Here is a 142,623-nt window from a genome sequence, read left to right as displayed (position 1 = left end):
GTGTAGTGCAGTTCGAATCATGACTCATAAGAAATTCACAGAAAAACATCCTCACCCACCCTCCCCTTTCTACATCAAAATCGATCGACTGCATGAGCCAGCAATCGACTGATAGAGAGAGATCGATATCGATCGACCCCCCCTCACCTCCCATCGATCGACGAGCACCTCTCACCTACCGAGTGCGGTGTGGGAACCGAAATTCACACTGTCGATTTCCGTTTAAATAAGGAAACTAGGAAAACCCTAATTTCCCAGAGGACCCGGATATCTGTTAATTACCACACGTCAAGCAATCAGAACACGAGAATAACAACGATAAAAATAAGAAATCGAAAAGATAGCAAAGTAGATCTTATTCCGAATCTGCGTATGAGCGTTACTACAAGGTATAAGCCTGGGCTCGAGAGCTGTCGGCGAGATTCCTAGTTCTAGCAACCCTAAGACGGCTAAACCTAATTGAGTCGAAGCTCGAAATAACAAAAATGGAAAATTGCCTAAATTGCTCTAAGTGCTAAGTTTGCTCTGAAAAAGTTCCTCTCCTTGCTCCTTGCCTAGGACTCCTTATATACTAGCTCCAAGGTCGGTTTACGCTTTTACTCTTCTGCCCTTTAGCCGTCATAGCATAAAAATGGAGATATTCCATTTTTCCCGATCTTCACAATTATCTTCGAAACTTCCGTATTTATCCGCGGAAACTTGACATTTATCCTTCTTCGTGGGCCAAGCGTGAACCATTCTGTGGTTCACGGGCTTTTGGTTAGGAAAAATCGTAGGATGGGCCTCGAGTCGTGTTTTAGGTCCCTTTGGGCCATCTTCCGACTCGACACGTTTACTACGAGTTTTCCGCGGTTTCTAATCCGCGAAGTTTGATCGATGAATTAGAATAGCGGGAAACATGGATTGATCTTGCTACGGTCTTCGGGAGATAGTATTCGAAGGTTTGACGAGAATGCAAGGACTAGTGTCGTATCGATGTTTGGAAAGGTTCAATCGCTACACCGCGACCGAACTTTGGCTCGAGCCCGGTCGCTACGTAGCGACCGAGCGAGAGGAGCGCTCGGTCGCTACGTAGCGACCGAGCTTTGGCTTGAGCTCGGTCGCTACGTAGCGACCGAGCGGGACGATCGCTCGGTCGCTACGTAGCGACCGAGCTTGGCTCGAGCTCGGTCGCTACGTAGCGACCGAGCGGGACGATCGCTCGGTCGCTACGTAGTGACCGAGCTTTGGCTCGAGCTCGGTCGCTACGTAGCGACCGAGCGGGACGATCGCTCGGTCGCTACGTAGCGACCGAGCTTTGGCTCGAGCTCGGTCGCTACGTAGCGACCGAGCGGGATGATCGCTCGGTCGCTACGTAGCGACCGAGCTTTGGCTCGAGCTCGGTCGCTACGTAGCGACCGAGCGGGACGATCGCTCGGTCGCTACGTAGCGACCGAGCGGGACGGACGTTCGGTCGCTGCGTAACGACCTGTTTCGAGCTTTCGTCGGATATCTCGATTCTTTCTTCCGCGAAGCTTGTTCGTAAGGAAGAATCTATTTCGAAAAGTACTCTTCGGAGAAACTCTTATTTTCTTCTTCGGACGTTTTGAATGTTAAATTTGTCGTAACCGTTTTTGACCCCAACATACACCTTTACCTACGGCGACCGATAGTCAGTTGAGGAAATCGATCGACGGGTTCTAGCCAGGCCTATGCACGAGATGATTTGCCCTATTAGGATGCTAAATTGGCGGTTAGCACTCCTATGATCAATATTCTAGTTAATTACTCTAGAACAAGCAATAAGTATAGATCTATCATGAATATCACAACAAGGCAGATCTATAGTTTGGGGCTAATCCCACAAACCTATCTGAACCCTGGATCTAACAGGTGGATCTACTCGACATGAAAACAGAAATCATAGATGAATAGATAGAAAAACTGAAATGAAATAGATCAATAAAACCAAAGGAGTTCCAGGAGGACTCTGATAGGAGTTCCTCCCTTCTCTCCTCCAAGAGAAACAATGAAACAGAAAGCGTGTAAAAAGTGTTGCCGTTAACAATGGCTTAGAAATAATATAAATAGGGTTTTTGGTCGTCCAAGGGCATTCTGGTAATTTGTGGCTTCTGGGCTTCACGCAGTCATAAAATATACAAGGCTCACGATCTGAGATATCCATTGATCGATGTTCAGAGTGCTGCATCGATCGACGTGGCTTTCTCTTCTCGGCGGCTTCCTCTCGCGAGGCAGACTGACCACTCTTGAGTAAAACGGGCATAACTTCTGCTACAGGATGCTGATTGACCTGAGACCGGTGGCATTGGAAAGATAACTCAAAGCTATATCTTGTGTCAAATTATGGGCACAATCTAACGGTCGGAAGGTCTCCATCCATAGCTAAACATCTGACGCGTCTGTGCAACTCTGCACCTCCAAAGGCTCCAAAAGACTCCAAAATCACCATATTTCTCCTAAACGTCCCTGAACCTGTAAATACTCTAAATAGACTCCAAAACATAATCATTGTATCTTAAAACACTTTAAAACACTTATAGACCATGATTAAAAATGGATAAAATATATGGTCTATCATTCAGACTGAAGACACTGTAAAGAGGCAAGAAGCCTTGGCAAGAGAGGCAGTAGTTGAGAAAGCAAAACACAACGCAAATGCAATCATAGATGATGATTTCTGGCAAGCGGTGAAGCATGAGAAGCTTGGAGAAGGAGACTTCGAAGTTGAAAGCTCCATGAGTTTCGGCGGATCACATTGGTGTCAGCCGATGTCAATGGATATACATCGATCGACAGACCATGACGAAGATCGATCGACAGACCATGACGAAGATCGATCGACAGATCACTCTAGACATCGATCGACGTCATCTGCTAAATCGACTGCAGAGTGTAGTGCAGTTCGAATCATGACTCATAAGAAATTCACAGAAAAACATCCTCACCCACCCTCCCCTTTCTACATCAAAATCGATCGACTGCATGAGCCAGCAATCGACTGATAGAGAGAGATCGATATCGATCGACCCCCCCTCACCTCCCATCGATCGACGAGCACCTCTCACCTACCGAGTGCGGTGTGGGAACCGAAATTCACACTGTCGATTTCCGTTTAAATAAGGAAACTAGGAAAACCCTAATTTCCCAGAGGACCCGGATATCTGTTAATTACCACACGTCAAGCAATCAGAACACGAGAATAACAACGATAAAAATAAGAAATCGAAAAGATAGCAAAGTAGATCTTATTCCGAATCTGCGTATGAGCGTTACTACAAGGTATAAGCCTGGGCTCGAGAGCTGTCGGCGAGATTCCTAGTTCTAGCAACCCTAAGACGGCTAAACCTAATTGAGTCGAAGCTCGAAATAACAAAAATGGAAAATTGCCTAAATTGCTCTAAGTGCTAAGTTTGCTCTGAAAAAGTTCCTCTCCTTGCTCCTTGCCTAGGACTCCTTATATACTAGCTCCAAGGTCGGTTTACGCTTTTACTCTTCTGCCCTTTAGCCGTCATAGCATAAAAATGGAGATATTCCATTTTTCCCGATCTTCACAATTATCTTCGAAACTTCCGTATTTATCCGCGGAAACTTGACATTTATCCTTCTTCGTGGGCCAAGCGTGAACCATTCTGTGGTTCACGGGCTTTTGGTTAGGAAAAATCGTAGGATGGGCCTCGAGTCGTGTTTTAGGTCCCTTTGGGCCATCTTCCGACTCGACACGTTTACTACGAGTTTTCCGCGGTTTCTAATCCGCGAAGTTTGATCGATGAATTAGAATAGCGGGAAACATGGATTGATCTTGCTACGGTCTTCGGGAGATAGTATTCGAAGGTTTGACGAGAATGCAAGGACTAGTGTCGTATCGATGTTTGGAAAGGTTCAATCGCTACACCGCGACCGAACTTTGGCTCGAGCCCGGTCGCTACGTAGCGACCGAGCGAGAGGAGCGCTCGGTCGCTACGTAGCGACCGAGCTTTGGCTTGAGCTCGGTCGCTACGTAGCGACCGAGCGGGACGATCGCTCGGTCGCTACGTAGCGACCGAGCTTGGCTCGAGCTCGGTCGCTACGTAGCGACCGAGCGGGACGATCGCTCGGTCGCTACGTAGTGACCGAGCTTTGGCTCGAGCTCGGTCGCTACGTAGCGACCGAGCGGGACGATCGCTCGGTCGCTACGTAGCGACCGAGCTTTGGCTCGAGCTCGGTCGCTACGTAGCGACCGAGCGGGATGATCGCTCGGTCGCTACGTAGCGACCGAGCTTTGGCTCGAGCTCGGTCGCTACGTAGCGACCGAGCGGGACGATCGCTCGGTCGCTACGTAGCGACCGAGCGGGACGGACGTTCGGTCGCTGCGTAACGACCTGTTTCGAGCTTTCGTCGGATATCTCGATTCTTTCTTCCGCGAAGCTTGTTCGTAAGGAAGAATCTATTTCGAAAAGTACTCTTCGGAGAAACTCTTATTTTCTTCTTCGGACGTTTTGAATGTTAAATTTGTCGTAACCGTTTTTGACCCCAACATACACCTTTACCTACGGCGACCGATAGTCAGTTGAGGAAATCGATCGACGGGTTCTAGCCAGGCCTATGCACGAGATGATTTGCCCTATTAGGATGCTAAATTGGCGGTTAGCACTCCTATGATCAATATTCTAGTTAATTACTCTAGAACAAGCAATAAGTATAGATCTATCATGAATATCACAACAAGGCAGATCTATAGTTTGGGGCTAATCCCACAAACCTATCTGAACCCTGGATCTAACAGGTGGATCTACTCGACATGAAAACAGAAATCATAGATGAATAGATAGAAAAACTGAAATGAAATAGATCAATAAAACCAAAGGAGTTCCAGGAGGACTCTGATAGGAGTTCCTCCCTTCTCTCCTCCAAGAGAAACAATGAAACAGAAAGCGTGTAAAAAGTGTTGCCGTTAACAATGGCTTAGAAATAATATAAATAGGGTTTTTGGTCGTCCAAGGGCATTCTGGTAATTTGTGGCTTCTGGGCTTCACGCAGTCATAAAATATACAAGGCTCACGATCTGAGATATCCATTGATCGATGTTCAGAGTGCTGCATCGATCGACGTGGCTTTCTCTTCTCGGCGGCTTCCTCTCGCGAGGCAGACTGACCACTCTTGAGTAAAACGGGCATAACTTCTGCTACAGGATGCTGATTGACCTGAGACCGGTGGCATTGGAAAGATAACTCAAAGCTATATCTTGTGTCAAATTATGGGCACAATCTAACGGTCGGAAGGTCTCCATCCATAGCTAAACATCTGACGCGTCTGTGCAACTCTGCACCTCCAAAGGCTCCAAAAGACTCCAAAATCACCATATTTCTCCTAAACGTCCCTGAACCTGTAAATACTCTAAATAGACTCCAAAACATAATCATTGTATCTTAAAACACTTTAAAACACTTATAGACCATGATTAAAAATGGATAAAATATATGGTCTATCATTCAGACTGAAGACACTGTAAAGAGGCAAGAAGCCTTGGCAAGAGAGGCAGTAGTTGAGAAAGCAAAACACAACGCAAATGCAATCATAGATGATGATTTCTGGCAAGCGGTGAAGCATGAGAAGCTTGGAGAAGGAGACTTCGAAGTTGAAAGCTCCATGAGTTTCGGCGGATCACATTGGTGTCAGCCGATGTCAATGGATATACATCGATCGACAGACCATGACGAAGATCGATCGACAGACCATGACGAAGATCGATCGACAGATCACTCTAGACATCGATCGACGTCATCTGCTAAATCGACTGCAGAGTGTAGTGCAGTTCGAATCATGACTCATAAGAAATTCACAGAAAAACATCCTCACCCACCCTCCCCTTTCTACATCAAAATCGATCGACTGCATGAGCCAGCAATCGACTGATAGAGAGAGATCGATATCGATCGACCCCCCCTCACCTCCCATCGATCGACGAGCACCTCTCACCTACCGAGTGCGGTGTGGGAACCGAAATTCACACTGTCGATTTCCGTTTAAATAAGGAAACTAGGAAAACCCTAATTTCCCAGAGGACCCGGATATCTGTTAATTACCACACGTCAAGCAATCAGAACACGAGAATAACAACGATAAAAATAAGAAATCGAAAAGATAGCAAAGTAGATCTTATTCCGAATCTGCGTATGAGCGTTACTACAAGGTATAAGCCTGGGCTCGAGAGCTGTCGGCGAGATTCCTAGTTCTAGCAACCCTAAGACGGCTAAACCTAATTGAGTCGAAGCTCGAAATAACAAAAATGGAAAATTGCCTAAATTGCTCTAAGTGCTAAGTTTGCTCTGAAAAAGTTCCTCTCCTTGCTCCTTGCCTAGGACTCCTTATATACTAGCTCCAAGGTCGGTTTACGCTTTTACTCTTCTGCCCTTTAGCCGTCATAGCATAAAAATGGAGATATTCCATTTTTCCCGATCTTCACAATTATCTTCGAAACTTCCGTATTTATCCGCGGAAACTTGACATTTATCCTTCTTCGTGGGCCAAGCGTGAACCATTCTGTGGTTCACGGGCTTTTGGTTAGGAAAAATCGTAGGATGGGCCTCGAGTCGTGTTTTAGGTCCCTTTGGGCCATCTTCCGACTCGACACGTTTACTACGAGTTTTCCGCGGTTTCTAATCCGCGAAGTTTGATCGATGAATTAGAATAGCGGGAAACATGGATTGATCTTGCTACGGTCTTCGGGAGATAGTATTCGAAGGTTTGACGAGAATGCAAGGACTAGTGTCGTATCGATGTTTGGAAAGGTTCAATCGCTACACCGCGACCGAACTTTGGCTCGAGCCCGGTCGCTACGTAGCGACCGAGCGAGAGGAGCGCTCGGTCGCTACGTAGCGACCGAGCTTTGGCTTGAGCTCGGTCGCTACGTAGCGACCGAGCGGGACGATCGCTCGGTCGCTACGTAGCGACCGAGCTTGGCTCGAGCTCGGTCGCTACGTAGCGACCGAGCGGGACGATCGCTCGGTCGCTACGTAGTGACCGAGCTTTGGCTCGAGCTCGGTCGCTACGTAGCGACCGAGCGGGACGATCGCTCGGTCGCTACGTAGCGACCGAGCTTTGGCTCGAGCTCGGTCGCTACGTAGCGACCGAGCGGGATGATCGCTCGGTCGCTACGTAGCGACCGAGCTTTGGCTCGAGCTCGGTCGCTACGTAGCGACCGAGCGGGACGATCGCTCGGTCGCTACGTAGCGACCGAGCGGGACGGACGTTCGGTCGCTGCGTAACGACCTGTTTCGAGCTTTCGTCGGATATCTCGATTCTTTCTTCCGCGAAGCTTGTTCGTAAGGAAGAATCTATTTCGAAAAGTACTCTTCGGAGAAACTCTTATTTTCTTCTTCGGACGTTTTGAATGTTAAATTTGTCGTAACCGTTTTTGACCCCAACATACACCTTTACCTACGGCGACCGATAGTCAGTTGAGGAAATCGATCGACGGGTTCTAGCCAGGCCTATGCACGAGATGATTTGCCCTATTAGGATGCTAAATTGGCGGTTAGCACTCCTATGATCAATATTCTAGTTAATTACTCTAGAACAAGCAATAAGTATAGATCTATCATGAATATCACAACAAGGCAGATCTATAGTTTGGGGCTAATCCCACAAACCTATCTGAACCCTGGATCTAACAGGTGGATCTACTCGACATGAAAACAGAAATCATAGATGAATAGATAGAAAAACTGAAATGAAATAGATCAATAAAACCAAAGGAGTTCCAGGAGGACTCTGATAGGAGTTCCTCCCTTCTCTCCTCCAAGAGAAACAATGAAACAGAAAGCGTGTAAAAAGTGTTGCCGTTAACAATGGCTTAGAAATAACATAAATAGGGTTTTTGGTCGTCCAAGGGCATTCTGGTAATTTGTGGCTTCTGGGCTTCACGCAGTCATAAAATATACAAGGCTCACGATCTGAGATATCCATTGATCGATGTCCAGAGTGCTGCATCGATCGACGTGGCTTTCTCTTCTCGGCGGCTTCCTCTCGCGAGGCAGACTGACCACTCTTGAGTAAAACGGGCATAACTTCTGCTACAGGATGCTGATTGACCTGAGACCGGTGGCATTGGAAAGATAACTCAAAGCTATATCTTGTGTCAAATTATGGGCACAATCTAACGGTCGGAAGGTCTCCATCCATAGCTAAACATCTGACGCGTCTGTGCAACTCTGCACCTCCAAAGGCTCCAAAAGACTCCAAAATCACCATATTTCTCCTAAACGTCCCTGAACCTGTAAATACTCTAAATAGACTCCAAAACATAATCATTGTATCTTAAAACACTTTAAAACACTTATAGACCATGATTAAAAATGGATAAAATATATGGTCTATCATTCAGACTGAAGACACTGTAAAGAGGCAAGAAGCCTTGGCAAGAGAGGCAGTAGTTGAGAAAGCAAAACACCACGCAAATGCAATCATAGATGATGATTTCTGGCAAGCGGTGAAGCATGAGAAGCTTGGAGAAGGAGACTTCGAAGTTGAAAGCTCCATGAGTTTCGGCGGATCACATTGGTGTCAGCCGATGTCAATGGATATACATCGATCGACAGACCATGACGAAGATCGATCGACAGATCACTCTAGACATCGATCGACGTCATCTGCTAAATCGACTGCAGAGTGTAGTGCAGTTCGAATCATGACTCATAAGAAATTCACAGAAAAACATCCTCACCCACCCTCCCCTTTCTACATCAAAATCGATCGACTGCATGAGCCAGCAATCGACTGATAGAGAGAGATCGATATCGATCGACCCCCCCTCACCTCCCATCGATCGACGAGCACCTCTCACCTACCGAGTGCGGTGTGGGAACCGAAATTCACACTGTCGATTTCCGTTTAAATAAGGAAACTAGGAAAACCCTAATTTCCCAGAGGACCCGGATATCTGTTAATTACCACACGTCAAGCAATCAGAACACGAGAATAACAACGATAAAAATAAGAAATCGAAAAGATAGCAAAGTAGATCTTATTCCGAATCTGCGTATGAGCGTTACTACAAGGTATAAGCCTGGGCTCGAGAGCTGTCGGCGAGATTCCTAGTTCTAGCAACCCTAAGACGGCTAAACCTAATTGAGTCGAAGCTCGAAATAACAAAAATGGAAAATTGCCTAAATTGCTCTAAGTGCTAAGTTTGCTCTGAAAAAGTTCCTCTCCTTGCTCCTTGCCTAGGACTCCTTATATACTAGCTCCAAGGTCGGTTTACGCTTTTACTCTTCTGCCCTTTAGCCGTCATAGCATAAAAATGGAGATATTCCATTTTTCCCGATCTTCACAATTATCTTCGAAACTTCCGTATTTATCCGCGGAAACTTGACATTTATCCTTCTTCGTGGGCCAAGCGTGAACCATTCTGTGGTTCACGGGCTTTTGGTTAGGAAAAATCGTAGGATGGGCCTCGAGTCGTGTTTTAGGTCCCTTTGGGCCATCTTCCGACTCGACACGTTTACTACGAGTTTTCCGCGGTTTCTAATCCGCGAAGTTTGATCGATGAATTAGAATAGCGGGAAACATGGACTGAGCTCGCTACGGTCTTCGGGAGATAGCATTCGAAGGTTTGACGAGAATGCAAGGACTGGTATCGTATCGATGTTCGGAAAGGTTCAATTGCTACACGACGACCGAACTTTGGCTCGAGCCCGGTCGCTACGTAGCGACCGAGCGAGACAAGTGCTCGGTCGCTACGTAGCGACCGAGCTTTGGATTGAGCTCGGTCGCTACGTAGCGACCGAGCGGGACGATCGCTCGGTCGCTACGTAGCGACCGAGCTTTGGCTCGAGCTCGGTCGCTACGTAGCGACCGAGCTTTGGCTAGACCTCGGTCGCTACGTAGCGACCGAGCGGGAGGATCGCTCGGCTTCGGCTCGAGCTCGGTCGCTACGTAGCGACCGAGCGGGACGATCGCTCGGTCGCTGCGTAGCGACCAAGCTTGGCTCGGGTTTGGTTGCTACGTAGCGACCGGACGGCGTGTATACGTAGCGACCGAGCTTGGTTTGTTCGGTTTGAATCCCAAAGGATACTTCTTCGTAAAAACCTCGTATAGGTTATTTTTACGAAAATTACGTCTCTTCTTTTACTATCTCTTTCGGAAATACGATCTCCGAGGATTTTCGGGTGGTAATTCCGTCGTAACCATTTTTGACCTCAACATGCGGTTACCATCTATTGATAGTGACCGAATCAACACACTCAGACCACCACCTAAACCTTTATTAAACCCTCTAGAACCTACAACCAACCCTTCAGACACTACACCAGAGTCTATGCAAGTTGATGAGGCAACTGAAGGAAGAAGGTTAAGGAAAAGGAAGGAGAAGATTCCTAAGAACCTTAAGAGGGAAGCTAATGAGAAGGAGATGGATGGTTTCACTAAGAGAGTCCTCAGAATCCCAAAGGAGAAACCTTTTGATGAAGTTTATTTCACACACCGGTTGTGGATGTTCTTCAGAGAGACTAAGGAGACTGAGGAGGAAATTAGCAGAATGTTTCATCATGTCAGGGAAAGGAAGAGAATCCTTCGACTATCCCCACCAAGGGCCACTCCTAGTCGCTAGGAGAATCATGGACGAAGGTCTTGGTCTGATCTTTGAAGAACACTCGGACACCGACCTAGATCCGGCCTTTGATTAGACACTTGAGCCTGTCTATGATGATGATGACAGACAGCTCGACTATCCAGTTCACGGTCCACTTCTTTTTACCAGAAGAACATTGAGTGTTCAACCCAAAACCAATGAACGAGAACAAAGGGAGAATCTTTTTTATTCTCGATGTTCAGTTTCAGAAAAAGTTTGTTCTTTTATTATTGATGGTGGAAGTTGCACTAATGTTGCTAGTGATTCTCTTGTCAGGAAGATTGGACTCGTAACCAAGCCACTTCCTCGACCTTTCAGATTGGAATGGTTGAATGAAACTGGAGAACATATGTCCGGGAACAGGTTGCAGTGCCTCTCACTATTGGATGATATGAGGACAAGGTCTTTTGCAACGTCCTTCCCATGGACGCATGCCATATCCTTCTAGGACGACCCTGGCAGTTTGACAAGAAGACAATACATGATGGTCACACCAACCGACACTATTTTGATCATAAGGGCAAGAAGATCACCTTGGTTCCTCTCTCACCGGCCGAAGTCCACCAAGATCAGCTCCAGCTGAAGAAGAGCCGAGACAAAGATCCCAAACCATCCGAACCTGAGGTATTTCCTAGGAACTCAAACTTCTTTATCAAGGGAAGTCAGGTAAAGAAATTCTTATGCTCATAACAGCCGTTTCTTTTGCTTGTTTACAAAGAAGCTCTAATGGCTTCCTCTTCTAACATTGCACCGTAAATTCCGAGTGATCTGACAGATGTTTTGCAGGAATACTTTGATGTATTTCCAGATGAGAATCCTAAGTGATTGCCACCAGTCAGAGGCATTGAACACCAGATTGACTTCGTCCCTGGTGCGTCTCTTCCAAACCGGCCAGCTTACCAAACCAATCCTGTGGAGACAAAGGAACTTCAGAGACAGATTGGAGAGCTTCTTGAGAAGGGATACATCAGGAAGAGCCTCAGCCCTTGTGCCGTTCCTGTCCTCCTTGTTCCCAGTAAGGATGGATCCTGGCACATGTTCGTGGACTGCCGAGCCATCAACAACTGATATTACGTGTATATGCACACCAATTAACCTAATGTGCACACTACCACAATCAAATGGTATGTCGCTGTAGCACTTTAGGATCAAATCCACAGAGACCAACGGTTACACTTTATCTTTATGGGATCAATACTTAGCTAAAACAATATGGGGGTTTTAAGATTTCAGGGTTTCGTGAGAAACAAGTAACAAGATTAATTAAAGTATTCAGATAATTAAAATGCTAGCTTAGGGCGGTTTGATCGGGTGTTAAACAAGTGTGAGCCAAACAATTATTCAAGTTCAATTAAAGACCAGTCTAGAACTCAGATCACTCAAATAGAATAGTCCACTGTCGTGGTACTGCCCCCTATGCTGATCGATCTTGATACCTAAACTCTCGTTTGGATCAAGATGCGAGACAGCAAGCAATAGAGATCAAGTCCGATATGTTCACAAAACACCCTAACATCTACATTCGCTGGTTAGGGATATGATGCTCATTCAAGTTATGTCTAGCAACCTATAACACCTTTCATGAATAGATTAAACCTAGAATCAGGATTCAAGTTATGTCTAGCAACCTATAACACTTTTGATGAATAGATTAAACCTAGAATCAGGCACTAAGTGGTTAACTTGATGCAAGCCTTAAGAACAACAGTGAATAAAGACAATCGATTTATATAATTTATTTATGTCAAACTCACGAATCTAACACCCTAACACCCTAGACTAAGCAAGCTGACTACTCAGCCATGAAGCAAGAAAACACAAAGACAGAGATATAAAGCAACATGAAATATGACTGAAATAAAGTAATAGGGTTAAGGAGGTTCTTCTCTAAATCGAGAGAGATGGCCTTCTCCCTTTACAAAGTAGCAAAATCTCAAGTCTCCAACTCTAAGGTCTGGTTTCTTCTCCAAGAAAAAGCGTAGAATAATATAGAAAAACAGAAAAGAAGTTTTTTGGAAGCCACCGGCGGCTGGGAGAGAAAATTGAGAGATTAGGGCAAATCCCGAAATAGGTTGTAGTTTCCTTAAAAATCTCTACCGCTGGAACAAGCACTCGGGTTGTTCCGCTCTATCCAGAACAGTCCCTCGGGTTGCTCCGCTATCCGGAACAGTCATCAAGACTGTTTTGCGTGAAAATCACCAAATTGCACTGTTTTCTGCCTCTTTTGTTCCAGTTAGTCCATCTCCCATCCAATGCAACTCCAGACCTGTAATGACTCGAAAAGGACTAGGAAGACTCGATAAAGACTTGAAAACCAATTGAAAAGCATATATACAAGATGTATAAAACACCATATATCAATTCCCCCAGACTTAGATCCTTGTTTGTCCTCAAACAATGTCAAGTATCAAGAACAGGGAGAAAGGTTTGAAAGTGTGGGAACTCTCCTATTCTCAGCAACCATACTTTAACCACGAATCTCTGAACCATACAAGCAGTAAAACTAGGACAACACACCCTTACCAGAACCCCACTGACTGCTGTTCAAAAATCGGATCCATACTCTTCATCTCAAACCTGATAAAGCAACACTATCGAGACAAAACTCCCTACATTCATTTAAGAGTAGTGTAAGCTTCTCATCACAGACATCATTCAGAGTAGACGGTCTAGGCGTGAAACAGGCTTTTTAATGGTGGAGTTATAAGTGTTTAGGGGCTACCATTTCATTGAAGAGGATACAGGATATCGCACAAAATGGCAAGAGAGGATAGATCCATTGATGTCCACAGCCTCTACTTGTTTTTGCTCTATCTGGTGCGACTGTTCTGATGACGGAACAGACAACTGATTATTCTGCGTTCCACTTTACTTTTGGTACCCACTCCTTTGCTTGATCTTCCCAGTGGCTCATGTTTCTTTGATTTCTTCCCCTTCTCTATCGCCTTATTTTGGTTCTATTTTTTTTTTTTTTTTGAAGACTGATATGGTTATGTGACGAAGAAGGAGGTCATACATGATGGTTCTGAGTGCCACTGGTGGTTCTGATTTTGCAACCATTCTGGTTCTACACCCCTGTTCTTGCGCAGTTCATTGGTTATGGAGCGGTTGCTCCCTTAATCTGCTTGTTCTCCTTTCTGACAGAATTTCTACAGCAGTAACGAGTAGGAGGCTGTGTTGATCCTTTCCTCTCTAACCTTTTTGCACATATCTGCACATATGACACTGAAAAACAAATGCATGAAGGTGGAATAAAGGCTAAGGTGCAGGGTGGGAACTAGCTAAAGATGAGCTAGCCACTCAGGATCAGCAAGATGAATAAAAAGGATAAGAAGTCTCCAATGTGTTCTTGTTTCCCTGATCTAATACCCATAACAAGAAGAATTTCAGTCAAGATTAGGTCCAAGTAAGGTGGAGTTAAGTTTACCCAGTGTAACCTGATCGACTGAGAACTTCTGGAGAATCAAGTGAGATATGTCAGGGTGTTCCAGGTTCACATGTGTGTCTTTCGCCACTTATAAGGTCACTGAATAAGATAACTAAAGCACGAGGTGGTTAGTGATCAACACGGAATAAGGTCCTAATTCCCACAAATTTTAGACTGACTGAATCTTAAAAACGGACTCAAATTGACCCAAAAGAAAAACAAAAGAAAGAAACGAGTTAGTAAACGACGAAAACCCTTGGCGCCGTTGATATTACGTGTATACGCACACCAATTAACCTAATGTGCACACTACAGCAATCGAATGGTATGTCGATGTAGCACCTTAGGATCGAATCCACCGAGACCAACGGTTACACTTTATCTTTAGGGGATCAATACTTAGCTAAAACAAATATGGGGGTTTTAAGATTTGAGGGTTTCGTGAGAAACAAGTCACAAGATTAATTAAAGTATTCAGATAATTAAAATGCTAGCCTAGGGTGGTTTGATCGGGTGTTAAACAAGTGTGCGCTAAACAATTATTCAAGTTCAATTAAAGACCAGTCTAGAACTCGGATCACTCAAATAGAACAGTCCACTGTCGTGGTACTGCCCCCTATGCTGATCGATCTTGATACCTAAACTCTCGTTTGGATCAAAACGTGACAACAAGCAATAGAGATCAAGTCCGATATGTTCACAAAAAACCCTAACATCTACTTTTGCTGGTTAGGGATATGATGCTCATTCAAGTTATGTCTAGCAACCTATAACACTTTTGATGAATAGATTAAACCTAGAATCATGCACTAAGTGGTTAACTTGATGCAAGCCTTAAAAACAACAGTGAATGAAGACAATCGATTTATATAATTTATTTATGTCAAGCTCACGGATCTAACATCCTAGACTAAGCAAGCTGACTACTCAGCCATGAAGCAAGAAAACACAGAGACAAAGATATAAAGCAACATGAAATATGACTGAAATAAAGTAATAGGGTTAAGGGGGTTCTTCTCTAAATAGAGAGAGATGGCCTTCTCCCTTTACAAAGTAGCAAAATCTCAAGTCTCCAACTCTAAAGTCTGGTTTCTTCTCCAAGCGTAAAATAATATAGAAAAACAGAAAAAGAAGTTTTTGGAAGCCACCAGCGGCTGTGAGAGAAAATAGAGAGATTAGGGAAAATCCCGAAATAGATTGTAGTTTCCTCAAAAATCTCTACCGCTGGAACAGGCACTCAGGTTGTTCCGCTCTATCCAGAACAGTCACTCGGGTTGCTCCGCTATCCGGAACAGTCACAAGACTGTTCTGCGTGAAAATCACCAAATTGCACGGTTTTCTACCTCTTTTGTTCCAGCTGGTCCATCTCCCATCCAATGCAACTCCAGACCTGTAATGACTCGAAAAAGACTAGGAAGACTCGATAAAGACTTGAAAACCAATTGAAAAACATATATACAAGATGTATAAAGCACCATATATCAACAACATTACGGTAAAGTATAGGCATCCCATCCCTAGGCTTGATGACATGCTTGATGAGTTGCATGGTTCTTCTGTGTTTTCTAAACTTGATTTGAAAAGTGGTTATCACCAAATTCGAATGAAAGAAGGTGATGAATGGAAAACTGCATTCAAAACTAAACTAGGATTGTATGAATGGCTTGTCATGCCATTTGGTCTTACCAATGCACCTAATACATTCATGCGTTTGATGAATCATATCATACGGTCCTTTATTGGCCATTTTGTTGTTGTCTACTTTGATGATATTCTCATTTACAGCAAGAACCTTGATGATCATAAATTGCATTTGAAATATGTTTTTGAAGTCCTTAGGAAAGAACAATTGTTTGCTAATCTTGGTATGTGTTCTTTTGGGACAGATCATGTGGTCTTCTTAGGCTTTGTTGTACGTGCAGAAGGACTCAGGGTGGACGAGGAAAAGATCAAGGCCATCCGAAACTGGCCCACACAACGACGTGGACGAGGTGAGAAGCTTTCACGACCTGGCCGGGTTCTATCGAAGGTTTGTCTAGAACTTCAGCTCTATAGCCGCCCCTCTCACCGAAGTAATCAAGAAGAACGTTGGATTCAAGTGGGAACAAGCCCAAAAAGAGGCATTCCAGATCCTTAGGAAAATCAGTGACAATGCGTATCAATTGGATCTCAAAGGTAAGTATGATATTTCTCCAAGTTTTAACGTTTCTGATCTATCTCCTTTCTTTGCAGATGATCCAGATTTGTGAACAAATCCTTTTGAAGAGAGAGGGAATGATCCGCCTCAGTCCATGGATCAGTACATGGAACCGGACCAGATTGGAGATCAGGCCGATCAGAACAACTCAGCCGAGGTTCGTCTACCTAGCCATGCCAATCAGGACGATCGTGTCGTGTACCACCTCGACCAGCTTACATCCGGGATGGAGCTTAGACCAGACCCGCGTCCAGACATCCGAACTGATCGAGCCAGTACGTGCTCTTCCCATCCATCTCCACAAGCCATAGCCAACAGCCGAGCCAGACTTGACTTGGATCGTGAGCTTTCCCAAAATGATAGAGATTTCTCTCTCTTGGTCAGCCATGTCAACCAATGTAAAAGGGCTAATGAAGAACATAAGCCAGATGACGAAACGGGAAGTTTGGCGCAAACCAAGTGTCCTAAAGACCAAACCGATGGACTATCTCTCATGTTCGACACTCTCTTGGATTTCTATCAATCAGATTTCTCTAAGGCACGAATCATCCAGCTTTCTGAAGACTTAGGCCGCATCAGTACACTGGTTGATCACCCGGCGGACTGTTCAGACCATCCCGCATTTGTCCAGCTCCTTACCGCGACAACTCCAACTTAGCCGAATGAATCTGGACATCAGCCGAAGAGTCACTTTGACCAGATCTGATCTGAAGAATTATTTGAGTGCCTTTCAACATTCTCAGTCAACTTTGTTATTTCCTAAGAGTTTTTATTAATGTCTTTCTTTTACCGCAAGTAGTATAAGTATGTAAACTCTTTCTCATAATGAATGAGTCGATTTTCTTTCAAAGTTTATAAGTTTATCTCTTTGTTCTTCGCTTAGAACAGTCTTGTTTCTTGTAGAGTGATTCTCCAAGTAAACATATCTTCCCTTGTTGGTCTTGATGTAACATTCCAAACCACAATCGAAGCCGGTAGTATCATAAAGTCTTTCCGCAACATTGTGTGTCGCCTTTCAAACCACCCAGTTCTCCCATCTTTGGCGAGTTCATATCCAAAATCCCGTTGAGTGATCCTGACCGAATCTAGGACGTATTAATAGCACCAGACACCGGTCTGTTATCAAGGAACCGGTCCTCCCCCGGGTTCAGAATGTGGCTCCGGCCTGAGAGGAACCCGGGATAGCAGGATTACTGGAGCGATGTCCTGCCTAGGGAAAGCCTGTTGAGAATGAGCAACTCTGGTTGACTTGAGTGCACAGGTTATCCCCCCGAGTTTGATGACGAAATCGAGCAATAAGGGGCAAACTGTTGGGTAAAAATACTCAGGTATTGAATTCCTCCATACCCAGTCAGGACACCGGCCTCTGGGTCCCCGGTAGGAGACACCCCGGGTCCTCGTTAGGAAGTACTTCGGGTCCGGTCCCAGGGACAACCCCCTTCCTCCGGGAAAACGGAAAACTTACGATAGAGTGAACCTTCCATATTTCCGAATATGGAAGAGTTTAATCTACTCCAACCGACTAAAGGCCGACCTAAAACAACTATATAAGGGGAGCCTAAACACTAAACCAAGAGATCGACACTTCGAGACTTAGAGATTAGAGCTAGGCGGCTAGAACTAGGGTTCTTACTCAAAAATGTTGTAGTCCCAGCTCAAGTGATCAATAATACATCTCTTTTAGTTTAAATTCCTGCATACTCTCAATACAACTCACGAAATCAAAGCCTTGTCCATCATTCTGTGGTACTCACAAAGATCCTACACAAAAATCCCCTAACATCTGGAACATATCTAACATTCTGCAGAAGAACAGTTGTGCCATCTTCTTTCTTTATCTTGACAGTATCGACTCCCTTTACTTGAGCAATTGTATGATTCCCCATTCTCACACTTACTTACTCCTTCTTTGTCTGAAAACGTTTCAAACAGTTCTCTTCTTGGCGTCATATGAAATGTACAACCTGAGTCAACGAGCCATCTTTCATCCCTGTCTTCATTTGTTTTGAAGCTTGCTTCTGAGACCAATAGCAAAACATCATCACTGTCCCTTCTCTCATCTGTTGTATTTTCTCTTCTACCAACAGAATGCTCCTCTGGCTTGATTCCTTTATTCCATCTTAGGCATTGTTTCTTGAGGTGACCTTCTTTATCACACTTCCAGCAAATGTGTTTCTCTTGAGCTGACTTAGATCCAACTCTTTCTTTTCCTCTAGCTCTCCTTTCTCTGTTATCTGAACTTTCCTTCTCCCCACTTAACAAACATTTTCTTCTTCTCAATTTGTGTGTTCTTCAATCTGTCTGAACTCACACTCTTTCATATATACTGCGGTCATCACTTTCCCTAAGCTTAAGGGTCCTTCGCAATATTCCAGAGTATCTTTGAGCTGAGCAAATCGACTTGGGAGGGACATAAGCAGAAAAACTGCTTTAACTTTATCAGATACAATGACCTCTAACTTGTCTAGTTCCAAAACTATATCTAGAAACTCGTTTATGTTCTCATCTAGAGGTACCTTTTCATTTCTCTTATACCCATAAAGTTTCTTCTTGAGATATAAACACCTAGATAGTAGTTTAGACATGTAGAGCTTATCCAGAACTTGTATCATACATGCTGCTGTCTTCTCCTTCATAATCTTTCTCAAGATATGATCTCCAACACTTAGTGTGATAACAGATCTGGCCTTTTTCTCTTTCTGAGACAACAAAGGATCTTTCTTGTGTGCTTCACTTGTTCCTTCTGACCTTGAAGACACGACCTTTGCGGCTCCTTTCACCAACACTGCCTCCATTCTTTCTTTCTCCTTCAGAACATCCATGAGACCCATGGTTTCTAGATGAGAAAATAAGCTTTCTTTCCACAGTGTATAATCTCCAACACCTTCGTACTTCTCCATGACTCCCATCGGTGAGAAAGACATAGATTTGTGTTCTTGAGAGGTATGCTTCATAACATGGAGCTCTGATACCAATTTATGAAGGTTAGACATGATAAAGTCGCGAGCTTTATCAAACCGAACCACATTCTTGTGAGAACCGAAATTTGCACTGTCGATTTCCGTTTAAATAAGGAAACTAGGAAAACCCTAATTTCCCAGAGGAACCGGATATCTGCTAATTACCACACGTCAAGCAATTAGAACACGAGAATAACAACGATAAAATATAAGGAATCGAAAAAGAGAGCAAAGAAGATCTTATTCTGAATTTGCGTATGAGCGTTTACAACAAGGTATAAGCCTGGGCTCGAGAGCTGTCGGCGAGATTCCTAGTTCTAGCAACCCTAAGACGGCTAAACCAAATTGAGTCGCAGCTTGAAATAACAAAAACGGAAAAATGCCTAAATTGCTCTAAGTGCTAAGTTTGCTCTGAAAAAGTTCTCTCTCATGCTCCTCGCCTAGGACTCCTTATATACTAGCTCCAAGGTCGATTTAGGCTTTTACTCTTATGCCCTTAAGCCGTCATAGCATAAAAATGGAGATATTCCATTTTTCCCGATTTTCACAATTATCTTCAAAACTTCCGTATTTATCCGCGGAAACTTGACATTTATCCTTCCTTGTGGACCAAGCGTAAACCGTGCTGTGGTTTACGGGCTTTTGGTTAAAAAATCGTAGGATGGGCCTCGAGTCGTGTTTGAGGTCCCTTTGGGCCGTCTTCCGACTCGACACGTTTACTACGATTTCTTTCGATAAAAACCGAACTTTCCGCGGTTTCTAATCCGCGAAGTTTGATCGATGATTTAGAATAGCGGAAAACATGGACTGAGCTTGCTACGGTCTTCGGGAGATAGCATTTGAAGGTTTAACGAGAATGCATAGACTGGTGTCGTATCGATGTTCGGAAGAGCTCGATCGATACACAGTGACCGAACTTTGGCTCGAGCCCGGTCGCTACATAGCGAACGAGCGGGACGAGCACTTGGTCGCTATGTAGCGACCGAGCTTTGGCTCGAACTCGGTCGCTACGTAGCAACCGAGCTTTGGCTTGAGTTCGGTCACTACGTAGGGACCGGTCAGCATGTATGTGCGGTAGTTATGCAACGACCGAACTTGGTTCGTTTGTTCAAGGATACTTCTTCGTAAAAACTTCGTGTTGATTATTTTTTACGAAAATTATATCTTTCTTTTTACTATCTCTTTCAGAAATATGATTTCCGAGGGTTATCGGGTGATAATTCCGTCGTCATCATTTTTGATCCCAACAACTTTTTTTCACTTTGATTATCACTCTTGGGAGATTAACTCCAGATGCCCTTATGGAAAAAAATTCATTCTTCTTGTCCCTTCTCTTTTCCCATTACCCCTTTGTCTTTGAATTCCCTATACTAACCTTTCTTTCTTTAATATATTTCTTCTCCACCTCATTAATTCATTTAATTTTTCAATTAAATACACTCAACCAAACACAACAACCAAATGGGGTCCACAAACAACCTTAACCAATCAGATTTGCCTTGGCCCACATGTCTTCATGTTCCCTCTCCTCTCTCTCCTCTGTCCGCGTGAAGAGCTCTTCTTCCCCATCCTTCATTGGCAATTTTGAAGCTTTAACATCAGGTAATTCTTGTCCGTTTTTCATGAAATTTTGTGTGAAATATCTTTTAAATGTTTGTGTAAACCATGGGTAACCTAAAAAAGTAAGAATTGATAAAAATTCGAAAGAAAAAAAATGAATTTAAAAACTGTGTATATGAATTTTGAGTTTAATTTATGTCCGTTTTTGATGAAATTTTTGCTGAAAAACTTATAAAAATAAGTGTATATATTGGCTAGTGTAACAAAAGAAAGGTTGAATGCAAATTTTAAGAGATTTAAAAGGATTTTGTAAACTGTATTTATTGGTTTTAGGGTATATTTTATGTACGTTTTGAGCTCGTTTTGATGATTTCTTCGGTGTAATTTCATTAATATGAATTATATAACATGGGTAATGCAAAATCCGAACAAAATCGGACTAAAAAGTTGATTAATTAGTGCAAGGATAATTTCTGGGTATTACTAAGATAACCCGTTTTACTAAGGCAACGTGGTATTACTGATACTACTGGTATTACTATGTTTACAAATATTACTAGTATTACTGGTTTTACTATATATATAGTATTGAAAAAAATTAGTATTAGTAAGAATGCTAACAGTAAAATTTTACGTGAGAATTAAATTTAAACTTCTTAATAATGCTAATTCTAATTATAATTCATTTTATTTCAGGAAAATGCAAAATCCGCATTGTACAATCATTTGTTTTGATTATGGAGGATATTATATTAAAGATGGGGTTGAAATGAAATGGATTTCGGGAGATTGTGAAGGGGAAGATGAAATTCACACTATTGTGTTGAAGAAATCAGTGGATGAGATCACACGCTCTGTTTTGGTTGAGCGTATTTGCAGAAAGATAAAGGTAGATGACTATAAGATGGAAGCGAAGATTAGTTACTTTCCAATGGTAATGTATTCGAACAAGCCATCATATATCTGGGAAGATGAAGACGTTTTTTGTTATCTAATGCAAGTAAATCAAGAGAATTGTAGAAGTGTTCTACATGTGGAGTTCAACAAAAGGGATGATGACACTGATTTCTATGGCAGTCTATCGGATAGAGAGGCTACTGAAAGAGGGGCTACTGATAGAGAGGCCACTGATAGAGAGGCTACTGAAAGAGGGGCTACTGATAGAGAGGCTACTGATACAGAAGCTATTGATACAGAGGCTATTGAGACAGAGGGTGGTGATGAAGAAGGTACTGAGAAGGATGCAACTGATAATGAAGGTACTGGTGGTGTGCTTACACTTTACGAAGACATTGAGATGCATGAGAATGCCACCGAAAGAGAAGCAGGACCCTCAGTTGAAGTCACACCAGTTGTCTATAAGGAGTGGGATGATGGTATGGATTTGGTTTTAGATCAAGAATTTAGAACCAAGGAGGAAGCGCAAACTCATATTCAGGCGGCGTCACATGTGAAGTGTTTTGAGTATGAGGTAATTAAGTCGGATACTAAGAGATATGTGATAAAATGCCGAGGAGCCAAAGAAGGCTGCAAGTGGTTTGTGCGTGTTGCAAAGTTAACGAATTCAGATCTTTGGTCAGTTAGAAGTTACATCAAGCAGCATAGATGTTCTGTTGTTACCACAAGAACACTGCCTAATAGAAGGAGAGGCACACAACAAATCGTTGCATCTATCCTGGCCCAAGATTATCCTGGAAGTTTTGACACACCACGTCCCAATGCTCTGATCGATTTGGTTCATCAGAGAGTTGCTGTGGAAGTATCATACACAACGGCATATAGAGGAAGAAGACTAGCTGCTAATAAAGTGCGCGGAACTCCTGAAGAGAGTTATTCTTTATTATATTGTTATATGCACATGCTGGAGCAGGTGAATCCTGACACAATAACTCGTGTGGTTGTGGATGAGGGCAAAAAATTTAAGTATCTGTTTTGGGCTTTGGGAGCTAGCATAGAAGGATTCCGCGCGATGAGAAAAGTCCTTGTTGTGGATGCAACACACCTGAAGACTGTTTATGGTGGAGTGTTATTTGTTGCGACTGCTCAGGATCCCAATCATCACCACTACCCAATTGCGTTTGGTGTTGCTGATGGTGAGAAATATGAGAGTTGGCTATGGTTTATGGAACAGTTGAAATCAGTGATATCGGATCTCCCTGGATTGGTGTTTCTTTCGGACAGAAACAAAGGCTTGATCAAGGCAGTACATCAAGTGTTCCCTCAGGCCGCTCATGGTTATTGTATATGGCATCTGTCTCAAAATGTTAAAGGCTACGTCCGTAACAACAGAGAAACATGTGCATTTAAGTTTATGGAGTGCGCACACGCTTATACAGAGGCGGAGTTCTTGGTCCTTTATGACGCTTTTGGCAGGAAATATCCTAGTGCAGCGGAGTATCTTGACAAAAGTTGTGAAAAAAAGAAATGGGCTAGATGTTACTTTGAAGGAGTTAGGTACAATGTTGACACCACCAATTCAGCAGAATCTTTTAACGGTGTTATTAAGGACGCAAGAAAGTTCACCTTACTTCCAATGTTTGATTTTATCATTGGAAAAATTGCTGAATGGTTTAACAAGCACAGGAAAGAGGCAGCTGAAATGCCACCCGCACTGAAGCTTGTGCCTATAGTGGAGGAGGAAATGACTAAAAGATGTGTTGATGCAGGGTTTCTTCGGGTTGATGAGTTAAACAGTTTCCATCTCGAGTACAGTGTGCATGGTAGTGACGGGAAGCGTTATACCGTGGACATGGCTATGAACACGTGCACCTGTGGGCAATTTGATAAAGACAAATATCCATGTGTTCATGCAGTAGCTGCTGCCACATTCATGACTGAGAAAGCGGGAAAGGAACTCCATCTATCTGAGTATTGTTCTAAGTACTATTTGGTAGAGCAATGGGCTTTGGCTTATCACAGGACAATATATCATGTTCCTCATATGTCTGATTGGGTTATACCAGAAGAAATTAGAGCAAAGAAAGTACTTCCTCCAGAATTTGAAGTCAAGAAAGGAAAACCACAACAAACAAGGAAACCATCAGCAGGAGAAGCTCGTGGAAGAGGAAAAAGAGGCAGAGGGAGTGGAAGAGGGAGAGCCACAAGCACAGACACAGGCAGAGCCAGAGGAAGAGGTATGGCAGCGTATTTTGAATGTGGAAGTGGTTCAGGTTCAGGTGTTTGATTGTTGAAATTTGTTTCATTGTGCTATTCCGACTACTAGGACTACTGGAATTACTATATGTTATTTGGACTACCTGAATTACTAGAATTACTAAGTGTTATTTGAACTACTAGGATTAATGGGTTTACTATGTGTTATTTGGACTACCTGTATTTCTGGAATTACTATGTGTTATTTGAACTACTAGGACTACTATAGATTACTATGTGTTATTTGGACTACATATATATTAGTATGAGTATTTATGTTTAGTATGTAGAATCGATATATATTTTATGATTATATATCAATTTGTAAACTAGTTACTTACTAAATATATATTAAGACTATTTTTTATGATTATTTCAGCAGTTTAAGAAAAATCTTTTCATTTTTTCAAAATACTCTCGTAACTTTCATTGTTATTGTATGAATGGTTAGACCATAGTAAGAAAAAACTAAAAAAATACTTATTCCTGGCAAATGTCTTCTGAAAATATCTTCTTTAATGATTATTATAGTGTAAAAGCATCAGTTTTACTACCAAAAAGCTCATTTTCTCAGGGTTTTACTAGATAAACCTAAAAATTACCAAAAGATTACTATGTGTAAGGTAGAATTACTAAGTTCTTGAAGCTTACCGAGAATTACTAAGTGTAATCAAAATATAATATCAAAATATATGACGGCTGCACGTTTTACATGTGCATTTTTTATCCATGCACGTTTTACATGGAGTATTTTTCCAAATTTTAATCAAAGTAATTTTTTTCAAAATTATGAAGTATTTTTCCAAAATTTTGACCAGAGTTTCCCCTGTAATTTTGAGTTACCACACCTGTTTAAAAAGCATAAAACATCCAGAAACATAACATAACATCCAGAAGCAGAAACATAACATCCTAACAAGTTCAAGAGAAGCATTTTAGGCAGAAACATAACATCCTAACTTGAATAATACATATACATAACATAAGCATTTTAGGTTTTTGTTTTAAGCTTCTTCTTTGGCACTTCTAGCTCATCAGTCTTTCCCTCAGTGAAAGGAGACTGCACCCACCGTGATGGTTCACTTTTTCTCTTCTCCGGCAGCGGCGTACATGGCTTCAATGTAGCATCAGTCTTCTTCGGCCTGCCTTTCTTCTTAGGTGCACCATCAGCTTTAGCTTTCTTTTTTTCATCTCTAACTTTCTTTTTTTCAGCATCAGCTCTCATTTTTGCTAGTCTCTCAGCTCTGGGAATGCCATACGGCACTGCTATGACCTTGACCCTAGGCTTGCGCATAGTCTTTAATTCTACCTCAACTGACTTCTCAGCTAGCTCAGTCTGTTTCTTAGCGGGACTCTCCACAAGATTATCTTCAATTTCGTCAGCTTTTTCCTCCTCTTCCTCCACACCTAGATCGACATCAGATTCAACTGACTTCTCAGCTAGCTCATCATGTTTCTCAGAGGGACTCTCCACAGGATTATCTTCACTCTCTTCTGTTTTTTCCTCCTCTTCCTCCACATCTTCACTCTCTTCTGTTTTTTCCTCCTCTTCCTCCACATCTTCACTCTCTTCTGTTTTTCCTCCACATCTTGATCGACATCAGGATAAGAGTCACTTTCCTCTGCTGTTTCCTCCTCTTTCTCCACATCTTGATCCTCTTTCTCAGCTACCTCAGCATCTTTCTCAGTAACTTCAGCCTCATTCTCAACAATCTCAGTCTGAATAGCTTCTTGCTCTGTCTGAGTAGCTTCTACCTCAACCTCTTTCTCAGCTAGCTCAGCAATCCCTGTTACCACAACAATCTCTGGTGATATAGAGATTGCTTTCCTCGCAGCTGCTGCTTTAGTTCTACCACGTGGTGTAATGACTATTACTTCGGTAGAGGTAGGAGTTCCCTTGGATTCTTCTTTCTCAGCCTCTTTCTTTTCTTGAACCTCTTTCTCAGCCTCTTCCTCACCCTCTTTCTCTTCTTGAACCTCGTTCTCAGCCTCTTTCTCTTCTTGAACCTCTTTCTCTGCCTCTTTCTCTGCCTCTTTCTCAGCCTCTTTCTCTTCTTGAACCTCTTTCTCAGCCTCTTCCTCACCCTCTTTCTCACCCTCTTCCTCAGCCTCTTTCTCAGCCTCAGATTCTTCATCAACTGTCCTCCAAAATTCTTCCGCTTGTACTCTCACTCTTTCATGAAGCCTTAACAGAAAATTTTCTTCATCTGATTCCTCCACGTATTCTTCGCCTTTCTCAACAGAGTCACTGTTTTCTTTGTCTTTTTCATGTTTTTGGTCTTTCTCTTCTTCACCCTTCTCACTGGTTTTCTCGTCTTCCTCATCTTTCCCACTGTTTTCCTCATCTTCCTCACCCTTCTCACTGATTTTCTTCACTGTCTCAGCCTTCTCTGCCTCAGCCATCTCTCTATCCTTCCCATGATCTCTACCATAATCAAAATCATTCCACTGTCTATATTCCTCATCCTCATTTCCCTTGCTTTCAATAGAAGTCAACTTGTCTTCTATTTTCTTAGTCTTTTTCTTCAAAACTCGCTGGTTCTTCTCAAGTTTACCCATCCTCAAGTTCATAGCCTCCAGCTTTGTCTCTACCGTTAAATTAATTCCAGAAAATCCTTCTTCCATGGCCTTCACAATCCTCTCTTCCACACCTTTCAACATCGACTCCAAACCAGAATTAGAAGATGAACCTTCTACAATCGTCACCTTTTCTTTGTCTTTCGTCTTTGTAAACTTTCGTGCAGCAACATCTGACTCATAAAGTTCTTTCCACCAAATCTTCTTCTGCTTCACATTTAGCCAGTAGTTCCACCTATCACTTGTGCTACCCTCACGCTGATACTCTGGCTCCTGATCAATGATACGAGCCAGCAAAGTTTCCTCATCCACCGTTGGAACCAACACACTGTTAATAACCTGGAAATAAAACATTCATTGCTTTATCAGTTTAAATATTCTGCTATTTTCTATTAAATGAAATAAAGATATACCTTTGTGTTTCCAAAAGCAGCATATATTTCTTCCAAAGGATAGCCCTTCATGCTACTCTTTGTAAACCGACTTTCATGCTACTCTTTGTAAACCGACTCTTGCACATCCTAGGACAATCTCCACTGGCGCCGTCTGAAGAGATTCGAAATTTTTTTCCCAGCTTAGGAATACACTCAAAAGCCAAAACCTACACAAATGAAGTGTCATAGTATCAGATTTTCAGTAATAAATAACAAAAATTTCAGTTAATGCTAAATTGTGTGCTTTACCTCTAATGGAATTATGAATCCATTAAAGTCGGTTGCATGGTGCACTTCACCCTTCAGAAGCTCCATTACATGCTTAATCTCCTTTATTGCATCATCAAATGTTAGACGAACCCAAGGAAATGTTCTGCAAACATCCAAATCGTCCACTATCCTTAAGATGAACGGGTCTAATGCTGCAGAATCCTTCGTCGTTCCTCTGATAATCCGACCAAGGAAGAACAGACAGCCATCTTCAATCTATCAGTACATGCTGTCCCCATAGATTGCAGCTTCTGCTTCACATCTACTATGGTGATCTTCTTCTTATCACCGAAGTAATAATCCATAAACTTAGTACCTCCGAGCTTCAGATGTCCACTCGGATACTCATGGCAGTCCAATCCAGAGATGAGGGCATGCTCCCTCATAGAGTAGCGGATGGGCACACCATTCACCCCAAACCATGCAGCATCTTCTCCTTCAATACGAATGGTGTGCAGCAGTAACATCCACATTCCTTGGAGCTTCAGGAATTCTTCATCAGGCATGTGGAAGAAATGACAAAACTGAGGATGGCTCGTGAACCAGCCGACCTCCTCCTTAAGTTCCTTAATCACATCAACTGTGTTCTTCACACGGCACTTGGTCTGAATCTTGCAAGTCTTCAGGTACTGTGTGTTTTTGAAGTACATTTCAAGGGGCTGTGGTGGTTGTCTTTCCTGCAATCAAATATATATGTATTAGTCATTTTTTACTAGTAAGAATAATAAAATAAATGATTAAAATGAATGCAAAAATTACCTTGGAGGAAACAGTAGACATGCCTTCACTTTCGGTATCAAGTGAGAGCGAAACTACAGTAGTTCCTCTCACTGGATTACTCTCTTCTCTAACCGGCTCATTCCTATTTGATACCGCTTTTCTAGCTCTAGTTCTACTGGAGACTCCACCTCCAGTAAATGTACGCTTTCTTTTTAGGCCTTTCATTCCCTGTACACATATCATCACTTAATTAGATTAAAACCAATACACACACAACCAGTGACACTTTATTCAACTAAAACCAAAAGAATATTATACCTCAGAGGGGGGGGGGGGGTCACACATATCATCACTATTGTTTCCGTCTGATAGCTCTTCCACATGCTCTTCAGCAACAGGAGCTGTTGTGGATTTTCCACTTTTCTTTGTAGTCTTTTTTTTTCCTCCACGGTTACCTGCCATTATCTACTTCCTCTGAACATCCAAAAACAACACAACAACACACATTTAGGCATAATCTAGAATTATTACTTTGCCTAATCTTAAACTTTTCATTCATTCAATAAATCACCTACTCCATTTCAGTTTACATTTATCCTAACAGTCAAAGAGATTTCGGTTTCATATCACAAATAATAAACCAGGGAAACCAATTGGATCCAGTAAGAAAGAACCCATAAAAATCGCGAGCTCTTGGTTTTTTTGTTTCAATTTATACCAATTCTACAGTTTCAAGATGTTTTCCCCAATTTCAAACCACAATCTCGCTTACTAAGATCCTACCAAACTTTTCGACTACAATTTACAAGTTTTCCCTAAATTTTATCTGACCTAGATACAAGATACAAATAAATCAGGGTCAAAAAATAACTTACCAGAATGAAGGATGTCGATTCAGAAGATGAAGTCTTGATTAGAACAGAAGAAGAGACGAAGGAGAAGAAGAAACGATGAAGCCTAGAGTTTCTGGAAATCAGAAAGAATGTTCGGAAGAACACGAGGGAGACAAGGAGAAAGAGAGGAGAGAAGAACGACAATTTTTTTTTTCTTTTCTGCCTAAACGCTGAGTTTAGATTTAGGAAAGGGTTATACCCGTTTTTGTTTGGGTGGGCCGGGTTTGAGTGGTTGGGTCATGTAATTATGTAATTTTGTTAGGGTTATAGATGTATTTAGCCTATTTTTCTATTTTAAAATAAATAAATAAAAAAATATATTTTATTGATGGGAGATTTGAGCATTTTTTGTGAGTCAAAGGGTCATCTGGAGTTAATCTCCTCACTCTTGTGTAAGAAACTTGTGAGGAAGAAAGAGAGTTGTTGTGAGAAAGATAAAACAGAGCAAGAAAGGTAAAGACACATGTTCAGGTCACGATGTGAAAACCTACTCACGCCGGGAACTTTTTACCCCGGAATCGACTAGAATCAACTTATAAAGGGAGCTCACTCCTGAACTTACAAACCCTAATGCTTTACAGCTCAAGCTACTGTCCAAGACCGGTCACTTTCATCTCTACTATCTCTGCCTTTTGTCTACTGCTCTTTCCTCTTTTGATTAAGCGTGCTTTTACAGCTTCATCGAAACGGAAACAATTACTTTTAGCGCCAGCTTTGCTTCCTTCAATGACTTAGATGAGATGGACTTCGACTTGGGTTGGGCCTTGTGGGTTTCTTCTCCAATCAACTGCTAAGATTGCTTGAGAGTCGCTTGTCTTCTCCTCTCAATCTGAAACTCTCACAATCATGTTTGCATTTTCTTAGAACTTACCGAACACATATTTAAAAGGGCCCACTGTTGTGGGTTCAGCAAGTGTACGAGCTGTCTCTGTGTGCAAAGAAACGGACTTGGGGACCACTGTTCTTTTTCTTTAGTGTTTGGCTGAAGAAGACAAAGATAATGTTTTTCTCTGTGGTCGAACATGGTCCTTTGTTTTCGAAACCATTCTCATTTCATCTCCGAGTTCTGGGTACATGGCAAGTTTGAACCTTGGAGCTACTTCGTTGACCAACGAGTCTTGGGTCGTTTTCGGCTCCTCCTTAAAACTAAGGATTGGCTTCATAAATAAACGGTTTAAACGAGTTGCAGAGGTTAGATTACAAGCTAAGATACTCATTCCTTAGTGTTTTTCGAGATTTTTAAGGTAAAGTATTGTTTTGTGTCTGTTTGGTATTTGTAGAAATGGAGGTTTCGTGCTCAGCAAAAGTCAGGAATGGAACAGCTGCAAGCTCGTTCTGCTAAAAGGTGATGACTTTGTTCTCTGTGTATTATTATATTAAAAGGGAAAAAGTTTTTGAGCTTCATCGCTCATTAGTTAGTGATACCAAATTGTTCGATTGAGTTGTATGGTGATTTTGAGATAAATATGATAGGAATTGTGTGGTTCTGGTGGATGATATCTTCATCTAAACATTAATAGAACTGGGGTTCTCTCTACTTTTGCAGGAGCGAGTCCTTGAGACAGATTCTTAAGCAATATGGAATATCAGAAGAAAGCCCTGAAGAAAATGAGTCTAGTAGTAGACTTGATGACTTAAGCTGTGCTGTTCCTTCTTCTGTCATACATGACTCTGAGGTGGTATTTAGACCATCTCCAATTTTTTACTCTATTTTTTTCTCTAAAATAGAGTAAATTTATAATAGAATTGGATGTTGTTTTAATGGTACTCTATTTTAGAGTGAAAAATAGAGTGATGAACAAAAAATAAAAAACTTATTCTATAAATAGAGTAAAAAATAAGTTTACACTATTATAGAGTAGAAAATAGAGTACCATTAGAGCATTTTTACTCTAAACTCTATTTTAGAAGGAAAAAATAGAGTGGGACTGGAGATGCCCTTAATAGAAGCTATGAGGGAGAATATAAATTTCCTTCATCTTATGAAATGTTGATGTATATTGACAGAACACAACTGAGGAGTTACCTCATTTACGCTGGCAAGAGAAACATGGTGAGATTGTTAGCATCACAGAGGATGTTTCAGACCTAAATCACCACAACTGTAAAGAGAAGCATGACGCTGTTCCTTCTGTCTTAGATGACTCTAAGATGGTACTGTAGCAGTTATATTTGTTTTTTTTTTTGTGTGTTGTCGTGCTGAATTTATTATTTAAACTTCTGACCTTCATTAGTCTTTGAAAAATTTAATGAGTATTGACAGAAAACAACTGAGGAGTTACCTGATTTAGGCCGGCAAGAGAAATACTGTGAGACTGTGAGCACCACAGAAGAAGTTTCAGGACAAAATCACCACAGGCTTCCCCATGTACTTTCACTCTGCCTCCCTTTCAAAGGATTTGAGTTTGCTTTCTTACTGTGTTTGTACGATGCTTCCGTTGTGTTACTCAAAACCCTTCCATTAGGTTCTTTCAGATTCAGATTTCTTAATTATGATTTCCAGCTTGTAACCATGTGTCTCTTTAGTTAAGAACAGGTGCTTTGTTCACTTCTTCTCTGCTTCCTGTTCTTGGTTTCTGCATGTTATGTATTATTGGAACGCTACACGCAATAATCTCCAGTACAACGTCACAAAATCATCATCACGATGGCTCCAAAAAAACAAGGTGGAGAACCGCATTGAGTGATAGGAACGAGCCAGTTGCTTCTGAAGAACATGAGATGTCGCAAGAATACACAGTCAGTTACACAACTTTTCTGAGTAGTATTCGTTTTATAGATTTTTTGGTCCGTTCTTGAAGAAGCTAAGTGCATGCAGGTCAGTTCAGCGTATCAGGAAGCAACTAATGAAGTTGATGAAGCATGCAGCAAAGTAGAGCGTGAGTACAAGAGATTTCTTTTGGAATGTGGACTGAGCGAATCTTAGGTTCCTAAAAAGTAGTTCTTTAGCAAAACATAATCTCAATTCTGTGTTTGGTTTAAGTTACGACCAGGCGGTTTTGTAGCTTGTTTCAGGGTTTACTCAATGTGATTTTTATTGTGTACATTTTGAAAGGAGGAACAATTGTTGACAAATATCAAACATGGTCAATTCACGACAACACTATAATAGGCTCGTCGATGTGGCGCAAGATACTAAAACATCGAGACAAAGCAAAAGATATGCACATGTTGAGAGTTGGAGATGGTCAGAATGTCTTGTTCTGGTTTGATTCTTAGTGCACTATTGGCCGACTGTATGGCTGGATCTCGTGGATGCATTGATGATATGGGTGTTCCTAAAACTGCAATAGTGTCTGCAGCTATGGCAACTCAAAAGGCAAAGATGATAACATTGAAGGATCAATCACTATGGAAACAGAGTAATGACAAGTTCAAGCCTGCTTTCAAGACAAAACTCACGTGGGAATTGACTAGAAAGCAAGCACATCCACTACAATGGCCAAAAGGAGTATGGTTTCAGCACAGTATTCCTAAGTTAGCTTTCTTTCACTGGCTTACTTAACTAAACAAGCTGCCGACTGGAGATAGAATGCTCAGCTGGAATACCAACACTAATTCACCATGTGTTCTCTGCCAACCCTTTCGAAACTCGAGATCAACTCTTTCTGAATGCTCATACTCTGCTGAAGTCTGGACTCTACTGATGCGGGTGATGCTGCCGTCTAATTTCACCACCAAGTGGCTTGAATTAACGGAGTTGGTGATGGACACAAATGGAGGTCTACGGATAACTTTCTTGACACGGTAATGCCCTACAAGCCTGCATCCATGCAATATGGAGAGAAAGAAATGCCAGGAGACACATTCGTACCCCCATTACAGTGATTTCTCTTGCAAAACAGGTGGATCAAAAAGTCAGAAATCGATGCTTATCATTCATGCAACAAGGAAATATTCAGTTTGCAGGAGGGCTGTCTTTTGGGCTTACCACAAGATAACCAACCATGTGTCAAGATTGATGAACATAGATTTGCTTCGCTAAAACAGGTTGAACAAGTTGTAAAAAACATATAGGAGAACTTATCGAATTGGGGATTTAAGAAAATTTTGAGGATTTTAGATCTGTAAGGCATGACATGTTGCTTTTGAACAAGTTTGCGGATGCGGCTGGTTGCGGTTTCTAGCTCTTTTTAGAGATTTGTACAACTGGTTTTGCGGTTATAAATTGGTGTTTTACAAGATATTTATGACTGATTAACTACCAAATGCAACAGCGATTAAATAATAAATTAACTATATTTATATTTTATATAATTATAAAAATATCAATAACAATAATTTTATAATAAATATAAAAATTATATTTAGAAAGTTATAGTTTTAACTTTTTTAAATTGTAGAAAATATTTTTATTAAAAAAAATTATGATATTAATTAAAATATAATATATATATTTTAGTATTTTTATAATTTCAATTAAATTTTTTATTGAATATTTTTATTTATGTATTTCTATTGTTTAAAAAAAAAAGAAAAAATGTTTATCCTCCTGCAACCATCCGCAACCGCAAACGCTAGCTAAAACCAACTTTTGAATTTATAAGGTTTAAAGCGGTTTATGGTTGAGTGATTGTTGCAAAACGCCAATAACCGTTACCAACCGCAAAAGCTGCGGGTAGTAGCGGGGAAACCGGTCATTCCCTAAAGGACTAACTGGTTCAAACGCAGCGGCTGCGGTTGCGGAAGTTTACAGATGCGGGTGGTTGCGGTTTCTAGCTGTTTTAAGAGATATTTTACAACTAGTTATGCGGTTAGAAATTTGTGTATTTGCGGGATACTTATGACTGGTTAACTACCAAAAGCAGTAGCGGTTAAATAATAAATTAACCATATTTACATTTTATATAATTATAAATGTATCAAAAATAATAATGTTATATTAAATATAAAAATTATATTTAGAAAGTTATAGTTTTAAATTTTATAAAATTATAGAAAATATTTTTATTTTATAATTTTTAATATTAATTTAAATAATAGATATATTTTAGTATTTTTATAATTCCAATTTAAAATTTTTATTTAATATTTTATTTTTGTATTTATATAATTTAAAAGAAAAAAAATTATCTTCCCGCAACCACAAACGCTAGTTGGAACCAGCTTTTTAATTTATGAGGTATAGAGAGGTTTAAAACGGTTTAGAGCGGTTTGAGTGATTGCTGCAAAACGCCAAGAACCGCTACCAACCGCAAAAGCCGCTACCAACCGCAAAATCTGCGTTTGCGTGTGGTAGCGGAGAAACCAGTCATAAGCGTGACTAGTTCAAACGCAACGGTTGCAGTTGCGGAAGTTTGCGGATGCGGATGGTTGCGGTTTCTAGCAGTTTTAAGAGATCTGTAGGTCTGGTTCTGCGGTTAAAAATTGGTGCGTTCACGGGATATTTATGCAGGTTAACTAGCAAATGCAGCAGCGGTTAAATAATAAATTAAGAATATTACATTTTATATAATTATAAAAATATCAAAAACCATAATATTGTAATAAATGTAAAAATTATATTTATAAAGTTATAGTTTTAAACTTTTTAAAATTATAGAAATATTTTTATTTGAAAAAATTATAATATTAATTATAATATATATATATATGTATATATTATAATTTTTATAATTCTAATTTAATTGCGGAAACAATTACCATATCATTTCTGAATTACCATATCAATGCTTATTGCGGAAACAATTAATGATAGACCTTTGCTTTTCTTCTTCCAAAACGAACAACTTTCAGGCTTTATAACTTTTATTTTGCTTTGTCACGTTCCAAACTTTTTCTTTTTGTCTTTCCTCTCCATAAATTTTGTTTCAGATTTCTAATTATAACATTGATTCTTATCGAACCACCTTGATATCACCTCCTTCGGTCAAAAAGAAAGAATCGATGGTCAGAATGGTTCCAGCCGGCTTTAAGGCTAAGTCCCACAAGAATTTTCAGTTTATCCCTGACGAGTTTTAACCTAATATTCATATGCACTGCCATTGTTCTAGGCAACACACGTTTTCTTACTTTCATACAGCAGAATACTTAGAGTTTTAGGTTTGGAGAGAAGATCCAATAACTCCTTCAGAGATTTCTGACTGAAAGGTGTATCGATCGACACCCTTTTGTTGGAATCGATCGATACCCTGTTGTTGGAATCGATCGACAGTTTCTCAGAACCAACAAGAAGAGACTGCCGAGGTCCTAGAACCGGCGATAGATAGTCTAAATATACGAAAGTTGATTGATTATTCTTATTGTTTGAGTTCTAGAATATCCATATATGCCTAGTTAACGGTGATTGAAACTTTGTCGTTTTAGAACTAGAATAGAGAACAAGTTCTGAAACTGGAATAACTTAGAACCTTGATCCCAATATCATTTTCTCTCATCTCTCTTCTTTCTAGTTCCTTATATCAAATCCAAAACATCCTTGAATCAATCCTTCAAGCATGAGATAGAAAAGTGTAATGATCCAATTTATGGCCCAACAAATTCAGCATGTCAAGGCCTAGGCATATTCTCAAAAGCACAAGGTAAAATCTATAAATAGCAACTCCCATCAGCTACTTTTTTCCAAAACAACAAAGAGAAAAATCAGAAGTTTAAGAAAGTGACATGTGGAGATTTTGTAGAAACCGAACGGCCACCGGAGAGTTCTGAGATTACCGCCTCGACCATCACAGCCCGAGACCATATTGACATAGTCACCACCATTCGCAGCTTAAGGTACCCCTGAAAAACAGCCATGCCTCTGGTTTTGGTTTTGGTCGTTTAATAAATCGTCGATAACTCTTTAACTGCGTCGAATTTCGTGCACGCAAGACCACCATTATGTTCATCTCATTGAAACAAATCTGAAGCCGTAGCCTTCAACCGCGTCGCAATCAGAGTCACAACGAGCCCGCATGCGCCACCACCGAAAATGTCCTCCTCTGCAAATGACGTCCATTTGCCACAGCATCCGCCGCCGCCGTTGATTTTTCCGGTAAGTCGTCGCCGGCCTCTCGCCGCCAGTGACCGGGGGCCAATGACCGGGGGCCGGTGACTTGGCAACTGGCCGAGTCGACTCAACGAGTCAACCCGGTGACTCGGTCAATCCGGCGACTCGGTCAACTGGTTTGTTTTACTTGGTTATAGTTGGTTAGCTTAAACCACTCGGGTAAAATCAATTAGATTTCAGTTAACTTAAATTGGTTAGTTAAATTAGTTTGATTTCGGTATAGGTAAACCAAATGGTCCAACTGGAATTGATTTCAGCTAAGGAAAACTGGTTGCTCTAAATTAGTTCCAATCTGGTCAAGGGTTGACCATTGACCTGGCAAATTGACTTTTTAGTGGACTTTGATCAGACCACCCGTTACCCGTTTTAAGACCACCGGTTACCCGTTTTAAACCGTTCGAATGGCGTTCTGACTCGATTTTTTTGTCTTAATTTCAGATTTGGAGTATATTTGAGCAGGTGGGGTTCATATATACCACTCTTCCAAATTTCTAAGGTGAGGGTTACCCCCGTTAAATTTCGTGTTATTGTCTAACATTTTCTATGGTAATTTAGGTTTCAAACCAATGTTCCCTTTGTTTGAATTGAGTCTAGCTTGATAGTTAGAATTTGTACTGTGAACTGGAATTAGGGGTCTAGAGGTATCAACTTTGATTGGATTGTGTGATGCTGAGTGATGCTATATATATATATATATATACATACTTATGAGTATGTGACGTTACTATGGTGAGCAGGGGTTCAGAGTAGTCTGAGCTAACGATGATGTTTGTGTGGGGTGTGGATTGGTGCAGAGAAGTTTGCATCTTGACACTGTTATGGTGGGAAAGGGTACAGAGACATACTGTACTAATGATGCTGCGTATATATGTATATTTGTATATGGAGAATGCGGGGTGTGTGGTCTTGCTATGCACTATCTCGTCGTTTGTTTTGTGTGATGCTTTAGGCGTCTTAGTTATTTATGTTAGAGCTAAACTCCCATAGTTGGAGTTTTATTTGTAAGATTCAGTGGTTTGCGGTTTAGCATCTCATACCTCACTGAGTGACTACCCTATTACTTACCCCTCCTTCTTTCCCTTTTTAGGTGAGATCGATGAGCATGAGTGATTTTATCGGACTGGTGCTTTTGGGCGTAATGTGGTTGTCGATATTTGCGGATTTTATTTTATGGTATTGTAGTTGCCTTTCATGACATAAGTAGATATTACAAGGTATTATTATTTATTATATTATTTTGGGGAAACACAGTGGTCATAACTTTTGGTATCAGAGCGGATTATGTCCCGGATCCGACCTGGGATGGCGATTTTATGGGATTTGATTTTAAACGGTTTAGATGTTTTTCAAAATATTTATGGGCGATTTGGCATTTTAAAAAATAAAAACAAATACCACCTGTCTGTTCGGCATTATTCCTTTAAGTGTTGGTACTTGGTGTTCGGCAGAAATTAACCTATTTGCTTTCCTTACATATGCCGCCAAAGACAAGAGCCAACCGTACTCAGACCGCCAGAGATGCTACAGAGGTTGAAGATGAGCATGTGCAGCCGCGTCTCCACCGATTGATAAGGATGCCCTGAGGCAGATGGTACATGACGCAGCTAGACATGCTGCTCAGGAGGCAGTCCAGCAGATTGTCCAGGATGCAGCTAGGCAAGCTGCTCAGGAGTCTGCCGGGTAGCTGCACAGGAGATTGCTTGTCAGATGGCCGCAGTTCACCAGATTCCACATATTTTGCATGGTCCTCAAGTTCAGGTACAACATGGTCTTTAGGTTCACGTGCAGCATGATCCGCATATTCATGTGTAGCAATTCCCGCCGGTTCAGGTCCAGCATGACCAGCAGATTCCTGGTCGGCAGTCCCCAATCAGCACGTTCCAGTAGCTTTTCCACCACCGCCACCCAGTTTCCCCGTGGAGATTCCCGAAACTCTTATTAGGATGATAGGCAGATGAAGAACGTGGATTTGAAGCATTTTGGGGGAATAGTGGATGCTACAGTTGCTCATGATTGGAAGCATAGACTAACTTAGTGTTTGAAGACCGTCAAGTGCCCACTACGACTCTGCCTTAATATCGGTGAGCTATATCTGCATGGAGATGCATCAGTATGGTGGAATGGAGTGTGATCGATTCATCGTGAGCCTGGCGAGCTGACCTATGAAGATTTTCTCCATGTATTCGATAAAAATTATTTTCCCATGGAAGATTTGCATCAGAAAAAAGAATGTTTTCGAGCATTTAAGGCAGGGTACTAGGATTGTTAAGGAGTAGGAGTTGGAGTTTAGCCGACTCCGCAGGTTTGCTAGTAGTGGTATGGACGAGGAAGATCGAGGTTCTTAGATGGGATGCGAGTGGAACGTCGCAGCAGATGCAGCATGGTCTCGTACACCAGCTTAGACAATCTGGTGGAGAAGGTTGTCGTTCAAGAGACATGTATTGCCGAGGACCATAAGTTTTTCAAGGAAGCTCAGCCTAAGTCAGGAGAGACTTTAGAGTCAGAGAAGAGGACTTGGGATCAGTCAAATTCAAGTGTTATAATTGTGGAAGGGTGGGGCATAAAAGCAATAGTTATCAGAGTAAGCCATTCAGTGCCCAGGCTGCAGCACCAGCAACGGCACTAGCACCAGTAGCGGTAGCTAGGAATTCCTATGGTTCTGACCAGCCGGGTCACATCTTAAAACATTGCCCAAGGAGGGGCAATGTGGCACTTCCACCACCACAATTCAAGCGTTTAGCCATCATTCCACGTGTGTTTGCGGTAGGAAGTCCTCAGGGAGCGGAGCCGATAGCGGGTATGTATCTTTATCATACTTGTTCGTGTTTGAGTATTTTGGTTCCGTGGTTATCATGTGTACTTAGTCAAATCTCGGTATGAAATGTTTAGTACCCGTTTAGGAACCAAACATTTTTTTAAGAACGGATCGGTTTGATCAATTAATTTTGGGGTTATAACAGTTTTTTTTAAAACCCGGTATATAGTTAAATTAAAAAAAAATTCTGATTTACTTTGAGTTTCAAGCAAAAACTAAAACTAAAAAACCCTGAAAATCCAAGTTAAAACCCTTATTCAAGTAAAAATGTGTTGAATATTTTTTATTTTATAATTATAAATATCTGATATTTTAAAATTAAAAATAGTAGTATTTTATTTTATTTTGAATATTTGGGTATCGTTTTGATTTCGGTTCAGTTTTTATTTTTCAGATTAAATAAATAATTTACGTTCGGGTTTTCATAAATTTTGGTTATGTTCCCGTTTGATTAATTATTATAGTTATATATTTTATAGCATACTAAAATAATGTGAAAATAATTTTTATGGTGAAATTATGAATATGTCAAGTAAAAAAACAATATATATATATATAATTATTTTCTAAAAATTATATAGTTTTTTAGTTTAGAAATAAAGAAATGAAGTTAGGAGTAGTATTTATAGGAAAAACAAAATCATCCATTCAGCCTCTATATTTTACCACCATATTTTGTGTTTGCAGGATAGTTTTATTTATATGCAAAGTGATCCACAAGTAGTTTACTAAATATTCTTTTTGTTCTACATATTAATGATTAGAACTGGGTTCGTGGGTCAATTCACCCCGCCAACCCGCGGATCGACTTGGTTTTTTTACTCACAATTTTGATCCGCAAAGAAAAATTGATATACCCGCATCCACCCCGCTGAGATTTGCGGGTAATTCACGGGATCCGCAGTTAATATTAAATTTAAGATTATATATTAAAAATAATATATAAATAATATACAAATATATATAAAATATATAAATAAAATACAAATATATATAAAATTATATATAAAAAATAATAAATAAAATAATATACAGATATATATAAATAATATATTTGTATTTAAAATTATATAATTAGAAAATAGTTATCTATATTTTTACAAATTTTATACATTATAATTACAAAAAAAAAATTATTTTTTTAGTTTGCGGGTTGGCGAGTACCCGCAAGTCAAATTTAATTCCCGCACCAACATGTTGAATTTATTCAATCGGTCGACCCGCATCCGCTCCGCGGCGGATCAAACGGGGACAGGACCTGCGGGTAGTGACTCAGATTCCCAACCCGCGGATCGACTTGGTTTTTTTACTCACAATTTTGACCCGCAAAAAAAATTGAAATATCTGCATCCACCCCGCTGAGATTTGTGGTTAATTCACGGGATCCGCAGTTAATATTAAATTTAAGATTATATATTAAAAATAATATATAAATAATATACAAATATATATATATATAAAATATATAAATAATATAAAAAATATATATATATATATAATATATAAATAATATACAAATATATATATAATTATATATTAAAAATAATAAATAAAATAATATACAAATATATATAAATAATATATTTGTATTTAAAATTATATAATTAGAAAATAATTTTCTATATTTTTACAAATTTTATATTTTATAATTACAAAAAAATATTTTTTTAGTTTGCGGGTTGGCGAGTACCCGCAAGTTAAATTTAATTCCCGCACCAACATGTTTAATTTTTTCAATCGGTCGACCCGCATCCGTTCCGCGGCGGGTCAAACGGAGGTAGGACCTGCGGGTAGTGACTCAGATTCCCAACACTATTTATGATGAATGGACAAAAAATGCAGATAAAATTGGAGTCTATTTCTCATGTATTTCTTTTCCATCACATTCATATCCGTAATCAAATTAATTTTCAATACCACAACAACAATTCGGTTAGGAAATTAAAGTGTGGCGTTAACCTACATACAAAATTTTAGATGATAAATAAATGTAATTTTAATTCAAATATGTATATCTAATTTGATTTCATTAAAAAGTAAAGTTCAGAAAATAGTAATATTCTATTAAAAAAATATTTATAAATAACGTAAATATACTTTTGAATTAATAAAATAGTTTCTTTATAATTATATTTTCTTATATATAAATATATATATATATATATATATATATATATATATATATATATTTGTATAAAATGTGAATACCAAAGCAAATCAAATAATTACATAATATTTTCAAATATCACAACACTATATACTTTAACGAGAGAGATATATTATATTTTATCCTTATTAAAATTATATGTTTTCTTAATATATAATTTTCTTTTAATTTTTTATGTTTTTAGAACTTAATATATAATCAAGATACCAAAGCAAATCTGAATTCTCATTTTAAGCTTATTTAAAATAAATTTCAATTTACTATTCAATAAATCTAAGGGATAAACTTATTTAGAATTTATAAAATATTTTAATTATTTTAAATATTGATATGTAGTCATGAACTTCAAAAAATGTATGAGTTACTTATATATGTAGTATATATATATATATATATATATATATATATATATATATATATATATGCATGAGACTTTAGAGTATTATCGTTATATTTATTTATGTAATTTAGAATCAGATACTTTAGTTTATTTTTTATTTTATTCTAAGCATAATATATCTTAATGTATACATAATTTTCCTAAAATATATTTACATATTTAAGATAACAACCAACCTAGATGTAAATAAGAAAATTAATGAAAAAATTTTAATATATTTAAAATAAAACATTTAATAGTTGAATTCAGAAAAAAATAGATGCAATCAAATATACTTAAATGATAACTAAATCGACTGTAAAAAAACTAAATATAACATATCTAAAATAATATATCTAACTAAAGTAATATAATATTATTAATATAAATTATGCACAAAAATTATAAATTAATTTAAAATTAAAAATAAATAGAAATCAATTATTATAATATTTTTACTTTATAAATATTTACATCCGTGCATGATCACAGTAAAATCACCTAGTAATCAAATAAGTGTAGTAACTAATTAGATCGACCTAATATGAATTTTTATGGTAAATAAAAATAGTGATTTTATTTTAATAAAATAGATAAGATGTGAAACTTAATGGGTAGCTCATGTTATCAAACTGATGCTTGAAAGAGAAGAATCTGATCCCCAAACACAAAACAAGACAGTTGTTTAGTCTTGATATACAATATTTACCAATATTGGCACTATTATTATATACACCAAAGATACCTTAAATAAGAAACGGACCTTTGTGTTACCATGCGTCCTGATCCTGCATTGTTACAGAACAAATGAGTTTTTAGTCTATTTCGGAGACTTCTATACATTATAGATCGAACTTTCTATAAAAAGATCCCTGGAAACGCCATTAATTGTCTCTTAAGTTCTTCATCCAGATACCGAGTACCGACCCATCATTTGTTCAAAAAGTTCGGATATTATTTTTAATTCCCCAAGAATGACCATTGTTCTTCCATGATATTATCAAAACATGTGGTGTTAAAAGCTTGTACCTTGCTTTGGGGTCCTCAAGTTGAGGATAATGGTGTATATGTAAGATTATTCACTATGCAGATGCTGGTGAAGAATAAGTCTTGAAGAGGTAAGCCAGAATCTTCTGGTAATCACCTAACTGGACACCAGTGTTTGGATCAACCAAAAATGGAACCTATGATTCATAACAAGCAACAGCCAGATAAGTGATTAGTAAGAGTTTAGACTATGTATACAAAGAAGCGAAACTCGAAACAAACCTTATCGGATCCCGAAACATTTAGGAGTGATCTCATTCGCGTGGACCCTTCTCCAATGTTGTGTAATACATAGGGGAGCTCCAACTCACAGAGTGCTTCACGCACCAACCGCGCATACTGAAAGGGAAAAAGAGTGAATGAATTAAAACCCAGATTTATAAATACTAGCGATACTGTAGTAAAGAAAGGTATGCATCATTAAGACTAATCATAAGAAAAAACTTGGATACAAGAAATGAAAAGGAAAAAGCATAATACCGAGTTGTTTTCGTAAGAGAAGAGCTCGAGCATTTGAGGTGGTGGATCTGTTGAAGCCTTGTCCCATAATGACATGCCTCTACCTGCTCGGAGAAGTGTTGGCATCCATCCTGTGAACAAGGTGCTGGACAAGTCTAGAAAAGTTAGTAATACCACGAAAAATTATAACTAATGTACAGAAGCGTTCAAGCTAGGAGCTAGAGACAATAATAGCTTGACCAAATAGAATAGCAGAGTCTGGCGATGCTCACCTTTCCAGAAGTCCTGTGGAAGGGCCTCTCCCATTTCCATATTGATTAAATAGGTACTTTACGATGTCACCTATTAATTAGAAAACAAAAGAGAACCAATGTGAAGATATCCAGAGAAGAGGACAAGAGGCTAATAATGCTGGAACTCAAAACTTACCACTCTCATACATTGAAGTATCGGTATTGGGGTCAATGAGGAACGGAAACCTTTCATTCACAGAATTGACCTTTATTAGGGAAATAGTTGTGTAAGGATGACAAAGAAAGCAAATGAAGGTAAAAGTACATCTCTTGTCCACCGGATCTTCTAACCAGTTCCCTGTGTCTTACAGATCCTTTAGGACAAGGATAAACCTGAAGACCAACAAGTATCAGGATGAACTGCTTAATACGCTATTTATCAGGGAAAAGATGTTCCAGTTCTTACTTCTACAGAGAGGTCTAGCTCAGTCATGGCTTCGCGCACCCTACGGCAAAACGGACATGCCTCTGGTGTCAAAAAAAAAAAAAAAAAACCCCAATAAACTGTCACAGTATATAACTAACTTTCCAGTTTCCACTAATTCTATTTCGTTTTTGTATTTAACATACCAAATTCAAAAAGCTGCAATCGCAAAGGTGGACTAGAAGAAACATCTGTACTCATGGATGATACTCGAGATCCCCATGGAAGTCTTGCAATAGATGCTAAAGAAGAAGTTGCGACCTGAATACATGCCAACCATTATGAAGAAGAGCTTCTTTTCATGTAAATCATTGCTGACAAATACTGTCCATAACCATATTAAAACAGGGCCACTCAACAAGTTGAGAAAAACTCTGTGGCTCCTCGTATATCATAACCAAAAAGGCTTAACAGAGCCAGTAAACTCTATCTTACTTCTCAAACAGACATTTTGATACATGAAGAGGGTTGTTGGAGTAACCTCAAGAGCATGATTACGTTTCTGAGAAGGATCACCTCCCTGGAAACAACAGTCGAGGGAAAAGAACAGAGAGCGTATCATGAGAACAGAAAAGGAGACACTTTGATGAGCAGAAAGTTTGGAGGGAGAACTCACAGAGAAGAGTTTAAGCAACGGACAGAGAACAGACAAGAAGCTAGATGCATTGCCGCTCGTAGACGAAGTTTCTTCATCAGTATTGGCCTCTGATTTCACATAAACTCTTCCTCTTTTGGGAATCCAGGCCCCGTTTCCTGATATTCGCTGACCAGAACGTAACGTTGATGACGGAAACGACGCAATAGGAAGGCGGAGATTGCCATTTACCACCGGGAAACAAGGGGATTGAATTGACATTTCTCTTGTTAAAAATTTGGATTCACAGTAACCCTAGTTTGAGGATGCCCGTCAAACTGAACCACACTATTCTATATACTTCCAATTCAAACTGTTTTTTTAATTATTTAATTTATTCTGGAAAAAAGATAAAAGTCGTTTTTTTTACACCAAATAGATTTATATTGAAAAAATTACTAGAGTGTTATACATCTTTTTAAAATTACTAGAATGTTTGAATATTCCTAATAAATGATAATAAAGACCTTTGATTAATTTTTTTTAACTAAAACTATTTTTAAACACTAAATCCACATCAGTAATAACAATTCACATCATACAAGTCTATCGTTTGATTATCTTCTACTTTCTTAACCTATCACACAAATCTCTCTCTCTCTGACGCCTCTTCTCGTCCAATCCATCACGTTTGACCTCCTCACCACCACCACCATCTCTCCTTCCGCTCGTCACCACCACCACCGCTCATTCACTCGTCACCACCGACACCGCTCATTCACTCGTCACCACCACCATTGCCATCTTTCCCATCCGCCATCGTCACCACCACCATCCGCCATCTCTCTCTCTCTCTCTCTCTCTCTCTCTCTCTCTCTCTCTCTCTCTCTCTCTCTCTCTCTCTCTCTCTCTCTCTCTCTCTCTCTCTCTCTCTCTCCACAATCTGATTCTCTTCTTCTTTTCCACTCTTGTAATGCTCTCTCCCTCTCTCTTTCTCTCCTTTGAATCTGATTTTGATTTGTTTTTTATTTTGGTAAAGGAAGTTGGAGGAAGCACAAGAGGCCTGACGAGACAAGGTGACTGGAGGTCGCTCTTTTGTTCCATCACCGAAGTGCCACAGACCAAGGTCTCTGTTCCCCCTCCTCTCACTTCTTTATACTTATCTTCATCTCGTAACATTGTTGGATTGTAGTGGGATTTGTAGTTGTTAAAGTATGCTACTTTGGATTGTTCTTTGCTCAAGGTTGAGGCAGAGAGAACTGATATACCTTGGATTTGACCCATTTTTTATCCATGGTATATAAGTATTTTACTATATATATATATCTATTTTTTCTACTCTTCTAGGTATGTTTTCAGGTTCAGGTGCATTTCGGAGTAAAGCTATGACTTTGGAGCATTTTGGAGCTTAAAAGACATTTCACCCGAGCTGACCACTTAGAGGTCGACGAGAGGAAGAATAATCGATCGATGCGCATCAATGCTGACGATCGATATCAGGAAATGCCTCGACAGATGAAGATTAATATCGATCGATGTACACAAGTACCATCGATCGATGTCGAGACACCAGACGCGACATTTTGGATTCAGCAGACTTAAAAACCAAGGCCAAGCCAAATTACCAAAATGCCCTGACGAGTTTTTAACCTAGTAGAATATATACTGCCTAAGTGTTTTGACGGCAGAAGAACAGAGCTTTTTCTAGACCTAGTTTTGTTACAAGTTTCATTTGGGAGAGAAGATCACTTGTGATTGGAACTCCTTGTTTCTATTTTTTTCATCTATTATATGAGTTTCTATTTCTCTATTGATATGAATCGCTTTGCTATGTCTAAGTAGTTCAACTGTTAGATCCAGGGTTCAGATAGGTTTGTGGGATTAGCCCCAAACTATAGATCTGCCTTGTTGTGATATTCATGATAGATTTGTATTAATTGCTTGTTTTAGCCTTGCTAACTAGAACTTTATTATAGGATTGCATATTCAAGCACCCTTGTTATCCCATCCTGACATCTATCTATCATATTAGGATTGCTAGAGAGGGCTAACCGCCAATTTAGAATCTTAGTAGGACATTTCATACTCGCGCATAGGCCTGGCTAGAACCCGTCGATCGATGTCCTCAACTGACAATCGATCGACGTTGGCAAAGGTGTATCGGTCGACGTCTTAATAGACTATCGATCGACAGTCTCTCGTTGTCTGCATACTAACCGTTGAGGCACGAGATCTAGTCTGTTAACCAGTGGTACAAGCGACAGCTGATCACTGAGTAAAGCGAATGAGCTCTAATATATCATGCATGCAACAGTTAGGCATCTATAGGTATTATAATCTCCAACACCTGAATAGTGGCCCTGCATCTAATATCATTTCCAACCAAGTTACATTTATATTTACTCGCTTGTTGCTATTGCTATTTCATTTAAACATTTACAACCTTTAGACTTAATAAACACTAGATTTAATTGTTCCCTAGCTCCTTGTGGATTCGATCCCTAAGTACTACATCTGAACCTCTTTTGATGAGAGTAACACTCCTTAGGGTAATTTGAGTGGTATCATGTCAAATCTTACTTCTCAAACAGACATTTTGATACATGAAGAGGGTTGATGGAGTAACCTCAAGAGCATGATTACGTTGCTGAGAAGGATCACCTCCCTGGAAACAACAGTCGAGGGAAAAGAACAGAGAGCGTATCGTGAGAACAGAAAAGGAGACACTTTGATGAGCAGAAAGTTTGAAGGGAGAACTCACAGAGAAGAGTTTAAGCAACGGACAGAGAACAGATGAGAAGATAGATGCATTGCCGCTCGTAGTGCTTTCACTAGAACTAGACGAAGTTTCTTCATCAGTATTGGCCTCTGATTTCACATAAACTCTTCCTCTTTTGGGAATCCAGGCCCCGTTTCCTGATATTCGCTGACCAGAACGTAACGTTGATGACGGAAACGACGCAATAGCAAGGCGGAGATTGCCATTTACCACCGGGAAACAAGGGGATTGAATTGACATTTCTCTTGTCAAAAATTTGGATTCACAGTAACCCTAGTTTGAGGATGCTAGAATATTATATATACTTTCAATTCAAACTGTTTTTTAAAGAGAAGTTTACTAGAATGACTCAAATTAGTTGTGTAATTACTAAAATGATTCATATGTTTTGAAAATTATTATAATATTTTTCTGGTCTAAATTACCCTTGAACATAGTTATAACAAAAAAAATATTACCAAAATATCCTTATTATTTATCGACGGCAGATTTGTTTTTCAAAAAATAAAATCTGCCGAGTAATAAGTCTGTTTATAAAATTTGTATAGAAAAAAAATCTACTGTTACAATGGTGTCTGACTTTCTTAAAAAGGCTAGATTTGTTCACACAGCAGAGTTTATTGTCTGATTTAAATGGAAAATCTATATATATAAAGAAATGTTCGCCTCTCTCCCGTGAAGCCACGTCATCAATTTGTGCGTTTTGGGAGTGACACGTGTCCCATTTTATATTTAGGGCCAAAATTAAATGAATGCAGTTAAGGTAATCGAACCCAGCACATCTAGCATTGGGAATTTCTCTTAAAACCACTAGGCTAAATTCACTTTTTAGAAATATGTGGCCGCGAAAATACTTATTATCGTGTCAGCTGGAAGCTCATGCTTCTTCTGCTTGTGGCCAGGGCCGATACTGAACTGACGTCAAGATGAAGATCGTGAAGTTAAAAACTTTGCTCCAAACAGTTTTGCAATGTTTCCAACCTTTATAACTTGATGCATATAATATATATGAAAATACATTTGTTGTACACGCTTTTATTAGTTTTACTTTTAAAAGAAGGTATTTACAGTTATAAATATTTTGTGCCAGTGAAGTAATGGTTGAAAAATCTCTATATATATGTCATTTTAAAATAACACCCAACTTCTATATATAGTCAATACATATGTCCATGTTATATTCTATACTAAATATTTTCTCTTTTAAAAATATAGAAAACAATTTTTTTAGTCTACAAGCAAATGTTATAGAGCAAGTATGCATTATACAAAATAATATATATTTAAAATCCATACACAAAAACATAAAAGTTGTTATAGGCCTCTTTCTGACACATGCACACTCCACTATGAATAAGAATTAAAAAAAACAGTATTGTCATCAAACTTTATCACAAATCCACATTTGTACATCTATAATTATGAGTTGGACAATTAGTTAATTTGATACAATACCAAAGCAAGAATAATCGAAAAACAATTATACCACCGCATACTAATAAGTAAGACATAACAGATAACCAAATTCTTGAATCTTAAAACAAATTTCAACTTGAGCATTTAGTGAATATCAAATTAACTAATATCGCGCCCGTAGGGCGGGCCAACCCTAGTAGATTTTTAAGAATATGTTTGTCGAATGATGTAGCAGACTTGTTATAAACAATTGATTTATGTGGTCAACTTATTTTCTTATTGACCGATTTATTTTTGGGAAAATTGCTAAAAGAGAACAAAAAAATAAGGTTGTTGTCCCCTTGGTATAAAACCAACATAAAATTGTCTCAATAGTGTAATTTTTCTCATAATCCCAAAACTAACTCTAAATTTAATCTAATTAAACACAATTTAAAAGTTAATTTGAATTTTTTTTAAAAAAGTTAATGGAGAAAAGGAAAAAAAACAGTTGAAGACAGTCGAAAAAAAAGAGATATATATATGCATCTTAGAGAATAAGAGTTTGTGAGAAGAATCAAAAGAAAAACTATGGAAAAACCATAAATTGATGAAGAAGAGAAGAGAGAATCATTTTTTTATTTAATTTTTTCAAGTAAAATCGACCATAACACGTTTTAGGAAGTTAGAATATTTCTAGGAGATTTTTAGAATATTTCCTTAACTGAAATTTCATTAATTTTCGCAAAAAATCAGGTATTCTTATCCGTAGAAGGTGACTTCTAAAAGTTTAGAAGAATGATAAAAATTCTGAATACACTTTCTACTTTGAGTAGACATAAGAGTACATTGTAGAAAACATATTCCCCGAAATTTAGAATGCTTTATAAAAGTAGAAGATGCATTCGGAAGGAAAGTGGATACCTTTACGATTAGTAGAATGCGCATTCCTCTTTTTTAGAAATTTAGTAAATAGTAAAATGGGCGTTCTAAAAAAAGTAGATGAACGTGTTTATTTTAGAAATCGTTTTCTACTATACCATTTTTCGTAGAAGACGCATTCTACGTTTAGTAGAAAGTATTTTAAAAATCTTATTTACCAAGTCTTTGAACAAAAGAAAATTATCAGCTTGTGTATATGGATGTTTTATTAATTGTTTATATTTTTAATAATTTTTTGATTCACAAAATTATTTATTTCATTAGTTTTCAGAAATACAAAGAGTAAAAAGGAGAAAAAATGGACAAAATTAGTTTTATACCAAAAGGACAACAACCTGATTTTTTTGTTCTCTTTTGGCAATTTTCCCTTTATTTTTTTATGTTAGACTTACTTTTTTACGGCAGATTTCTATATCCAATTTAAAATTGTTGGCAGACTTTTTTGTTTATGAGGTGACAGACTTTTTAATTTATGTTATAATAGATTTATTGACGAAAATCTGGGTTTATGTAAACCAAACTTAATTTAGTATTTAATTTCAATCTGGTTTACATTAATTTCGAATTTGATTTATTTTTAGATTAATTAAGATCAGAATTAGGTAAATTTTTGGTTATTGTCATGATTTCTTTCATCATTCTTTTCTTGAACGTCTGTTCATGTCTGGTGGAGCTAAACATCTGTTCCCACATTTATAGTTTCTTGAACAATCTGTTGTCATCGGAAAAAAAAAAGAACAATATATTGTCAAAGCCACAAATAAATACAATGAGGTTTTACAGGAATGAGTTTCTTACCATTCGATTAAAAATATCTTGCTCTTCTGGCAGTCCTCAACAGTGACAAAGGCCCTGTTCGTTTGCAGGTCGCTAGCGGCAGCGACCAGTCCTAGCGACTTAACGTTGTTCGTTTGGTGATCGCCGGTTCTGCGACTGATCGCTGCGACTAGACGCCAGCGTTCGGCGTTCAAAAATTCCGATCGCTGAAAATTTTAGCGTTGCGATCGAAAACCAGCGATCAAAAAAAAAAGTGTAAAAAGACAAAAATACCCTTGATTTATCTTCAAAATCACAAAACAACACCCTTAACCCTAGATCTCTTTACGCCTTTCTTCATTACGCTTCTTCATCGTCTCTCCTCCTCAGCTCTCTCACGCAGGCTACCATCAAAGCTCAAAGGTCAGTTCTCTCTCTCTCTCTCTCTCTCTCTCTCTCTCCTCTCTCTCTCTCTCTCTCTCTCTCTCTCTCTCTCTCTCTCTCTCTCTCTCTCTCTCTCTCTCTCTCTCTCTCTCTCTCTCTCTCTCTCTCTCTCTCTCTCTCTCTCTCTCTCTCTCTCTCTCTCTCTCTCTCTCTCTCTCTCTCTCTGATTCAGAGATTCGAAATCCTTCTTTAAAACTTTCAGAAAGTTCTTAATTTTGCCTTTCACTTGAGAGATTTAGAAGGGTTTATTGCTTGTGAAATCAGTGAGATGGCATGTTTTAAAACGTACTCTTGCTGCTTCTTTCATGCTCTGGTGTTCTACAATATGATTCTCTATTGTTCTTACATGATTTATGCGGTTGTGTTGCTGACAGGTCTGTCCAAAATAGGTGGTAGCTGCTAATTGCCTCATAGGTTTCCTCAGCAACGAGCTGAAAGAAGGAGGACGAGCTCCGGTGAGCGTGTTCCTAGAGAAATCAAGCTCCGAAAGACTCGACAGCTCCCCTAAACTGCTCGGAACCGAACCAGTGAGACTGTTACGAGACAAGTTCAAACTCACCAAGCGAGTGAGATTACCGAGTGTTACGGGAACAACGCTAACAAGGTCTGTCCAAAAGAGGTGGTGCAGCTGTCTCAGTGTTTTGACTGACCAAAAGTATTTCAAGGTTCACTTGTTGTGTATACACGTTTGCAGATATCTCATACACATTTTCCATGTATTTTTTTTCTAACATTTATTAGTTCGTATCATGGTTTGGTACAACAGGAAGGCTTTGAAAACTTGGAAGCAATAAGAAGAGCTGGTGTTAAGGTAATTCTCTTAGCAAAGTCTCGTTTTTACTTTTGTTGAATGATTAAACATTTCTATCCAACCAAACCACTCTTGTCTTTATAAGTTTATAACCTCTTTTATGTCTTTTATAAAAATCAATTCACAAGAGTCAAATTTTGTGTGCTTTTGATAGATTGTTGTTTCAATTCACAAGGTCTGTATTATCTTTTCAGATTTGGACATAAATCACAACAAGACAAGACAAGAAGAATGACTGATGATGTAAGTGTTTTAGGCAGTTGTAGTTTCTTAGATCTTTTGTGATTGCTTTTTCTGCTAGTTTATCTTGTTTGTCTATTGATGAGACTTGTTATTTAGAAATGGACCAATGAAGAAGTTAGGTATTTCTCTTGAAATTTGCTGCAGATACACTAAAACCAGAAGATGGTGAGTTCACAAGAGTATGTCCTACTTTGAGAAATGATGATCGATACTGGCCATTTTTTAAAGACTGTATTGGAGCATTGGATGGAACTCATATCTCAGTCCGCCCTCCTAAACGAAATGCAGAAGCATACAGGGGCAGAAAACAGGAGCCAACCATGAATGTCCTTGCTATATGTAACTTTGATATGAAGTTCATATATGCTTATGTGGGTGTGCCGGGTAGAGCCCATGACACAAAGGTATTAACTTATTGTGCGAAGAATGAGCCTTTTTTTCCACATCCGCCAAATGGAAAGTATTATTTGGTTGATGCTGGATATCCCACAAGAACATGGTATCTTGGTCCGTATCGTAGAGTTCGGTATCATCTCTATCAGTTCAACAGAGGAGGACCACCAACGAACACTCGAGAGGTGTTCAACCGGAGACATTCAAGCTTGCGATCAGTGATTGAGCGGACATTTGGAGTGTGGAAAGCAAAATGGAGAATTCTTGACCGTAGGCATCCAAAATATGGTTTGATCAAATGGATAAAGCTAGTGACAGCAACTATGGCTCTACACAACTTCATACGTGATTCACATCGAGAAGATAATGATTTTGTGCGTTGGCAGAGAAGAGAAGAATATCATACACATGGCGATAATGATGAAGAAGAAAGAGATGAAGATGAAGAAGAAGAAGAAGAAGAAGAAGAAGAAGAAGAAGAAGAAGAAGAAGAAGAAGAAGAAGAAGAAGATGGTGATGGTCATGGTGGACATATTCCATATGAGCCGACTAGTGATAGAGCCATGGAAGGTTTACGTGATCATATTGGTAATGAGTTGAGTAGAGGATATCGATTACCTTACTAGTTTATTTGATTTGAGTTTGTACTGATTATTATTATAAGTTACTTGTATGACCATTTTCCCTATTGTTTAAATCGAAATCTTTGTAACAATTATGAGAGTGTTACTGATATTTATCTTATAGCTTTAATTTTTCAATAACAATGTAGTTTTGTTTTTATTTGAAAAATTGTTCGAAATACCATAAGTTAGTTAACACTTTTCAATAATACATTCAATCAAAATACTTTTCAAAATATTTATGAGAATTAGTTTAGTTTTTTTTCATCAGAAACTTAAAATATTTATGAAAATAATTGAAATTTTTTTTTTTTAAAATAATATCAAATAAATATTTGGTCGCCAGCGATACCGAAACGAACAACATAGCGACAAGCGCTGCGATCAGTCTCGCGACATGGAAACGAACAACTCAGCGACAACCGCTGCGATCAATCTCGCGACCTTCAAACGAACAACTCTAAGCGACATTATGTTCTGGTCGCTGGTCCCTGACTCTGGTCGCTGACGCTGGCGACCACGAAACGAACAGGGCCAAAGTCAAAATCATAAATGGCATAACGACATTCTTCAGCAGAGAGGCGTTCAGCAAAGTCCTTATATATAAGAATAGGTTCTTGAATTTGACATATTCTTGAGTTTGTATCAGATACTGCTCTCTTTTAATTCATATTACATATCTATAAAGTTCAGAAGTACTAGTAGTAGTTATCACTATCGATGAATTGATTCACAATATCATGATCAAAGAGACAAGGAATGTGGACAGCAACCAGATTACTACTTTTTTTTTAAATATCATTCTGAGAAAAAAAACATAGCAGTGGAGGTGTTTCAAGCAAGAAACCGAACTAACCATGAAAAAAATCTTTATAACCTATAAAAATTTGTCTGAAATCACAAAACATAGCTTTTTCAGAAGTAAAATGTTCAGTCAATGGCCAAATCTTCAAGCCTGCATGTTCCTCTTCTTGGGATGAGACTTGGCGACTCTAAGGCCTTTGCTGATCACGCTGCGCCTAGCAAGTGCTGTCTTCTTTAAATCAGGTTTGTAGTAGTTGTCCACTGTCTAACTAGATAAGACAACAAATGACTAATACTGAGAGACAAAGAGTAAAAAAAAGGAGATATGAAAGAATATATCTCAGAGCCAAGCATAACAAATATATTACATATAAGAGGTAATCCACAAAGGAGTCATCTTCTTACGTGTTAGCTTTCTCGTCACAGCTCCTAAAACCAAAACTACAATAAAAAAAGTATCAATTCAATGCAACATTAGACAAGACTAACCAATCTAGAGGATAATCTATAGGCCATAGGCAACCAAACATAACAACGCACAACAATCACTGATTGAAAGAAAAGAGTTATACCTGGTTGGCAACAGCTTTGGCCATCCTGGAGAACTCCTTATTGAGGACAAACTTGTTAAACATAGAGCTTAAGCTCGTTTTGTTTTTTTTTTTTGGTGGTTCCAAGTACCACACTAGTTCATACAACTTTTAATAAAACTGAGAGTAAATGTTAATTATCAAATACAATAAAATTTAACTGATCTGAAAGTCAAAAGTTTAAATGAAATTGGAAACTAGGGTTCCAAAATTTCAACATGCAATCAACTAATATATGATAACAACAACTCAAATAGCATAGATTAAAGACTCACAGATTAGAGTGACTTGTAGTTGAAGCCGGATGTGACTGAGGTGAAATCGATTCCGGGTTTGTCGAACAGGAAAGAGACGAAGGTGAATTAACGTGGAGGATGGCGGAGACAAAGTCGAGTCACTAAGAAGTGACGGAAACGAAGCCGATGAGAGAAAAGAGAGCATCGAAGATGGAGTTGACGAGACAATGATAAGAGGTTTCGTCAGTATCGGTGGAGAAACGCTACGAGTCATCACCTCTGGTGCCCCCAAATGTGATAATCCAATCTCTATTAGACACCCTAATAAACAGAAAAATAAATAATTTGTTTTTAATTCGGAAAATAACGAAATGACATAAAACCCTGGGAATAGTTGAAGTATTTACAAGTTATACCAGGGTATAACCCATCCGCCCGACCCGACCCGTTTGAATGGGTAAATCAATTGAACCGAATCGTCTAACCGTGTAACCAAACAAACCAATCCCTGAAAACCAAACCAAAGCTGTCGGTTTTAGCAAACCCTCTCAATGTATTTGACCGAAATCCCCCACCCCCAATTTCGAATTTTCTTTTTCATTTCGAGTTCCTCATTCTTTCCTCACGAAAAAGAAAAGAACCCTAGTTTCCAAAATCAAGCTTGATTCGGTGAGAATCGGAGATAGAATCGGGTGATATCTTCTGATTGCGATGGTGGTCGAAACGCAACGGGGTAAGAGGAAGGAGAATCCAACGGAGGAAGAGGGTCCGAGAGTGAAGTTTGCAAAGACGGGCTCCGGAGAAAATGTGGAGAAGACGACGGAGGAGGGTAAAACGAGGGCGGTGGAGATTGTTGAATCGACGGCAAAGACGACGGATGAATCGACGGCAAAGACGACGGATGTCTCGATGGAGATGACTCAGACGACGGATGGCTCGACGGAGAAGACGAGAAAGGACTCGTCTGAGAATACGGCGGAGATGACTGAGCCGTTTAATGTGGTCGCAGAAGCTGCTCCGACGACACTGAACAAAGGTCCTGGAGATGAAGAGAATGAGGAAACCGCTTCTGGAGATGAAGAGAATGAGGAAACCGCTAGAGAATGAGGAAACCGCTTCTGGAGATGAAGTGAATGAGAGTTCTGAAGAAGAACAAGAAAACCCAGATGGAGAGAACGAGAGTTCTAACCAGGACCATGAAGATTCTAAAGAAGAACAAGCAAATGGAGAAGGAGAAGAGGAAGCAAACGAGAATGGGAATCCACCTGAACCTCAGGTAACAAATTAACAATGAGTTTGAATAAGATATGATTCGGGAGATGTAGTAAATCGAATGGGTTAATGTTATGTTAGTAATACTAGGAGAACTATTGGAAAAACTGTCAGTTTTGGTATTACTTAGGTTTGCGTTAGTATAACTTGAGTATAACTTGAGTATAACTTAAGTATAACGTTTGTATAAGTTGGATATAACTTGGATATAACTTGCAGGATTTGGATGAAAATGAGGCACCCGAGGCAATCAAACCAACCAATATGTTCTTCAAGCCATCTGAGTACCGGAAAAAAATAAAGCTAGGGACGAGGTGCATGATAACTAGTGCGATTAAGACGCTACGCAATCTGAAACCGAAGCTGTCTAACGCGGAGTGGAACTGGTTCACGGAGCATCCTCAATTCAGACACATTTTCCACATGAAAAGCGAGAACAACCACAGGGTTCAGGGTATGTGGATGTTGTTGCTGCGTACTGCCGGTAGCGAGAGGCGGAGAGAAGTGTGGTTCATTGTGAATGGCGTTGCCATCCGTTATGGGCTGAGGGAACACGGTTTGATATTTGGGCTATTCTGCCACAACTATTCTCTCGGCTACAAAAAGCTTGGTGGGACGAAGTTCGTTGATCGACATTTCAAGGAATGAGAACTTAGAAGGTTGGAGGATGTTAAGGAGAAGCTCGTGAACATGGGACCCCACAAAGACAGACTGAAGACGGCGGTTCTATTCTTCTTAGCTTCTGTTGTTTGCGCGCAAACGAAGGTTGGACACAAGGCTAATCATGTGTTGGAGGTGTTCCAGAGAGCAGTGGATGATCTTGACTTGTGTAAGTCCTTTCCATGGGGGAGATTCTCTTATGATTACATGCTGAAGGAGATCTCTCACACAATGAAGCATTTTGGAGGGGTGGTGAAAGAGGGTACATTATGGCCGCTTCCGGGTTTCTGTGTTCCACTAGAGGTATGTAAAATCCCATTATTGACTTGATTGCTATTGTTATTTACTGATGGTATTTTATAACTGTTGTGTATAACAGCTTCTTGCATTCGAGGCAATTCCTAAGCTAGGATTGGCGTTCAGAGAACCTGTTGAAGAAGCTGATGTCAACTGCCCGAGGATGTGCAAGTCCTCATTCAAACGAAATGGAATGACAGGGGTGTCACTTTCGGCGATAAACAAGGAATTGTCTAACACAACCGTAAGTTAACCTGTGAACTAAAGTAGAACAAGAGTAATACTGTGGTAGAACTAGAGTAATACGGTAGTAGGATTAAAGTAAAACTAGGGTGAACTAAGGTAAGACTAGATAATGGAACTATATGGTTGAACTAAGGTAGGACTAGGAACGGAACAATGGTCTCACTTAGTTGCTAAGTTTCAAAAATAATTGTGTTTGTGACAGGATATCGACAGTATCATCCCCACCAGAACTCCACAAGAAGAAAGGCTCTTGGATGACATTTTGGAAGATGAAGACGATGTTGATGAATCTGATATAGCTGTGGACAGTTGGGAGAAGTGTCTGGATGCAGGCTATAAGGTCTTTTTTCAAGACATGCACGACGAGGATGTAGCTGCGCGCCAAAATCAGGCAGAAGCGAGTGAACCTGCAGGAGGGGATGGAATAGAAGCAGGTGAGCAGTCCATTCAACTGGGAGATGTTATGAAATTGGTGAAAAGAACGTTGAAACTGATGAGGACAGTTGACAAGAAGGTTGACCAATTGGATGGGAGATTGGCCCCGCTTGAGGAGTTTGTCAAGGAGGCACAAGCTAAAGCAGTAGAAGAAGAAGCACCAGCACAAGAGAAAGCGAAGAAACAAAAACGCAGGAAGAAGTGAAGCAGAGATGCCTCACTTGCTTGGTGTGTTAGAACTTTGTTTTTATGTTTTTTATGAAGTAGACAAACGATGTTTTTTGATGTGTTTCTTGTTTGTGATGTGGATTTAGAACTTTTAACTATGTTATCAAATCTTTGTTGTGGATGCTTTTACTTTTATTGTGTTGGTCGAGTGAGAGTCTAGGAGATTACCAATTGATAAAGTCTAGGAAATTAGTTTAAGAGAGAGTACACATCATTGGAAATGTGTAGGAAATTAGTTTTTTAGAATAATGGTTGATGATGAAAGTTTAAACATAGAGTACCAATTGATAAACATAAGAGTGTTTAGCATAACATAAGTTTGAACACATAAACTTACACAAGTCTTAACAAGAGTCGTCTCTCTTAACAAACAAAGACTTGTGTTAACCAAAATAAGAAAAATAGATAGTTAGGGAAGACAAAGTTTTTAGCACATGAACTCAGAACTTGCGAGGATGAGAAACTCATGGACGGGAGGTCGAGGTAATGAGCCTCTTAAGCTTAGGAATCTCTTCAGCCAACTCTTTCACCTCTCCCCTTAGGCGCTCCACTTCTTGCTAAACACCAAAAGCCCATGGCTGACGAAAGTGCAACCCATCGTCCTGCACAGTTTCAACCAGAGTGGAAGTCAGTTTCACCATAACACAGTTTCAGCCATAGGATAACACATTTTCACCCATAGATATCCAGAGTATAACACAGTTTCAGTTAGAGTATAACACAGTTTCACCCATAGATATCCAGAGTATAACACAGTTTCACTTAGAGTATAACACAGTTTCACCCATAGATATCCAGAATATAACACAGTTTCACTTAGAGTATAACACAGTTTCACCCATAGATATCCAGAATATAACACAGTTTCACTTAGAGTATAACACAGTTTCACCCATATTATAAACTCAGTTTATCTCAGTTTCCCTTAGTTGGAGAAAAATTACCTCATGATTCTTGCAGGTGAAGTACCTACTCCCAGGCAAGGTATCGAAATCCGATTTGTACTTCGGAGTTGGAGAAACATTTGTCATTATTTCACCACCGCATGGGCAACGGGTGGGAATTCCATATTGGGCATCGGCAACGAACCCTAACATGTCGTAGTGTTTCTTCAGCCTCTTCATCTCCTTCAGCCTCTTCATACGGATGAGTCATGTTCAATAAAAGGGAAAGAGTAAAACCGTGAATCTTCAGAGAATATAGAAAGAGAATGGATAAAGAGAAGGTGTATGAATGGTGAGAGAGAGTTGAAAATAGAGAGTGGTGGGGAAGTGAAAAAGTGTTTGGGAAAAGATAGGAAAAAACGAGACACAGGTAAAAGAGCAGAGGGGGAATCTACTTTTTGACCAAAATAATTGGAAATTTTGGCTTTTCTCGTTTAGGCGCGAAATTTTTTTTATTCTCCCTCCAAAAGATTTGCTCTTAGTTATACTGAAGTTTCTCGTGTTACCAATTTTCATCATAGTTCTACTTTTCGTGATTTCAACATTTTTTAGTTTTACGTATAATTTTAATTTGTAAAGAAAGTTCTACTTGTCATTTTTCTGCATTATCATGTAAGCATAAATGATTAGTGCAATAATATATTTTAAATCATGAAAACTATAGAATACTTCTTTATAAGCTGATCTTATTAACAAAGTGCTCTTTGAAAGACTATATACGATGATATATTTTTCATAAAACAATGAGTTTTCTTATTTGGAGGTTCGCAAATATTTGTTATCTTCACTAATGTATTTTGAGAAGCATTATCTGCTATATAATTTTTGGTGACCGTGTTTCTATTAAGACTTATGTAGTTGGGAATTTTCGGATTATGCCGATTTCTGTCATAGTTACACCTAGTTATACTAGTTTTCCGCGGTTTTCCAATATATCACTTATACATAACTGCCAAAACGCTTAAACAGAGGTTGCAAAACAAACGAGAAAACAAACACTTAAACTTAGATAATACATGGTTAGATCGCTTAAACATAGAATTCTTCAAACTTTCAAACTTTCAAGTCTATGCCACAAAAGATATACTTAGTTTTACCAATATTTTCAAAAGCAACACAAGAGCAATAAAATCCAAACCAGAAGATCTAGTTTGATTCACTGGGATTGCTATTACGCATTCCAAACAACAGCCAACTGAAACCGAAATTTTGCCTTCGTCGCCTTATGTTTTGTGTCCTTTTACGTCGTTCACCAACAGATGGATTCCTCTTATTCTTTTTTCTTCCCTTCCTCTTGAGGCGATCCGGAAGTATGATCTGAAGCTCTCTGATGTGATCTGGTACATTCCAATCACACCTGTCCGGCACAGAATAAATGGCCTTGTAATAAGCCAATGCCCAAAGTTCCGTCCAGTAATATTTCGAGCACAACTCATGATACTCTATCTTCACATCACGTCGACGACCAGGAGCAGCTTCAACCTCAAGGAAATATAAGTAAGCAGCAAGTCCGTGCAGACAAGGATACATTTCATAATCATACACCTTGCAGCTACAGCTTTTCTCTATCAAGTTGACAACATAATTCTTCCCGTTTTCAGTGTCAGTTACCTCGTACTCAAGCTCATAACTATTAAGCTCACGCACTGGTGTTTTCTCAGCTGTGCTCCATAGGTTATGCAAGTGAATCTCGACAAGAGGAACCAGTTTGGTATCAATCGACCCAGCCGCAGAGTCTTTCCGATGTTCATTGAACCAGTCTGAAAACTTTTTGATGATTGTATCCAACAATGGTATTAAAGCATACCTCCTGGCGTCCTTAAAGACGCTGTTCATTGACTCCACACTGTTGCTAGTGTCCAAGTTGTACCTCACACCTGGGAAATAAACCCGAGCCCATGTGCGTTTATCCGTATGCTCCTCCAAATACTTGTATGCTGGAGGAAATCTCACCTTAAAAGATGCGTAAGCATACTCGAACTCAGCCACCGTGTAACACCTAGCCAACTCCATAAATCTCCATGCGACTACGGCTTTGGTTGTGTTACAAGCATGCCCTCTCACATTCTGAGACAAATGCCATATACAATGGCCATGGTGAGATTGTGGAAACACATTAGCTACAGCTGCGATTAGGCTCTGGTTTCTATCACTCATAAATACTAATTCAGAAGAGTCTGGTATAGCAGTTTTGAGCATCTCGAAAAACCATGTCCAACTAGCATTATTCTCACCGTCGAGTACACCAAACGCAAGCGGATAATGGTGACGATTAGGATCTTGAGCTTTAGCAAATACTAGTACACCACCATATCCATTCTTCAGAAATGTGGCATCGACAACTATCACCTTCCTCATGGCTGCAAAACCTTCAATACAAGCTCCCAGAGCTACGAAGAGGTACTTGAACTTATTTGCTTCATCCAACTTCACCCTGTTTTTGTTCCCGGATTGACCTGCTCTAACATATACAAGTAGCTATATAGCATCTTGTAGCTCTCTTCAGAACCACCACGCAACTCAGAAATAGCTAGATTTTTCCCTCTCAAGGCTGTGGAGTAGGATATTGTTACACCAAGTTTTAACTTTATAAGATCCATGATATCTTTCGGAACAGGAGTACTTAGTTTTCCAGGATTATCCTCATTCAAAAAAGTCGCCACTAATTCTGCTGAGCCTTTCCTCTTGATGTTGCTGCTTTTACTTTGATTAGACCGAGAGCATGTATGCACACCTGTGTACCTCCTAACTGAAAAAAATTCAGTCTCTGAAATCTTTGCAGCTCGTAATCTCCACTTACAAGTTGCTTCACAACATTTTAACACCAATCGTCTCCGGTCCGACTTTTTGATAACATAACGAAAGCATTCACCAAATGCAGCTCTATCGACCACCTCTTGAAGTGCTTTCTTACTTGGAAACTCCTGAAGCTTATACAGACCCAAACCGTCTTCCCAAGCCTCTATAACCTGACTACCTTTTTTTATAGGTGGCTGCTCAATATACTTATCTGCAGCCATACCCGTCTCACCTGCGGTGTTCGTCTCTGCTGCGGTGTCCGTCTCAGCTGCTGTGTCCGTTTCAGCTGCGGTGTCCGTTTCAGCTGCGGTGTCCGTTTCAGCTGCTGTGTCCGTTTCAGCTGCGGTGTCTGTCTCTGCTGCGGTGTCTGTCTCTGCTGCAGTGTCTGTCTCTGCTGCAGTGTCCGTATCCATAAAATCATTCTCTGAATCTATCGGATCCTTCTGTTGATTTGCTTGACCATTTTCTACATACAGAGTTATGGCCTTCGGTCCGATTTCATCATAAACATCATCATCTCCCTGCAACACTTCGTAGTTCATACCAAATGAACTTCTGCCCACTCTCGACACCTTCTCTAACTGATCTGATCTACTCGTTTCCTCCACTAACAAAAGAGATCTACGGTTGTCTTTATCAACGGTTGTTAGGAAACCAAACAGATCATCATCATCACGAATAATTTGCTGTTCTTCAGATCCATACACCATCGGCATGCACTTCAATACCAGTTTTACGTTACTTTCATCCAACGCAAGCTTTTTATACAATTTTTCTTCTAGCATTGCCAAACTTATATCCTCCACTGTTGTCTTCAAGGTTACACAAGAGATCTCCCCTTTGAATTTGAAATAGACGCTCACATATTTCATCATTGTATCCTGCAAGAACAAAATAAAAAAGTTTTAGTTATACCCGTAGTTCTTAGTTCTACCGACTTGTCAACAGTTTTACCAGGTTTTACCTACTATACAACAATTATCAGTTCTACTTGTTATACCTAGTTATACTAAGTAATGCTTAATGCTTAAACAAAAACTCAAATGTATGTACGATTGATTGATCGGAGAGATCTCCGGGCAAAGCTACTCACAATTAAGACAATTCACGCACCCCAATGCATAACAATTTCATATATAAATCAACCAAATCATCCCAAAATCAATGCTGTTTCAACACTTTCAATTACAAACCCTAAATCAAATTTCTATCTTGCAGCTCGCTAAGGAGAGAATAACTAACCTGCATTACGACCTATCTTAAAGAATGCTAGCCGGTGGAAACGTTGCCGTCCGACGGTGTCTCCAGAGTAGCTATCGACGTCGATAACAGACTCAGTTGCTGTGAGGGAGGGAGCTGCGAACCAGAGCTGCGGGATTTTATTTTCTTCTCAAGAGGAGCTTTCCTCATCGAGCTGCGCGATTTTATTTTCTTTTAATTTTAAATTTTTTTTTCCAGAAATCCAATTGAAATTGATTCGGTTTCAATTGAACTGAATTAATAAAACCCTGACCGAAACCCACACCAAACCCAAACCGAAACCCAGACCGACCGAAATCCCCCCCCCAATTTCGAATTTTCTTTTTATTTTTTTATTTTATTTTTTTCCACCTTTCAGGGGTATTCCCGTCATTTCACGCCCACTTAATGAAAAAGGGACATAGGAGATTATGGAGCCCATAGGAGATTCTGCTTTGTGCTGTTGGGGGCACCAGAGGTGATGACTCAAACGCTACAAACCTAAACTGTTTTTTTTCTTTCTTATAATATTAAATATGTTAATGCTTAATTCTTAGTAATGGTAAAATCGTAAATTTGCATGCCTCAAGAGTTAGTCTAGTAATTTCAAAATTATATGAGTTAGTCTAGTCATTTTATGACTAATTAGAGTCATTTTAAGTAGTTTCTTCTTTTTAAATGATTTAATTTATTCTGGAAAAATGATAAAAGTCGTTTTTTTTACACCAAATAGATTTATATTGAAAAAATTACTAGAATATTATAGAAAAGTTGGTTTATTACTAGACTGTTATACATCTTTTTAAAACTACTAGAATGTTTGGATATCTCTAGTAAATGACAATAAAGACCTTTGATTAGTTTTTTTAACTAAAACTATTTTTAAACACTAAATCCACATCAGTAATAACAATCCACATCATACAAATCCATCGTTTGATTATCTTCTACTTTCTTAACCTAACACACAAATCTCTCTCTCTCTCTGACGCCTCTTCTCGTCCAATCCATCATGTTTGACCTCCTCACCACCACCACCATCTCTCCTTCCGCTCGTCACCACCACCACCACCATCTCTCCTTCTGCTCGTCACCACCGACACCGCTCATTCACTCGTCACCACCGACACCGCTCATTCACTCGTCACCACCACCATTGCCATCTTTCCCATCCGCCATCGTCACCACCATCATCGCTTCTCAGATTCGTCACCACCACCATCCGCCATTTCTCTCTCTCTCTCTCTCCACAATCTGATTCTCGTCTTCTTTTCCACTCTTGTAGTGCTCTCTCCCTCTCTCTTTCTCTCCTTTGAATCTGGTTTTGATTTGTTTTTTTGGTAGAGGAAGTTGGAGGACGCACAAGAGGCCTGAGGGCAACATTATTGGGGTATGATAGAGGAAGTCGTTAGGCTTTATTTGATTTTATTTAAATAAAAAATATATAATATTGCTGGGACGGACGCGGTTTGTCGTTGGCTAACATATTTTTTTTTTGTCCTTAGGTGATACGTGTCGGTAAGAGAATGGTGGAAGCCTTTTGGTTTGGGCAAAACCGAAAAGAATCGAGAATCAACTTTTCACTTCTTTCTCTTTCTCTCTCGCGGCGATAGAGAATGCGATAGAGCTCTCATCAACGGCGTATCTCCTTCCCGGCGATGGATCTCCCCCCGATTCGATAACAGAACGACGGATCTCCTCCCGAGCGTCTCCTCTGGACGGTTAGCTTTTGGAGCATCTGTTCTGGACGCATCTCCTCCCGACCGTCTCCTCTAGACGGATCTCCCCTCGATCGTCTCCTCCCGACCATTATCGCTGCGAATCGAAGGTGAAAGGGTGATTTTAGGGATTTGCATGTATTTATACTTTGAATCATTTGCTTGATTTTCTATAGATTTAGGGATTTGGTATTTATATTGTCGTCTCTTTAGTCTTTGATGATAAATGATTCATTTGTATTTGGTGATATTATCGTGTAGATTTAGGGATTATGATGTAGATTGTGTACGTTTAGGTGAGACGTGTTTATCGATTCAGTAGACGTGTAATGTGTTCTTCGCATCTGGTAAATGTGTTCTGTTATCGATGAAACTGAGATGTGTGATGAGTTTATGATCTAGATTGTGTAATTATTTGTTGTTTAACTCTTGAAACTGATAAGTGTGTTCTTATGTTTCCGAGTTTATTAGGTGAGGTGAGGTTCGATCACGAGGATTGTATTAGCAAGGAGATCAAAGAGAAACAACCATTTCCTCCACACTTGAAGGTAAACTTATTTCTCTTCAGCTACCAAGTAATGTAGTTTGTACAATAGTTAAAGGCGTCTAGTTTGTTTGCAACGCCACAATTTCTTGGTAGTGTCGAGTCTGTTTTGACTGTGACCATAGTGTCGAGTCTGTTTTGATTGTGACCAGAGTGTCAACTTTGTTTGCAAGGCTAGTTTGGAGAGTAGTTAATGCACTTGTAGATAGGTAATTATGGTTGTGTAATATACAATAACTGAGATGTACTTTTGTAGTTAGGTCATTATGGGAGTGTTAATTATCATTTTCAACTATTTAACCCTTCTTTCACGAGTTTATCTCCATCATCTTCTTTCTCTTTTTTCTCTGGTATAACTCTGTCACATTCCTTCTTCTATCTTCTTTATTCTCTCACATTCCTTCTTCTATCTTCTTTATTCTCTCACATTCCTTCTTCTATATGGATCCAAGGAATCCGTATAGCCAGTCTGTTGGTTATACGAGCCTTCTTTACAGTCAACACGACAATGTTAATGATGGAAACTCTCCTTATGAGAGTTTTCCTTCTGGATCTTCACAGATCCCTCAATTCAGTTCTCAACAGTCTGTTGCTCCAACTCCACCCACAGATCAACCCGTGGAGCGTGGGAGGAGACATAAATGGACCCCAGCCGAGGACGAGATGCTGATAAGTGCTTGGTTAAATACCTCAAAGGACGCTATAGTCGGCAATAACCAGAAATCAGGCACTTTCTGGAAACGTGTAGGAGATTTGTTCTTCGCAGCTCTTTGGTGGTGGAGATAGTGTTGAAAGTAGCCAGCATCTCCACTATAAACAGAGGTGGCACAAAATCAGTAATGACACATCAAAGTTTTGTGGTGCATATGCGGCTGCAGAGAGACAAATATCCAGTGGTCAACATGAGAACGATGTACTCAAGGTGGCCCATGAAATATTCTTCGCGGATCAGGGGTCCAAATTCACACTGGAGCATGCGTGGTGTGTGTTGAGGTATGAGCAGAAATGGCTCAACCTCAACAGCACTAAAGCTTCTGATAGTTCTAAGAGGAAAACCGTTGACCCAGATTCCCAAACTGAAACGACAGGTGTTGGTGAAGAAGAGATACGCCCTGAAGGTGTAAAGGCTGCAAAAGCTAAACGTAATGGGACTGGGAAGTCTGTTGATTACTATACAACGGTACTTGAACTGAGGAAGGTGGATTTGGATAGGAAAGAAAAGCTCCAGAAGCTTGCCATCTTAGACACACTCCTGACCAGGACGCAACCACTCAGTGAGGCTGAGGAAGCAGCCAAAAACAAGATCCTCGCCGAGTATATTTAGAGAAATATCTGCTACAACCTTTGTGTTTTCTGTCAGTTTTTTTTGTCTGTTTGGTTATTAAATCTAGGTTGGTTATTATGTTTTAAATGTGTATGGTTTCTATGTTTACTTGCTTGTACTAAACCCTTTATCAATTAATCTACGTTTACAAATGTCTCATCCTTTGAATGTTAACTTCATTGTATGTATGTTTACTTGCTTGTTAACATGTTTACTTGATCGTATGTCCATGTCTAATTTTTATCTTGTATATTTTGGCAGTTTTCGGATTACACATGGGTCTTCACAGCTATTCACAACCTTCACAGGATGATACATTTGGTGGGGCTGAGTCGGACAGTGACTACAACGAAGTAGAGTCTCTCATTCAGCAAGACCAAGCGCAGTTAGACCAAGCTCTCATTCAGCGAAATCAAGCTCTCATTCAGCAAGACCAAGCTCAGGCGTTTGTGTACCCTCCGCAGCCGGAGGTTGAATTCGGATTTCCACAGATATGCTACTGTGGAAGTGAACCGAAGATAGCTACGTCTCGCATCGAACCAGGTCGCAGATACTACACATGTACAAATGCAAACGATGGAGAGTGTCATGTGTGGAAATGGTGGGACGAGGCTGTAATGGAGGAGATGCGCGCCATGGACAGACACACACTTCAGTTAGTCGAGAAGGTAGATTCCCTGACCTTCTGCAGTCACCAAGATACTGAGCAGAAGCTCGTTAGGTTAGAGAACATGGCGTGTGAGTTGTCCAAGAATAAATCTAAGTCTACCTTTGATTACTTAGTTGCGGGTATGCTTTTGGTCTTAATTTTCATAGGTCTCATCCTTGTATTTCTCTAATGGCTTTGATTATGGTTATGTGTTTCTGAGAGACAATGTCTTTGTAATGACTTTGGGTTTAATGTCGAGGATTGTAAACCAACTTGCCGTTTTACGTATGTGTTGTTGTTGCATTTTAAGGTCCAGTATTTAATATTGATAAGCATATTTGAGAAATATTCAATTCAAGAATTTTCATCACCAATATGCATGTTTAAAATTCAGAAAAAGTGTACCTAAAAAGTAGTTGAAAGGTTCACATGTTGTGTACCTAAAAAGTAGTTGAAAGGTTCACATGTTTAAAATCACAACTCCTCTAACTTCATGAGCCTATAAATGTGACCAACATATTCTCGTTAAAATTACAACTCATCTACTTCCTTCTCATATTAAAAACATTGCCTTTTTTTTCATTCAAAATGGCTTCATCTTCACATTATCATTATAACCAAAATGACGATGATGATGATCCATTTGAAAATATTTTTGAAGATTTCTTACAAATCCCAGATAATATTCCCGTACCGAGAGAGCGAAGAAGACGTATCTTTATTGAGAGAGAGCGGGAAGAAGGCCAAGACCAGCTTTGGAATGATTATTTTAGCGATACTCCAACATTCCCACACAATGTTTTTCGGAGACGATTTCGAATGAACAAGACATTGTTCTTGCGTATTGTGCATCGTCTCGAGCAAGAAGTGGATTATTTTAAACCATCACAAGATGCAACCGGTCGGTCGAGCCTAACCGCGCTCCAAAAATGTTCCGCAGCAATTCGTCAGTTGGCGTATGGTGGTGGTGCTGATACCATTGACGAATATGTCCGACTTGGTGAAACCACGGCAAGAAAATGTTTGCACCATTTTACCAACGGAATCATCCACTTGTTTGGCAACCAATACCTTAGACGTCCTACACCGGAGGATCTGCAAAGACTACTATATATAGGAGAACAACGTGGATTTCCAGGAATGGTTGGAAGCATCGACTGTATGCATTGGGAGTGGAAGAATTGCCCATCCGCTTGGAAAGGAATGTATTCACGAGGAACCGAAAAACCAACAATTGTGTTGGAGGCGGTGGCTGATTACGACCTCTGGATATGGCATGCTTTTTTTGGAGCACCAGGTACTATGAACGATCTTAATATTCTTGATCGATCTCCAGTTTTTGATGACATTATTAACGGAATAGCACCAGAAGTTAACTTCTATGTTAATGGTCATACGTACCATTTGGCCTATTATCTCACTGATGGGATTTATCCTGACTGGGCGACTTTTATTCAATCTATCCGTCTACCACAAACTGAGAAACATTCATTATTTGCGAAGAAGCAAGAAGCTGTACGGAAAGATGTTGAACGTGCCTTTGGAGTCCTGCAAGCTAGATTTGCCGTCGTCAGAAATCCATCTAATTTATGGGATAAACACAAGATAGGAAATATTATGAGAGCATGTATCATTCTCCATAATATGATTGTGGAGGATGAACGGGCATCAAGGACACAATATGTGGTTCCTGGATTTCAAGAAAGTGATATGGAAAGATTTTCCGTCAATATGCCTTCGCCGGTCGGCAATACAATGGATCGTCGGACGAGCGTTCGCAATATACAAACCCATCATAATTTAAAATATGATTTGATTGAAAATATATGGGTAAAATTCGGACATCGTCCAGATAACATGTAATTTATAAGTTTTTTATAAATTTAATAAAATGTTTGTTTCCATTTAAATTTCTTTTTTGTTGTAATTCTATTTTGCTTTCAATTTAATGTTAACCTTCTTTTTTATAGTTTATTTAAAATGTATTTTTTATATCTAATCACACATTGAAATAAATATTATAAAATATGCTAAGGACTTTTTTTGTCCTACCAATAATCAACAAAGTTAAAAAAGTCTTATGGATTTGTCCCTAACTAAAAAATAATACTAATTTATTCTAAGGACAAAAGTTTGTCCAACCAATAATGTTGCCCTGACGAGACGAGGTGACTGGAGGTCGCTCTTTTGTTCCATCACCGAAGTGCCACAGACCAAGGTCTCTGTTCCCCCTCTTCTCACTTCTTTTTACTTATCTTCATCTCGTAACATTGTTGGATTGTAGTGGGATTTGTAGTTGTTAAAGTATGCTACTTTGGATTGTTCTTTGCTCAAGGTTGAGGCGGAGAGAACAGATCCGGAGGCGAAGAGGAGGTCGGAGAGAAGACAGAGCCAGAGGCAGGAGAGAAGACAGAACATCGTGGCGGCTGGAGTTTTTTTTTTCTTAGGTTTAGTTTTTTTTTTTTAATTTGGTTTAGTGTAAACCGAGATAGGGAAATTGTAGCGGTTTGATTTTATTTTTAATTTATGGTTTAGTTTTGTAAGCCGGAATAAATTTGTAAATCAATTTTAATTATAAATAAAAAAAATTATTGTCAATTATAAAAAAATTTGATTTAGTTTCCAATTATTTTATTTTTAATTATAATTATTTTTATTTTATTATAGAATGACGTAACATAGCACAAATATATGAATCCTAATCAATTTGTAGCTAAAAACAGAAAATATTTAGATAAATCAGTCGTATCGTTTAGATAACTCAGCCGTATCATTTATATAAATCAGCCATACCTCAAACATACTCTAAAATCGGAAAACTGAATTCAAGTTCTTTAAAAAGTTGTATTGAAGATCATCTTATCAATATCAAGTGAATATAAATCAACTGAATGTGTATAGTTTCTTGAAGTTGATACTTTAACTTGATCTTGAGATATATGTTTTCTTACAATCGCGTATATAATTCTTACTTACAAGACTCTAACTTTAATATTTTCTTAAATCTAAACCTCAAATCCTAAACTATAGAATTATAAAGTTATAAAAATTATAAAGTTTATCTTTAAACATTAAATCCGATATATTTTTATTATTTAAAGTTTAAGGTTTAGGTTTATAGTTTAGAGTTAAACTCAAATTTTAATCATTTTTAAGAAAAAATCTTTAATTTAAAATTCCATTTTAAATTTTGATTTAAACCCGTAACTATATTATTTAAATTTAAGTAATTTTTAAAACAAATTGAAAAGAACTAAAATTGAAATTTATATTGCTTTCTCCATGACCATTGATTGATTTTAGTCTAAGGGTTCAATATTTTCAATATAAAATTATAATATTTTAAAATTTAAACTACAAATATTAAATATAAAATTATAAAGTTAAATATTTTCAAAACATTATCTCAAACTATATCTATTTCGAACCTTTAACCCTAAACCACATAATTTGACCTATACCATAAAACATTAAACTTCAAACTTTAAACAATTTTTAATTAATCATATACCATAAATTCTAGCTACAAATGTTAAAACTCTAATATTTTTTTATTTAAAAATATAATAATCTTAAATGTTAAATCGAAACCCAAAACACTATATACCAAACCCTAAACTCACTCAATTATATACCCTAAACTTTAAACTTCATATTTAAACCACACATCAAAAAAATCAACATAATAAAATCCAAGTTTTAAAATTTAAAAATTTATCAAAATACAGTTTAATATAAAATGTAATTTTAACCATCAAAATTAAAACATTAACCATTGATTGTTTTAATCTAAGGGCTACAAATCCATCTTGGGGTTATCTTCTAACTTCTTTCTCATTGGTTAGTTTTTTTATTACAATGATTGCAATTCTTGATCATTGATTAGTTTTGATCTAATGGTCTAAAATGCTTTTTTTCTTCACTTTCTCTCTTCTACTTGACATTTTCTTTTCCTCTTTTCGTTCCTTCGGGAGTTCTTCACAGTCCCAGATCTTCTTCATCTCTCTCACTATATGTCTTGTAAACAAGAGAGATTTATAAATCATCATTCATTTCTTATGCCTTAGTATATTTGGTTTGTAAATCTTAGAAGTGAAAGAAGAAACGTCAAAGAAGAAAAGAAGATTGTTGGAGAAGAAGAAAAAGTGTCGAAGAAGACTGGTCTTCGCCGTCGTCACGAGTATTGAGCTCGTCGTCGTCGCCGGTCTCCGTCTTTACCATAGTCGCCACCACCACCGCTTGTCACCACACTGGTCACCTCTCTCTCTTTCAATCTCTCTCGCTCTTTCTCTGCGTTTTGAATTTGTTCTTGTTACTGGAAGGTGGACAAGGCGTAGTAGCTTGGTGGTGGAGGAGGTAACAAAACCGTTGTGTGACTTGAAGACGTCGGAGCTCTCGTGGTAACGGGACTGCGGCGGCGAAGGAAGAAGAAAATAATGACCTTGCGGCTTTGTGATGTGGAAGAAACACACGGTGATTTTGTTAGGTTTAGATTTTGTTGACGACGGCTGCAAGCTTTTTTGTTTCTAGGTTTTAGATTATGGTTGGTTTAGAATTAAACTCAGCCGTAACGTATGCATACTCATCTGTAAGGTATGCATAATTCAACAGTAATGTATCTGAATGGTATAAGTCAACCGTAACGTTACTATAAGTCAGCACTATAAGTCAGCCGTCAAGTGTAACTTTTTTCGCGACGTTTCATATTTTAGGCGGGAACAAAATCATTCCTTCAACTCTGAAATCGTCACCGCAAGCATCTTATCCCAAATCGTCGTATCGTTTATATAACTCAGCCGTGTCATTTAGATAACTCAGCCGTATCGTTTATATAACCCAGCTGTGTCATTAAGATAACTCAGTCATATCCCAAACATACCCTAAAATCGAAAAACTGAATTCAAGTACTTTAAAAAGTTATATTGAAGATCATCTTATCAATATCATGTGAATATAAATCAACTGAATGTGTATAGTTTCGGGAACAAAATATTTTGGGCGGGAACAAACGCATTCCTTCAACTCTGAACACAATACTAAAACTTTAATCTTTTCTTAAATTTGAACCTGAATCCCTAAACTATAGAACTATAAGGTTTTAAAAAGTATAAACCCAGCCGTAACATATGCATAAGTCAGATGTAATTTGATTATAACTCAGTCGTAACATATGCATAACTCAGCCGTAAAGTATGCATAACTCAGTCGTAACGTATCTGAATAGTCTAAATCAGCCGTAATGTTCCTATAACCCCGGCATCGAGTGAATTTGTTTCGCGACGTTTCATATTTTGGGCGGAAACAAAATGTTTCGGGGGGAAGAAAATGTTTTGGGCGAGAACAAAATCATTCCTTCAACTCTGAACGCGATATTAAAACTTTAATCTTTTCTTAAATTTGAACCTCGAACCCTAAACCATAGAACTATAAAGTTATAAAATTATAAAATTTATCTTTTGAACACAATATTAAAACTTTAATCTTTTCGTAAATTTGAACCTCAAACCCTAGACCATAGAACTATAAAGTTATAAAAAAACTATAAACTCAGCCGTAACGTATGCATAACTGAGCCGTAACGTATGCATAACTCACCCGTAACGTATGCATAATTCAGCCATAACATATGTGTTGGAGACTCATTGTATGAACTAAAGTTATCATATTCAGATGACTCACCATCTGAGTCATCAAACATATAAAATCAGCTTTCAAATTCAACTTCTTCTTCGTCTTCTCTCATTTTCTTACTTTTTTGTTCAACTCTCTCCTTTTCTTACAATTTACAAGAATTAGCTTCTTCATCTCTCTCTTTGAGTTTTTCGTCTTCTGCAAGACGACGAATCCAATGAGACAGGGAGCATTCTTGCAGGATGTCGGACCGCCATATATGACAATGGAGGAGAGGAAGCTGATTTTATATGTACGAAAACGACGACGACTGCAGTATATCTGTCTCAGATTTTTTTTTTTAAATCTATGTTTATAGACCTAGTTGCGGAAACAATAATTACCAGATCTAAGAATAAGATGAAGAAGATAGATAAAAAAAGATGAAGAATAAAGATAACATAGACCATTATTTTACTGTTGTAACATTAGACTAGTGATTATATGTCAAATCCGAGTTGATGACATGGCCACTACAAGAAAAACTTGAAATAGCTACAAATATTTTTGTGGCTATTAACTTATTTTTGTACCTATTTCACCCATAGCCACAAATAACCACAAATAATTTTCGTTGACTATAGGCTTGTGGCTATCGATAAAATGTTGTTATTTGTGGCTGTCATTCTACAACTTAGCCGCAAACGACATCTGTAGCAAAAATCCACAAACAGCTACAAACCATATTTGTAGTTATTTTAGGGGAAAATTGGATAAATGGGACACTTTGAACTTTTATTTGTCACAATAGGATTTCTGATATTTTGGACAATTCTGGACATATTTTACCCTTTTTTAATAGAAAAAATAGTAAACTGAATTTTAAAAATGTTAAAAAATATCAAAACTATTGGAAACATAAGTATGACAATATATATGCTTAAATTGTTTTTTTTTTAAAATGAATCATATTTTATTTCATCTTCTAGCTACAGTTACAATACTCATTCTGGCCATCTACTTAGTCTAGAAATCGGCTACTAATGTTTATACATAGATATATCTTCGGTATACAACGTGTCCTATCTTTTCTTATATATTCTAACCAAAGCTAGGTTACGTTACGTTATAATCAAGAAAGATGTCTTTCTTATACCTTTAGCTTGATAACGACATGTAGCCACAATGCGTTGATATACCCTATCTATATTTGGAGCCATGATGTGGTCTGTCTTTTACCTTATGTGGCGCCTAGGGAAGAATATGTTTCACATCTACTCTACTGTGTTCTGACTTACATAGGTTATACATTCTACAGGAAATCCGAAAAATATGGAAACTTCCATAATCGGTTAAAGATGTTTCCTAAATCTAAACTAAATCTTCCCTAAATATCTCCAAGAATATTTTCTCCCACGTTTTTCTCCTTCTCCCACGATCTTTTGTCGTCGTTCTTTGTGTTTCTCTCTTCTTCATCGACATAATCATCTCTCTTTTCTCTATCAATACAACATGGTTCTAATCTATGTCAAATCGGGTGAATGGATGTGTAGTCGCGGTGATGACTGGAGTTTCGTGGTAGACAAAGAAAGGCGTGGTCGAATGGTAACATTAGCAACTACTACTACGTTGAAGCAGCTCAAGATAATGGTGTGTGAGGATTATGGGGTGGACCATAATGCCATTAATGCCGAGTTCAGTTATTCGTTGTTGAATCAAAAAGGGAATCCTCCTATTATTATCACCAATGATCGGCAAGCATCTAATTTTGTGGGCTATGCAAAGAGGGAATCGTCTACTACCTTGTGTGTGATGTTCTCTGTTTCTGGTGTAAATCAAAAGGAACGAGTCAATATCGATTTGAATAAGGAGCCTTGTGATTCAAGTAATGTTGAGGATGAAGAAGTTCCTGAGATAAATCGAGCAGAGTTTGTCAAGCCGTCAAAGGAGTCTTTTGTTAAAAGAACGAATCATGTCGCTGCAGATGGTTGCGGTCCTTTAAGGAGTGAAAACATTGAACTTTGTCAAAACAATGGAGACAGTGATAAGGATGGTCGAGCTTGGAGAGGAGACTTCGTGAAGAAGGATCAAATTTTCACAAGTAAAGGGGTTCTGAAGGCAACACTGGAAATTTTAGCGATGAAGAATAATTTCGATTACACTGTTATCAAATCCACGAGAAAATGGTGGTATATTCGATGTAAGGATGCATTGTGCAACTGGACTGTGCGTGCAGAAGGAATAGATGGGTCTACATATTTCATGATCAACCAATGTGATGGAAGACATTCATGTGCTCCTTCAAAGAAAAGGAAATTCGGAAAAACAGCATCAGCAAGAACAATTGGGACTCTGATACAACATCGATTTGATGATGCAAACGATGGCCCAAAACCGAATGACATCATTCAATTTATGAGAATGGAGCATAGTTGTGAGATTACTTATTGGCACGCTTGGGAAGCTCGTGAGTTTGCTATTGCAGCTGCTAGAGGTATACCAGATCGCAGTTACTCTAAAATACCAGCATATTTGCATATGATTAAAGAAGCAAATCCTGGTACGCATACTCACTATGAAACTAATGAGAAGGGAAGATTCATGTATCTATTTATGTCATTTGGGCAATCAGTTAGAGGATTCTACAATGCAATGCGAAGGGTGATTGTCGTTGACGGAACTTTTCTGAAAAATAAATACAAAGGGACACTTCTTGTTGCTACTGCTGTAGATGGTAACTCTAATTTGTATCCGATTGCATTTGGGGTTGTTGATTCAGAGAATGACGATTCATGGGGGTGGTTCTTCAGACAGTTGAAAGTGGTTATTGCTGATTGTCAAGACCTAGCTTTTGTCTCAGATAGAAATGCGTCTATTTCTAAAGCTATTGGGACTGTCTACCCTCGATCAGCACATGGAATTTGCATTCATCACTTATTGACCAATGTGGTCTCATTTTTCAAGACAAAAGGATTGACTGCGTTGGTGGAAAAGGCTTCACGGGCATATAGATACACTGAATTTCAAGAACGTATCACCGAAATTTTTGATATGAGTCCTGAGCTTGGAAGATATCTACGGGAGGCTGATGTGCGCAAATGGGCTCGTTCTCTCTTCCCTGGCTCCAGGTATGACATTAGGACCACGAACCCTGCAGAGTCTATAAATTCAGTTCTTAGAATACCTAGAGAATATCCGGTTATTCCTTTGCTTGATAGTATAAGAGAACTGTTGACTCGATGGTTCTATGAGCGTCGCTTGTTAAGCTCAAAGCATCTAGATCCTTTAACCGCTAAGGTGGAGAGAAAGATTGATAGGAGAATTGTGAAGGCAAAAGGATTCCAGGTTTACAAGGTTGACAACTTCAGATCGGTTGTAAAAGGAGACATATATGATTGTCATGTTGATTTGGAAAGAAGAACATGCACATGTGGTAAGTATGATATAGGAAAAATTCCTTGCCGACACGCCATTCCTGCAATTTATTCACGAGGTATGGAAGTATAAACACATGAATACTTGAGAATTATTTATTTTCGGGATTTTCATCATATAGACTTTATATTGATCAAGTTTTTTTGAGATTGACAGGTATGGAAGTGCACAGATTCACTGACGCCTTATACAGCACTGCAGCGTGGAGAACCGCCTATGCAGATTCCATTAATCCAATAGCAGTTGTAGAGTCAGAATGGAATGTCCCTGCTGAGGTTAAACTTGCAAAGGTTTTACCACCAAAGACAAGAAAGAGTGCTGGTCGACCAGTAAAGAGAAGGTATGAATCAGTAGAAGACAAGATCGCATCTTCTCAAGGATCAAAGAAGAATAAAAAGCATAAGTGTAGCCGTTGTGGAACTGAAGGACACAAGAGAGGAACATGCGATTTACCCATCTAGTTTGTTATGTGTCTGCATCTGTCTCTGTTTTTTTCTTTATTGCTTTTGAAACAATTTGATCTTCTGTTTAAGAACCTATTTGACAATTTGGTATTTGCTAAACTATAGAGACAAATCGATTTATTCTAGTAACAACCAAAGTAATTGCAAAATAATTCGTTTCATTAGATGATGATCACCTCGAAATAACAAGAAACATGGTCTTAACTTCTTTGAAAAAAAGAAACAACAAGTTGAGGAAGCACATAAAAGTAGTTGTGCGCGAAGTCGATGCCTTTGTTGAACATCATGCATAGATATGGTACAAGAAGACCATCACCAAACAACACACAAACAAAGCTTTTATGCCCCTAAGTTCCCTAATGCATTCCGAGGTCTTCTCTTCGCAATGGCACATTGCATCTTCCATCTCTTGAATTCTACTCTCATGGCGTGTCATCATGGCCTCACCAGCTCTCACTGATTTCTGAAACTCGGAATTGTCAACGAGTAACACGTCAAACAGGTCTTGGAAGTCTTCAATCTCCTCAACAACTGACTTGTCAGTCCATTTGAACAAGTGGGTTTTGTCCTTCATCAGTAACATCCAATACACAATTAGATTGACTAATTCTACTCTCATCGGACAACAACGAGACAGTTATATGATAACATGACTAACCTTTTGAGATCCCAAAGGACAACAATGAAATAATCTTCCCGGATTTTGAATTGTTTTTGAAGTGAAACGATTCACTGCCTCACCGCAATTGCATCTTGTGGGAATTCCCCGTTGTTTCGCGAGGCGATCTCTTGTAGTGGATGAAGAATTTACTGAAGACATGAGGGAGTCGATCTCCAAATTTTCGCCGCTGCAATCTCTCTGTCAAGGAAGAATGAGGAAGAAAAGAGATTAGGTCAAAAAAATAACCAAAACTACGTCGTTTCATACTCCCAGAACGCGTATTCTAGCTAAGGCAGAGCAGAAAAAAATCACTAAATTTATTGATAACACCACAAGAACTTTGTCTTTGAACCCTCTAAATTAGTGTTTAAACATCTATCAAACATAGTGGACGGACGTACTTAGATAGTGACCAATGTACAAAAATAATCAATAAATAGGTGTGTGTTTGAGGCGTTGGATTAATTCGTATTTGGTTTTAGTTAAGAGTTTGGTTAGAGTATGTCTACGGTTATGGTTTTAGAGTTTGTTTAGGGTTAAGGGTTTGACTATGAATTACAGGTTTTAGGGTTTGGTTAGGGTATGTCTATGGTTATGGTTTTAGTTAAGGGTTTGGTTAGGGTATGTCTATGGTTATGGTTTTAGTTAAGGGTTTGTTTAGGGTTTGGGTCCTCAGTTTTTATGATTTTGTTCTTTATAGGGTTGTTTCATAATTTATACAAAATCAAAGCTAGAGTTGTTTCTTAATTCAAATCAAATACCAAAGCCAAATCAAATACCAAAGCCAAAGTTGTTTTCTAATTCTAACAAACCAAACTACTAAAATCACAGTTAATCAATCATCCTCCAGGTCAAAGACCTCAGACCTCTCCCATGGTGATCGCATATAACGTGTCATAACCTCAGCAAAGATGGGGTCGTGTGCAGCCTCCCATAAGTCCACTCCAATCTTCTGTCTACAACCCATAATGATTTCATCATCCACTAAACTGACGTCAAGACCAAGCAGCGAGCATTCCAAGTGCTTCAGAGTGTATGCACCGCAATCACAACAACTTTTGTTCAATCTCAACTTCATAGGCACTTCCACGATAGAATATGATGAGAGCAGTAGCTGCTTCTGTCTCTCTTGTGGTGCAACGGACTTCACTATCCTAGGAATGATAGCAGCAAACTTCTCAACGTACTGTCTGTTCTTTCCCCGACCGCAATCAAAGACTTCTACTTTTCTTTCAATGATGTTTACACAGACACCAACCCAGTGATTACCTGCGTTCGAGTCCACAAAAATTTGTAAACGAAGAAATGTATACTAGGATGTAAAAAGAACTGAATGGTTACCATTTACAAACAGAGGAAAGTAGAGTCGATCAACATCAACACCCCAAACTAGATCAGTCCGTCCATGAGATGGAAGCTCTCCTCTGCCGTACCCAAGAAGGAAATCAGGCAACTGATAGGCTTTTTTGTTTGGTAAAAACTTCTTGTATGCAGCGTCTACTTGGAGGCAAAACATAGCACTCATGAAAGCAACACGCCGAGGGGCCCAACGATTCAATGTAGTGTTCACACGCCATATAAACATAACCGCATCCATCTCCTAAAAATTTACAATGAAAGTTAAGTAATATAGCATATAAGAAGTGTTAGGAAGATAAATTCACTAAAGGTTAGTACAAGATTCATTACCTCGTTTCCAAGCCATTTTCCAGCACTTACTACTCTTGTAGCTACAGACAAATTAAAGCATGTAGGACCAATTGTTAAAGGTATAGGCTTTAATGCCCATTCCGTGAATCCTTTCCATGACTCTTCGGAGATATAATAAAGTGACGCCTGCGGAGAAGCATCTTCTGGCAATGGTGAATCGCTAAGCTGAAGTCCATGACCTTTTCTTTTGCACCATTTCTCCCACTGTGACGGCGGTGGAGCTGTATTCATCTCTGTCTTTTCTTTCTTTACTGGATTATCCACTGAACCTCGGACCGAAGTCATTGGAGTCCACCAGTCTTCTTCTTTTTTGTCCTGAGATGGATCAAAGCCTGGCACATACGACGTCTGAGAAAGCCCTTCAACCCCTTGTGTACCTATCCCGCGACCCAAATCATCTGCTTCACTATAATTCACATCGAATGTAGTCTCGGAACCATCCTGTTATTCATGACAAATAAGCAATAATTGAGACACCAAAATACATTATCATTACATAATTATTTTACATAAAAGTTCCAGACCATTACATAAGTTCAAACAAGACACTTACAAACCAAGGACACTTACACACCAAGCACACATACAAACCGAGACCTTATAAAGTACAACAAAATTCAGGCCGATAACTTAGATGCCAATAAAACAAACAGACACGCAAACCACGAACTTAAACAAGACAAAATAACATTGAAGAGGATGGTGAAGACTAGTGTTTGTTTACCCCGCGTGTGGACCTCCTCAACGGTGCCTGGCTCGTCGATGGCTTTGTCGGTGAAGGCTCTCCAAGCTCAACTTCAACGCTGGCTTCCTTACGTGATTGTTTAAGCTCTGTCCGCATCTGCTCAAATGTCTCGGCCATCTGTTTCTGTATCCTTTGTTCCATTCCAGAGAAGTTGTGCTCAAACAACTGTGTCATAAAAGCCTTCATGTCTTCATTAAAAGGAGCTTGCTTTGCGCCACTTGCGAGAACCTTATGCTTTCTCTTCTCCATACCACGATCGGGAAGCCTCTTTTTACCCCTCTTTGATCTAGAACCAACGTTTTTTGATCCTTTCGGAGTCTGAAAGTCGTCATCACTCTCGGCTGCTTCAACATTCACGCTTGCTTCATCATTCACAGCTGATTCGTCATCGAGAGATAAAGAAATCACTTCATTTTCTTCAGTTTCCCAAACATGCTCACTAAAATCATGCCCCTTCTTTATCATCTCCATCAGAACCTTGATTCTGTCATCCTCCACATCATCATCTCTGCGAAACGCCTGAGCTTTGACAACATCATAATTTCCTGTCCATGAGATGTATGGGTAGATGTCATCCTACACAAGAAAGGGAAATACAGTTAGATACTAACTACTCATTTCAAACCGGAAAGAGTCGTCATAAATAGATAAAATTACCTTGGGTGTAATAATCTCCTCCAAGCGAATGATCTCCTCATATGACACCTTCGCAGCTCCCATCCAGTTTATGCATCTAGGACCGTCCTTGAAACCCTTATCCAGCTTTTTTCCACAAAGCTTCCCGATTTTTGGCACCGCTTCCATTGCCCAAATCTGCAAGGCGTATGAGAAGCCATCCAAGACATAGCTAGTGGTCTTTTCCTTCAGTTGGGAACGATTTTTGGCTATGGATTTGCAGAGAAGGTCATAAGCAGCAACTCCCCAAGGATACCTTCGAACTCTGTCAAGATCCATGACCACCGCGATGTACTTCAGGGGGATATTAGCCTTCTCATCTCTCGCCAATACCACACAAAGAATGATCGCCAAGTAGATAAGACGTATGCGATCTGCATTCCTCCATTTTTTTACAGCTTCCTTGTCCTTAGTCCACAGGTTGAAGAGTGTAATTGTTCCATCTTTTCTCCTCAAAACCTTGCTCCAGAAACCACCATCATATTTCCACTCTTCAAACTCCTCAAGCGAAATGTGAGTATCGCATTCAAACCCAGTTACGGCGTGGAACTCTTGCAATGAGAATCGAAGCGGTCTCCTCGCGAAGACAAACCATAGCTCGTGCTGTAAGAAAGTCACCAGCTCCCTACACAAGAAGCTGTGTATCACCCTCGCAGAGTATCCAAGACCATTCTCATGGAGCTTAAAAATCTGATGAAAAACCGGGTCTTTCTTCACGACATCCAACTCCTTTGGCAGCCACGCTTGGAACTTTCGGATTATGTAGTCGATCCTGCAGTTGTTGTTGATCTGAGTAACTCGGGGCTCCTCGCCCTCCTTAAAAAGCCTCTTCGGTAGCTCCTCAGACATAGCTACAAACCGTGACAAATTTTTTAGTTCAACATGTAAAGGTTTCAATATCATCACACAAATAATAATGTATAAGCTGTTTAACCAATCCGTGAAACAAAATTAGTTTAAGAAACTCGCCAAATCATTTTTAAAAAAAATCAAGCTTTAATGGAAGAACACTTCGATTTCGTTTAATATGAGAATCTATAGATGTAATCCAATACCTTCTGTGAAGAATTGTGAGATTGAGAGGCGAAATTGATGGAAGAACACTTCGAAAATCGATTTGACCCGACGAAGAGGAAGAACGATTCGCAGCCGTTGTGTCTTCAGTGAGATCGAAAAGGATGGTGACGGAGACGAGAGTAGAGACCACGGGCTGATGAAACACCGACGAAGAACAGAGCTTCTCACCATTGAACCCTAAATCGCCGTGGGAGAGCGACGTCACCAGCTCGGAGAAGACAAAGAGAAAGGGGAATTAGGTTTGCGGCATCCCGCGTCTCCTTTTTTCCCATTTAGTGTTTTTTTTTATTTTTTAAATTTTTATGGATTTAAATTTTAACATTAAAATTTATTACGAAAATTATTATAATTTATAATTTAAATTCAACATAATTGGTAAATTAAGGGTACTTTGGTATTTTACAAGATCTAAAATCCTATTTTCCTAAAATATCTTCTAGAAATCCTAATGTGACAAATCCAAGTTCAAAGTGTCCTCTTTATCCAATTTTCCCTTATTTTAGCCACAAAAAGTCACATTATAAATTGTGGCTAATTCATTTTTATTTCAAAAAAAATAAAAATCACAAATTTAGTAGGGATTATTGGTTGTTGTATTTTAATGGATTTGAAAATCTGAACTAAATCTAGTGTTATTGGTTCTGTGATTTTCAAATATGTATTAAAATCAGGTGTTATTGGTTTAATGATTTATAAATTCTATATTAAATCAAGTGTTATTCAATCGTACGGACTAATATATTTGATTTTATAATAGATTTGAATGAATTTGTTTGGATTTTTTAGTTAAAAATACAAAGACTCAAATCCAAGGAAAAACCTCCGGATTTGCCTATTTTACTTGGATTTCTAAATCAATCAAAATATATAAACCAATAACACCTAAATATATATATATATATATATATGTATATATATATAATTATTTTACAGGAAAAAACTGTTTTAGCAATAAAAATTTTGTTTTATAAACTAATTTGGTTTACAAAGAGTCAAATATTGATTTATAATTGAATTTCATTTCAGATTAAATTTGATTACCAAACTAAAATTTGGATTACAAATTAAACTAGTTTATAAATCTGGTTTACAAAACCTAAACCTTGGCAACTAAATCAAAATAATAACCAAAAATCTAATGAAAAAACCCTACTTCTAAACAGGTTTGCTCTATTGCGCCGTTAAGGGTCGTCTTGCTCCTGGTTCTTTGGCCATCACAAGCAAGAAGCTGAGAGCGACGTTTCTACAGCTTGAGCAGACACGTACGACTCTGCCGGAGGCAGAGAAGACACGAGTTGGAATGAAGCTGAAGCGGCATTTTCTGGAGCTTGAGCAGAGAAGGAGATCTGGAGATGCTGGTGGAGCCGCTGAGGAGACTGACTTCCAACAAAACGGAAGGTGCAGAGTTGACGAACAAAGAAGACAGTGATTCTGATGAAACCGTAGCCCTTGAGTAAACCAAGATGGTGATTTCGAAGCCGCAGAGCCGCGTAGGAGATGGATTCGAGCAGATATTCTTGCTGTGTTGTTTACAGATCCCTAGGTGTAGGTTCGAAGTGAGAGGCTAGATGGATTGGAGTGTGATTAAAATCTGAAAGTGGATATTGGAAGAAGAGAATAGAGATGATACATAAGAGTAAGAATGTGAGAAAAATGATTGAGATCTGAGACGTAAAAGAAGAAACACATATGAGAAGAGAAAATAAATGGAAGGGAGGGAAAACATATGGACCATTGCATTAATATAGATCAATGGTATAAGAATGCAATTCATGTCTTTCTCTTTTAGCCAATGAGAAATTAGAAGAGATTATACTCAATATTTTTTATTGCAATCCAAGTCTTACTCATTTAGCCAATGAAAAATTAGAAGATTAAACTCAATTTCTTACTTTCTTATTAATTGGATGGCCCAATATGTTTTCCACCCCTTTTCATTTATTGTGTCTTCTTATCATAGTGTTTTTTTTCTTTACGTTTCAGATCTCAAACATATATGGACCAATATTAAACACTATATTTTAGTTTATTGTTTATATTTTATAATCTTCTTTTTTATCAAAATTTATTATTTATAATTTAATTTCAGTAACTACAAGTTTTTAAGTTTAGTTGTTGGATTTATGGTCTAGTTAGAAATTATACTATTTGTATATTTTTATTTAAAGTAGTATAACATTAGGTTTAGGTTTAGACTATGATTTAGGATTTGCGATTCATGATATGGTGTGGGTTAAATTTAGAGTTTGGAGTTATGATTTAAACATTTTTATAAATTTATAATTTTTTATAACAGTTAGATTTTAGTTTTTAGCTATATTATATATAATAGTTTAATATATTGTACAAACACATGTGATTTAATTATTATGTGTGTTTCAATAACCTATTCAACAAAAACAAAAAGTAAATTTTGTTGTTTATTTTATGACTATGATTTTAAGGTTTATCATTAAAGATTAAAGTTTAGGGTTTAGAATATATTTTAAAGTTTGAGATGATTTGTTTAGAGCTTAAAGTTTGAGAAGAGTTTAATATAAGTGTTTGATTTTATATGACACATTATGAGTTATTTATTTTATTTGAAAAGTTTGTGATTTAAGATTTAGATTTTATGATCGGAGATTAAAAATTTAGGGTTTAGGATAAGTTTAGGGATTAATTTTTCTTCTAATAGCCACAAATTATGTTGTGGCTATGTATTTCTACAACTGTTTTCGTGGCTAATAGTGGATTCATATTTCTACAATCTATTTTGTGGTTTATTGTGACTATTTTTCCTCGAATAGCCACAAGATAAAATTTGTAGCTATTTAGCTACGAAAATCCATATGCTATCCACAAATTATAGGTTTTGTAAAATTGTGGCCGTTATGTAGATAATTGTGTCAAAAATAAAGCCACAAAAAAATAATTGTAGCTAATTTGTAGCTAAACACAGTTTTTCTTGTAGTCGGCGGATGACATGGAAAATCGGTTAGTCAGCCGCCAAACGAATATATAACTCAACCTAAATAAATTTGCCCTTATGTACAATGTAAGTCAGCCAAAACGTGGATACTAGTTCAATAATTAACTTTTTCCTAATAAATCAGTCGTAATTAGGTAGCAAAATCATAAGTCAGCCGTATCGTCAAATAAATCAGCCGTCAAACGAATGCTATTCTAGTAATTAATCTTTTGCTAATAAGTTAGCCATAAATAAGCTGAGTTTACTGTTAATCCATCCAATTATGGCTGATTAAATATAACTCAACCGTAACAACATCCATACGTCGGTCGTAAATTCCATAACTCAGCCAGTCGATGTTCATTAACTCAGATGTGAAAACATAACTCAGCCATGTCTTAACTATAAATCAGCCGAATATTCCAGAAATTCCGCCTAGTCAGCCGTAACGCGTGTACGTAAGTCAGCCGTTATCCCATAAATCAGCCAGATTTTTGTAAATCAGCCGAAACTAACAGCTGACTTATGTTCTTAAGTGAGCCGTTTTCTCTTAAGTCAGCCGCGTTGTTTAATTCAGCCGCAACGTAGCAATAACTCAGCCGTAACGACGTATGTAGCGCTTTACGGCTGACTTAATGAAAACACATAATCGAATTCCTACGTGGCGCAGAGTTTTTGCTTATGTGGCATTAAAAAGTAATAGCATTCTTGTAAATATGTTTTTCTCATAACATAAAACAAGGCACACTTGGTATAAAAAAATAACAGTAATAAAAAAAAGATATGTATGGTTCTAGTCAATTGTCCTAAAATATTATATATTTGAGTAAACATTCCATTTTATATTTCATAAAATCTATAACAAAGTTGCAGGAGCATCAGACAAAGCATTCTTTGCCAGAAAACACATCTAACATGTTTTGAGGTCTAGGAGTAATTGAAACAAGACAAACATAAATTGTTGGGCCTAATATTTAGCCTCATGGCTGAATTAATAAAAGGCATAAGGTGAATACAAATGGGCCTACGGGTCACATGGAAAAAGCCTGGTTGGGTTAAATGAATGAAACTTAAGAACATCCCACGTCGGGGAAGTAGAGAGGAAATGAGCAATATATATATGCTCATGTGATATGAGTTGTTAAACGGCTCAAGGAAAGATGACGTCTCTCCACGCGCACGCCGCCTCCCGGTCGGTACAGGCCCGCCGTGGGCTTGGGTTTGGGCCTTAGGCTTTGGGTCTCTGGCCTGCTCAACATTTTGCTATTTAAATTCTCAAAAACAACGTGCATTTTATTTTGAAACGCCAAAAAGTTTGTCTAGAAAATAAAAAACGTCATGCAGTTTATCCTCTCGAGATATTTAAAAGAGATAAGAGAGATATAGAGCGAGTCTTAGGGAATAAGTTCGTAACTTGAACTTCCCGAGATCTTTGCCAAATCCCCACTAACGAGCGCACGTTATGCAACAGTTACGGGAAGTCGCTCCTCGTCAATCTCTTTAAATACAACTCGTCTCTCTTCTCATTTCTTTAACTTTTTCCGTATTCGAAACCACAACAAAAATTCCTTAGCGTAAGTCATAATCCCGAGAGTGTTTCGTAGACTTTATAGTTCGATAGGGCGATCACGAGTGAGGCGTGATTCGTCTGCCATGGTTGTATCCTGGGACGTTATATTCGTACAGTCCCGTCTCACTAGCGGAGCGAATATTTTGAGTTAAGGAAAGAGATCATATCTCGACTCCATGTCTATTTCCGAATACGATTTCTTATCGTCCTCGTATTCGTTTTTATATTCATCTATTTCCTTAACTTCGCTTCTATTATATCGTTTATGTCAGTCCGGTTTACCGGCTCTTACAATCTAACTCAAAATCGATTTATGTCTAAAGCTCGAATCAGGTTGAAGAACGATTTATAAAAATGGATTGTGGAACCGTGTTTGCGATTTGTTTTCTATCACTTCCGCGAAACGTTTCTTGTTTATTTCATAACGATTTGCGGATTGCTTTATAGCATTATCGCGAAACGTTTTTGATATACGATTCTTAAAACAAAAGTATATGAATAGTTTCCATAACCGCTTCCTTGAGCGAGTTTATGAAACATTCGAAGTCTACACAAAACGGTTTCTGCAAACGCTTTTCTAAGCGAGCTTGCAAAACGTTTTTCCAGATGTATATCGATATGATTTGGTTCGAACACCAAAAATGAACATCGATTTTAAACTATTATTTTACTTAAAATAATATGTTATTTGTTGAATGGAGTACTAATCCGTTTTTCATGTTTTCTCTACAGAAAAAATGACAAACGATAACAACACCCCCATTGACACCACAGATGTCATTCAGAATCCACTCAACGTTGCAGCAACTGATGCAACTGGCGTGACAACCGCTGCAACAAACCTCACAGCATCAACCGCTGCAGCAACAACAAGCACTATCCTCCCTGCGGGTAATGCTGCTGATGAAACCACTCGCCGTAGCCTATTTGGTGCTGGTCTTTATCAGACAGGTTCAGTTTCAGCAACCAAAAGTGGTCCGATGGCAATTCAAACTCCTCTGTCTGTACCTAGCTTGTTCACTCAAGGACTGATGCCAGACAAGTTTGATGGCAAAGGCTTCAAAACGTGGCAGAAGAAGATGATGTTCTTCCTGACAACGATGAAGCTGGACAAGTTCATCCAGGAGAACAAGCTCCTTATTCCTTACGGGATTGATGATGTTCACAGTCTCGCAACTGTTGACATATGAGTGTATTCCGACTTCATCTGCAAAGGTTACATTTTGGATTGTCTCATTGACCCATTGTACCGTGTCTATTGTGAGATCCCCACGGCAAAAGAGCTATGGAGATCACTAGCAAGAAGTACAGAGGTGAGGACGCTGGCTGCCAGAAGTATGTGGTCTCAAAATTCCACGACTTCAAAATGGTGGATTCAAAACCCATCATGGAACAGGTGGAAGCGCTTCAGCTCATTTGCCATGAAATCGCTGCTGAAGGAATGTCCATCTTCGAGACATTCACAACTCTCAGCTTCATTTAAAAGGTTCCTCCAAGCTATGCGGATTTCAAGAACGACTTAAAGCACAAGAAGAAGAAGATGGGGCTCGAGGAGCTCATCACGAGGCTTCAGATGTAATCCAGAAACCGAACAGCTGACAAGGTCACTACTAAAGAGCACAGTGTCAACATAGCTGAGCACAAAAGCAAAGGAAAGGCACACGCCCATTCTCCTGCCAAGCCTTCCAAAACTGCTGCAGCCCTGAAGGCTTCTGGAAAAAACTTCAAAAACAAAGGCATTGAAATCAATGCGAATGCGAATGTGGAGAAGTTCAAGGGGAAGTGTTACTACTGCCACAAAGTGGGACACAAGACTGCTGAGTGTCGCAGCCAGATTAGAGATGAGAAGCATCAAGCAAATCTCACTGAGGAGAATCTCGTTGCAATGGTGACTGAGGTCAACGTGGTTAAAGGCAGCAACCCCAAAGAATGGTGGTATGACACAGGAGTGACCACCCACCTTTGCACTGATAGCGCGATGTTCAGGACTTATCAGAAAAGCAAGACTCAGGAGAAGCTGTTCATGGGAAACACTGCAGTCTCCAAGATTGAAGGCCACGGTAATGTGATTTTGAAGATGACATATGGACGTGAAGTCACTCCGACGAATGTGAAGCATGTGCCTGACATGAGGAAGAACTTGGTCTCGGGAACCTTGCTCAGCAAGAATGGATACGCCACAAGTCTTGAGGCGGACAAGCTCATGATTAAGAAGAATGGGATGTATTTGGGAAAAGGGTATGTTAAGGATGGACTTGTCAAGATGAATGTAATGACAGTCCCTCCGAAAGTTGTAGCTCCAATTGTTTCAATGAATAAGAATCCAATTGCTTATTTGGTTGAGTCTTTTAATATATGGCATGAAAGATTAGGCCATGTAAACTACAAATCTTTACAAAGATTAATGAATTTAAATCTAATTCCTAAATACAAAACAAGTAAACAAAAATGTGAAGTATGCGTACCGGCTAAGCTCACAAAAACGCCATCACCTCGTGTTAAGAGAACTAACAAACCTCTAGATTTAATTCACACCGACTTATGTGATTTAAAATACATACAAACTAGATGTGGGGAAAAGTACTTTGTGACCTTCATAGATGACTGCACTATTGTTATGTATACTTGTTACAAAGCAAAGATGAAACCTTAGAAAAATTCAAAGAATTTAAACTCGAGGTCGAAAATCAGCTTAAAACAACTATTAAAGTAGTTAGAAGCGACAGAAGAGGCGAGTATGATGGTCCATTCAATGCATTTTGTAAAGAACATGGAATAATCAATCAAACTACACCTCTTTACTCACCAGCATCTAATGGAGTTGCTGAACGCAAAAATCAAATTCTAAAAGAGATGATGAATGCAATGTTGCAGGAATCCGGGTTACCCCAGAACATGTGTGGGGAAGCGTTGCTTACCACTAATTATATCCTCAATAAAATTCGACACAAAGGAACTGGCAAAACTCCATATGAATTATGGAAAGGTAATTTACCTTCGTATAAATACCTCAAAGTGTGGAGGTGTTTGGCAAAAGTTGTGGTACCGCCACCAAAGAAGGTCACTATTGGACCTAAAACAGTGGATTGCATCTTCATCGGATATGCACATAACAGTAATGCTTATCGATTTTTCGTACATAAATCTGCAATATCAGACATTCATGAAAATACAGTCATGGAATCAAGAAATGCATCTTTCTTCGAAAATATTTTTCCATATAAGGAAAAACAAGGTTCAAAACGAACTCGAGAAGAAAGAGAAAATGACAAGAACTCAGAAACTGAGACAAACGTCGAGATTTCTATAAATGATATTTCAGAAAATGAAGAAAAAGATGAACCTCGAAGAAGCAAAAGAGCTCTAAAGGAAAAATCTTTTGGTGAAGATTTATTTCCTAATGGCATTTTTAGTCGAAGATGTTCCAAAAACTTTGGCAGAAGCCATGGCTTCACCAGAAGCTCCATTTTGGAACGAAGCTGTCAGGAGTGAATTTGATTCTATCATGCAAAATTATACATGGTACATAACATATTTACCACATGGCTGCAAAGCATTAGGAAATAAATGGATAATGACACGAAAACCTGGTGGAAAATACAAATCTAGGTTTGTAGTTCAAGGATTCCGACAAAAGGAAGACTTTAACTATTTTGATACATATTCTCCAGTAACGAGAATAACATCAATAAGACTGATGATAGCGATCGCAGCCTTAAGAGACCTAGAAATCCATCAAATGGATGTAAAAACCGCTTTTCTAAATGGTGATTTAGAAGAGAAAATTTACATGAAACAACCTGAAGGTTTTGTAGTTCCCGGATAGGAAGACAAAATATGCCGACTTGTAAAGTCACTTTATGGGCTTAAACAAGCTCCTAAACAATGGCACGAAAAATTTGACAATACAATGATGTCAAAGGGTTTCAAAATAAATGAATGTGACAAATGCATATACTACAAAACAACCAAAAATACGTATGTTTTGCTATGTCTATATGTAGAAGATATGCTCATTATTGGAAGCAATATAGACATTATCAATTAAACAAAGAACACGCTCAAAGGGACATTTGAGACGAAAGACTTCGGATTAGCAGATGTGATTCTCGGGGTTAAAATCACGAGAAATTCAAACGGAATTACCTTAACCTAATCTCATTATGCTCAAACAATATTAGAGAGATTTAAAAATTACTATAAAAGTACGGCAAAAACTTCGTTAGATCCCCAAATGCACTTGACAAAGAATTCAAGTGAAGCGGTTTCACAAAACGAGTATGCACGTGTGATCGGAAGTCTCATGTACTTGACTAATTGTATGAGGCCAGATCTAGCGCATGCAGTAAATGTACTTAGTCGATATACAAGTAATCCATGTAATACACACTGAAAAGCTATAACGAGAGTACTTAATTACTTGCACTACACCAAAGATTTTGGGCTTCACTATGGTAAACAACCAACAGTTTTAGAAGGAGACAGTGATGCTAACTGGATATCAGATTCTAAATACTCAAAATCCACAAGTGGATATGTGTTTACACTAGGAGAAGCAGAAATATCATGGAAATCTACCAAACAAACAATGTTAGCCAGATCCACCATAGAATCTGAGTTCATAGCCTTAGACAAAGTAGCAGAAGAAGCTGAATGGCTTAGAAATTTTTTGGAAGATATTCCTATGTGGGAGAAACATGTGCCAGCTATGCGCATACATTGTGATAGTCAATCGGCTATAGCTCGGGCTCAGAGTAATCTCTATAATGGTAAATCTCGTCACATCAAAAGACGACATAAAACCATTAGACAACTTATCTCAACTGGTGTAATACAAATAAACTACATCAAATCGGCTGACAACCTAGAGGATCCATTTAAAATGTTTGTCACGAGATGTTGTTGCTAAATCATCAAAAAGAATGAGTTTAACGCCTATAAAGAATGAGGATGCTTGATTGCAACCCTACCTATCATGACTGGAGATCCCAAGACGTAGGTTCAAAGGGAAAACAAAATCAAACTGAATCTAACCAAAACATGATGTTTTGAGGTCTAGGAGTAATTGAAACAAGACAAACATAAATTGCAAGGACAAAAACTCGATATATGTGAAAACTCCGTAGAGCTCCATCGAATAGAACTTCGATGAGCTGATAGTCTAATAAGCTCTTCGAAGTCAGAATAGAACTAGACTTTGGAGAGAAGACGTTAAGTTGCCAACAAAAGTACCTCACGCATAGCAAATGCTCATAAGAGGTGAGGAAACATACAAGGAACACTTAGACATGACTTTCTTTCTGTTCAGATGAATATAGTCATAGATAAATCCATCCTAGGCCAGCTATGCATGATTCTCTTGACCAAGCAGTGATGGTGGTGGAGGAGTGATAGTTCCAGTTAGGAAGGCTGAGATTCTACACAGGGAAAGACACCCTTGTTGAGCCATTTGCCATTCACAAGCCGAAGCGAGAGCGGAGGAAATCGTAGACCCTGCAGAGATGTGGATATTCTCGAAGACGAGCCGATTCCTCGTGATCCACAGAAACCAACATACCCATGATGGAAAGTTCACATATAACCCGATAGGAGGAAGACATATCAATAAAGACATCTTTGATGAAAAGTCAGTTATAAGGCAAAAAGCCCAAATCCGAAGAGTCAATCGGAATTTGATACAAAAAAAATAATATCAAATCTGAATTGAGTCTGGTTAAAAATCTGAACGAGTTTAAAACTTTGGTATTTAGAGAATCTGAACCAAACTCGATTCACACGAAAATATTTTGAATATCAAAATATATCTAAATATTTATATACTTAGATATATTAGTTATATTAGTTATATTTAGATTTAATATCCAAAAAATATAAGATATTTTGAAATTATCTAAAATACTCGAAAATATATACAAATAGTCAAAAGTAAATATATTAGATAAACAATACTCAAAACACCAAAAACACTAAAATGTATTCATCATAATATTCAAGTTAAACAAATTTTTTTTTTTGTAAAGTTTAGGTATTTGGCATACATAGTATATTTACTTTTGAACCAACATTTATAAATACGAAAATGAGGTTAGAATTTTTAACCCCGAAAACCCAAAACCGAATAGACCCAAACCGAATCCAGAGAGCTACCTGAACGCTTACTCCTGGTTGTATCAAACGAAAATTGAAAATTTTTACTTAGCCCAACCATAATATATACATCCATATCAGAAAAAATTGAACAAACTGAAACCTGACACATTGAACTTAAAATCTATTATCGAGTTTGAAAATCCATAAATTTAAAAGAACAGCTCAACTCGATCAAGTCAAAGCCCGAAATACACCCTTTTAACTTCCTAACTTGTCTTTCTCTTCACTTTTCCTTTCCGTCACAAAAATCAATTCAAGAGATTTAGGGTTTACAAGTGGAAATACATGACTAGTGGACGTACGAGACGATGTAGAAAGGGGTAGCAAAGAAATTGAAACCGAAGGGGGTTTTCCAACAACTGTTCCGACCATGACAAAGTGTGCTTTCAAGAGATTTAGGGTTTACAACTGGAAATACATGACTAGTGGATGTACGAGACGATGTAGAAAGGGGTAGCAAAGAAATTGAAACCGAAGGGGTTTTTCCAACAACTGTTCCAACCATAACCTAATTATATAAGCTTTGCCACCATGTTAGAGGCAAAGTGTGCTTTCTTGTGTTTCTAGTTTTACTATTATCAGCTAAATGTTTTTAGGATTTTGATAGATTGGAGTAAGATCCAAAGTTGTATTTGTGATTGGAACTCCATTAATATCTATTTACTATTCTAATGAAGTTTTCTTACCTAATTGTTGTTATGAATTGCTTGGCAATGTCTGAGTAGTTCCATTGTTAGATTTTAGGGTTTAAATAGTTATGAGGGATTAGTCCAAACTATAGATTGCTGAGTTGTGATAATAATCATTAGGATTGTCATTAATTCATGATTCTAGATCAGCTACCTAGAAATTTCCCTAGGATTGTTAGATAAAAACGATAGCTTCATTCTCATCCTGAAACCATTCTAATTGAGCTAAGATTCTTGCTAAGAGTAAGGCGAGAGCTGATCTAGTGAGCTTAATGAGCATCATTTAACCCGCACATAAAACTTAACTAGAAGCGCGTCGATAGATATACATATTGTATAATCGATCGACACTTGCTATTAATCGAACACACTTGTTTGGGTCATTAGATCTAGTTAATAGACAAGTCCAGAAACGTGAGAGCTGGTTGACTTGTTGCTTAATTAGTAGTTGAGCTCTACATTATCATGCATGCAACTCATTAGGCAGCTGTAGGATTATAATTCCAAGTTTCCTGAATAAAAACCCTGAGTATAGCTATTTTCTTTTAAGCACCAGAATCTCAACCAATCAATCGAGCGATTACTTGCTCAACAAAACTGCAAATTTACATTTTAATCATTAAACCATCCAACTTAACAAATCCCATTAGATTTATTAGGTTCCCTAGCTCTTTATGGATTCGATCCCTAAGTACTGCAATTGAACCTATTATTTGAGAGAGTATATTCACTCTTTAGGGTAATTTGAGTGATATCATCTGGCGAATTTCCGAACATGAGTTGAGACTATGATGGTTATTGGTGATAGTTATGAGTGTTTTACCCAACTTTAATTCTTTCTAGAACAATAAAATCAAATCAATCCAGATTTAGAAAGAAAATTTTAAATTATAGTCCAAAATCTTAAAAAAGAAATATATATATTGGATCTAGAAATCAATTTTCTACAACTTTATTTTTAGTGCTTTTACAACTTTAAAATAATTATACATCAACAAAATTTAAAGATAAAGCCACAAAAATTACGGCTTAAATTTTAAAGCAAAAAAAAATCCAAAACAACAATTTCTACCAATCAAGTCATGTAGCTTTTAGTTTTTTTTTTGTTGTTGTTAAATTAAAACTATAATTTTTGTTGTAGATATTATAAGATTCACAAATCTGTTAGAAAAAAATCTAGAGCAATGTTTTCATGCAGTGGAAAAAAAAATAGTATCTACAAAATAAAAATCAACACTTGGTTTTAAGAAAATAAAGCAAAATTTATTGGTAGAATTTTGTGGCTGTAAAATATTTTTGGTTGTCTATAGAACCTAAATCATCCCCAAAGTTAAGACAAGTCTTTTAACGAAGAATTTATGTCAAAATTATACTCGTAAAATTAACAATGGATTAACATTACGAAACACAATTAACAATAAATTAACAATCAAATCAGTCGTCATTATGCATATGTTTGAAATCAATAATATATTCAGTAGATAGAGAATTGTTCTTGCAACATTAGGAATGGTGTGATATAATAATAAGAAGAATGTGTGGTATTCGTTTATTAATGCAGTATTAATCTTATAATTGGAATGTCTTTTAAACAATGATACACCTAGTTAGATATCATAATTCAGAAAAGGTGTTAAATATTGTGGGATGTGAGTTGTGCACCTCTATCAATGCCCGGTTCTGTTCTACGAAAAATCTCATTCAAGATCAAAGCCCATGAAACAAGATCGGTCCAGCTCGCTGAGGAAGTCAAGAACGCCAAAAGCGATGTGACGAACTCGACCCCGTACTCTTGACAAGCGTGCTGACCGGTTAGAGAAGTACAAATGATACAGCAATTCACTTTAAATACCTAGGGAAGAAGCGAACCGAACCCGCGACGCATGAACTATATAACCTTATTCTACCAAAACTGAATATATGATCTCATCACAAAGGTCGACAAGCTGTCTTTTCTCTTATCTGGGATGCCCATTGGCGATAAAAAGACCTTCCACTAACCAAGCAAATGACCGACTTTCCTCCTAATCAAGCAGATAATAGAATTTACTTAGCAATCTCAATATTTGAATGAGCTCGATTCGAACATCGAATTCGTCTCAATTTTGTATCTCCCTTTATTTCGATTTACTTCTAAAATAAATGAGAGAGAGAGAGAGAGAGGATTGCTAGGGCTTTCAGATTTTGGGAGAATCTTCGATTCCATTTTTGTGAATGAGACAAAAGAGAGGGGTAGAGCTTTATTTATAGGAGAGATAAGAGAGAAACCCTAGATTTTTTACTAATGGGCACTTGGGCAGTAGACAAGCATCTCTTTAATTCCTTAAAAAAAAATTAACGGGTCGATTTTGGGATGTTACATATTGGACGGAGGATAAAGGAAAAAGGAATGTGGCAAAAAAACAACTCTTATTTTGCTATCGAAGAGATGGGGATAAAGTCCTTGTCATCACCGGAGCTTCCTCCACCACTGGTGACAGTGCCGTCCCAACGAAAATTTATGAGGCTTAAAACCTGTCAAATAATGTGGCTTTTCAAAAAATGTACCAATGGAATATATATAACTAACTGGTCGTGGAGGGAGATAGACAAATAATTATGAGAGTTTTAATTATTGCATGAGATGAAACACGGCAAATAGCGTTATGAATATGCACAGAGAGGAGCAAATCTGGTCTTGGTGGCAAGTAGAAAGCAAAGACTGAGAGTAGTGAGAAATAATGCCAAAATGATCCGAGCTAACTCCGTCATCATCATCGCTGCTGATCTCATCAATCAAAGAAGATGATTGCCGCCGTTTTATCAAACAAGCCGTCAACGGTTACTGTCGAGGTGAACAACCTATAGCCATTGTCGCAATATTTCACAGCTTTGTTCAATCAGATCAGTTTTGGAAGTGGGTTTCACCTCTTTCCAAATCCTTTTTGAAGACCCCACCCAGCTACCGGAGAGGCCATTGAGGAGACAACAAACCATAAGAGAATAAAGGTCCATCATAAATCCAAGGAAAGTCAAGGCTACCATGACCGCTCAACTCGAAACGTAGGAGAAATCCTGACAGCTAGTTTCGGATTCACGCTGTTCATCAAACTTTCGTTACAATTCATCTAGGATCAGCTATAAAAGTAGAAGAAAAAGGGATTTTGGCTCTTTCTACACTCTATTTTTTTGTTTTTTTCAACACTCTAATAACTCAAACTCTAGATCTTCTACTTCTGTGTAAAAAATCTTATATTCTCTTTCGATCATCTGTGCCATCATTCATACTCAATAAGGGACACATCTATGCTTTCAAATCATATATAAAAGCCAGATTATTCATTTCTTGTTTGGCACGTTATATCAAACCCAAACCCTGACCCTAAGTGAGCTTTAGCTTCAGAACTTTCTCCAATTAAGTGAAAAAAACAATGTAAATGACATAGAATCAAGAATAATGCCGGATGATACAGCTACATATTTTTAATTGTTACTTACGACACCCAAAACATTACAAGGACACAATGCTGATGAGTATACTATTGTATATGTCAGACGTGATTAAGACTTAACTTCTTCACAAGTATATATCAAACAGGAAATGGTAGAGCACCTCGTTTACACGTGCGCCAGCAGCTCTGACATCGGCAACAGTTGGCTCAAAAGTTGCTTCGCTAGGAGTGTGCTAGCACAGATGAATATTCTGTAGATTACTAAAGGGAAGGAAGAGGTGTGCTTCAAAGCATCCGTAAAGCAAAGAAGATGGTACAGCACATCGGTCGAAAAGGCAGAACTTAGAGCGTTTGCACCTCTAGGCTCTGAGAACCTGGAATGAAGATGACAAGATCCTGAAGAGGCCATCCGGGTTGTCCGTGTGAACCTGAAAGAACACAACCCAAAGACCGGTTTATCAGTTAGGTAATAGGCACCAGAAAGAAAGATGAAGCACAGGTCTAGTTAGTTAGTTTTACCCAGTGACCGGCATCTTCCAGGACATGCATTTCTACGCCGCCACCTTCTTCAGAGGCGAGCTCTTCAGCGGCGTGGATTCGTTGAAGGTCTTCTAGGGCCCAACGGTGCAAGCTTCTTTCCGCTTTAAGAAAATTCACATGTACTCCTCTTGGCAGGTTCTCAACAAAGTTCCTTTTATTTTGTGAAAGCAATATTTGCCAGTTTGAGTATAGATAGTATAACACAAGTTTGGTCCACTAAACAAAAGGAGACTTACCAAAGATTTGTTTCTTCGTAGGACTGATAAAGTTGGGAGATCCCGTCCAAGTCAAATGTCCACGAGAAGCTAGAGCACAATGGTCCAGTAGGTCTCAGATTGGTAACAACCCACTGCACACAATACACCAAGTTTGTAGCAATCCAACAAGTATTAACAGAATCATGTTGACAGATGATAGAATATGATGAGGTGAAACGGATATTGTCATACCTGTGATACATCATTCGAAAACCCTTCTTTGATAAGAGCGTTTAAAATTTCTCGCTTTGATGAGACCTTAAACCAAACACAACCGATGTTCATTAGCATATAATTTCTACATCTTTTTGTTTAAGAAAAATAATAATCAACAGATAAAGAAATATTGCAGGTTACCACTTTAGGCAATGTACGTAGAAATGATATAAGCTCTCGTGGATGATCCTCTCCATCTCCTCCTGCACGAACCTTTCCAGGAGTGGCATCCAACACCCAAGCCTATAACACGAATAAAATTCAGGAAAATTAGTGTAAATCCTAACAAGGGTCGTTAAGATATAGACTAAAAAGAGACTTACTCGGACTGGTCGAGGAAGAGGCTTAGCTGCTTGTTCCACCATGCTTAAAACAACTACACAGATCACAGAAAAGATTGATTAGCTTAACACGTAAGAGTAAAATAATCTGGATGAGAATTTTTGGCTCTGATACCATTATAAACCTAGCAGTAAATGGTCCGTCGTGTTGACAAAGTCTTATTGACAAACGAGGGTATGGTAATTTCTAAGTATTGGGAGCAATCTGGGCATTACTCTAGCCTAGCTCAACCACCGTTAGGAAATTACCTCCCCACGAAAATCGTGTTGACAGTGTCCTATTGACAAAACCGCTTATGCTTAATTAATGCAACGGACAGAATCGGGACTTGCGATCGAAGATAGAAATCAAAGCTTATCAAAGTTCTGGAAAACTTGGGAGTTTAGAAGAACATTGGAGAGAAAATATAGAGAGAGGTTTTTATGAAATTATTAGATGATATTTCACAAAGGGGGTACACACATATTTATAGTACAAGATAATGCGATGATATAAGCGCTTACCTCAGCGATTACATCACACTCTATTAGCGATTACATCATCGCTTACATCATTATTCATTATACTTATTTTATATAATAAAACACACTTATCTTACATAATTATACATTGCAAACAACTTGCTTAGTGGTCCATTTCGAACTCGATGATGTGTTTCTCACAACATCCGTAGTGATCGTCTGGACATTCGAACACATCTCCTGGATATTCGTACACATTCTCTGGCTCTTTCTCTTGAGGCTGCTGTGAGTCGTCGTTGATATCAATGTTGAACATTCTTCCAACCTCATCGATGTTCATAGAGTCGTCTGGGAGCTGGGCGTCTTGAAAGTATTCTGGCAGGCATTCTTGGGACTCAGAGTTACGTTTCTCTTTCTTCTGCGCACGTTTAACCACTTGTGGTTTGTCACTCTTATCCAAGTAGAATTGCAGATCTTTGTCGAGACTCATTTGGTAGTCTATTGGGTAAGAGAACCAGTTTGGGACGAAGAGAATGGGAAATGATTGTGTGGCACTGTTGAGGCGGAACACATGAGTTTGAAAGTCTTCAAATGGCTTGTTGTCGTTGAGGTTGAAATCTGGTATGACTCCTCGTTGGTAGTCATTGTGGTGAATGAGAGTAGGCAGTGCGTGGACTTTGCCGGTTTTTTTGTTGACTTGAACAGGGCGGTGGAAGAAGTATATTGTGTGAGGGTTGAAGAAAGGGTTGAGACCTCCTTGACTTTTTAACTTCTTAAATGATAAGCTTGTTGCTTTCGCTGATTTCCTTAACTTACCGTTCCAGGCAGATAATGGCGCAAACCAGGTCAGAAATGTCGCAAGACATTCCTTGTGACCTCGTTGAGAGTTGGTGAGTTGCATGTTGATATACTGATATAACCACTGAATATCAAAGGTTATGCCAATAGTGTAGATCGAGCAGAAGTACCAGAGAAAACAGAGAACTTCTTCTGGTAAGTAAGTATTTTCAATTCTGTAGAGATGAGCGAACGGGTAGTCCGGGTGATTTCCCATAGGTGAAATAAGATGATTATGGGATCCGTATCTTGACATGATGATGGATTGATAGAAGAAAATCTTGTTGCGGAGGTGCTTCTGTAGGGTTTCTCTGTCGATAAGCGAATGAGGATCGTCGGGCATGTTTGAGGCGAAATCATAGTAACTTTTTGTGGAAGAGCTCTCCATTATTTGTATTTCTTTTACTGGACTTCTACTAAGCATATCTGCAAGAGTATTCTTTGAGCCTTTTAAATAGACGGATTCGAAGTCGTACTTTGAGAACCATTCGCTCCATCGTAATAATTGCTGATGTGGGACCATCTTCTGTTTGAATTGTAACATCTTCGGGAAGGATGACATGTCTATTTTGATGCGAAATCGGTGTCCTATCAGATGGAACTCGAACTTCTCGATGCTTTTTTTTACGGCCAGTATTTCTTTGAAAGTAGAGTAATAATGCATCTCGGAATCTTTAAAGCGTCCACTTTTATATCCGCAGATTTGACGTTTTCCATTTATTTCTTTGAATAAAATGGCTCCCCAATATTTGTCACTCGCGTCAGTCTGTAAAATGCGTGTTCTAGTAGAGGGAATCTTTAAAGGCGGTAGCTTCTGCACCTCTATTTTCAGGCTTCTGACAGCTTCAGTTTATCGGTTTGTCCATTGTGGTGGAGTCTTCGTCACCATTTTCTGTAGCGGCCTTGTCAGTTGCGAAAGTTGCGGGATACAGCCGCTAACATAATTGATTACACCGAGGAATTGTTGGACTTGTCGCTTTGTGAGATTTTCGTCGGGAAAATCTAATAGCGTTGTAGCCAGATGGACCTGAGGTGTAAAGTTGCCATCTGTGATTTGCATTCCAAGGAAGTCGATTCTGGACTGGGCTATGACCATTTTTCGGGCCGAAAGCATGATTCCATATTGAATGACAATGCTTTGAAATTGCTGAAGAAGCTGAATGTGCTCGGTTTCGGTAGACAAGAACAGCAATATGTCATCAATATAAATTAAGGCCGTATGAAGTAGAGGCTTGAATATACGAAGCATCGCTTGCTGGAACAATGATGGTGCGGTCTTGAGTCCGAAAGGTAAGACGTTCCACTGAAGATGACGATTAGGAAGACAGAACGCAGTTTTGTATCTTTCTTCAGGATGAACACCAAGTTGCCAGAATCCCGATTTAAGATCAAATTTTGAGAAAATAGTTGCCCCTTGAAGATGTTGAAGAAGCGCCATTTTTTTTTGGTAGCAGAAATTTGATGTCTTGTAGATACTGATTCAGCGGTTTGTAGTCGATAACTAGTCTTAGCTTCCCTCTTGCTTGTTCTGCACGATTATTAACGTAAAAAGCTTTGCATTCCCATGGTGAGTTGGTTGCAGAGACTACTTCTTGTTGTACTATCTGGTCGCATTCTTCATTCGCTTGTTGCAGTAGGGTTGGTGGCATTCCTGCATGACTTGCTTTAGTTGGGGTGGTTTGTATATTTTCTTTGAATGGCAAAGAAACAAAGAACTCCGAGTTTAACCACAGCGGGTTATTGCATTTTTGGAGGAATTCTGTATGAGAGTCTGCACAAGAAATCTACGTCAACTTGTCCTTGATCTTTGTAAATTCTTGAGAGATCAATCCTTCAATTGCGAAAAGTCGTGGAATTGACGTGAATGCTTTGAAGAGACTTTTCCATTTTAATCCGTGCGGTTCGATAGAGATATCGAATTTTTTCTTGAAGGCATAATATGAATCTCATCCCAGTATTAGATCTTTTCCAGGTGCTGCAGAGCCAAGGACTTCTGTAGTAATATGACAACCGGGGAAAAGCTCGATTCTGATAGGTTTTGACTTGAGCTTTATTGTCAGTGAACCTTAGTTAGCGACTCAAAATTCTTGCTGATGAGGTAGCCACATCGACGGAGAAAGAATCTTGGGATTAATAACGTTGTGTGGGCTCCGGTGTCTATGAATGCAATGGCGCGAACCGGGTCTTCTTGACCAGATGGGTCGAAAATCATCTATGTTAATTAGGAGTTTGTATGTTGTCATGTCGCGGTATTTTTGTAATTTTGAAGCAGCAATCATTTTCTTCTTCGGCCGATGAGTCAGAAGAGTTGTCATAATCTGAGTAACCACAAATAGCATCATTGTCGTCACTATCATAGGATAGAACTGATTCTAAATCGTGGCCTTCGAGATCAATATCTGGTGCTATTTCAGATATTGTATTGATTAAGTACTGCTTCTTTTTAGCTGACTCGTTCGGACAGTTTTTTGCAAAATATCCTTCCTTTCGACATAGAAAGCATTTTGTTGATTTCCTTAAGCCTCGTTTCTTCCGAAAGAATCTCTTGCGTCTGAATCTTTTGGAGCGCTTGGAGAATCGTCTTTTGAATCTTCGATGTTTTTCTTGTGGGTCGCACGAACAAGAATTCTTGGACTTAGAACACTTGATTGATAGATCCGGTCGGGAACATATCTTTGATAGTTGCTTTGACCTATTCATAAACTCCGTCCAGAATTCTTTTTGTTTGCAGAGTTTATCCAGCGTTCTGAATACATATTGCTGCATTTGTCCAATGGAAATTTCTTCTATTGTTTGTCCTTGATCTCTGATGTATAGCTTAGTCTGCTGACTAAGATAGTCGTCGATGGAGGAGAGGTATACGTGCTTCAGGCTCGGATTGTTCTAAGTCCAAGAAATCTTGTTCGTGCGACCCACAAGAAAAACATCGAAGATTCAAAAGACGATTCTCCAAGCGCTCGGACAGATTCAGACGCAAGAGATTCTTTCGGAAGAAACGAGGCTTAAGGAAATCAACAAAATGCTTTCTATGTCGAAAGAAAGGACATTTTGCAAAAAACTGTCCGAACTAGTCAGCTAAAAAGAAGCAGTACTTAATCAATTCAATATCTGAAATAGCACCAGATATTGATCTCGAAAGCCAAGATTTAGAATCAGTTCTATCCTATTATAGTGACGACAACGATGCTATTTGTGGTTATTCAGATTATGACAACTCTTCTGACTCATCTGCCGAAGAAGAAAATGATTCCTGCTTCAAAATTACAAAAATGCCGCGACATGACGACATATAAACTCCTCACTTACCAGTGATGATTTTCGACCCATCTGGTCAAGAAGACCTGGTTCGCGCCATTGCATTCATAGACACCGGATCCCACAACGATTATTAATCCCAAGATTCTTTCTCCATCGATGTGGCTACCTCATCAGCAAGAATTTCGAGTCGCTAACTCAGGTTCACTGACAATAAAGCTCAAGTCAAAACCTATCAGAATCGAGCTTTTCCCCGGTTGTTATAGTACTACGGAAGTCCTTGGCTCTACAGCACATGGAAAAGATCTAATACTGGGATGGGATTCATATTATGCCTTCAAGAAAAAATTTGATATCTCTATCGAACCGCACGGATTAAAATGGAAAAGTCTCTTCAAAGCATTCACGTCAATTCCACGACTTTTCGCAATTGAAGGATTGATCTCTCAAGAATTTACAAAGATCAAGGACAAGTTGACGGAGATTTCTTGTGCAGACTCTCATACAGAATTCCTACAGAAATGCAATAACCCGCTGTGGTTAAACTCGGAGTTCTTTGTTTTTTTGCCATTCAAAGAAAATATACAAACCACCCCAACTAAAGCAAGTCATGCAGGAATGCCACCAACCCTACTGTTACAAGCGAGTGAAGAATGCGACCAGCTAGTACAACAAGGAGTAGTCTCTGCAACCAACTCGCCATGGGCATGCAAAGCTTTTTACGTTAATAATCGTGCAGAACAAGCAAGAGGGAAGCTAAGACTAGTTATCGACTACAAACCGCTGAATCAGTATCTACAAGACATCAAATTTCCGCTACCAAACAAAATGACGCTTCTTCAACATCTTCAAGGGGAAACTATTTTCTCAAAATTTGATCTTAAGTCGGGATTCTGGCAACTTGGTGTTCATCCTGAAGAAAGATACAAAACTGCATTCTGTCTTCCTAATCGTCATCTTCAGTGGAACGCCTTACCTTTCGGACTCAAGACCGCACCATCATTATTCCAGCAAGCGATGCTTCGTATATTCAAGCCTCTACTTCATACGGCCTTAATTTATATTGATGACATACTGTTGTTCTTGTCTACCGAAACCGAGCACATTCAGCTTCTTCAGCAATTTCAAAGCATTGTCATTCAATATGGAATCATGCTTTCGGCCCGAAAAATGGTCATAGCCCAGTCCAGAATCGACTTCCTTGGAATGCAAATCACAGATGGCAACTTTACACCTCAGGCCCATCTGGCTACAACGCTATTAGATTTTCCCGACGAAAATCTCACAAAGCGACAAGTCCAACAATTCCTCGGTGTAATCAATTATGTTAGCGGCTTTATCCCGCAACTTTCGCAACTGACAAGGCCGCTACAGAAAATGCTGACGAAGAATCCACCACAATGGACAAACCGACAAACTGAAGCTGTCAGAAGCCTGAAAATAGAGGTGCAGAAGCTACCGCCTTTAAAGATTCCCTCTACTAGAACACGCATTTTACAGACTGACGCGAGTGACAAATATTGGGGAGCCATTTTATTCAAAGAAATAAATGGAAAACATCATATCTGCGGATATAAAAGTGGACGCTTTAAAGATTCCGAGATGCATTATCACTCTACTTTCAAAGAAATACTAGCCATCAAAAAAGCCATCGAGAAGTTCGAGCTCCATCTGATAGGACACCGATTTCGCATCGAAATGGACATGTCATCCTTCCCGAAGATGTTACAATTCAAACAGAAAATAGTCCCACATCAGCAATTATTACGATGGAGCGAATGGTTCTCAAAGTACGACTTCGAATCCGTCTATTTAAAAGGCTCAAAGAATACTCTCGCAGATATGCTTAGTAGAAGTCCGGTAAAAGAAATACAAATAATGGAGAGCTCTTCCACAAAAAGTTACTATGACTTCGCCTCAAACATGTCCGACGATGCTCATTCGCTTATCGACAGAGAAACCCTACAGGAGCACATCCGCAACAAGATTTTCTTCTATCAATCCATCATCATGTCAAGTTACGGATCCCATAATCATCTTATTTAACCTATGGGAATTCACCCGGACTACCCGTTCGCTCATCTCTATAGAATCGAAAACGCTTACTTACCAGAAGAAGTTCTCTGTTTTCTCTGGTACCTCTGCTCGATCTACACTATTGGCATAACCTTTGATATTCAATGGTTATATCAGTATATCAACATGCAACTCACCAACTCTAAACGAGGTCACAAGGAATGTCTTGCGACATTTCTGACCTGGTTCGCGCCATTATTTTCCTGGAACGGTAAGCTAAGGAAATCAGCGAAAGCAACAGGCTTATCATTTAAGAAGTCAAAAAGTCAAGGAGGTCTCAACCCTTTCTTCAACCCTCACACAATATACTTCTTCCACCGCCCTGTTCAAGTCAACAAAAAAAACCGGCAAAGTCCACGCACTGCCTACTCTCATTCACCACAATGACTACCAACGAGGAGTCAGACCAGATTTCAACCTCAACGACAACAAGCCATTTGAAGACTTTCAAACTCATGCGTTCCGCCTCAACAGTGCCACACAATCATTTCCCATTCCCTTCGTCCCAAACTGGTTCTATTACCCAATAGACTACCAAATGAGTCTCGACGAAGATTTGCAATTCTACTTGGATAAGAGTGACAAACCACAAGTGGTTAAACGTGCGCAGAAGAAAGAGAAACGTAACTCTGAGTCCCAAGAATGCCCGCCAGAATACTTTCAAGACGCCCAGCTCCCAGACGACTCTATGAACATCGATGAGGTTGGAAGAATGTTCAACATTGATATCAACGACGACTCACAACAGCCTCAAGAGAAAGAGCCAGAGAATGTGTACGAATATCCAGGAGACGTGTTCAAATGTCCAGACGATCACTACGGATGTTGTGAGAAACACATCATCGAGTTCGAAATGGACCACTAAGCAAGTTGTCTGCAATGTATAATTATGTAAAATAAGTGTGTTTTATTATGTAAAATAAGTATAATGAATAATGATGTAAGCGATGATGTAATCGCTACAAGAGTGTGATGTAAGCGATGATGTAATCGCTGAGGTAAGCGCTTATGTCAGCGTCTTATCTTGTAATATAAATATGTGTGTACCCCCTTTGTGAAATATCATCTAATAATTTCATAAAAACCTCTCTATATTTTCTCTCCAATATTCTTCTAAACTCCCAAGTTTTCCAGAACTTATCTTATCTTTGATAAGCTTTGATTTCTATCTTCGATTACAAGTCCCGATTCTGTCCGTTGAATTAATTAGCATAAGCGGTTCTGTCAATACGACACTGTCAACACGATTTTCGTGGGGAGGTAATTTTCTAACGGTGGTTGAGCTAGGCTAGAGTAATGTCCAGATTGCTTCCAATACTTGGAAATTACCATACCCTCGTTTGTCAACGAGACTTTGTCAACACGACGGACCGTTTACTGCTAGGCTTATAATTTAAGTCACCTTTCCCTCCAAAGCTGTGACCAACAAGGACCCGAGGTGTTAACCTCAACTGACCAACCTAAAAAGAAGAGAACATGAATATCAGAGATATTCATTTTCAGGATTAATCGAATATAACGTGGCCTGGGAAAAAAATTTACAAGTTTTAGAACATCAGAAGCAGTTGTAGCAACAGAGTTTGGACCTCTCTTCTTGAGAGACGCTGAATCCCCATGGCAACGCAAGTCTACCAGGAGAAACTGTGATTAACAGGAGCAGGTTATTTATTTTTATTTATTTTTTTGGCATCGGAGCAGGTTAGTTATTACAAGCCAGTTAGTGTGTATAGGTTTTTTAGTGCACTTGTGGTGAACAAATACCTGCCAAGTTGGGAACTCATGAGCCAATCTTCGAGCAAAAGTGCCTATACCAGGACCCAAAAAAAAACAAAATCTGTTGTTCAAACACAAAATTTTAAAAATACTATAAAATCCAGTGTTATTGAATTTGTCATTTAATAGAAATCTACTGTTATTGAGTAAAATTTAAATTACAGATTGTAGAGTGGTTTGAGAGGAGTTTTCTTAGTTACAAAAAATAAAAATTTAAATCTCTTGGTTTTAGATTCTAGAGTGGTTTAATAAAAATCACACCAAATTTTCAAATTCACCTAAAATCATCTAAAAACTCATTAAAAATCAAATAAATGCAGACTCCTAGTTGAATACACCCCTAAAAATGTTAAGAAGACATAACTATCCTTTTGGAACAAAGAGCGTGACTGACTAAACAATCCTGATGATCTATTTGCACGTGAAGAGATTCTTGTACTGGTTTCATCATTTCTCAAATCAGATTAAAGAAACTAAATGCACGATTTTACTAGCAGTCCCACAGTACTGACCCCAGTTTTTGCCGCTGCCTAAAATTCCATGTAGAAGAACAGCAGTAGGTGTATCTGGAACAGACTTGTCCTCCTTCCATGTCCACTTCACCTGCGTGTGGTATCATTATATCAGTCCACAAAACCACACAAGAATCTCTCGAAACTTAACTATCTATAAGCTTCTATTGGCTCAGCTTAAACACCGAGATTATTATATTCTCCAATAACAAAAAATTCAACAAAAGGGCTCTCAGATTAACTTACAAGAGCCCCCTGAACAAGATCGTACGCCTGCAAAAAAAATGGCACAAGAAAAAACAATTATCAGAGGCCAGGATAAGAAATATTTTGTAGCAGAAAAGGATAAGAAATCAAAGCATATACCAGGATCCGAGGAGGGTCGACAACATTTTGGCCCGTGGATTGTCTTTCGTCGACTAATGTCATACAGATAGTTGTTCCTCTTGACTTACGGTTGCCATGTACCAATTCCAACCGATGAGTACTTAATCTGTCACTCTTTTTTTCAAGTAGAGAGCAAAAAGTTAAGGATTTTAACTGATTGATAAAAGAAAAGAAGAAGTTGACCAAAACCTGAGAGTGTGGCCCAGTTCTGCCGAAATTAAGAGAGGCGAATGCTGGTAAAGCACATGTCTTTAGTTGAGACCTCAATCCACATCCACCGCTAGAGCTAGCCGTGGAGCACGAGACCGCCGACATTACGACAGATCAAATTGGAAAACGACGAGAGTTTCCAGGAGAGCAAAGACGTACAAGGATGAAGAAGTATAAGAGGCGTAGAAACCCAAGGCAATGTGGTGGCTTCTCCTCCTCTTGGCCTCTCCGTCGCCTTGCCTTTTTATCCTTCGCCGTTCGTTTTGTTGCCTTACACTGGGAATGACATATTTACCCCTTCTGTCGGCTTTTCATAGAGATCCACTTGGCGTGGTCGGTCCCCCCCCCCCCCCCCCCCCCCCCTCCCCCTCCCACACCTAACTAACAACTCACATTTCTGTCTTTTCTTTGTCCAAAAAATTCATACGCGTTTCTTGTAAAATGAGGTTAGAAAACTTAGATGCAGTGCAATCTTTAATTGTTAAGGTGTTAATCCCCAAAAATAGAATCAGCTAGACTGTTTAACACTAATTTGTTATTCTGTTATAAATTATGAAATGATGTCATCAGCACAGCACTTGTCGACAGCAAGGTGAAAATATAATTTTTCTTTCTTGAGTACACCGCCTGAGTTCTCTGTTGGAACTCTGTTTTACAAAGAATATATAAGCTGATGTTTTCTGATTTTCCGGTAACCTTTCCAGCTACACCGGTGGCTATTCCGGTCAGATCATCAGCTCGTTGTAAAGCTTGTAATGAGCACTACAACCTGATATATTCACACATCAAAAACAGATTAATATTGAATGAGAAATGATGCTAAGAAGTTGGTAGCTTGGTGTACGTAATACTGCAATTTTTGTCTAAATGATAAAACCAACAATTGTTTCACATCGGAAAATACAAGAGTCATAGAGCAGTATAAATATGGCCTTGTGTCATATGGATTTAAACGGCTCAGAGGAAGAGAGAGCTCCCCACGCGCATGCGCACGCCGCTCACCGGCCGGTTGGGCGTGGGCTTGGGTGTCCGGCCCGATAAGAATATTTTTTTTGGACCAAGTTAAGCTCAACGTTTTGCCATTTATTTCAAGAAAAAAACAGCATATAATTTTATTTAAAACGACAAGTAGTTTGTCTAGAAAATAAAAATGTCATGCATTTTATCCTCTCAAAATTTTTAAACGAGATAAGAGAGAGTCTTGAGGAAGAAGCTTCGGAACTCAACTTCCCTCGATCTCCACGAGCTTCTCGCCCACGTGTAGCAGCTGTTGCGGGAAGTGGGTCTTCTTCGGCTCTTTAAATATCGTCTCTCCTCTTCCTTCATTTCTTAACTTTTTTCCGTATCGAAATCCAACAGCAAAAATCCATTCGCGTAAGTCATATCTCGACTCCATGTCTCTTTGCGAATACAATTTCTTATCGTTCTTGTATTCGCCTTATACATTCGTATATTTCCTTAACATCGCTTTTATTTTTTCGTTTATGTCAGTCCGGTTTTCCAGCTTCTACAATCTTAACTCAAAATCGCTTTCTGTCTAAAGCTCGAACCGGGTTGAAAAACGATTAATAGAAACGGGTTTTGGAACCGTGTTTGTGATTTGCTGTCTAGCACTTCCGCGAAACGTTTTTGTTCTTATCTCATAACGATGTTTGCGATTTTCTATACGCTTATCCGCGAAACGTTTATGCGTTATTCTGAAAACGTGTTTGCGATTTGCTTTATAGCACTCTTGCTTTGGCTCTTCATGGTTTTGGAACTTGTCAAAGTGGTAAATAAGAAAGAAAATTGTTGTCTCCTGCTTAAGGACCTTACATATTTTCTTATAGGGAATAGTTGTGCACATGGACGTATTATTGGTGGCGTTTAGGACCTGCCAACAACTTGTCAGCAATGGATTACATGTTAACATTTGTGCTAGTAGTGGCTGCTCCCGGTCACAAGCATTGAATCCAAAGATTATAGAGATCTTATTTATGATTGAGACCAAGAATCAATAGGAACTTGTAACAAATTGTTTTTCTTTTACTTTTTTCTATGTCGTTAACACGGTGTTATTCTCCCTTAGAATCTTCTTCTGGGTTTCTAGCTGCATGAGCTTTTTGATCTGATGAGAAAAAGTTGTTTCATATCTCCTTGATACTCCAAAGTGAATCTCTTGGATATGACACACCAAGACAATCACTCTTGTGGTTTTGTTAGATATGACACACTAACAAAGACTCAAGAACACTCAGATCTACAAGAAGACTTGTAGCCGTCAGAGAGAGACAAGAGTCTGGAAATAAAAGATTGGATACTTCTATTAGGATTTTCAGACACATATTTATAGAGAAAGCAAGGAACAGGCTCTTTGGTCTTTAAATGGACCTTAAAAATAAACCTTATAAAATCTTATAAGTGTTTTCAAGTCTGACAACTTAATTCTCAAGTCTAGCAAAGATAAATAATAAAAATAAAGTCTTGAATTGAAATCATCAAATGAGTGATAGGAAATCAACATATGGCCTCGTTAAAAACTTATCTTTGGAAAACTCAGTGACACAAAACCAAAAATAGGGAAAAAGAGCACACATAGGTTACTTGCTCATTTAATGTCTATCTTGGAGCTGAGATGGCTTGAATTGTGGTAAGTGTGTCTTGGTTGATTAAGCTTCTTCCATAACTCTCTTCTTGCTTCAGTGATGTCTTAAGTAATCCTCCAATAGCTTCTTTGAGTTGCTTGCTTCTGGCTCGAGTCATAGGACCTTCAGATAGAGTAAAAATCTCATATACTTTTAATGAGGCAAAAAGTGATCTGAGGTACTCTTACGAAATCTGACATACTCTCTACTCTTCATGAAATAAGAGATTTCCAATTTTGCCCTTACGTTTTCCCTCCTCAATTGAAAATTTGAATTTTGAATTTTAGGTATCAAATTTACAATTTGAATTTTGAATTTTAATGAAACTATGAACCAAGTTGAAACAAGTTATACAATTGTCGAATTTTAGGTATCAAATTTAAAATTTGAATTTTGAATTTTAGTGAAAGTTGAACCAAGTTAAACCAAGTTATATCATTGTCAAATTATATTTTTGGTGTACTTATGTCCTAGTTTCACCAAGTTATACCTCAAGACTGGTATAACTAGGTTATAGTTTTACCAAGTTGTACATTTGTCAAGGTACAACTTGCACTACAAGAAAACGTATCTTTAACGAGGAGGTTTAACGAGGAAAAATAATCGTCGTAAAAAAACGTTGATTTTGCGAGGAAAGTACGTGGAGAAAGAAAAGCATCGTTATTTCGTCGTAAGGTAACGACAAAACATATTCGTCGTAAAGACGATGTAAATTGACGTGGCTTTTACGAGGAAATAGTTTTTCCTCGTAAAAGCCACGTAAATTTCGCGAGTGCTTTACGACGAAATACTTTACGTGTACTTAACGAGGAAATTTTGAATCCACCAACTTGGTAGGTGGCTCACGTTTTTTTTTGGCCATGCAATTAATTTTCGTCGTAATTTCATAGTAAAATTACAACTACCAGATTCGAAATTTTCTATAAATATGGATGTTGGAACATCATTTTAAACACACCAACAACAAAAAACGTGAAAGAAAAAAAAATGGCTGGCTCTGGGACTATTTACGAGTTGCGGAATTGGATGTATATGCATAGAGATGCTAACGGGAGAGTGACGAAAGAATACCTTGCGGGGCTGGAGACATTTATGCACCAAGCAGATTCAACACCGCTCGCCCAAGAAAGTGGTAAGATGTTCTGTCCTTGTCGGAAATGCAACAATTCGAAATTGGCAAACCGTGAAAATGTTTGGAAGCATTTAATAAATAGAGGTTTCACGCCAAATTACTATATCTGGTTTCAACATGGGGAAGGTTATAATTATGATCAGAATGAAGCTAGTAGTAGTAATAGCAATTTTCAGGAAGAACCGGTTAATCATCATTTGCATAATGAACATAGTTACCATCAGGAGGAGATGGTAGATTATGATAGGGTTCATGATATGGTAGCTGATGCATTCGTAGCTCATGATGAAGATGAAGAACCTAATATAGATGCAAAAAAGTTTTACGGAATGTTAAACGCGGCGAATCAACCACTTTACAGTGGTTGTAGAGAAGGTCTCTCTAAATTGTCGTTGGCTGCTAGAATGATGAATATTAAAACTGATCACAATCTACCTGAAAGTTGCATGAACGAATGGGCGGACTTGTTTAAAGAGTATTTGCCGGAAGACAATGTGTCTGCTGATTCTTATTATGAGATTCAGAAATTAGTTTATAGTCTTGGGTTGCCTTCGGAGATGATAGATGTCTGCATCGACAACTGCATGATCTATTGGGGAGATGATGAGAAGCTAGAAGAATGTCGATTCTGCAAGAAGCCACGATTCAAGCCGCAAGGACGGGGACGTAATAGGGTACCGTACCAAAGGATGTGGTACCTACCAATTACAGACAGATTGAAAAGATTGTATCAATCAGAGCAGACTGCTGGAAAGATGAGATGGCATGCCGAGCATACTCAGACGGATGGTGAGATGACTCATCCATCAGATGCAAGAGCCTGGAAACATTTCAACAAAGTACATCCGGATTTTGCTAGCAATAGCCGGAATGTGTATCTCGGATTATGCACAGATGGATTTAGTCCGTTCGGAATGTCAGGGAGACAATATTCATTGTGGCCAGTCTTTCTTACGCCATACAACCTGCCACCGGAGATGTGCATGCAACGGGAGTTGCTATTCTTGACGATATTGATACCTGGTCCGAACCATCCAAAAAGGTCCCTGGATGTTTTCCTACAACCACTGATAAAAGAGTTGAAGGATTTGTGGTCAACAGGGGTGAGGACGTACGACTGTTCAACGAAGACGAATTTTACGATGCGAGCTATGCTTTTGTGGACCATAAGTGACTTTCCTGCATATGGGATGTTGTCTGGATGGACTACACATGGGAGATTAGCTTGTCCATATTGTAATGGAACGACAGATGCGTTTCAACTGAAGAATGGTAGGAAGACAAGTTGGTTTGATTGTCATCGTCGATTTCTTCCCATTGGCCATCCTTACCGAAGAAACAAGAATTTGTTTAGGCACAAAAGGGTTGTGAGAGACACTCCTCCACCATATCTAACTGGAGAACAAATTGAAGCACAAATCGACTACTACGGAGCTAACGAAACAGTTCGTTGGGGTGGTAATTGGCATGTCCCTCGTAATATGCCTGATTCTTACGGTGTTCATCACAACTGGCACAAGAAGAGTATATTTTGGGAGTTGCCATATTGGAAGGATCTTCTTCTGCGCCACAACCTCGATGTGATGCATATAGAGAAGAATTTCTTTGAGAACATCATGAATACAATATTGAATGTCCCAGGGAAGACAAAAGACAACATAAAATCGAGGTTGGACTTGCCGGATATTTGCTCAAGAAGCGAGTTACATATTAAAAGCAATGGACAAGTTCCCGTTCCGATATTCAGACTGTCTTCAGAAAAAAAGTCGGTGTTGTTCAACTGGGTGGCATCAGAAGTGAAGTTCCCCGATGGGTATGTTTCAAATCTCTCTAGATGTGTTGAAAAGGGTCAAAAGTTCTCTGGGATGAAGAGTCATGATTGTCATGTCTTTATGCAACGACTACTGCCCTTTGCATTTGCGGAGCTACTTCCAACAAACGTACATGAAGCACTTGCAGGTTCGTAGTGTTTTATATCACAATAATTTTATAACGGTCTAGTTTGCAAAATAATATACGACTAACAATGTGTTTAATTGTTTTTGGAATATAAAAGGCATTGGAGCATTTTTCAGGGATCTGAGCACACGCACTCTTAAAGAAGAAGTTGTAGAACAGCTTCAGGAGAACATTCCCATCTTATTGTGCAACTTGGAGAAGATATTTCCTCCTGGATTTTTTGACGTCATGGAGCATCTAGCTGTCCACCTCCCATATGAAGCATTGCTTCGTGGACCTGTACATTACGGATGGATGTATCAGTATGAGCGAGCCATGAAATATTTGAAGGGAAAAGCAAAGAACCTCGCCAAAGTTGAAGGTTCTATAATTGCTGGAAGTTTGACGGAAGAAGTTTCTCACTTCACATCGTACTACTTTGCGTCAAAAGTACGTACCCGTAGAAGAGCTCCAAGAAGATATGATGATGGTGGAGTTGCGCCAACATATGCAGTTGCTGGTGTTCCAGACATCTTTAGCCAGATTGGACGACTCGGTGGGAAGTCTAAAGAGGTTTGGTGGTCGAGTGAACAAGACGCTCATAGTGCACACACCTATATTCTACTCAATTGCGAGGATCCATTGATGCGTTATTTTGAAAGGTAACATATATGGACACTTCAAAACACATATAATTAATTATATAATTGCAAGAGATTCATTCCTATGAAATGTGATTAATTTTACAGCCTATTTGTTTCTCAAGTCGAAGAAACATTTCCTGGTATATCCACAAGTGACGTAGACAAAAGGAAAGATCAGCACTTCATTAAGTGGTTGCGGAATCAGGTATTATAACTCAAACTATTTTTTCATACATGATTTGTATTTTAATGTTCTCTTTATTTTTGCAGGTTGATTATGACGACGATGCAGATTATCCTAAGTGGTTACACGAAGTAATTCAATCTCCACTTGTAAAGGTCACCACATCACAGATGTATTTCACACGAGGCTACACTTTTCACACATATGAGTATGGTAGACAGCGGGCGACCAGTAACTATGGAATATGTGTGAAAGGGGAAACAGATTTCTACGGGATCTTGACGGAGATTATTGAAGTCGAATTTCCAGGGATACTGAAGCTGAAATGCGTCATCTTCAAATGTGAATGGTTCGACCCCGTCGTCAACAGAGGTGTTCGGTCTAACAAATTTGGTGTAGTTGATGTCAACGGTGGACGTCGGTACAACAAATTCGAGCCTTTCATCTTAGCTTCACAAGCAGACCAAGTTAGCTTCCTTCCATACCCTCGGATGAGAGATTCGGGTATAAATTGGTTAGCAGTGATCAAAGTTACACCTCGAGGACGAATCATCAGTGGAGAAGAACCACCATTGCAAGAAGAACAGATAAATGAAGTCGAGGAACCTGAACAAGAAATTGATGACATCCTTCTCATTGATCCGCATAATCACGAATACGAAGATCTTACCGATGATGCCACAGACGAAGCTGTAGAAGACGAGTTTAATGAAAATGATGATATTTCTAGTGATGACGAGAATGTCGATGTATCCGATTGATGTATTTGATTTTGTGTAGTTTGTTTTATGAATAAGGTAATGTGAGAGTTTGTTTTATGAATAAGGTAATGTGGGAGTTTGTTTTATGAATAAGAAATTGTGGGAGTTTGTTTTATAAATAAGTAAATGTGGGAATTGTGGTTTGGAATGAAAATAAAGATGGGGTTTGGAATATATGAAGTAGAAGATAAGGAATATGGGGTTTTGGGGTTTGGGGTTTCGGATTTTAGGGATTTAAACGTAATGCTCGTTAATTCCTCGTAATTTGACGTCGAATGTACGACGTAATCCTCGTTTATTCCACGTAGGACAAAATCGTCGTAAAGAACTAGTTAGCTTACGTGGAAATAACGACGAAAGTAAAAAAAATAAAGAAAGCGAAACCCGTTAATTCCACGTAGGTCGGAATCGTCGTAAACACCTCGAAAGGTAAATTGACGTAAATACCACGTAAAGTAAATGACGAAGGAGGCACTCGTTAATTCCACGTAGGATGATTTCGTCGTAAACACCTCGTAACAGAAATCGTCGTAGAAACCTCGTAGACTTAAAAACTAGAAAAAAAAAAAGAAGAGAGACACCAGATTTACATGTGGCAAGACTTCCAGCAATTATAATACTTAAGTCTCGCCCACATAAATTCTGATATCTTCTTCTCTTTCTTTTTTTCCAAATATTTCTAATTTGGTGAAAAGCGAAACTAGCTACTTCCTCATAGTATAAAAACTAGAAAAAAAGAAGAAAAGAAAGATAGTGGAATTATATGTGGCGAGACTTAAGTCTCACCCACATAAATTCTAGTATCTTCTTTTCTTCTTTTTTTTTCAAATATTTCTAATTTGAAAAGTATTTTGGTGAGGAGTGTGATTTGAGATAGGGTGTGTTTTGTGAGTTTGTGTGTGGTTTGAGAAGGAAAGTTGTGGGTATTTATAGAAAATAAAGGCTCGCTAATTCCTCGTAACTGTTTAACTCGTTAATTCCACGTAACCCTTTTCGTCGTAAAAACGTCGTTAACGAAAACGCGGGCCTTTGTATTTCGTCGCTATTTCGTCGTAAATGAAAACGCGGGCCTCTGTAATTCCTCGTAAGTTTACGAGGAAATTACGAGGACAAGTAATCTTATATATATCCCGAGCGAGCTCGCTCCGTCTTTCCTCTCCACTTCCTCTCCACTTCCTCCCTAATTCGTAGCAATGGTAAGTCTCTCTAATTCCTCTCTAGTTTGATTAGTTTAGGATAGATTAGGTGGTTAGTATAGGGAATTTAGATAGGTTTACGGATCTTATGTTATTTAGTGTTGATTAGGTGGATAATGTTGGGAAGTATATTGTTCACGAAAATTTAAAAAATTAATTTTTTTTCTCAGGTTCGAAAAGGTAGACTTACTGCCCATTACAGAGAGATGTTCGGTGAGCCGGGTAGTCGTTTAGACCCGTCGTCTTCTTCAGCTCCCGGTTCTTCGGGTCAGGAGACTGTCCCCGAGACTCAGTACACTCAGAGAGTCATTGGATCTCCTTCTTCTAGTGCACCATCGTTTCCTCACGTGCCTCCCCAGATGGCTCCTCCTCCTGTGCCTCCTCCGATGCCGGCACCTCCGATGCCCGCGGCCGAGATTCATCCCGATTTGATGGTGCCTCCGAGTGCTCCTTACTCGCAGTACACCGTAGAGGACATTCTCCGTCTGCCAGGCAGAGAAGGTTTACCAGTCATCGACCCCGACCGACCGGACGGAACTTTATGGTATGTTTCATTATTTTTTTATTCTTTTTAAATTCTTTTATAACTTTAAAAAATAATTTTATTTTAAATTTGTATTTTTCAGGTGGGGGATTGACGGATGTCTTGCATCGGACGTAACCGACACGATAAAATGTTACTTCTCCATGCCACATCCGAAGTGGAAAACGACGCCCCACTACGTCAGAAAGACGTGGTTCAAAATTTACGCTGTAAGTTCTATTAATTAAATATATATCTTTAAATTTTTTTATTATTTATATATATATTTTTTCTGAAAAACTAATTATAAATTATTTTTTCCAACAGCAAAAATATAATTGGGCCTTGGGGATCACTGAGAGGGTGAGGAAGAAGTTTGTCGCGAAGGCGAAAGTTCGCTTGTTGGACACGGTCTCCAACTGGAAGGGTGACTGGATCGTGAAGGGGTATGAGCGTGGCAAACCCGCTGAGCTCACCACGGATGTCTGGGATGGCCTCATCCGATATTGGCGTCTTCCTGATTCCATTAGAATCGCCCAGTCTTGCTCTAACTCCCGTAACACAGTCGATGAGCACGGGAACGGGCCGATGCTTCACACTACGGGCCAAAAACCCCACGCCGGTGTCCGTTTGGAAATGGTAATTAAAAATTTAATTATATTAAATTTTTAGTATATTTTTATATATATTCTAATTAACAACTTTCTTAAATGTTTTTTTAGGCCAAAGAGACGGGAGAATTCCCGTCTCTTATGCAACTTTACGAGAGGACCCACAAGAACAAGGCGGGCCGATTTATAGATGGCAAGTCCGAGCAAATCTACAACGATTTGGCTGCTCGGGTTGAAGAACGCCAGACCCAGCTGACCCAACAGTCCACCGATGGATTACCCGTCACCTTATCCACACCTGAAGTGGATAAGCTTTACGAGGAGGTAAATTTTCTAAAATTTTAATTTTCTTAAATATTCATTTAATTTAACTTTAAATTTTTACTAACAAAATTTATTTTTTGTTTTTAAGGTTGTCCCTAAAAAAAAGGGACGGACGTTGGGGATTGGTTCCGTCAACGATGTTCCGAGAGCGACATCGTCTTATGTTCAGCGACGGGATGATGAAGTCTCTCAGCTGCGTAGGGAGTCCGAAGAGCTGCGTAGAGAGTCTACTCAGCTGCGATCTCGTATGGGTGGACTCGAGGGCTTCTTGGACGTTGTAGCGGCCACAAATCCGGAATGGGCGACTTTGTTGAGGAACATGCGACAACAAAATCCTATCCCAGGCCAGTCACCGACCGACGACTCACATGCCGAGGCGGATGTTCAGGCGAGGAGTGATGAATTCTACGAGGCGATTAACGACCACCCTTAGTTCTTTTTAATTTCGGTTCTTGTATTATGAATTCAAAACTTATTTATATATAAAATATTTTGGTTTTGATTTTTTTAGAATTTTAATTTTATTAATAATTTAAATAATTTAAATTATATTTATAATTATAATTTTTTATATTTCTATAAAATAATGAAACGAAGAAAATTCGTAGCTAATTTTTTCGGCTTTTTTACGTGGAAGCTTAACGTGGTTTTTACGAGGAAACATTTACAAGGAAATAACGTGGAAATATATCAAGGTTTTTACGTTTTCTTTACGTGGAAATCTTTCAAGGTATTTACGTTTATTTTACGAGTATTTATTTACGTGGTTTTTTACGAGGAAAGCTTTTCGTGGTATTTACGAGGAAACTTAGCGACGTCCTTACGTGGAATCTTTACGTGGTCTTTACGACGAAATATCCTCCTTCGCTTTTACGACGAAATTATTTCCTCGCTACCTTACGACGAATTAGCGAGGATATATGCGTTACGACAAACGTATAACGACGAAACGGGTTTCCTCGCTAATTCGTCGTAACACTGCTTTTACGACGAATTAGCGAGGAAAACTACCCTCGTAAAACTTGTGTTTTCTTGTAGTGTTGGTAAACTATCACCTAGTTATACAGTTTTACCAAGTTACAAAGTAGTATAATTTGGTAAAACTGTATAACTAGGTTGTAGTTTTACCAAGTTGTACATTTGTCAAAAGATACAACTTAGTAAGATTATAACCTAGTTATACAGTTTTACCAAGTTACACAATAGTATAACCTGATAAAATTGTTTTTCTGGGTTTGTAGTTTCACTTCCGTGTTATACTTTGATATATGCGTTTCTAGATCTTAAAAACCGATAATACCAAAAATCAGACTGAAGTTGATGCGGAGAATAAGTGAAGTAGTAGGTAGAGAAGAAGAAGGAAAATGTGGAGAAGAAAATGAAAAAGCAGTTGAGATTCAAAGAAGAACAAAGGAAAAAACAGAAAAATCAGTAGATGAAGAATGAAAGATAGATCTAGATTCAAAGAAGAGCAAAAAGAATATAGAGAAAAGTAAGATAAAAACGGAGCAATCAGTACAGATGAAAATCGAAAATAAAACAAGAGAAACAGAGAGAAAAACAGATTCGAAAAAGAAGAGATTTGAATGAAAGAATGAATGAAAGAGAAGAGAGAAAAAAAGAGAAGAGAGAAAGAAAGAAGATGAAGAATGAAAGATAGATCTAGATCTGTAGAGATAAGGAAGAAAATTAGGTTTAATGGCATAGTCTGTAAATAACTATATTCATTAATGATATATTGGGTTTTTAGTCAGATTTCGAATTAAAAATAAATAAAAATAAAATGAATTTCAGATGGAGAGTATCTGAAAACTTTTTTTTCCATAGAGGAGTACTGGAGCATTTAATTCCTTCAGATATGGCTAGAGCTCCTCTATCAGCTGGATCATCCATGCTCTCATTATTTTCTTTGTTTGACTGGTCCATGATCATATCAATATGATTACGCTATTTAAAATGTGAGAGTTAAATATTTAGAAAACTATTATTACTAATCAATCAAATGTGGAATCATAAAAAAGTATGGAAATTATAAGTGAAGAAAATGAAATGAAGATTGCCCTTTAAAGAAAAAAAATGAAGATTGCGTACGGAGTTACGGTCCTTACTCCTTATGGAGCATGCATGAGAGAGTTCAGAGATGTTTTCCTTCAGTTTTGGTGTAGAAAATCTTCTAAAGTAAAAATAAGGAAACAATTCTTCATCATATAAAGCAACCAACAAGTGATAGATTAGCCAACGTGGTGGGTCCAAATTACATGAGAGGAGAACCACCCATGTGTGGCAGCTTTTCTTCATCTATAGAACCCCTCCATTGTCCCCCACAAGTGACCGACGCTCTACCGCCTCAGACTTCCACACCCTGGCGAGAATTGTCCTTTCATTTTATAACTTACTCTTATCTTATAACTTTGGATTTCACAATCCCAACATGTTTGTCTGCTTCTGTTCATGATTTCATTTCCAACAAAATTAAGATTTTTCTTTATAATCCATACTATTTTGAATCCATTAAAACAATATGCAGAACGCTTGAATGGAAAGCGAACTTCAAACCCAGTTGGTAATAAAGTTGTTGTCTTTCTATGTTTCATGTCACCAGTTGTTCTGAACATGAAAGTTTCGGTACTAAAGATAAAACATTTGGTTTGTTTATGAAATGGTAAAACTAATTTTGATAATTCGTTTTAGGTTGGAAGTGAGACACTCTCACTTCCTCAAGTAACATGGCAGCGGAAGTTGAACAGCAAAGTAAAGAACCCTTCTGAGTTCAAGATGAGTACAAGCGATTTTCTTCACCTGGTACCATTCTTTCTCCATAAAAGATTAAATCAAAACGAAAATAGATTAAAAAGACAAATTTGATTCAGTTATTTGGATACCAAAAAGCAATCTTATTATTGGTATGAATGAGAGAATACTAACACCTCTTTCTCTCTGCCTTTTTTGAAGTTTCCAATAGGCTATAGATTGTGGCGTCACACTAAACAAGAGGCAGCAAAAGGAAAAGTAAGTTGTTTTGTATGCACAAAACATTGATCTTTATCTAGTACCAAATTCTCAAGCTCCCATGTTTGTTTGATAACTTCCAGGTATCCATTTACGATATCTTCAAAAAGAAGAATGTAAAAGGGAACCATGGTGTCCCTTTAGGTGGAGTTGGGTATGCATAAACAAATGACAGAAGATCAATTCTCGATAGCCAACCTCAGATCTTGTCTAGAAATATTATTAATAAACCAAACCGAACTTTTTTATAGTGCAGGAAGCATCGGAAGGAGTTACAAAGGTGAGTTTCAGCAGTTCAAGCTCTTCCCTAAAGTTTGTGAAGAAGCTCCAATCCTCACAAATCAGTTCTCTGTAAGTGTCCTCTCTTGTCCTGACACATTACGAACACAAAGATGTATACTTTTGATTGCTTCTCTAATGCATTTTGATAATCATTTATAGGTTTTTGTTTCGAGACCCGGTGGTGTAAATTACTCAACTGTTCTATGCGCAAAAAGTCCAGAGTCTGTAAAGTAAGTAACTTAATAACTTTGCATGGAGCATTTGAGCACAAGCATTGTTGTTTATTAACTTGAGTTGTCTATGCAGTGGTAGAACAGAAGATTTAGGAATAGAGTCATGGGATTGGAAGATAAAGGGGGACAAATCTACGTATCATGCTCTGTATCCTAGGTCTTGGACTGTCTACAACGGTATGAAATGATCTCTAATAATGATTCATTGTATATCAACATGCATTAGATTGATGATTCATAAAATGCATGGACTTTGGAGAACAGAGCCTGACCCTGAACTCAGAATAGTTTCTCGTCAAGTCTCTCCCTTTATACCGAATAACTACAAGGAAAGCAGTTTTCCAGTATCCGTTTTCGCTTTTACGGTAAGAAATTTTCCCAGAATAAAAAAAAAAAAGAATATTCCTGATAAACTTTCATATTTACATGTATGTGCTTTTTGGCTAATGTTTACAGGCGACTAATCTTGGAAAAGAAGAAGCAACGGTTACTTTGCTCTTTACATGGGAGGTGACTAATTTCAAACCAAAAAAGAGACATATATTGTTCATATCTTTAAACATTCATGCCAATTTTTGTCTGTGTATAATTTAGAACTCAGTGGGAGGAGCTTCTGGGTTTACTGGAGAACACTTCAACTCATCAACAATGTAAGAATGTGCATGTTGATCTATACTGTCACTACTTTTGTTCTTTGCTTCTGACACAAGAAACTGATTTCTAATGCAATATACCTCAGGGAAAGAGATGGGGTACATGCAATAGCTTTACATCACAAGTAAAACCTCTTTTATTTGAGAGCCTTTGGTGATTTAATATTCCTCTGTTTTGAGGCAAGGATTAGTGTCGGTTTGCGGATATTTTTAGCTAGTATGATGACATGAATGATTAACAGACTCAACTTTAATCAATTTAGTCGGTATGTTTATTAACTTACAGAACAGCCAATGGACACCCACCAGTTACTTACGCCATTGCAGCGCAAGAAACAGACGATGTTAGTGTCTCTGAGTGTCCATGCTTCTTGGTTTCTGGTTGTTCTCCTAATGAAATCACAGCAAGAGCTATGTGGGATGAGATCAAAGAGGTTTCCTTTTTTTGTCCGCAAACCTTTTTTTAAACCAATGAAAGAAAGATCTAAATGTTTCTGAACTTCTTTTTTTTTGTAGAACAAATCATTCGACCGGTTGCCTTGTGAGCCAGGCTCACCTTCGAGACTTGGAACAGCCATTGGAGCAGCCATAGCTGCTAAAGTGAAGGTCCCTCCCGGTTGTGACCGTACAGTCACGTTTTCACTCTCATGGGACTGTCCTGAAGTGCGGTTTAATGAGAAGACTTACCACAGGTGTGGCCTGATAATTCACATTTCCATGTATTTACACATATCTTGCATGTTAAAATCCTTAATATTTTATAGACGATACACAAGATTCTATGGCTCTTTAGGCGACGCAGCAGTGAATATGGCTCGTGACGCTCTTCTTAGTACGCTTGTGCAATTCTATATATATATATTATTTTTTTCACTTCTATTGCACTCTAATATGACATTTCTTGTTCTTAATACAAAAACAAGATTATGGTAATTGGGAGTCTCAGATTGAAGAATGGCAAAACACTATACTTTTAGACACTTCACTCCCTGATTGGTAACCTATCTTTGATTCTCATCTCCAACAATCGATGACGAGAAGATTATAACCTTTCATCAAAAAAAAAAAAGAAAAGAAAAGATTATAACCTTTCATCAAAAAAAGAAAAGAAAAGATTATAACCTAAGAATTTTTCAGGTATAGAGTCACTCTATTCAACGAACTATACTATTTCAACTCTGGAGGAGCTATCTGGACAGGTAATTAGTTAATCACAAACTGACAACTCAAGAAAATTTCTGACTCTCTCATTGATTACTGATTATCCATAGATGGCTTGCCTTACAAGCAAAGTACAGAAAGAAGCACAGAACAGAACAGTAATGATACAGACATCCTCCAGAAAATCAATGCGGTTTGTGATCAGGTTCACCACTCTCCTCAGTCTCGAAGCTCGGAAGAGAACATTGGACAATTCATATACCTCGAAGGAATTGAGTATCTAATGTACAACACTTACGACGTTCACTTCTACTCTTCCTTTGCACTTCTCATTCTCTTCCCTAAGCTCGAACTCAGCATCCAGAGAGACTTTGCAGCAGCGGTTATGATCCAAGATCCCACCAAGAAAGAGATCATGAGCTCCGGCGAGTTGGTTCCAAGAAAACTGCTAGGATCGGTTCCTCACGACATCGGTCTAAACAATCCTTGGCTTGAACTAAACGCGTATAACTTGTTCAACACGGATCGTTGGAAAGACTTGAACGCCAAGTTTGTTCTTCAAGTCTACAGAGACGTGGTTGCAACCGGAGATCAGAGCTTCGCAAGAGCGGTTTGGCCATCTGTTTACCTAGCGGTGGCTTATTTGGATCAGTTCGACAAGGACGAGGACGGTATGATTGAGAACGAAGGGTTTCCGGACCAGACATACGACACGTGGAGTGTTACAGGCGTTAGTGCTTATTGCGGCGGTCTTTATGTCGCTGCTCTTCAAGCTGCGTCTGCGTTTGCTACTATTGTTGGGGAAAACGCTGTCGCGTTTTACTTCAACGCAAAGTATGAAAAGGCGAAAACCGTTTACGAGAAGCTGTGGAACGGTTCTTACTTCGATTATGACAACAGCGGTAGCGACTCGAGCTCCTCGATACTTGCTGATCAGTTGGCTGGACAATGGTAAGAATCAATTCAACCGCTGAATTTTCGTTTTATCAGTCTCAATCGCAGTAGCTAAGTGGCTGAGTATTTGTAGGTACGCGAGAGCGTGTGGACTGAAGCCAATAACGAAAGAAGAGTGGATAAAGAAAGCACTCGAGACGATCCATGAGTTTAATGTGATGAAGGTAAGAGGAGGGACACGTGGCGCTGTGAATGGGATGTCTCCGGATGGACAAGTGGACACGAACTCGCTGGTTTCGAAAGAGGTTTGGGCTGGGACCACTTACTCTGTTGCAGCTTGTATGATTCAAGAAGGACAAAGAGAGAAAGGGTTTCAGACAGCAAGTGGAATCTATGAGGCTGTTTGGTCTGATCGTGGTCTCAGGTATAACAAATAAGCTCATTTTCTGCTTTCTTTAGAGATGCTAAAGCATAAACTCGCAACAGCCTTGGATTCGATTTCCCTTGCTAACTTTTTGTGAGCTCTGTGTGTGTTGGTGCAGTTGCTCTTTTCAGACACCAGAAGCGTGGAACATGAATGATGAATACAGGTCTCTCTGTTATATGAGACCTCTTGCTATATGGGCTATACAATGGGCATTGACACCAATACAAACTTTTGGAGGAAAGAAGCAGAACTTGATGGCGGGAGATGAAGACGACAGTGATTTGTTGTTAAGACAGCACAATGGGTTTAAAGAAGTGGCTCGTTATGTGAAAATAGCAAAGAGCAATGAACATAGAAGCCTTCTCCAAGAAACGTACGAGGCCATCCTCAAGACATTTCACTTGTAGCTTATATTGATTCTAAGTCTTGGATGCAACATTTTTGCATCAAATATTATTAGCACTAGCGCAGTGTTATAAAATATGCTATACGTTAGCCGGGCGGCCACTTACTGTATCGTATAACTATATATACATATGTTTACGCGGGGTATATACCGAAACCACTTTCTTATATACATATATAATAATATAGTATTGATAATATAGTAGATATAAAAAAGTTATCTTCTCCACGGAACTGGCGGAATTCTAAGCTATGAAAGGACGCTACCACGACTTCAAGATCTTCCACGTACCGAAGGCCCAAAACAAAACTGCGGATGCTTTAGCTAAGACTGCAAAAACTTTTCATAGATATTTACTGTTTATTGATTGTTCTGTCCCGGTCTGGATTCCCAGATCCCCTCTAGAATTTGATTGATATAATAGCCTTTTGATGTCAGAAAAAAGAAGAAGTTATTTTCAAATATACCTTTAGATTAATTAAATAAGTATCATTTAAATTAGTAATTAGTGTAATTTTATGGTTTTATCAATAAAAATATAATAGATATAAATTGTAAACATAAAGTATCATATATATATATATATATGTATATGAAATAGTTAAACAATAAGTATTTGAAAATTTCGTATATTTCTAGTTAAAATACTAACTTTGATCATAGAAAAGCATTTAAATATCAAGAAACTAAACTATATAGTAAACATTAATATACACGTAAAGTTGTAGATAATAAATTATTTTCATAGCTAAAAATTATGTTATTAAATTATTTTATCTAGTTTTGAAAAGAAGAATAGAGAGATGAGGGATATCATCTATCTATATTATTAAAACTCAAGTACCTTTTAGAATTGTTTGAAAACATGGATAACAGTATAAAAAAAGAAGTGTAATGTCTTTTTAGTAATTTTATTAATATAATTACATTAATTATCTTTTCATATTTCACTCAATTTAACAATTTCATTAATTATATTACCTTAACAGTGCATCATATCATTAATTATATTACCATAATAATAATAGCACATATTTTTATTTATTAGTTTTCAACATTTAACTATGTGCCAATTATGAATCAAAAATGTAAAATAACTGGGTTTTGCATATAATTAAACGTTCGGTTTAGTGTGTTTTACTAAAACTTTTTTTTTTTAATTTTAGTTTCAGTCGGTGGAAAATTACGTAACCAAATACATATTTTTGTGAATAAAATAATAACTTAAATTAAAATAATAAAACTGTATTATATTTATTTTCACTTTATTTTTCACTTCATTTAATCATTTTACTAAATAAAAAAAACTTTTTCTATTTCAGTTAATTTAGCCAAACACATAGAAATAGTCATTTTTATGATTCTCTCTGTTTTTTATGTAGGTAGTTTTAGGTGAATGCACAAATATTAAGAAATCTATTAATTTTTCCAAAAGTAGCATTTGATATATAAATTAAATGTAGTTAAACTAATCATAAATAAGTATATATTATTTGAAGTTTAAGGTACCGAAGCCGATCCAACATAGATATCTAAACGTTAGATGATTTCCTATATTCGAAGAACCAGATCCGAATCCAAACATAATCCAAAAGTACGGGTATCTGAAAATATCTAAAGTATTAATATTATATATAGAAATACTATCTATATTAATACTTACAATAATTAAAATATTAAAAAATATTTTAAATTTTTTAAATATATTAATTATTTTGATAGATCATATATTTTGGGTTACTTTTGGATATTCTTGGATACGTTTAGATGTAAAAAAAAATTAGGTATCTCGGATAAAATGGCTTATTTTCTATATAACTGGATTATATTAAGTCAATTTGAATAGGCACCAAATCTTTCTTTTGGTTCGTTCGGATATACCCAAAAATATTTGGATCTGACAAGAGCCGAACCGAATCCGATCGAGAATTAGAACTACCTGATCGGTACCAATTTTCTATAACTGAATTATCTGATACCTTAGATACCCGATTCGAACCGATTGAATGCCCATGCCTAGTTGGAATATAGGTGATTTTAAAGGGCTTTTTTTAAAAACTGGGCCGAATCATATAACAAATTGTTGATCTTTTAGGCTGTTTATATCCGGGTCGGGTTTCGGGTTTAGTCTAAACCCAAATCATTCAACCCCGTCAACGGTTGGTGACGTGACAATCGTTGACTGGATAAATGGAGAAACAGCGTGAATAGGTAGGAAGGTCTTCTTATTTATTTGGCGGCTAGTCTCTCAAATACCATCGATTCCAACGGATCATTCATTCATTCTCTCTCTACAATTATCTTCTTTCCTTTTTTTTTTTTTTCTTCTTCTCTCTCTCTCTCCCTTCATCCAAGAAACCATCTATTCTCTATTTTTCATCAGCAAGTTTGTCGGAGATCGGGTGTGTCATTTTTGTGGATCTGTCTCATGTTTGTTAGTTAATGGACAATGTGATGTCAATCGAATAGCACACAACGAAGAGTTTCATGGGGATTTGCTTCAGCGCTGAAGAGCAGTTCCAATTTTCTCAGCAGCAAAACTATCAGAAGAAGAAGTCATCAGGTATCTATCAATCAATCTGATTCCGACCTCTCTCTCTTTTGATTTGCCTCATTTTGTTGGTTCGTAATCTAGATTTTTCTTTCTGGGTAAATTTCATTTCATGGTGATTTTTTCTTTCTGGAGAAGTTTTCGTTATCTGTTCATACTCTGATGTTATATTCTTTGATTCTTTTGTTTTTTTTTTTGGTTTTCTTACTCCCAGGCAAAAAATCAGCAATGTATCTAATGAATTCAGAATGTAAAGAGTCATCAGTTGGTGGCAAACCGAGTCCAAGTGGGTTGCCTTTGCCTCCTAAAAACATAAAAGATCTTCAGACAACACCTGGATACGAGAATGTGGATATATTCACCTACCAAGAGATGAAACTGGCCACGAAGCAGTTCAGGCCTGATTACATTCTTGGCGAGGGTGGTTTTGGTGTTGTCTACAAAGGTCTTATTGATGACAATGTCAGGCCTGGTTATAACTCCACCAAAGTTGCCATCAAAGAACTTAATCCTGAAGGCTTTCAGGGAGATCGAGAGTGGCTGGTATTTATAATTGGCCTTTTTTTTTGTTTCTTAGACTTGAGAATCTGTGGTTTGATTCTTTCCATTTTTTTTGTTTTTTTTTTCTTGCAGGCTGAAGTTAACTATTTAGGACAGCTTAGTCATCCAAACTTGGTCAAGCTCATTGGCTACTGCTGTGAAGATGAACACAGATTATTAGTCTATGAGTACATGTCACTGGGAAGCCTCGAGAAACATCTTTTCCGAAGTAAGTTCTCACCACCATTTAAAACATTAACTTTGTTAGAAGGTCAAGTCTGGGTTTCTTGAGCCTCGAGGATTTGATGAAGCATCTGCTTGCAGGAGTTGGATGCACTTTGACATGGTCGAAAAGAGTGAAGATCGCGCTAGACGCAGCCAAGGGTCTCGCTTTTCTTCATGGTGCTGAACGCTCCGTCATATATCGGGATCTCAAGACTGCCAACATATTGCTTGACGAGGTTAGCTTATTACGTTCTTTTGTCTTGGTAGTACATAGACATTCTACTTCTTGTTCTATAGAGTTGTCCGTGAAGCTCAAAGTCTACAATGACCTGGTTTCTACTTTTTTTTTTATCTTGTCTATGCTGCGGCTGAATGATGTAATGCTTGTGCAGTGTTACAATGCTAAGCTCGCAGACTTTGGACTAGCGAAAGATGGTCCAAGAGGAGATCAAACACACGTGTCAACACGTGTTATGGGCACTTACGGATACGCTGCTCCTGAGTATGTAATGACAGGTCTGTCGTTGAAAATGAGCCCACTTATGGAAATGAATTGTAAATGGGTCACATTTGTTTTTTCTTCATTGTTGTGCTTAGGACATTTGACATCTAGAAGTGATGTTTATGGATACGGGGTACTTCTCCTTGAGATGCTCCTTGGGAAGAGGGCAATGGACAAAAGCAGACCTTGCCGGGAACATAACTTGGTCGAGTGGGCACGACCGCTATTGAATCACAACAAAAAGCTTTTGAGGATCATAGACCCTCGAATGGATGGGCAATACACCACTAAGGCGTTGATGAAAGTAGCCGATTTGGCATACCAATGCTTAAGCCAAAACCCAAAAGGAAGGCCCCTCATGAGTCATGCGGTACAAGTCCTCGAGACCCTCAAGGAAGATGGCGATGCTCAGGGGGAAGTCATGGCTAGTCTCCATAGCAGGGGCAAGTCCGTAACCTTATATGAAGCTGCTCCTAGTGATTCCCAAGGTACAAGAAACGTGGATGGGGATGGGAAGGGGCAGAGGAGGAGAAGACCAGAAAGTGGTAGAAGCAAGAGCGAAGCCTCCGTTGATACTGACCTATATGTTTCTGCTCTTGTTTCATCTGATCCGAACGCTACTAAATATTAGAAGACTCGAGACTTTGGTTAAGTGTATACGTAAGTTGAGTCTTGGTTTTGGAACATTTGTTTTGTTTATGGGATTACAAATATTAGCGCAATATGCAATTTGATCAATCTCTTAAATTCAAATGAATTGTTTTTGTCAATCTCTATTCTTTTAGGATGGTGAACTACTAATATGAATCAAAATGATAGAAACATCATAAACACCATAAATCTCTGTTCTTTTAGTACACAACATGATGAGTCACTGTACACACATGTACGTGTCTCTCTACTCCTCTGGTACATAACATTATGAGACATTGGATAATCAATCGGCTTCTCATCTAAGGCTCAAAACCGGCCATGCGCCAGGAGATGGCAGAGCAGGGCGGATCACTGGGACCCTTCTTACCTCTGAGAATGCTTCATTGAGTCGAGCCGCCTGACTCATCACCCGCGACACCTTCTGCACAGATCATAAACACAACACAAGACGTGACAATGATAGAAGGAAACTAGCCAGCCATGCGAACTAGATGTTGGAGTTATAACAATCATATCATTTGGTGAGAAGGTGATGACTAAATAATCTATATTTCAGCTAAGGAACATATTAACTACAGAATCTATAACTGACATAAGCCAGCAGGACGGGACAACCTTTGAACATAAGGAATGAAACCCACCAATTAAATTCAATGTTCATATAGTGTACCTTCTCGTCGATTGCAACTTTAAGATGGATCCTTTGAGCCTTCTTTCTCATATGATAGAGTCTGCGTCTCAAGAGAACAAAACCCATCACAGCTGCAGCCATAGAGACAGACCAAACAGGACCAATCCTAAATGCATAGTACTTGACAAGCACAAACGGAATCTTCCACCACACTGTCTCTCTACTTTTTTTACCCTCATCACCAGATCTCACAACAGCAGAATCTACGGCCACAACATGTGCACTAGTATCCCCTCCACTTCCCTCAACTGCTTCACTATCAGAAACAATCTCCTCTTCACCACTCCCATTCCCAGAATCTCCAGACAAAGACTTGCCCAAATCCTCAATATGTTCTTCAACACCAGCTTGGCGGCTCTCAACTTGGAGATTGTCTGTTTCCAACAAACACATGCTTGCATCCTCCATAAGAGATTCATCGTGAACACCTTCGCCCATGATGTTATTCTCATCAGAAGGTTGAAAATCACTCACCTTAACCTCACCATCAATAAACCCTAATTCGTTTCTGACACCCGATTGATAAACATACAACTGATCGAACCCCAAACCCACCAGATTCGGATACTCGGATCCGTAACCGACCCGAGGAGAATCACCAGATCCTATGCTTTGTTCAGTTGTAGGATGATCGGCAGAGAAATGATCAGAGACAATCATACCGTCATCGATTACACTTGATTCCTTCTCCGATGTGATTGAATCGGTCTCCGAGCCGTGAACGAGCTCCCAATCAAGCATCTCCTCTCCATCCATGGTGATAATAATCGAAGAAAAATTCAGATTCGAGTTCCCTAAAGCAGCCGACTCTGTCCTTTATCCATTTGCTAGACAGGGGAGATGACACGTGGACGCATTGTATTGGCTACGTGTCAATCGCATGCGTCTTTAAGTCTACAACTATATTCGGGGCACGACATTAAAGTAAAGATAATATTGACAAAGTATTTTCCTTTGGGCTGTAAAAGGCCCAACATATTGTGACCCTGAATCAACGGGTGGGTCGTGGTTCGGGTTTTTGGGTTCGATTATAAACTAGCTAGCTATTGGTCGTCGTTCGATACTAATTTCGGATTTTTTTGGTTTTTCAGTTTTCGAACTCAATAACCTAAATTTTATTTGTTTTATTTATTATTTTAATTTTACTAAATAATATAAATTTATAAAATTTTATTTTTTCAAAAAAATTATTTTTATAAAATGACTTGTTTGGTTTTTTTTAAAAAAAAAACAAAAATTGTACACGCGCCATCTTTGTCAGCAAAATTAGGTAGCAAAATTAGATTTAGATGACATGACAACTGATATGGTGACTGATGTATGATTTCACTGAAAAAGTAAACAACATATATGTTATTTGAAGTTTTTGAAAGTTCATATATGTTTTTACACGATGACAAAAGTTATATATGAATTGAACATATCGTGATATGTTAGGTATGAAATGACCATTTTCCCGATTCATTGCGTACTTATAAATTAATAACAAAACTAACTTCTATGTGACGATATCTTTTAGTGTACATTACAACATATACTTTTAAGGAGTGACAAACTTTTTTCATCCTGAATTGGTTAACTAATTAGAATTTATAAAAAAAAAAAATTGCTAAACTGTAAATATCATAAATGATTGAAGATTCTACAAAGTGATAATCTAGGGTCTATTCTAACCCGGCAAAAAGAAATAAAAACAAGTTGGAACAATAAGCAAAACATGATATAATATCATCTCAACCACTCTTGCATTAAGGAACTGAAACCTTTGCGAGATCGTCTAGCAAAGATAATGTTCCGTATCTCTTTATCGATAGCTTGGAACACCAGTGAAGCAGAAACCCAGATTTTGTTGTGGACAACGTTATTCCTCTGCTTCCACGGGTGAAACACCACCGATTGACTTGCAAGCTTGCGAAGTAGAATTTATAATTAACGTTATAAAAATCAGAATTAATAAGAATTTCAGTTTAGTCTAGTTGAACCAAAAATTCGACCATTAACCACAACCAGTTACTAGAACCTAGTTTCTGCCGTAAAAGTTCTTCTCCAAATCATGATTTTTTTTTTTTTACAAGTGTCTATTTCATGCTAATCCCAAAAAAAAATGGAGGAGATTATAGACATTTGTGGGCCAGTGGTAAAACTAGAAGGATAAGGCAAATTCAAAATATATGAATCCAACTATATCCAATTTCAAACAATGATTAAAAATGATCATCTCTTCAACGCCATATGATGGATGATGCATTTTGTCAAGCAAATCCTTTTCTAAGGTTTCGAATGGTAACATCCGTCCCGCACCGCACCGCAGTTAACAGTAACAAAAATCTCTACATATACCATATATCTATACGTTTTTATAAATGTCAGAACTGCACCGCAGTTAAACCGCTTGTCCCGCACCACTCAATCCGCTGTTACCATTCGGAGCCTAAGACATCTTTGCAGCTTTTAGCCACCATACATCACAAAATCTGACACTATCTGATGTAACCATGATCAGTAACGAACAAATCAAAAGAAGGTTTGGCTTATGGGCTTGAGTTTAAATGAGATGGGCTTAATGATTTATGAAAATATGTTTCAGCCAAAGAAAAAAAGGTCCAACAAGAAAGTACAAGTCATGGTCGTACAATATATCAATCTGACGGCAATTCAAAGACCGTCAACCATGCAGAAGTACGCGGCCAGCCGAAAAGTTTTGCGTCCACAACTTTCAAAATTCGGTCAAAAGTCTTGGTCTTTGGTCAAGTCCATCTTATTTATATAGTTTGTATTTCCTAGAATAAGTTTAGACCTTTGGTCTAACCCAGAACCTATTATATAAAGGTTTAGTTTTGTATTGTTATATTCATTCAACCCTTTTAATAAAAATCTACTTTTTTAAAAAAATTTGTTTGAATCCTTTGTTCTTTGGAATATTGTAATGCTGGGAGAGTGATCTCCATAAGCACGGTCTTGTTCAGTAGTGGGGTTGCCTCTCACAGACTAAGACCAACCCATCAAGTATCTGGCCTTCCGCAGCCTTATACTGAAGAACCATCGATTCACCTTTCCTTTGATCCATCTTTGGGTCAAAGCTTATCCTTTTCACCAATCTTCGAGTGCATTCCTTGGGAGATTTTTGATTATTTGGTATCAGAGCACACTTGAGGGTTTGGGGTTCACTTCTGTCATCCATCATTCTCATCTTTCCATCTTCAAAAAAAAAAAAAGAGGGTTCAAAGCGAAGCCAAGAAATCATCCCATCTGAAGTTAAACCGAGACTGCTCTTCCATCTCTCGTAATGGCTCTAGGAGACTGCTCTCCAAAACCAACCTGTTTTGATCACTAGTGGGGCTGCCTCTCGTGGTCACAGGTTCTAGACATTAAAACGGATTTGATGGCAAATCGTTTTAAAGGAGGAGGGGATGATGTAACCATGATCAGCAACAAACAAATCAAAAGAAGGCTTGGCTTATTGGCTTGAATCTAAGTGAGATGGGCTTGATGATTTATGAAAATATGTTTCAGTCCAAAAAAAAAGGCCCAACAAGAAAATACAAGTCATGGTCGTACACTATATAAATCTGACGGGAATTCAAAGACCGTCGACAATGCAGAAGTATGCGGCCAGCCGAAGAGTCTTGCGTCCAGAACTTTCAAAATTTGGTCAAAAGTTTTGGTCTTTGGTCAAGTCCACCTTATTTATATAGTTTTAATTTCCTAGAATAAGTTTAGACCTTTGGTCTAACCCACAGCCTATTATATAAAGGTTTAGTTTTGTATTGTTATATTCATTCTTTGTTAATAAAAATGTACTTTTTTAAATTGTTGAATCCTTTGTTCTTTGGAACATCGTAATGCTGGGAGAGTGATCTCCGTAAGCACGGTCTTGTTCACTAGTGGGGCTGCCTCTCACGGACTAAGACCAACCCATCCAATATCTGGCCTTCCGCAGCCTTATACTGAAGAACCATCGATCCACCTTTCCTTTGATACATCTTTGGGGCAAAGCTTATCCTTTTCACCAACCTTCGAGTGCATTCCTTGGGAGATTTTCTATTATTTGGTATCAGAGCACACTTGAGGGTTTGGTGTTCGCTTCTGTCATCCATCATTCTCATCTTTCCATCTTTAAAAAAAAAGAAGGGGTTCAAAGCAAAGCCAAGAAATGATCCCATCTGAAGTTAAACCGAGACTGCTCTTCCATCTCTCATAATGGCTCTAGGAGACTGCTCTCCAAAAGCAACCTGTTTTGATCACTAGTGGGGCTGCCTCTCACGGTCACGGGTTCTAGACATTAAAACGGATTTGATGGCAAATCGTTTTAAAGAAGGAGGGGATGATGTAACTATGATCAGCAACAAGCAAATCAAAAGAAGGCTTGGCTTATGGGCTTAAGTTTAAATGAGATGGGCTTGATGATTTATGAAAATATGTTTCAGCCCAAGAAAAAAAAAGACCCAACAAGAAAATACAAGTCATGGTCGTACAATATATCAATCTGACGGTAATGCAATGACCGTCAACCATGCAGAAGTACGCGACCAGCCGAAGAGTTTTGCGTCCACAACTTTCAAAATTCGGTCAAAAATCTTGGTCTTTGGTCAAGTCTACCTTATTTATATAGTTTGTATTTCCTAGAATAAGTTTAGACCTTTGGTCTAACCCGCAGCCTATTATATAAAAGTTTAGTTTTGTGTTGTTATATTCATTCAACCCTTTTAATAAAAATGTACTTTTTTTTAATTTGTTGAACTTTTTTTTTTAATTTGTTGAATCCTTTGTTCTTTGGAACATCGTAATGCTAGGAGAATGATCTCCGTACGCACGGTCTTGTTCACTAGTGGGGCTGCCTCTCACGGACTAAGACCAACCCAGCAAGTATCTGGCCTTCCGCAGCCTTATACTGAAGAACCATCAATCCACCTTTCCTTTGATCCATCTTTGGGTCAAAGCTTATCCTTTTCACCAACCTTCGAATGCATTCCTTGGGAGATTTTCTATTACTATCATATCATGAGGAAATAGACCTGAGAACAAACTCGTCCTTCCAACTACATTACTGTCCGAGCCATCGCATGTCACCGCCGTCAAGATCCGAGCAATAACCTCACGATCTCCACCCTTTCTTACTCAACAAGCTTCCTCTCTTCACTTGGCTTGGTCGCTCACCAATGACGTAGCCACCTTAATCAGCCGTGAATCTATGCATGAGGTTTACGTGTCATTGCCATGTTTTTGTACGATCACATGATTTTTGGAACGTTTCTTGTGGTGCAAGCAACTTGATATGACGAACCCTAGACCTTTCTTACGCAGGAAGAAATCCTTTCAAGTTGTGAATCTCAAGTTGAGTTATGTTAGACGAGGCATGTCTGTATTTACAAGCTTTCCGATCTATCTCCAGTTTTGGCTAAGGTGAGGATTACCCAACGCTTCCATATTTACTAGGTTAGCTTGCGTTAGTCTGCTCTAGGTCTTGCATGTCTTGAGTTGAGCTATATTGACTCAACCCGGTATCTGTTTGCTTATATATATTATCGATATACATGTATGTGCGAGTTTTTTTCCTATTGGTCGCTATTACGAGCATATGTAGTTACGATATTGCTTGACTGAACATAGTAACTATATCCTTAATAATGAATAGGACTAGACATGTATTGTTTGAGAATTGCGGAAGATTAATAATTGCATGTAAATGAATGAGATGACATTTATATATAGTAATATTTGTGGTGAGGCAGACTCAGCGGGACAGAGGTGAGTTCCTGCACGTTGGAGTTTGGCCTATGGCTTAGCGGGGCAGAGGTGAGTTCCTGCACGTTAGAGTTTTGGCGAGGCAGACTCAGCGGTGCAGAGGTGAGTTCCTGCACGTTGGAGTCTGGCCTATGGCTTAGTGGGGGCAGAGGTGAGTTCCTGCACGTTAGAGTTTTGGTGGGGTACGGCGGCTGAGTCGATCCACGTCGTATCCCAGCGATCGACAAGCGTAAACGGGCGGTGACTATAGGCACTTACCCTATAGAACTAGGCTCAATGGGGCAGAGGTGAGTTCCTGCACGTTGGAGTCTGGCCTATGGTGCAGCGGGGCAGAGGTGAGTTCCTGCACGTTGTGCCTGGCCGGGGCTTTGAGAGTATAGAGCTGGGCTCTTGTATTCTGGAGTCATTGCTTGTTTCTTAGAGATGTCATGTTTGTGGCTTGTCTAGGCCTAGATTTACGAGGTTGGGTTAGTATTCAGTCGAGTTGAGGTTTTTGGTCTGGTCTTCGCTGAGCGGCTTGTTTGAAAAGTCGTTCACTCCTCTTTTCTTTCTCTTTTCCTTTGATTTTTGTCAAGCAGGTTCCAGCCCATAAGCAGTTGGTTTGAGTTAAAGTTGGGGTTTTTTTTTAAATACGGTTTGCCCGTACCAGGTTTAACTAAACCCGAAACCCTCTGGAACCGGGTGTCACAATTTGGTATCAGAGAAGGGTTCCGTGCCGGCTCCGACCCGGGATGGCGATTTGTGGGACTCGGTTTTAATCCATTTTAGAAAATTTTTGAACTATTTCTGAGGAGTTGGGAAATTTAAAAATAAAAATAAGTAGCACCTTTCTGTCAAGAAGTTACTAGCGCAATTGTCTCTATTATGCCGATGAGTACTACTATTGTCATTCGTCCTTCGGTTTGCAAGGTTCTTAACGGTTGGATGATGTCATTTCTGGGATGAATTGGTTGTCTCATCATCGAGTAGTGTTGATTTTCCCAAGAGTAAGAGTGCATATTCTTGGAGCAGAGAGGAGTTTCTATTGTCTCCATGTTGCATTATGAGGAGTTATTGGAGGGAGGAACATAGGGACTTTTGGTGACCATTTTGATGGTTAAGGATGATGGACATCATGAGTTGCATGACATTCTAGTGGTTCCAGAGTTTGAGGATGTATTTGAGGCCTTAAAGGGGCCACCATCAGCCAGAGGAGATGTTCTCACTATTGAGTTGGAAACAAGGACATCATCGGATTTACGAGCTCCACACCGTCTAGCACCAGTAGAGATGGTTGAGTTGAAAAAACAGTTGGAGGAACAATCAGATAAGGTTTTCATCAGATAGAGTACTTCACCATGGGGAGCATGTATGGATGATGGGTTTCCATACACGTTATAGACATTATAAGTTTGATGTCAATTGGGTTGTCGAATGCACTGGTAGCGTTCAGAAAACATATGAATGATGTCTTTCGTGCGCATTTGGACAAGTGCACGATTGTTTTCATCGACGACATCATGCCTTATTCTCGGAGCAGAGAGGAGCATGCTGAGCATTAACGGATTATGTTAGGTAATCTTAGAAAGCGTCAGTTGTTGCTAGCTGAGTAAGTGGAGTTTCTGGCAGAGTGAAAAAAATTAGATTTTTGGATCACATGGTTTCATAAGCAGTAGTTGTTGTTAATAAGACCACTACAATTTCAGAGTGGCTGACCCCTAAGAGTTACAAAGATCTAAAGTGTTACTATCATTCGCTTAGCGTGAAAACGGATATAGTTAGAGTGTATCGCAGTGTCAGACATGTCAGATTGTTAAGGATGGGTATCAAGTACCTAGTTGGTTATTACAGAACCTAATTTTGCCAGAGTGGAAATGGAATATCGTGATTATAAATTTTGTAATTGGACGACCAACCACCTCAGGTGAAAGCATGATATATGGATGATCATGGATAAACTCACCAAATTATCTCATTTCTTAGCGATTAAGAAGATGGCGATTAAGAAGATGGACACAGCTGATCAGTTGGTGCAGATTTATATCTAGAGATTATGAGGTTAAATGGAGTTCTTATCAGCATTGTATAGATCGAGTACATAAGTTATCATCGACATTTTGGGGAGCCTTTCATAAGGCACTTGGGACAAAGGTTCATATGAGTACATCTTATCATCTACAGATAGATGTGCAGTCTGAGAAGACTATTCAGACATTAGAGATTATGCTCAGGGCTTGTATACTGGACTGGGAAGGAAACTGGGGGAAGTATCGATCTCTAGCAGAATTTTCCTACAATAATATTTATCATTCAAATATTGAGATAGCATCATATAAGGTTCTTTATGGTAGACCTTATCATACACCACTTTATTGGGCATAAGTGGGGAGTGACGTGTCACAAAACCAACAATGCTTCAAGTGATGGAAGAGAAGGTGGAAATGCTCAAGATTTGGCTTAAGGAATCCCATGAAGTTATGTAGATAAGCGACATAAAGATTTGGAGTTTAAGGTGGACCACTTAGTGTACCTGAAAATGAGACATTTCAAGTAGGATTTAAAAATTGAAATCTAAAGAAGTTCAAGTCGAGATACATGGAACTGTATCCAATTGTCAAGTGGATTAAAGCAGTGGAATTTGTTTTTTGTGGTTTGTCGTCAAAGTGATCAGACTTCCTTGGATGTATTTGTATATTAGTTATGGGAAAGGACGCCAGAGAGCCAAATTTCATTTTTCGCTAGCCACAAGGCAATCTCTGTTAAACTTTATTTGCGCTGAAAAAAAATCAATAGAAGTTATGAAACATCAAGAAAAAAAAATTTCAAAAGACATTCCGAAAGATGACATCAATTTGTTGGAAAAGGGACGCAATCCAAGAGAACACCAGGAAAGCTGAAACTCAGTTGAGGATGAACTACGCAGAATATTTGAAATTATATCAAGACTTGAATTCGAGGACGAATTTTTCATAAGTGGAGAAGAATTGTAACGACCCGGTTCTATCAAAACCGGTTTGATTTTAGTTAACCATAATTATGGTTAATATCAATCCCGGTGGTCGTTCAACTATGTGTTTTGGTATGTGTATATACTCAACAAGTAAGCCTCCACTTCTCCACAAACCCTCGCCGCACACCTTCACGTCTCCATATTCCAATCACCACTTGAGACATCGATCTTCACAAGTCACCATCACAGCCATTGTAGTTGATGTCAATGGAGCCTCATGTTGTGGTTGGTGATTTACAATGGAACTTAGAGGATTAGACATGGAGAAGAGACGCAGGTAATGGAGCTACTGCATCATGACACTTCAGTTGCCAATCTACATTTTAACCAACTGTGAGCCTTTGGGGGAGAGGTCCGTGTCACAGGAGAACCATGACATTGCTGTCCGAGCCATCACAAGTCACCGCCGTCAAGATCCGAGCAATAACCTCACGATCTCCACCCTTGCTTGCTCAACAAGCTTCCTCTCTTCACTTGGCTTGGTCGCTCACCAATGACGCAGCCACCTTAATCAGTCGTGAATCTATGCATGAGGTCTAAGTGTCATTGCCATGTTTTTGTACGATCACATGATTTTTGGAACGTTTCTTGTGGTGCAAGCAACTTGATACGACGAACCCTAGACCTTTCTTACGCAGGAAGAAATCTTTTCAAGTTTTGAATCTCAAGTTGAGTTATGTTAGACGAGGCATGTCTGTGTTTCCGAGCTTTCCGATCTATCTCCAGTTTTGGCTAAGGTTAGGATCACCCAACGCTTCTGATATACCATGGATTTGACCCATTTTCACCCATGGTATATAAGTATTTTACTATCTATATACTATATATTCTATCTTATTAGGTATGTTTTCAGGTTCAGAAGTATCTTGGAGTAAAGTGATGATTATGGAGCATTTAGGAGCTTAAAAGAGATTTCATCCGAGCTGACCATAAAAGGTTGATACGAAGAAGAAGAAAACGATGTACATCCTGTACCATCGATCGATGTCGAGACGCGGAGTGCGCGACTTGGTTCCAGCCGATTTTAAACCCAAAACTTCACCAAATTACAAGATTACCCCTGACGAGTTTTTAACCTAATAGTTATATATTTGCCTAAGTGTTAGGAGGCAAGGGGGAGACAAAGTTTTTACCAGAGTTTTACCATTGTATTCTTAGGAGAGAAGATCATAGAGAGATTTGTGATTGAAACTCCACTGATTCATCTATTCTATTCTATGCAGTTTTTATCTATATTTTGTGCTATGAATTGCTTAGCTATGTCTGAGTAGTTTACTTGTTAGATTCAGGGTTCAAATATGTTAGAGGGATTAGCCCCAAGTATAGATTTGCTAAGTTGTGGTATTCATTGATAGATTATTCTTACTGCTTGTTTTAGCATTGCTAACTAGAACATGAACCTAGGAATTTGCATGAGTCAAGCATCCTTGACCATCATGTCCCAAATTTAATCTATCATACTAGGACTGCTAGAAAAAGGCTAACCGCTGATCTAGAAAGCTAGTGAGTGTTGGGGTCAAAAACGGTTACGACAAATTTAACATTCAAAACGTCCGAATAAGAAAATAAGAGTTTCTCCGAAGAGTACTTTTCGAAATAGATTCTTCCTTACGAAAATGCTTCGCGGAAGAAAGAATCGAGATATCTGACGAAAGCTCGAAACAGGTCGTTACGCAGCGACCGAACGTCCGTCCCGCTCGGTCGCTACGTAGCGACCGAGCGATCGTCCCGCTCGGTCACTACGTAGCGACCGAGCGATCGTCCCGCTCGGTCGCTACGTAGCGACCGAGCTCAGCCAAGCTCGGTCGCTACGTAGCGACCGAGCGATCGTCCCGCTCGGTCGCTACGTAGCGACCGAGCTCAGCCAAGCTCGGTCGCTACGTAGCGACCGAGCTCGAACCAAAGCTCGGTCGCTACGTAGCGACCGAGCGATTGTCCCGCTCGGTCGCTACGTAGCGACCGAGCTCAAGCCAAAGCTCGGTCGCTACGTAGCGACCGAGCGCTCCTCCCGCTCGGTCGCTACGTAGCGACCGGGCTCGAGCCAAAGTTCGGTCGCGGTGTAGCGATTGAACCTTTCCGAACATCGATACGACACCAGTCCCTGCATTCTCGTCAAACCTTCGAATGCTATCTCCCGAAGACCGTAGCAAGCTCAGTCCATGTTTCCCGCTATTCTAATTCATCGATCAAACTTCGCGGATTAAAACCGCGGAAAACTCGTAGTAAACGTGTCGAGTCGGAAGACGGCCCAAAGGGACCTAAAACACGACTCGAGGCCCATCCTACGATTTTTCCTAACCAAAAGCCCGTGAACCACAGCATGGTTCACGCTTGGCCCACGAGGAAGGATAAATGTCAAGTTTCCGCGGATAAATACGGAAGTTTTGAAGATAATTGTGAAGATCGGGAAAAACGGAATATCTCCATTTTTTGCTATGACGGCTTAAGGGCAGAAGAGTAAAAGCGTAAACCGACCTTGGAGCTAGTATATAAGGAGTCCTAGGCGAGGAGCAGAAAAGAGAACTTTTTCAGAGCAAACTTAGCACTTAGAGCGATTTAGGCAACTTTCCGTTTTTGTTATTTCGAGCTGCGACTCAATTAGGTTTAGCCGTCTTAGGGTTGCTAGAACTAGGAATCTCGCCGACAGCTCTCGAGCCCAGGCTTATACCTTGTTGTAACGCTCATACGCAGATTCGGAATAAGATCTACTTTGCTCTCTTTTCGATTTCTTATTTTATCGTTGTTATTCTCGTGTTCTGATTGCTTGACGTGTGGTAATTAACAGATATCCGGGTCCTCTGGGAAACTAGGGTTTTCTTAGTTTCCTTATTTAAACGGAAATCGACAGTGCGAATTTCGGTTCCCACAGTTTGGCGCTAGAAGGAGGGGGACTTACGGATCAATCTAACCCGCAAAAACCACTCAACGATCAGGAACGACATGCGGGATTCGACGTGCGCGAATGTCATCTCGTTCAAGGGGGGAGAAACGGTCGATCGAGCCAAACCTCGGAACGATCTCCTTGTTATCGAGTTGACGATTCGAGATATCGACGTCGCTAGAGTATTAATCGATACCGGAAGCTCGGCCGATATCATCTTCAAAGACACTCTTGAAAAGATGGGGATCAGTCAATCCGAGATCGCAAAATGCCCAAGCCCACTGCTAGGGCTTTCGGGGGAAACGACCATGGCCTATGGATCGATTAGACTCGCTGTCAAAGCCGGAACCGTGACAAACATCACAGAGTTTCTAGTCGTTGACCGCCCCGCGTCTTACAACGTTATCATGGGAACGCCATGGCTGAACACCATGCGCGCAATCCCATCAACCTACCATCTTTGCCTCAAGTTCCCGACCCCCAACGGAGTCGAGGTAATCTGGGGAAATCCAAGAGTTTCACAGGTCTGTTTCGCCGCGGAACTAAAACGAAAGAGACCGATCCTCGAAATTGCTCCTAAGAGAGCGGAGAAAAAGACCTCCAGCAAAGATACGCGAAGTCAGGATTCAGCGGAATTCTTCTGGCAATCTCGTATCTTCGCAGCTCTAGATGAAAAACGCGAGCCAACTTGTGAACCCGTGGTAACGATCTGTCTCGACGAAGCCTTCCCAGAACGCTGCGTCGAGATTGGAGCCAATCTCCACGAGCCTCTAAAGACAGAACTCATAACCTGTCTTAAAAAGAACCTTAACACTTTCGCATGGGCTGCGGAAGACATGCCAGGAATCGACATTAACATAACATGTCACGAGCTGAATATCGACCCAACATTCAAACCCGTCAAACAGAAAAGACGGAAGCTGGGACCCGAACGTGCTACCGCGGTAAACGATGAGGTCGAAAAACTGCTTAAAGTTGGGTCGATAACAGAGGTAAGATACCCGGACTGGCTCGCCAACCCCGTAGTAGTCAAAAAGAAAAACGGGAAATGGCGAGTTTGCGTAGATTTTACCGACCTAAACAAGGCATGTCCAAAGGATAGCTTCCCTCTACCACATATCGATCGATTGGTAGAAGCAACGGCGGGCAACGAACTCTTATCCTTCATGGATGCTTTCTCAGGCTATAATCAAATTAGGATGAATCCCGACGATCGTGAGAAGACTGCGTTCATTACCGATCGCGGAACCTATTGTTATGAGGTAATGCCCTTCGGCCTCAAAAACGCTGGAGCAACTTACCAACGACTCGTGAACCGAATGTTCTCCAAACAACTCGGAAAAACGATGGAAGTTTATATTGACGACATGCTTGTCAAATCCCTCAAAGCAAGAGATCACGTGTCACATCTCGAAGAATGCTTTGCACAACTAAACTCCCATAACATGAAGCTCAACCCGACGAAATGTAGATTCGCCGTGGCATCAGGAGAATTCCTCGGCTACTTGGTCACCAACCGCGGTATCGAAGCAAATCCAAAACAGATCAACGCTCTAATCGAGATGGCTTCGCCGAAGAATAAACGGGAAGTCCAAAGACTGACCGGCAGAATCGCAGCACTTAACCGATTTATTTCACGATCAACAGATAAGTGCCTGCCCTTCTACGACGTCCTGCGAGGAATAAAAAGTTCGAATGGACGGAAGAGTGCGAAAACGCCTTCCAACAGCTGAAGCGTTATTTAGCTACTCCTCCAGTCCTCGCAAAACCCGTGGAAGGGGAGCCTTTATTCTTATACATCGCGGTATCGGCAACAGCCGTAAGCGGAGTCCTGATCAGGGAAGAACGCGGGGAACAGAAACCTATTTTTTACATAAGCAAAACCTTGCTGGATGCCGAATCTAGGTATCCGTTGATGGAAAAATTGGCATGCGCGGTCGTAACATCGGCCCGAAAACTACGACCATATTTCCAATCCCACACGATTGTTATCCTCACGACTTTTCCCTTACGGACAATTTTGCATAGCCCAAGTCAATCAGGCCGATTGGCCAAGTGGGCGGTCGAGTTGAGCGAGTATGACATCGAATACCGACCAAGGACGAGCGCAAAATCACAAGTGCTCGCAGACTTTTTGGTCGAACTTCCAACGGGAGCAATAACCAACGAAGAACCAAATTCCACCTGGCTCCTCCACGTCGACGGATCCTCATCCAAGCAAGGATCGGGTATCGGGATCCGTCTCACATCTCCAACGAGCGAGATCCTGGAACAATCGTTCAGACTGGAATTCCATGCCTCAAACAACGAGGCCGAATACGAAGCATTGATCGCAGGTCTACGTTTGGCTCACGGCTTAAAAATACGTAATCTCCACGCTTACTGCGACTCCCAGTTAGTGGCCAGTCAATTCAGCGGAGAATATGAAGCCAGAGACGAACGGATGGACGCGTACCTCAAACTGGTCCAAGGTCTAGCTCAAGACTTCGACTGTTT

At 38.9% G+C, this 142,623-nt stretch overlaps 12 protein-coding genes, 1 long non-coding RNA gene and 1 other non-coding gene across 17 annotated transcripts; 6 read left to right on the top strand and 8 right to left on the bottom strand.

Annotated features, from left to right (window-relative positions):
• Nucleotides 1-24,796: 24,796 nt before the first annotated feature.
• LOC125587678 (DNA ligase 1-like) lies at nt 24,797-27,064 on the bottom strand. Its single transcript, XM_048758612.1, has 2 exons — nt 26,894-27,064; nt 24,797-26,819 (listed from the first exon to the last, which is right to left on the bottom strand). Exons 1-2 carry the CDS (start codon nt 26,942-26,944, stop codon nt 25,344-25,346), a joined length of 1,527 nt encoding a protein of 508 aa, XP_048614569.1. The 5' UTR covers nt 26,945-27,064; the 3' UTR covers nt 24,797-25,343.
• Nucleotides 27,065-29,648: 2,584 nt separating this feature from the next.
• LOC106451238 lies at nt 29,649-31,843 on the top strand. Of its 2 annotated transcripts, none has more exons than XM_048758615.1 (7): nt 29,649-29,988; nt 30,078-30,142; nt 30,344-30,431; nt 30,805-30,951; nt 31,061-31,165; nt 31,324-31,536; nt 31,616-31,843. In XM_048758615.1, exons 1-7 carry the CDS (start codon nt 29,872-29,874, stop codon nt 31,721-31,723), a joined length of 843 nt encoding a protein of 280 aa, XP_048614572.1. In that variant the 5' UTR covers nt 29,649-29,871; the 3' UTR covers nt 31,724-31,843. The 2 variants fall into 2 exon arrangements, with proteins under 2 accessions (XP_048614572.1, XP_013748594.2); XM_013893140.3 differs by having other exon boundaries at nt 30,344-30,473.
• Nucleotides 31,844-41,747: 9,904 nt separating this feature from the next.
• BNAA02G23580D lies at nt 41,748-46,977 on the bottom strand. 2 transcript variants are annotated; one of them, XM_048758592.1, is made up of 11 exons: nt 46,705-46,977; nt 46,570-46,608; nt 43,516-43,630; nt 43,352-43,413; nt 43,211-43,278; nt 43,082-43,131; nt 42,925-42,994; nt 42,674-42,797; nt 42,416-42,532; nt 42,176-42,330; nt 41,748-41,934 (listed from the first exon to the last, which is right to left on the bottom strand). In XM_048758592.1, exons 1-10 carry the CDS (start codon nt 46,960-46,962, stop codon nt 42,229-42,231), a joined length of 1,005 nt encoding a protein of 334 aa, XP_048614549.1. In that variant the 5' UTR covers nt 46,963-46,977; the 3' UTR covers nt 41,748-41,934; nt 42,176-42,228. The 2 variants fall into 2 exon arrangements, with proteins under 2 accessions (XP_048614549.1, XP_013748619.1); XM_013893165.3 differs by lacking the exons at nt 46,570-46,608; nt 46,705-46,977 and adding exons at nt 43,851-43,889; nt 43,986-44,286.
• Nucleotides 46,978-49,974: 2,997 nt separating this feature from the next.
• LOC125587672 (protein ALP1-like) lies at nt 49,975-53,125 on the top strand. Its single transcript, XM_048758585.1, has 4 exons — nt 49,975-50,238; nt 50,634-50,924; nt 51,026-51,070; nt 51,265-53,125. Exon 4 carries the CDS (start codon nt 51,634-51,636, stop codon nt 52,330-52,332), a length of 699 nt encoding a protein of 232 aa, XP_048614542.1. The 5' UTR covers nt 49,975-50,238; nt 50,634-50,924; nt 51,026-51,070; nt 51,265-51,633; the 3' UTR covers nt 52,333-53,125.
• A 343-nt stretch (nt 53,126-53,468) lies between these two features.
• On the bottom strand, nt 53,469-53,563 carry LOC125589580. Its single transcript, XR_007325750.1, has one exon. It is a non-coding gene; the product is annotated as a small nucleolar RNA R24 (small nucleolar RNA).
• Nucleotides 53,564-59,187: 5,624 nt separating this feature from the next.
• Nucleotides 59,188-62,088, bottom strand: LOC125584389. Its single transcript, XM_048752791.1, has 3 exons — nt 62,083-62,088; nt 60,551-61,721; nt 59,188-60,497 (listed from the first exon to the last, which is right to left on the bottom strand). Exons 1-3 carry the CDS (start codon nt 62,086-62,088, stop codon nt 59,188-59,190), a joined length of 2,487 nt encoding a protein of 828 aa, XP_048608748.1.
• Nucleotides 62,089-64,782: 2,694 nt separating this feature from the next.
• Nucleotides 64,783-65,665, top strand: LOC106363101 (glutathione S-transferase T3-like). The gene is made up of 2 exons (XM_048752789.1): nt 64,783-65,068; nt 65,220-65,665. The coding sequence occupies exons 1-2, from the start codon at nt 64,783-64,785 to the stop codon at nt 65,663-65,665; spliced, it is 732 nt and encodes a 243-aa protein (XP_048608746.1).
• Nucleotides 65,666-72,681: 7,016 nt separating this feature from the next.
• Nucleotides 72,682-75,948, top strand: LOC106377829. The gene is made up of 2 exons (XM_048758563.1): nt 72,682-75,417; nt 75,516-75,948. Exons 1-2 carry the CDS (start codon nt 73,437-73,439, stop codon nt 75,818-75,820), a joined length of 2,286 nt encoding a protein of 761 aa, XP_048614520.1. The 5' UTR covers nt 72,682-73,436; the 3' UTR covers nt 75,821-75,948.
• Nucleotides 75,949-77,356: 1,408 nt separating this feature from the next.
• On the bottom strand, nt 77,357-81,288 carry LOC106349596. The gene is made up of 4 exons (XM_048758572.1): nt 80,670-81,288; nt 79,597-80,465; nt 78,919-79,515; nt 77,357-78,635 (listed from the first exon to the last, which is right to left on the bottom strand). The coding sequence occupies exons 1-4, from the start codon at nt 80,860-80,862 to the stop codon at nt 78,105-78,107; spliced, it is 2,190 nt and encodes a 729-aa protein (XP_048614529.1). The 5' UTR covers nt 80,863-81,288; the 3' UTR covers nt 77,357-78,104.
• Nucleotides 81,289-95,444: 14,156 nt separating this feature from the next.
• LOC106451298 (protein ABHD11-like) lies at nt 95,445-106,640 on the bottom strand. Its single transcript, XM_013893217.3, has 13 exons — nt 106,327-106,640; nt 106,117-106,251; nt 105,997-106,023; nt 105,751-105,841; nt 105,227-105,270; nt 105,008-105,106; nt 104,868-104,925; nt 96,818-96,870; nt 96,636-96,737; nt 96,471-96,536; nt 96,258-96,370; nt 96,001-96,172; nt 95,445-95,909 (listed from the first exon to the last, which is right to left on the bottom strand). Exons 1-13 carry the CDS (start codon nt 106,450-106,452, stop codon nt 95,841-95,843), a joined length of 1,155 nt encoding a protein of 384 aa, XP_013748671.1. The 5' UTR covers nt 106,453-106,640; the 3' UTR covers nt 95,445-95,840.
• An 11,801-nt stretch (nt 106,641-118,441) lies between these two features.
• LOC106451316 (non-lysosomal glucosylceramidase-like) lies at nt 118,442-123,495 on the top strand. 2 transcript variants are annotated; one of them, XM_048758551.1, is made up of 20 exons: nt 118,519-118,717; nt 118,812-118,847; nt 118,976-119,086; nt 119,237-119,293; nt 119,377-119,447; nt 119,545-119,644; nt 119,735-119,805; nt 119,882-119,985; nt 120,073-120,173; nt 120,265-120,318; nt 120,403-120,458; nt 120,548-120,586; nt 120,748-120,895; nt 120,978-121,153; nt 121,226-121,293; nt 121,385-121,457; nt 121,599-121,660; nt 121,733-122,573; nt 122,650-122,940; nt 123,059-123,495. In XM_048758551.1, the coding sequence occupies exons 2-20, from the start codon at nt 118,821-118,823 to the stop codon at nt 123,348-123,350; spliced, it is 2,742 nt and encodes a 913-aa protein (XP_048614508.1). In that variant the 5' UTR covers nt 118,519-118,717; nt 118,812-118,820; the 3' UTR covers nt 123,351-123,495. The 2 variants fall into 2 exon arrangements, with proteins under 2 accessions (XP_048614511.1, XP_048614508.1); XM_048758554.1 differs by having other exon boundaries at nt 118,442-118,847; nt 121,760-122,573.
• LOC111200954 lies at nt 121,298-121,678 on the bottom strand. Its single transcript, XR_002654454.2, has 2 exons — nt 121,550-121,678; nt 121,298-121,510 (listed from the first exon to the last, which is right to left on the bottom strand). It is a non-coding gene; the product is annotated as an uncharacterized LOC111200954 (long non-coding RNA).
• Nucleotides 123,496-125,582: 2,087 nt separating the features above from the next.
• Nucleotides 125,583-127,937, top strand: LOC106451324 (probable serine/threonine-protein kinase PBL17). Its single transcript, XM_013893247.3, has 6 exons — nt 125,583-125,912; nt 126,115-126,443; nt 126,534-126,669; nt 126,765-126,901; nt 127,058-127,181; nt 127,263-127,937. The coding sequence occupies exons 1-6, from the start codon at nt 125,837-125,839 to the stop codon at nt 127,796-127,798; spliced, it is 1,338 nt and encodes a 445-aa protein (XP_013748701.1). The 5' UTR covers nt 125,583-125,836; the 3' UTR covers nt 127,799-127,937.
• Nucleotides 127,938-127,970: 33 nt separating this feature from the next.
• Nucleotides 127,971-129,409, bottom strand: BNAA02G23480D. The gene is made up of 2 exons (XM_013893257.3): nt 128,492-129,409; nt 127,971-128,242 (listed from the first exon to the last, which is right to left on the bottom strand). Exons 1-2 carry the CDS (start codon nt 129,266-129,268, stop codon nt 128,117-128,119), a joined length of 903 nt encoding a protein of 300 aa, XP_013748711.1. The 5' UTR covers nt 129,269-129,409; the 3' UTR covers nt 127,971-128,116.
• Nucleotides 129,410-142,623: the final 13,214 nt, after the last annotated feature.

This window comes from Brassica napus, chromosome A2, assembly GCF_020379485.1.
Source record: "Brassica napus cultivar Da-Ae chromosome A2, Da-Ae, whole genome shotgun sequence".
Classification (NCBI taxonomy): Eukaryota; Viridiplantae; Streptophyta; class Magnoliopsida; order Brassicales; family Brassicaceae; genus Brassica; species Brassica napus.
Note: the sequence above shows the minus strand (reverse complement) of the source record. Positions and strands in the feature narration are given on the sequence as shown.

Bases quoted from the DNA above. Each gene is read 5' to 3' on its own strand.
- LOC125587678 (XM_048758612.1), bottom strand. From the start codon at position 26,944: ATGAAGGGCTATCCTTTGGAAGAAATATATGCTGCTTTTGGAAACACA. The intron at 26,820-26,893 runs GTATATCTTTAT...TTTTATTTCCAG, and splicing joins CTGCTTTTGGAAACACAAAG to GTTATTAACAGTGTGTTGGT.
- LOC106451238 (XM_013893140.3), top strand. From the start codon at position 29,872: ATGGCAAGTTTGAACCTTGGAGCTACTTCGTTGACCAACGAGTCTTGG. The intron at 30,143-30,343 runs GTGATGACTTTG...CTACTTTTGCAG, and splicing joins CAAGCTCGTTCTGCTAAAAG to GAGCGAGTCCTTGAGACAGA. The intron at 31,166-31,323 runs GTACTTTCACTC...GTGTCTCTTTAG, and splicing joins ATCACCACAGGCTTCCCCAT to TTAAGAACAGGTGCTTTGTT.
- BNAA02G23580D (XM_048758592.1), bottom strand. From the start codon at position 46,962: ATGTCAATTCAATCCCCTTGTTTCCCGGTGGTAAATGGCAATCTCCGC. The intron at 42,995-43,081 runs GTAAGTTTTGAG...TCTAATTAATAG, and splicing joins TACTTCAATGTATGAGAGTG to GTGACATCGTAAAGTACCTA. The intron at 42,533-42,673 runs GTATTATGCTTT...TTTCCCTTTCAG, and splicing joins TCTCTTACGAAAACAACTCG to TATGCGCGGTTGGTGCGTGA.
- LOC125587672 (XM_048758585.1), top strand. From the start codon at position 51,634: ATGAATGTCCTTGCTATATGTAACTTTGATATGAAGTTCATATATGCT.
- LOC125584389 (XM_048752791.1), bottom strand. The intron at 60,498-60,550 runs GTTCTGAAGAGA...ATGTTAGAGCAG, and splicing joins TATTTCTGAGTTGCGTGGTG to GTCAATCCGGGAACAAAAAC.
- LOC106363101 (XM_048752789.1), top strand. From the start codon at position 64,783: ATGGATCCAAGGAATCCGTATAGCCAGTCTGTTGGTTATACGAGCCTT. The intron at 65,069-65,219 runs GCACTTTCTGGA...ATGCGGCTGCAG, and splicing joins CGGCAATAACCAGAAATCAG to AGAGACAAATATCCAGTGGT.
- LOC106377829 (XM_048758563.1), top strand. From the start codon at position 73,437: ATGGTTCTAATCTATGTCAAATCGGGTGAATGGATGTGTAGTCGCGGT. The intron at 75,418-75,515 runs GTATGGAAGTAT...TGAGATTGACAG, and splicing joins TCCTGCAATTTATTCACGAG to GTATGGAAGTGCACAGATTC.
- LOC106349596 (XM_048758572.1), bottom strand. From the start codon at position 80,862: ATGGTGAGAAGCTCTGTTCTTCGTCGGTGTTTCATCAGCCCGTGGTCT. The intron at 79,516-79,596 runs GTAATTTTATCT...TTTCTTGTGTAG, and splicing joins AGGAGATTATTACACCCAAG to GATGACATCTACCCATACAT. The intron at 78,636-78,918 runs GTAAACAAACAC...CATGAATAACAG, and splicing joins TGAGGAGGTCCACACGCGGG to GATGGTTCCGAGACTACATT.
- LOC106451298 (XM_013893217.3), bottom strand. From the start codon at position 106,452: ATGTCGGCGGTCTCGTGCTCCACGGCTAGCTCTAGCGGTGGATGTGGA. The intron at 106,024-106,116 runs GTATATGCTTTG...TTTTTTTTGCAG, and splicing joins TCGACCCTCCTCGGATCCTG to GCGTACGATCTTGTTCAGGG. The intron at 95,910-96,000 runs GTAAAACTAACT...GTGTTCTTTCAG, and splicing joins TGGAAGATGCCGGTCACTGG to GTTCACACGGACAACCCGGA.
- LOC106451316 (XM_048758551.1), top strand. From the start codon at position 118,821: ATGGAAAGCGAACTTCAAACCCAGTTG. The intron at 120,319-120,402 runs GTGACTAATTTC...TGTATAATTTAG, and splicing joins CTTTGCTCTTTACATGGGAG to AACTCAGTGGGAGGAGCTTC. The intron at 121,661-121,732 runs GTAATTAGTTAA...GATTATCCATAG, and splicing joins TGGAGGAGCTATCTGGACAG to ATGGCTTGCCTTACAAGCAA.
- LOC106451324 (XM_013893247.3), top strand. From the start codon at position 125,837: ATGGGGATTTGCTTCAGCGCTGAAGAGCAGTTCCAATTTTCTCAGCAG. The intron at 126,670-126,764 runs GTAAGTTCTCAC...ATCTGCTTGCAG, and splicing joins CGAGAAACATCTTTTCCGAA to GAGTTGGATGCACTTTGACA. The intron at 126,902-127,057 runs GTTAGCTTATTA...ATGCTTGTGCAG, and splicing joins CCAACATATTGCTTGACGAG to TGTTACAATGCTAAGCTCGC.
- BNAA02G23480D (XM_013893257.3), bottom strand. From the start codon at position 129,268: ATGGATGGAGAGGAGATGCTTGATTGGGAGCTCGTTCACGGCTCGGAG. The intron at 128,243-128,491 runs GTACACTATATG...TGATCTGTGCAG, and splicing joins AAGTTGCAATCGACGAGAAG to AAGGTGTCGCGGGTGATGAG.